Raw genomic sequence first — 106,992 nt, forward strand, 5'->3', positions numbered from 1 at the left:
GTTTGGTGTTGCCTGAGAGATGCGATCGACTGACTAATGCTGCGCTGAATTTTAGACTCTATGCCTGCAGTTTACGCGCTGAACCATCACCCGCCATTCTGGCAAGACTCCATCGTCGCTTCCCATGCATTATATTCTATAGTAGGATACAACTTAAAAAAACAGCAGTTGCTAACACTGTGCATCGGTCCGCGGCGTCCTGTATTACTCCGCTGGCCAGACGCAACTGTAAACGAAATCAGCTTTTTAATGTTTGACTATATCAAACAATGCACATATCAGAACTCTAGAGCTCACAGCTCTTTTGTTGTGGTAAGAGTCTTGTTTACGTAACAAGAAACGTTTAGGTAGCGGAATACTTTTTTGTCGTGGAAGAATTCTGTGCGCGGAGGCTGAATGTGGGCGGAGCTTCACTGCAGACTTAAGTTGTATCCGACCATAGCGCAAGGCGCTTTCGAACCAGCTCTGCCAGATCTACATCAAACAATGAAATTTCCCTTGCACATACGTGTAATGTGGTACTTAATATATGAATCGTTATAGAACGTTGAGATTTTGTAGCAGACTCCTGTTTCAGCACCTGAGAGTATCTCCTTTCTCCAGAAGTTTGAGACTTGTGTCTTCTGTACACACGCACAAACATACTGCAATTTTCGTGTGCCTCGTTTGCTGCACTGTTCGCTTTTTTTTTTTTGCTATCATGCACGTATTGTTTACCTTAATCGCACTGAGTATGCAAGTCACTGAAATTTATCCCGAACGCTGCTCTGTCTGCGTCAACCGTTTTCTGGAATACGCAACCACAGAACTCACAAGCGTTTCACAAACGCGATCGCCATCGCGCTAACGTGCCGCTGCGGAAAAAAGTATGGAGGACATTTCGTTGCCTCACGACACCCGAGTTGAAGATATTTTAGCTGACTATTTCACGAAGAAGATTGAAGGTAAGGACGTAGAGTCCAAGGAGAAGCACTCCGATTCGCAGCACTCCTCCAAGTCCAAGAAATCCAAGAAACGGAAGCACAAAAAGAAGAAAAAACACAAATCCCGGAAAGCTCATTCAGAGAACGTGAGTGTTCCGTTCCCTCTTGTGAATGGCGTCGTTAATTGACCGTGCCGCAAATGCCGCGTTGCAGAATGATTTGTTATATAACGTTGGGGCTTGCCATTGCGCTATTTCTTGCCAGCTTTTGGTCAGTGCTTCGGAATGGCGGCCAGTGTGCGACGAGGCTTGGCACTTTTGTTTTCAGGCTTCGATTTGGTGTGGTGGTCTGCGCTCTGCCTTTGGTAAACCGTACGCGTTGCCATGCTACGCATTTTGTGGATGGTAATGTTTTGGTTAATCGCTAGTCTCTTATCTGGTTCTCGTTTAATGGTGCGGTTTAGCCCGGATGTATTGTTGTTGCTGTCGTGCTCAGTTCACACAGTTGTAAATATCTGTGATCTTAATCGTTCATGCACACCACTTTTCATTGTTTTGGAGTGCGCTGTGTATTGCAAGGATAACGAGGAACCCAAGTGGTTTTTTGCAAATTTCGCGTCGCTCGGTGTCCTGTGACGCGTACACAGTATCGCAACATTAGTGTGTGGCGTTTCGCCCGTCATTTGTGTTGTCTGAGGTTGCACAGGATCGGTCGTGAACCGGTCTCGGTGAAGGAGCTTATTTCCAGGCAGTAACCAAAATTGGCCGTACCTTTTATTTCATATGTTGCAGTAGCAATGCATTAAGAGCGAGGTTCGTTTTTCGTAAGGAACAAGTCCTGCGGGATATTCAGTTTGTGTCCAATACTAATGTTGCTCTGCCAAAAATGTAGCTGTCTTGCTATGCTGTCTCAGAATAGCCATTTGTAATGCTTGATAGCTTTTCATTATTTTGTATGGTTCTGTGCTTTTGAGCTTGAATCAATTTTGGCTGCAGTTACTGACATGCTTTTTAGCTTATGCACTGGATACCATAACAAATACCTATTCTCGACAAAGGGAGATACAGCAAATTTTTTAAATCCCTTTAGATGTGTGTCATGCATTAAACCCTTTATATGTAAGCTATTGTGACTGCTAACTCCATAACTGCTTGGTAACTATAACTGTTTCTGGACTGGCAGGGCAAGGACAGTTCTGAAAATTGCATTGCTTATATGTCTTAAGAGTTTACCAGTGAGTACTCCAGTAGTCTCAAGTAAGCGGAATTTGGAAGGAAACAAAATCTTATTCAATTAACAGAGTTGTCACCTAAAAGGATTCATTAAATTGTTTAAGTATGACTGTCTGAAGAAGCACCGTATGCTTTTTTGCTGCTGCGATTAAAAAAAGACAGGTGCTAGAGGCAATCTTAGTACTACTAGGGTTAATCTCAGTGCCACTAGGTTGTCCCTTGATCCCTTCATTGGTCGTAAAACGTCCAGTGAAATTTCATATCACTACAGAACCAGCCACTATTACAGGTGCCAATAGTAGCAAACTGCTGTTCTGCCATGGATGAATCCTTGTACATGGATCCGTGCACAGCTTCTCTGCTCTAACGTCAAACTCGCTTAGCATTTCAGATCTTGTTGATGCTTTCTCATGTTAGAATTTACCAGCCGCTCCTCTTTTGTCGCCAAGCACACGGATGTGCAAACGGAACGCACCACTCATGAAGAGTGGCTGATGATGTTAAAGGAATTGGTTGTTAGTCAGTGCCATGTTGGCTTGCCTTTTCCTTCTTGTCGATCGCTTTATGTATGATAGTGGTTTATGCCCTTGTCTGTGTTATTGTGGCATTTGTTGCCACTTTTGCTTTCAGCTGTCATTGCCAGCGTCTTTAAAAGCATTGAAATAGCAGCATCTATTTTCAGTGGGCCCATTTATTCCATAGAGGGTGGTGTGTTCAGCCCTGCAGCTACTAGTTACACTGCTGCACAAACCATTGTGGCTATAGCTGTGTATTCTCAAGAATCATTCTGTGTCCATCGGGTCACTGTGCTCTGTGCTTTTGGGATCTGTTCTCTGTGGCATCGGGTCACTTGTTGCCAGCGTTGGTTCAAGTCTAGCTTGGAGTGCTGTTAATGGTTTTTTTTTTTGTATATGAAAGCGTTTCAAACAGAAGTTTCAAAATTTGTTTGGTATAATTTTCGCTATAATTTCAGAATAGTGTCTGACTTAAATTGCAGAGAATGGGAGCCAGAAGCATTTCATACTTAATAACTTTAGAACTGCTAAGTGGCTAAGCTGCATATGAGTTTGTCAAGCTGACTGCATATTAATTCATGAAGTATGCTTAGTTACTGTGTACAATTTATATGCAAAAGTGCCCGGCCAGTGTGAATGCAATTATTGCATACTGTCTAGGTTTTTGCGGTAGACTTGATTATGGATGTGAAGGGAATTGTTCAAACACTAGTGGAGAGGTTTAAGAGCATATGTTCAGGGACCATTTGGAGAAGCATGTCAAGATAGGAAACTATACTACATCTCGACCACGGCGGTCGAATTTTGATGGAGCCGAAATTCTAGAGGCCCCATGGGGTCGAAATTTCCGGAGCCCTTCACTATGGCGTCCCTCATAGCCTAGTCGCTTTAGGATGTTAAACCCCATAAACCGTAAACTGAAACTACACTACAGGACAGGATGGAGGAGAGGCGAAAATGAGACAAGTGCACTGATGATGAAACTAGCAGAAAACTTCAAAGCCTGTCCATCAAACACTGTTGAAGTTGTCTGTGCTGTAAATGATTAAGTGCACCATTTAGATAACTAGGTGTTTCGCAGTTAGTGTCAAAGTGACCCGTGTCACAGTTCAACTTTGTTGTGCTGAATCGAAAGAGCTTTTGGCACGATGAACACGCCTAGCCAAACTGGGGCAGGATTCCTGTGACCTTCGTACCCGCGACTACCCTCTCTCTCCACCCCGGTCGAGCACCTTGCTACCACCTCATGTTTGCATCTGTCAACTAACCCTCAGCCTTCAGTCCCCAGTGGCTTCCGAGCCATTGACGAAAGCACCAGTTCAACCTGTGATACAGCAGAGGATGTTATATCTGAGCAGGCTATAATTGGAAACTATTCCTTAGCTAGTTTCAGAAACTTTGAGACGTTTTATGGCCTCCTTGTTCCTTCAGCTTATCCCACTTGTCTATGCGGGGTCACTGCTTGTGATGAGTGCTGTGCACTTCTTTTTGTCCTGAGCTTCTTCTCCTGAAGAACTCCACTGGTTCTGTTCATCTCCTTTTTGACCATCCCCTTTATTGTAAATCTCTCAAGAAATACATAATAGTCTAAAGTAAACGTGAGAGGAAGCTCCGTGCCCTCTTCCTGTCATTGTCCTTCTCTCTGGTAACACTGTTCTCCAGTTCCAGATCTCTAGCTGCAGATTCGTTTGGCCACTGGCACATGTATTCTGCATTGCTTGGGCCTAGCTTTCTATCTTGGTTCTACAATGCTGACCTCCACTTCTCTAGCTTGCTCACCTCTTCTTCTCTAGATTTGGCCAGCCTAACACTGTCAGTGAAAAGAATCTACTATGTGACCTTGTGGACCTTTTGTTGTTCTTGCCTGACTTGTTAAGGAGAGGCTTGAGGTAATTCATGTGATAAAAAAAAATTCTGCCTGGTTAGCTAACCAAGCTGTCAATAACTATTTCTACATGTACCCCCCTCACATGTGTCCCATTTGTGCTGGAGGAATACTTTCTTTGGGGGACTGTCTTCATACTCTGTCTGCCCCAACAAGCTGTAGCACGGGCATTGACAGAAATGCTGCTGCTCGAAGGTCACTTGTGTTTGCCTCATGCGCATAGCTGCAGGGTCCATTCCAAGCAGAGGTTTGAAGTATGCACCTGCAGAGAAGTCATAGAGCAGCCCTTCGAGCCGTAAAAATTTGCCTTTTTTTGCTAGCTTGGAGGCTTTTCACGCTGATGTGCTTGTCCACCTTTGAAGGCATTGACATCTGATCATAGCGTGTCATTAGATTTGGCTAGCGATCATAAGGTTTTGCCTCATATTGGCAGAGTCAGGTGTTCTAATACCGATGAAAGATATCTAATTTTAATTTGGTATTGAAAAGTGTAGAAAATAAGCTGAAGTGATGCTCTGCAGTGAAACTTCGCTGTTATTGATGCATCCTGCCATGATGTGACTATGTCTGGATAAAAAATGACATGTGAGTAATGTGGTTTTCGTGAAAAAATGCTGGTCATATTTTGTTATAGGTTATTCTCTCTTCAGTGCCTCTTTTGATATGGAAAATGGATAGGATAAAATAGTGCTCCTTTGAGTTGAAGTATTTTGAGTAGCTGTTACCAGATGGTGCTGCAGTGTTTTTATCTGCCTGTCATAGTGGCAGCACATTTAACTGATACCGTTGTCAGTGAGACATACATTGATGCTCCATAATGCCCTTGCATGCGGAAACAAGTAAATGCTTTGCTGTACTAACAGCGTTTAATTCTTGTCTGACTTTTGTTTCTGGCCCCTCACTTTTGCTGGTGCGCTCACCGTTCATTATTTCCAGCCTCAGGATGTATTAAGAGTGTGTTCACTCATAGAAAAGTCCTCTGTAAAAATCTTCTGTGCTGTTTCTGACAAAATTGATGCGAAATCAGGTACCTTGCTCACTAAAGTTTCTATTGTGCCAAAAAAAATTTTTTCCGCCTTAATATTCAGTTCTCAGTGCCTTTAGGGACTTTACCCAATTATTGACATAATGGCTGCATTCCACGGTAGGCTGTAGTGTCCATTTATGAGGTGTCCATCATGCAGTGTCACTGTGACATACATGCCAGTAAGGCGAAGACTGCTGGCTAAGTTTGATTTGTTCTCCCACAGAATAAGTGCATTATGTAATATTTCTATTTGCTTGAAGTGGTTATATGAGAGTTGCACTGCTGGATATTAATTTAAGCAAGCAAGCAAGCATGCATTCCTTGCTCAGTTCCTAAAGGGCTTTGAGAGGTAGTCTGACAAGGTGCTCATAATATTGGTGCTGTATGTCATCGGTTTTGTCCATTAGCTTAAGGATGTTGTCCCATGCTTGTGTAGCCACTGGCCATTTTTCATAATGTGTGCGCAATCACAGTGGCCCTCCCACTTATGATAGGAAAACAAGTTTTAGATCGTTATAAAAGACAAATAAATATATTTACCTTTCAATGGTATGTGTTGCTAATGCAGTTTAATATTATGAGTGAAGTGAGTTAAAAAAATGGAGTATGTAAAACTATGCCTTTATTTGACTTGCCTGCCTTTGTCAAGATTTGTTGGGAAAACTACTGCACCGATAAGAGGGCTGCTTCTGCAGCATTTAGATTATATGTTCGTCTCAGTAAGTGCTGAGTGGTTTTTGGCTCCAGTGGATAGTTATTTAGAACTGCCATTCTAAAGAAGACCAAGAATGACAAAAATTATGCATATTAGAGGCTTGGTAGCTTCCCGTCTAATTCGCAGAACACAGGCACGTTTAGCATGCGCAAATCACTGTGGGTTGCGTTTTCGTGGTGTAAGCTTTGAACAGTGAAAACTAAGGAACTTCTAAGTGCAGCTCAAGGAAATATTGCACACTTCACGAAACATGCACAATCCACAAATCTGCCAAACATGCTTGCATTTTGTCAATTAGACCGGAAGCTATTGAGCGTTTATACAGATTTTTTTGATTTTGTGTCTCTCTTTGAGTGCCCATTTTAAATAAGTCTCCACTGGAGCAGCAGAGCCAAAAACTACCTGGCATTTACTGCAACGAACATTTTATCTAAATGCCTCAAAAGAAGGAATCCCTCTTCTTGGTGGAATAGTTTTTTTTTTTTTCAAAAATCTTGTCAAAGGCAGGCAGATTGAACAAAAGCATTGTTTTATGCACTGTTTCTTACTCACTTCACTCATACTGGCATTAATTGTTATTAATGAATACCATCTAAAAGTAAATAATTTCTCTCTCTGACGAGCTAAAACTTGTTTTTCTATCTTGAGCTGGAGGGCCACAGTGATCGCTGATATATACATGAATGTGATATGTTTTTATGATATATACATAATCAATACCAGCAGATTACTGCTGCTGGCACCTGCCCCCTTACTCATGATTTCGTTATATGTTTGAACTGCCTTCTTACCACGCTGCTTTGTGCCATCATGGAAAATTGTAAAAGTGAAATGCGTCAGCTCATCCTTGCTGGAGAGAAACGGATCTCGCAGGTGTGAGAATGTACTATCGGGGAAAAAAGTGGTATACTCCACGCGGCGGGAGTCGGAGCAACGGAAAACTGCGTTGTAATGCCATCTACAGGCGGCATCTGGGATCTAGACAGCCAATGCGTGACCTTTATTATCAGCCGGAATGTCGCTTGGTTCGTTTGAATGTTTCGTGCTTTAGCTTGCCAAAATGCCGCAGTTTTTCGTTGTTCCGGCTCCCGCTGCGTGGAGTATACCACTTTTGTCCCCGATAGTACATCATATTTTCCAGTGTATAAGACACACCCACCAATATGCAGGCTGCCATTGAAAAAGTTGGTATATGAGACGCACCCCAATTTACCCAGTTAGGGTAGTGAGGCCTAATTAAACACGCTTGTGCGACCATCGCGAAATTCACCGTACCTGTGAGAAGTTCTTAAGCAACGCTAAGTGATCGAAAAAGGCAACACTCGCGCCATACCTGCCCATGTTTTAGCAAAAAAGAAAGAAAAATGAAAGTACTCTCTTTATGTCCGTAACAACATTTCATTTTTACTTAGAACCTTTGAAATCTTCATCTTCGGATGCGCTGTCAAAAAGTTCGCACATTTCTGGAGGCAACGCGGCTGAAACATTCTCTTCGCACTACGTATACGTACTACGTACAAGGAGCAAACAAAGTTGCAAAGGATGACTAAAAAAGAATGCCGGCTTGTCTTGGCTTGTCTTGAAAATGACGAGAAGCGCGATTGTCGCCATCTTTTGGCATTTCATATTACTTTTGCTTGGGGTCTCCGAAACGGCCATGTGTTTGTGATCCCGGAAGTCGTTATCCCTGCCGTTTCATGATAAAGTTCACCAAAAAAGTTGCGCATGGCGGTCTCGGTATTGAAGTATTAACCGTGTTGCAACTGCGTTAGTGGTAGTGATATTTTTTCGGTGAAAAAAGTTTGAACATGAACCTGAGTAATTTCTGAACTCACAAAAAAAGACAACGAAAAATTCGCGTATAAGACGCACCCTTGTATAGGACGCACCAGCAAGATTTTTGAAAAAAAAGCGTCTTATACACCAGAAAGTACCGTAATAGATAATTCTGATGAAGACACCACGATTGATTCAGTGTTCTTCTATGTGGCTGGCTCAGTGGCGGGGTGGCAGTGTGTGTACCCCAGCAGCACTGCATCACAGCACTATGCTGCTTCGGGCATGCCTATATGGCTTTTGGCATGCTGAAAAAAGATAGCCAGAAAAAAAAAAAGATGGCCGAAAAACAAAGGAAATGAATGAGTTCTGGATTCCTTTAAAGGAGCCTTTGCACCCAACTTTGAAATGAAAGCAGATTGATAGGCTAACTTTTGAGGTTATCCGACTTGCAAATTTTGCTGAAAACAGGATTATTGAGAGGATTATTGAAAACAGAATTATTTGGAGTGCCCATTACAGCAGTACACTTTCCCTCACTGTGAAGACTTTTACCACAGGCAAGTTGATTGACTGAGCCTGGTAAACTGCTTGTGAGCAAAAGCATCAATGAGAGCATGTTGAAGCAAGGTGTATTGATGTTTGGATCAAATTTCTGGAGAATTGCTCAAATAATAAAATGCAAAGCATGAGTCACATAAAATAAATGAGAAACAAGTCTCTGGTACGGCCCAGTCTTGATAAGCATACATAAACTGTCATACTTGATGGTTCAGTTCATCTGCTATGGTACAGCACATAAATTTTTTCACTTATACCCTTGTCACACGGGCAGTTTGAATGCCCATTTATTCAATTGACATCGCACTCAATGGGGATCGACTCAGTGGAGGTTCACGAATAATCATTGAACTCTCAAGGGCCCTGAAAGCAGCCTCTCAAACATCAAATGTTGAAGAAAATAAAATATAAAAACTCAAAACAAATAAGGGAATTAAGCTGCCGCTGTGGCTCAGTGGTTATGGTGCTCGACTGCTTACCCTGAAGACTCGGGTTCGATCCTGGCTATGGCAGTTGCGTTTAAATGGAGGCGAAATGCTAGTGGTCTGTGTACTGTGTGATGTCAGTGCACGTTAAAGTCCCCAAGTGGTCAGAATTATCGTGAGTCCTCCACTTTGGCATCCCTCATAGCCTGAGTTACTTAGGGGCTTTAAGCCCCATAAACCTAAACCTAAAGGAAGAAATTACAAAACTTCAGACTACTATGATCAGTTCATAAACTAATTTTTATTTGGCAGTCAAAATGGCAGCTCTGCAGACTTGCAAATGGTCAGATGCAGTGCCCCACATGTGCTGCAACAATAGTACCTATGAATGAGGCCGCTGATCTATGTCAGCATCGGCGATAAAAAATTCCGATAAAAAACTTCAGTTGTAAGTTAGCGCTCGTCCTGTTTGTCTCCCTGTGTCCGTATCTGTTTAGCGCTATGTGGCAAGTGAAAAAATTTATGTTGCTGATATGAAGTGCCCATCGTTGCCCATCGTCGCTCCGTCATTGCTGTCTGTGGATTGTGCTGAACTGTGAAGCACTTGAATAGATTTTTCCAAACAAACTTTCAGTACAGTACTTCAGTATTCAGCTCATTTTATTACTGCTTTACTTCCTGTTTTTACCCAGTGTTGCTACCCCTAGCACCATCTGTTGAATCGCATGCTGACTGCTCAGTGATTATTGAAATTTGCTGTGTGGCACTAGTGCATATGGCTGATCATCGAAAGTTTCGATGGTTATTGACTCAGTGTGCATTGAGATTGCCATGTGACCGAGGTGTTAGGTATGAGTTTCCACATTTTCACTGTGTCTTATGGTCCACTTAACACCATTAAGTGAAGTATGCCAGCTGCACAGACTGGAATGGGAAAATGGTTTAGCGGAACACACTTTTCTGTTGGTAGGCATAAGACTTTTCAGACTGCAAATGATGGTCACTTGAGTGTGACTTACCCTAGTTTTCACATTAGTATTCCATTATTGGTGAGCTGTATTATAAAAATCTTCTGTCTGGAGGACAAAAAAAAAATTGCTGTGAAGTGCTCAGTGTTGAGGTTTAAGGCGACGCATAAGTGTTGCAGCATTCTGCCTGATTCCTACAATTTTTGGATGTTGCTTACAGGAGGCGGATGAGGCCGACTCCAGTGCTGATGAGTGCTGGGTGGAGGTGACAGCAAACAGCACCAAGGAAAACCCTGCCAAGAATGAGGCTGAAAGTCCCAATAGAGAGCCAAAGGAAAAGTCACCAAGCAAAAGCAAGCCTGCAGACACCAACGTCTCTTCTGCAGCGGAGGCTGAAACTCTTCAAGATATGCCGAAGAAGGACGGCGCAAGCACTGATGCTGACAAGCGCCACATTGGTAAAGGTGATCACCAGAGAGACACAGTAAGTAAAAATCCTACCGACGAAGTAGAACCTTCTAAACGCTCCACTAGAAGGTCAAGCCAATCTACTACGTCACCGGCTAAAAGCAAGGATGCTTCCAGCAGCTCTGACTCCGAGGATGACAGAAGAAACACTTCCAAATCGGAGCCTTCTTCGAGCCAGTCTGCACACGAAGGGTCGTCCAAGAAATCAGCTAAAAAGAAAGGACGAAGTTACAGGACAAAACGCTGTCGATCATCTGGTTCCTCTGAAGATGAGAGTGACAGGCAGAGCAAAAGTAGGAGCCCGAGTCCATTGCGTAGAGATAGCTCCCGACGCGCTGGGCAACGCAGGTCACGTAGTGCCAGCAAGAGTCGCCGCAACAGTCTGAGCAAGGATTCAGCACGTGACAGGAGCAAGAGCAGGGACAAGAAAGTGGACCGTTCACGTGATCGGTCTCGCAGTCGAAAAAGATCAAGCCGTAGTAGGAGCCAGCATCGGGGTCATGGTGGCAGTCATCGGAGCCGTAGCCCCATGCGTTCGCAGGCTGGCAGCAGTCGCAGACAAAAACGTTCTGAGAGTCGTCGCAGCAGTAGTCCGAGGCGCTCCAGGGCGGCTCGTAGCCATAGTCGAAGGAGGTCGAGGAGCAGGCATAGTCGCGGCAGAACACCACCTAGGCATAGCCGCGGAAGACCATCACCAAGGCGTAGCCGCAGTCGGCGAAGGTCTGAGAGTAGGCATCGACCTCGTCGGAGTCCAAGCCGCAGTCCGAAGCGCTCTCGGCGAAGTACCAGCCGAGATAGAAGGCATGGAAAAAAGAGTGTAAGCCCCAAGAAAGAGAGGAAAAGCCGCAGCCGTAGCCGTAGCCGCAAACGGTCAACCAGTAGACAAAAGCATTCATCCCGACGCTCAAGAAGTGACGACAGGAAGCGTTCAGAAAAACGTAAGGCTGTTGAAAGAGATAAGTCGAGTGAGGAAAAGGATGTCAGTGGGGAGACTTCACTACCTGGTGATACTGATATAAACACCACTGATTCAAAAAAACGCTCTGTCTCAAAATCTTCAGAGGAAATATCTGGCAAAGGTGACACAGGTGATAGAAAAAGTTCGGGTGACAGTGACAAAAACCAAGTGGTTCTTTATGGACCATTTGAAGAGGAAGATGCCAGTTTCCTTGATGAAGAGACAAGCCCTGAAAGAACTGCGTCATCTGTTAAACCTGCACAGCCTGAAGCATGTGCTGCAGCAGTCGGTAAAGCTTCAAAGCCCCAGCCAGCTACAGATAACATGGATGCAGTCCCTCTTCCAGAGGAACCTGCAGTTCCCCCTGACGACTCTCAGTTGGAGGACATGGATATTTCCAACTCACCATCTCCTGTTGGTGCACTTGAAGTTGATGACAGCCTGGCTCGGCCTGTGCCCTCTGGAGAAAATACATTTTCACCTGCACCTCCTAAATGTGGGACCGAAACTAGCACACAGCAGTGTACACCACCTCTCAAGGTCGACTCACTGGAAGATGCAGCAAAGAAACCGAGTGTGGCTAGAGCTGCAATTCCTTGGACCTATAGTGAACCACAGCAAGCACCGCTACCACCACCTTGGGTGAAACCTGAGACAACTAAGCCTGTGGGGCAAGTTAGACCATTTGTTCGAGAGGTCAATCCGAGTGGGTCAGCTCTACAGAAGGGCCTGCTGCAGGCAAAGCAAGATGGGCTTGCTGTTGTCGGCACTGTGGCCACAGTACAAGCACCAGCTGAACCTCCACTGATGGGACCTGGCAGGACCATTTGCAAGGCTGAGGAGTTCGAAGTGTTGGAAAACACTGCGAAGGCCGACGAGCACGCATCTTTTCCCGAGCTCGTAACCAAGCTTGTGCCGCAGGCGCCCTTCGCACCTGCACCAGCTGTTCCTGCTGTGAACATGCATGGCAGTGCCCTGTACTCGGCTACTGTAATGCCTGTGCACATTCCTTTCCAATTTATCAGAGTTCCAGGACAGGCCCAAGTTGCCCATGGCACAGCACCGCCACTGCCCCAGGAAAAGCCTTCACCTGTGACGCAGCAGAAGCAGCAGACGTGCCCACTTCCCACACAGTTGGGTCCTGCTGGTAAGACGTTGGCCTCAGAACAGTCTGCACCCACCGCTGCTCCTTCTCAGACTGAAGGCGAGGCTGTAAATGAGGTTGTGCCCCCTGCTTCAACGAAAGGTCCACCATCTCAGCTACCTGAAGACATGGCTGCTGATCAAGTAGGTGACACTGCAGGAAGTGCCAAGGTGACAAGCCAGTCTGACAGTTCATCCACGAGCTCCTCACCTGTTCAGAAAGGAAGAAGCCGCAGCAGCAGCAAGGAGCGGTCAAAGTCCAGCAGATCTAGGAGCTGCAGCGGTGACCGAGAAACGGCAAAACGGTCAAGGAGCAGCGAGTCTGAAAGTCCAAGCAAAGACAGCAAGCGTCTTCGCAAAGACGACAGTGCTGAGCGAGAGCAAATAAGGGCTAAGAGTCGGAGCCGTGAGAGGCATTGCAGCTCCAGCCCAGACCGCAGCAGACGTGACAGCCATTTGAAAAAGAAGAGCCAAAGTCCAGATAGGAAACAGAGCAAAAGTATTGACAGAAAAAGGAGCAGAAGTCACGATCGAAAGAGCAGTGAGAGCCGCGAACGAAAGAGGAGCAAGAGCCGTGACAGGAAAAGAAGCAAGAGCTGTGACAGAAGGGGAAGCAAGAGTCGTGACAGGAAGAGGAGCCAGAGTCGGGAGAAAAAGAGAAGCAAGAGTCGTGACAGAAGGGGAAGCAAAAGTCGTGACCGAAAGAGAAGCAAGAGTCGGGAAAAGAAAAGGAGCAAGAGTCGGGACAGGAAAAGAAGTAAAAGTCATGAAAGAAAGAGAAGCAAAAGCCGTGAACGGAAGAGGAGCAAGAGCCGTGAAAAACGAAGAAGCAAGAGCCGTGACAGGAGGAGAAGCAGAAGCCGTGATCGAAGGAGAAGCAGAAGTCGTGACCGTCGCCGCAGCTTGAGCCGTGGCAGGCAGAGGATGTCCCAGAGGAGCAACAGTAGGTCTCGCAGGAGTCGTAGCCACGACCAGCTCAGGAGACAGAGTCGCAGCAGGGAAACAGGGCGCTCCCGGCGAAGTGAGAGTAGGAAGAGAAATTCGAGCCGGAGAAAGCCAAGCAGGGAAAGAGAGTCACCTAAGAGGACCTTAATTCTGAAACGATACAAGAATGAACTTAGTAGCGAGTCTGACAGCAGCCCAGAAAGGAGAAGCAAGAAGGCACCATCTTCACCAGTTAAGAAGCGGCAGCGCAGGGAGAGTGACACTGAAAGCATTGATTCACAAGATGATAAGTCTCTAGATGTGCATACTACATCGCCAGAAAACTCCGAGGCTCTCAATAAAGATAGTATTGCAGAACACTGCAAAGAAAAAGAATTAGAGAAACAACAGTCTTCTGAAAAGATAGCAGACAAGGAGATATCTGAGGCCAATACATATGGACCAGTGCCTCCAGCTGAAGCCAGTGTGGCCAGCACATCTAAGCCAGTGCCAGAGCCACAGCAATCTGATGACACTGAAATGGATGATAAGCAAGATGACCCAAGTGGCTCAGATGGTTGCACAGAGCCGAATGCAGCTAATGAAGTGTCTGGCACATCTGCTGTTAGCAGCAGTAGTTCTAAAGAGAATGTTTGCCCGGTTCAAGAGAGATCTGCCTCAGTTGGAAGCAGTAGGCCTGTCGAGGTTGTGGCTTCTACAGATGATGGAACTCTCAAAAGCGCAGAACATCTTGAGCAGAGACAGGCTGTAGCCACTAGTAGCAGTCAAAGCTTTTTTTGTGGCAAGGCTGGTGTGCCGCAGGAAAATGCGAGCAAAGGGGAGGAGAATGGCCACAATCCCGTTGCTTACGAGAAGTCAATAGTTCCAAGTGGTGAAGGTGCAGTGTCCAGCTCAACTGGTAGTCCTAGGGAGCAACAAGCTGCTGAAAGTGACAAAGCACGTTGCGATGCCTCGCTTTGCCGAAAAACGCCAACTGAAAAGGTTTCTGCACCGGCTACTGAACCTGTGACTGCCTGTGCGGATTCCAGCAATGAGAGTAATGCAGAGGAGCGCACCATCTTGGCCAAAGAACAAGCGGATCCTTCTTCCACTGGTTATCCAAGTGACACACTGGATGTTAAGCGCAAGAGCCGCAGTAGGAGTAGATCAAGTACATCGTCCATTGAGAAAGCTAGGACGAGGAAGGAATCTTCATCAAGCAGCTCAAGTTCAAGTGAAGAAGAACATACTTTGAAAGAAGGAAGCAAAAGCAGAAGTGCATCTCCAGATAGTCAGAGTGAAGAGGAGCCAGCTGAAAGCCAAGTGAAGAAAACCCAGGACAAAAAAAGGAGCCGAAGCAGGGAGAAGAAAAGAAGCAGAAGTCGAGACAAGAGGAGGAGCCGAAGCAAAGAAAAAAAGAGGAGTCGCAGTCGTGAAAAGAAGAGAAGCAAAAGTCGCGAGAAGAGGCGAAGTCACAGCCGAGACAAAAGCCTTCGCAGTAAGGAGAGGAAAAGAAGCAAGAGCCGAGAGAGGAAAATTAGTCCCAACCGTGACAAAAGGAGGAGTCACAGCCGTGAGAAACGAAGGAGCCGTAGCCGAGAAAAAATAACAAGCCGTAGCCGAGACAAGAGGAGAAGCCGAAGTCGTGAGAGAAAGAGAAGCCCCAGCCGAGACAACAGAGACAAAAGGAGAGGCAGTAGAGAGCAGCGAAGGAGTCGCAGCAGAGACAAAAGGAGAAGCCGCAGCAGGGACAAGAAGAGGAGCCCAAGCCGAGACCGGAAGCGTAGTCTCAGCCGAGAGAGGAGGAGAAGGAGGAGTCGCGACAAGAAGAGTCGTAGCCGGAGTCGGGACAAGCGGAGGAGTCGAAGCCGCGAGAAAAGGCGAAGCCGCAGCCGTCCACGGCGAAGCTGGAGCCGTGCCATGGAGCTCCAGCGCAAGCGTAGTGCAGAGCGGCTGCGAAAGAAGAGTAGGAGCCCACCACGGAGGAGGAGCCTGAGCAAAAGGAGATCACCTCGCAAGAAGAGCCGCACCCGCAGTCGGAGCCGGCACCGGTCTCGGAGCCACAGTCCGGAAAGAAAAAGGAAGAGCCGCAGCCGTGAGAGGTATGTCAGGAGGAATTTCTGCTTTTACACTGCGCTGTTTCAGAAACTGAACATGTGGCATCAGTGGGATTGCGGTAGGCAGAAAGTGCAAACAGTTGAGGGAAATAATTGCACCTTAGCAAACAGTAGTCGAAAGAAAAGTGGGTCCATATATGTGTCTGCACATTCGAGGTCAAGTTCGACAAAATAACAATACATGAATATGCAGATTGGTGTAAACAGAGCTGTAGTTGCAAATAGTAACACCATTTCAGCATCAGTGATGCATGCCTTTAATGTATGTGTAATCTAAAAGCATTTGATATTCTTCAGGTCATTACAGAATTATACGGGGAATTAATATGTGGTCGAATACAGCTGAGAGACCCAAATTTGTTCTAGTTAGGAAAATCATTTTGCAGCAAAGTGTGTTGGTGAGGGATATTGGCACATTGTACTGAAAATAACAGTGGCCTTGTTTCTTTACGGTTTCTGTTGGTTTGTGCTGAAAAGTATTCCTCCTTGAAAATCACAGTGAATTTTTGCTGCAGTTTCACTGACATTGTGTTGAGATGGAAGAGCTGTAACTTTCATCTTTATTCTTTATTTTCTTGCTTTTTAACGGGCACTTCAGTCATTTTGCAGACATATGCAGGAATGACAGCTCAGAAATATCTTGGCCATTCTCTACGATATAACCACGTCAAGTGCAGCCGCTTCTGAACTTTGACTTTGTGGTTGATGTACAGCCAAAGATTTTATTCTATTCGTCCAATGTTTAGGGGAATCCCCTCAGGTAGAATAGATTTGTGGTAAGGGAGTAATTACTCATTGACATCCACCCAAGCGCAGCCATACAGCAACAAAGGAAAGCTATACAGCTTTCACAGAAACTTCGTAGTTGAAGAAAAATTTGTCTTGGTCCAGTGTTTAGGGGATCACCAAAGGTGGAGTAGATTACTCATTAGCATTCACCGAAGCCCAGCCGTTTGGCCACAGAGGAATGCTAAACAGCTTTCACAGAAACTTCGTAGTTGAAGAAAAGTTCTCGCTTTAAGTTAGTTGTTGGTCAGTTTGCCCTCGTCCTACCATCTGCCAGCCATTCTGGTTAGCTCAGTTGGTCGAGTGACTGTCTTAAAGAAGCAGTAGCTCTGGGATTGAACCGGATCAGGACCAGTTTTTCTTCAACTAGGAAGTTTCGGCGAAAGCTGCATAGCTTTCTTTTGTAGCCGTACAGCTGCGCTTTGGTCGATGCTAAGGAGTGTAGCATAGAATATATTTAGGAGTATGCATAGGAAACCAAGCATTTTGGTGCACTTAATTAAAAATTTAGATGCTGTGAGGTGTTGGCTTGTGTTGAAGTTTGCATTACTGCAGTACATCACAAGAAAAAATTACTCTCTTGTAGTGTTGCCTTATTACAAGCATTCAGAGAAGTCTGCTGGACTGGGATGCAGCTTGTGGAATGGTGCAAATGTTGCAGCTGCTTTTTCAGTAGTTAAAGAAGTGAAAAGAGAAGTGATGGGATGCATTTTTAAAGGGGAACTTAATAAAGCTACATTAAATTCTTATGCTTGGTATCAGTCTATTCTGTGCCCCTTTATGCCTGTGCTGATGTTTGTTCATGAGCGAAGGATTCATGCAGAAAAGATTGCCTTGACTTCACTGATACCTGCTTTTCATTTGTTGGTCTTTCCTAGAAGCATGTAAGATATCCATTTTTAGTGAAAGTAGCCTCATTGTAATCGGAATGCGGTATTGATATAGTCCTTGTTCAATTTGTCCTTGATGTTCCTTGAAGAAATTTCCCATCCCTTGTTGCCGAGACATAAAACATGATTTGTGCTGGTAGCTGCAGCAGATAGATGAGAGGTCAAGGTGTGCAGCAATGTATTTGTTGTAAATAAGTATATACTAGTGTCTTCATATTTCACTGATATTCGGGCCTATTAGTCCAGGTACGCTTTTCTGGTCAAAGGTGCAGTTACCTTTGATGGGTTTGACGTGTGTGCACACCTTACCACATTTACTTGCATGAGGGATGTGCCTGCATAATAAAGGCACCTGCTGTTTTGTTTTATTATTTCACTCTCCGGGTTATCATATATACTATTGAAGAAAAATTGCATTGATTATGCAGGTGAATTCCTTCAGGTGAATTCCTTCAAAAGCTGACCTGCTATGGCGTAAACTTTTAACAAGGACCTTTGCGCAGTCAAAAAGCTCGAGAAAGACAAGCCTCCTTGAATTTATGAAAGGGGTGAATGATACCAGTTTATGCCACCATGTTGGCAGGCAGTGTGTGTAGCTGCTGTAGCGTCATTGGCATTGTTCACCACAGTTGCTTGAGACTAAAGTTTCATCAGGGCATTTCTTTCCTTTTTTTTATATGAGTAACAATGCATATCAAAAGAAAAATGGGAAATGGGGAAAAAAATTGTTGAATGCCAGTATTGATCTGGCTTGTTTGACCAGCAATGGGAGACTTCCACTGAAACGGTGCACTAACTGCCCTTTAGGTATTTTGATGCTGCTTTCGCTGGCTTTTTGTATGTACATCATAATGGTTTACTTCACTGTTGCTCTTATCACATTTGGCACACATTTTACATGCGTCCTGCTCTAGGGTTGCTTTCTCAGTGTTTGAAGCATGCTCGATCAGTCACAAAGGTATTTTTGAGTATGCTGGCAGCTTTGGCCAGATGATTGTCGGAGCACATTTATTTGCTCCCAGATCTGGTAAATGCTTCCGCACCATGTCAGCCAAAACATGTAGGAGTCATGAGTAGATGAAACACGTTTTAAGCCCTACGTCTGTAGACCTAGACCCTGTAGGTTTTTGAGTCTGAGAAAGTGGAGAGACGTGGTTCAGCTTACTTGAAAAGCCTCTTTCAATTTGCACCTTCTTCAAACAAGATACCTCACGCCTTGTAGGTGTGTAGTGGCTTCAGTCCAGGATTTTGTCATACTTCATGAGAAACCCGATGATCTGAGTCAAATGAAATGTGATCAGGCAGTAACTCCTAGTTTCTGCTCAAAATCAGATTGATGGCTGGTGCTGGTTGCTAGCCACTGCTACCAGAAGGATCGGAAACCATGACGGCTAGAAGCAAGAATTAGTGCATCAATTGGCTCTGTCCACGGCTGTGCAGTGGCTGCTTTCAGCAGTGGCATAGTCAGGTGAAGTTTTGGAAAATGTCAGGCTAGGCAAGGCAGGCTGCAAACAGCCAGTTTTCAAATGGTGGATGCTCTCTGAATGTTACCAGGCAATGTTCTCAAATTATTCATCACTTTTTCTCTCCTTTGAGGTCGGCCTTGATCGCAAAGCTGGGCGGGCTTTGTCAGGAGTCACGCATGCATCTGTACAAACCTTAGATGTGCTTATAGTATCCCCTGCCATACGGGCATCACAGATGCCTTTGAGAGTTGTTTGTTTGTTTTTTTCAAAGGTGCACAGTGCTTAGCTACTTGGTGTATAAGTACTGTGCCTTTGCTGCAAAGGGCCTTGGAAGTGAAGGCAGCCATCCGAGATTTTAAAGGCTAAAAAAAGGTTTGTCCTTTCAGAAGCTGCAGCTGCAGCGACTAAACAAACAAATGATAACCTTAGCAGCTGACAGTGTTAGAGAGCATCGTATAAATGCAAAATTGTTTTTCTACTTTTTCTTTTTGGATGAGCACTTGTATTTTCTGCTCAGATCTTAAAATAGTAAAGGTGTAGCAGCAACAGTGTATGTGCATGGTGTTCAGGATGACAAACAAAATTTGCCACTGCCACTAATGTTTCTCACTTGCCACTCGCACAGGTGTCACTCGCATTAGTAAGGTGAAACAAATTTTTAAGTTTTAAGGATGAATAAAATTCTCCAGTTTAATTTTGAAACTTTCGTCTCTGGCCAGTTAAGTTCAGTGAGTTGTGCTGGAAGTTCAGTGGTTCTTTTACCTATGAGCTGAAGCATGTAGCTGTGTTGCTGCTCTTTTCAGGTTTTGGTCCTTTGGTGAAACAGGATGCCTTTTCTGCAAAGGCGTGTGGGGGGTTGCCATGTGACGGGGTATTAGATGTGTAAACAAATTTCATTGAATGTCTTTAGCAGGCTTTCGTATGTCGTCATGGCAGTATGTCGTCTCTGCAGCAATGGCTGGGTGGCGCCCCTAGATTTGCTTAATTGGTAATCATTGCCAAAGGCCCCCTCACAGCGTACCACTTGTGGCTGGTGACTGCCTTGTGCTCTGGAGACCCACGCTTGCTGATCATGGTGTACTTCATTTAGGGAGCCCTCTGTGGTCAAGGTAGACAAGGCGCAGCTACTGGAAGCTGCCCGCAAGAACATGCAGGCCATGCTGCAGCGTGGAGTTGTCGCCAAGGGACTCCCCGTGGCTGCAGCTGCAGCTGTGAACGCCACTGTTAAGGTGAGCCAAGCTGCATTAGAATTTTTCTCAGCCTAAGGATTGCCTTAAAACTAGGGTCTAATACAAAGCTCCCTTTTATTTTACTCTTTTTTTATATTTTAGCCTTGTACAGTAGAATCTTGGGAATAAGAATCTCAAAGGGTTGCGAAAGATTTCGTACCATCGGAAATTTTGTACCGTCTAAATGAATGAAGTTTGTATGCAGAAGCATAGAAAACGCATTTTTGCAGATCTGTTTACAGCTGGTGGCATTTACTCACGGTCGTGTGGCCACAGCTCGCTACTCGTGGTGTGTACAGGGTCGTCCACTTTTAGTTAGAACGCGCTAGCGCGTGGCCGCACTCTTCAGAGGGCCACCGCATGCGACACAGTCGCTCATCGCAGCAAAGTGGCGCAGGAGAAGGTTTACCTGGACATGGTGCTTCGCGTCATCTGCCACTTCGCTTCGATGCGCAGCCGTTTCAGACGCCGTGACCCTCCAAAGAGCACGGCCATGCGCTAGTGCATTCCAACTAAGAGTGGACGACCCTGTACAGCGCGATTGCGATGTCTGTGATGTGTGGGCCGCGTAACGCCAGCCACTGCTCCCGGTGCGTACCGCACTGTTAGCAATCACTACGTACCACACACCGCCGCTCACTGCTAGCAGTGCGTACCGCACGATTGACGATTGCGGCATCGGTGATGTACGGGCAATGCTTAGTGCTCGAGAGTGCAGTCGCGGTTCGCGCATCCGTATCAACCCATAGTGGCGCGGGAGAGTGTTTGGAGCATTAGGAATTCCGCACATTGTAAATGATACACTCCAACCAGGGAATTTCACGAAATTCGTATCAATCATGTTTGCATCACCAACATTCTACGGTCTAAAAATAGACCTCATGTTAAGTCTAAAGTCAACACTGAAAGGCTTTTATGACAGTTTCTCACTGGCAGCGGATGTTTTTTTCATGCCTTGTTGCAGGTGGTAGCAGCAGCAGTGGCTGCCGCTGCCGCCGATCCCAGGTCATCTTTGGCTGCCAAGCTGGATGTGACAGCGACGCCACCCAGTGAGGCACCTGTCCTACCCCTGGCCATGTCCGGAGATGGTACGGGTCCAGCCGTGACCCTTGGCATCACAGAGGAGCCACCAAAGGTCAAAAAGTCTCTGGCCGCACTCACCGGTGAGTGATTGTGCCAATGATTGGGGAGTGTACATGCAAACGTTTCTCAAAGCTAATAAATGAGCAGTAAAGACAATAACTGCTACCAATGGTCAATAGTCTCTTGAGCGTTGTTCCCACGACGTGCTTCTTGGATGTGGGACCAAACTGAAACCGTGAGTACATTTGTGATGTTTTAGTGGCTAATGTAAGGCACTTGTAGTTATGTGATACGGAAATGATTCGCAAAATTTTCTCTGATGTTCCTCCTACCAAGCTTACCTTTTATGCTGACACCGACATTGCTGAACGGTAGACTGGTGTGCACGTGAAGAGATAAATACTTACCTGGCTGTAAACTGAACTTGGCGGATGTCAGGTGAGAAGAATTACAGTTGGCCTGCCAAAGTGGCTATGTTGCCCACAATAAGGTTGCACCACGAAATTCTGCACCGAGCATTTGAAAGTCATGCAAATTATGCAACTGCATATTTGTTATTAACATTGCCGGCATATCTTGCTGGGCACAGTGTTCGCCGACACAGTTCCGGTTTCTTGGGTGCATTCAAAATGACCTTTCCACTGAGCTTGGTGTAGTACGATTTGAATATCAGATGTTCGGAGAAGTGCTGCGTGCAGACACTGTTGCTTGGTTGCATTATCCTATCTGCTCTGGGAATTGCCCGGCTCCAAAGTGCTCAGCGTGCAGGCTCCAATGGAGTCAGTAGCCTGATCTGCAGTTGGGTACGAAGCACTTCCTACTCATAATAGCGTTGTCTGCTTCTGGACTTTGAGACATGCCGCAGCGACAACCGACACATCACAACCACCAGGCACATAGGCCGCGACGACTGTGGGTCGGCCCTTGCCACCACGTGAGCTTGCGCAACAATCACCGTGGCTGCAATCAAACCACAACACAAAAGACTTCTTCGAGCAAACCTCTTGTTTGTACGCGGTGCCCACCACAACGTAGAAGCTGAGAAGTTGGTGTTCACATCTTGAGATACAGTCTGGCAGCACAAGACAGAGACAAACATAGCTTGAAAGCTTGAAATGCCACTGAAAGCCGGGCGTGCTGCTTAGCTGCATTTGCCATTCCGCCACTGTGGTTAGTCCACACCCTACAGCGCCCCCGTGCTACTGTGGATGGCACGTGTACTAGAGCGTACATTACCTTTGCATGCTGTCCGCCGTGGTGGGTGCAGAGCAGAAAATGTCAGTATCTAAATATATTCTTATACTGCGGTCCAGTTAACAAACCTATTACGCTGACAGTCCTGTTGTTGTTGCTTGGCGTACTGTAAAAGTAGCTGGAAATTTTTCAGTGCATGCGCGAACCGATGTCACTAAGAAGTCCTGGTAAAAATGCCGCTGGTAACATCAAAAATGCTCAGAGCTGCCCGATTTGTCTGAAGCCTATGAACATATTATTTGTTACTGGATAAGATTTTGCTTTAATGAAATGACACGTTGTTGAATGCAAGTGATTGGGATGAGTGTGTGCATTTTGTGAGCAGATGAGTGACAACAAACCCATTAGGTTGAAACTAGCATTAAAGCAAATGTCATTGAGCTTGTCTGTGCAAACACCATTTGGATGACATTAAAACTTAGTTGTGTTATGTTTTAGGGTGCACAACCGAATGAGGAAAAAGGAAAAGAAAACGGAATGCGTCGAACCATTCACCGTTTAACTGCTGCCAGGATTCACACCCTCAGCCTCGCAGTCAATCCGCGAGCAGCCGTCAAGTGAGAGATTGTGCACTGAGAACTCTGATAGGAGGCTACTCTTGACAGAGTAGAGAGGACAACAGTAGTTTCGAATTCTGTGCAGTGTTGACAGCGCCACTGCCTCCTACAAGTGTCGCAGAGGGGGTCCCGAATGAGGCTATCATGCGCCTGTTAAAGCTTCAGGCATTCAGGGGCACTTGATGTATTTTCTGTAGACATATGGCGCAGATGCAAGGCTTGAAGCTAAGAGCGTCCCTCCTCCCTCCCCCCTTTTCACCCCTGCACGTAATTTGTTTTCCTTTTCTTTCTCCTCCTGGCAGAGATCTGCAAGGCCATCTCGGACGAAGAGAAGCGCGAGTACGCTGGTGAAGTCGAACCCAAGACGGCCGAGGAAGTGGCCGAAGAGTTTCAACAGACCCACCACCACCCTTTCAAACTGAAGGACCCTCCACCCCCGATTAGATTTAACATTCCTGTAAGTACCTACTACGCCGACGAAAACAATTCCATTCGGGCTATCACCTATCACTGACCAGTCGCCGCACATTGAGAGGCAGCAAAAACACTCATCTGCTAGACAGGGCAAGGAAAAAAAAGATTCTTTCAGCGTGTTTATTTTTTGTTTGTTTGCCATTCTAAAAAGATATCTCGGTCACTTTGTTTTTTCCTCTTTTTTTTTTTTCTGTCTCGCGCATACACCGTCACTGTGACTGATTCTTCGCGGGTGCGAGGTGCCATGTTTTTGGACTAGTGAGGACTCTATGATCGTCACTTGGAATCGATTAAAAAAGGTGTTTCAAAGACCGTTGACATATGTCTGTCGCCCACCTCCTTGTCTGCTGCCTTTGATGTGTGACACTAGAGAAGTCGTTTTTGAGTGGATGTGCTGTTTGGTGTGTCTGCTCGGTGTTGGCTTTCTTTTCATATTTTTTTTTCGATTTGCTGTTAAACTTGGAAGACATAGCATGCTTACGTTTTTGCATTGTCTCATGACACGTATACGTGATCGATATACGTTTCGGTGTGCTGCATGTGGGAGCTAGAGAGTAGCGGAGACACCGCTGTGAAGTCCGCAGTGCAATGCTGGGCAGCATGCTAGGTTCCTGCTTGCGAGGGTGCAACCCCGTTGTAGTCCTGGAAAGGGCTATGCTTGTGTTGTGCACGTTGATCTTCTGTAGCTCCTTTCGAAATTTATCACTTGTGCATTGAGGTGTCCGGTTGCAGAGTGAGCTGACTGCTGCTAAAACACTACAGTCGACTTCTATTCATTTGACGCATCTAGTCTAGGATGAAGTTCAAAGGATATATTCCATTACTGTCAGCAAGTTGAAATTCGCCTGTAATATCGTCTGATATATCTTGAAATACCTTTCTCGGGGAGCTTGGACTGGATGAATGGTTCAGCGTTACTGGTGCATGTGTGAAGAACCGTTCTTGAGCTGCAGCCCATGGACATCTTCGCACTGGGGCTGCATTCGTGTGTATACCTCAGTCGACTTGTCAGCTTGTGCAACGAACTGTCTTTGGCCACAGTCTTTGCAGTTTGAACAGAAACTCTGCTTTACCATGTTAGCGTAACTGGTAGTGCATGTTGCCTACTTATTGGCAATTTTCTAAAGTTTGAAAGATCTGATTTTTTTTCCTCCTTTGAAAAGCATGGGCACCACCTTTCAGGCAATCTAGAAAAACAATAAAATATGAATTGACCGATGTTAAAAAAGTGGGAGTCGACTGTATCAGTGAAAGCACAATGAGCAAGGTTCTGTGTTTTCACAGTACAGATTGGAAAATAGTATCCGAGGCCTATCTGAGGCCATTGTGCATTCGTTCTATGGCTACCCTGACAATGCACACTCTAGTTTTCACCAGCTGTCATCACTGAACCATACTTTACTGAAAGCTTTAGCATGATCTGCATTTGCATGCTCAGCATTGGGGGCCTGTTGAAAGCTGGCACATGGGGACGTTTTACTTGGGAAGATACATGCGCACCTTGGCTTCATACGTGTATTGTGTGTAAATTACATGCTTGTAAACCTGGATACGGTCACCTATGGCGTACTTTTATTTGGTTGGTTGGAAACATTTTTTTGTGTACAGTAGGTTTGAACAGGCATTTCAGAAAAGCTCCACTTGTGTGCTGTAGGAAAACTGACAGTGTAGAAAAGAATTGGTCATGTGCTACACCATGAAGTTTTATAAAGTTGTGTGGTAGAACTCTGCATTACAGAATTTGTTTCACTTGGTTTCTCATATACACATGCAGACATATAAAAAACTGCTCCGGATTGCTAGTATATCTTCTACGGGGTATGTTGTTGGAAGTATCCGATTTGGCATCTGGTTTGATATCGGTGTGAAACCGATGGCAGTGTTGTCTGCTGCCACACATGCCTTGGCCTGGCTTGGCTTGACTTGCAGTGCAAAGTTACTTTTGCTTTCTACATTTAGAATAGTGTGGTATTCTTGATGTGACTGTGCTCGTGTTATTTTTTTGCAAGTACGCTTGTCACTTTGCTGCGGCTTTTATTGTCTACTGAAGTAACGTATTTAGTTGTACTTCAGATGTTTTGACGTGGCAGAGACACTTTAGAAGTTTCTCTGTTGTTCTATGTCTGAGCGTTCATGTGTGACATCATCATTCATGGCCTATCCTTTGTCTTCGGTGATTTCTTTCTATGAGCTTCTGCTTCTTTGAAGCACTTTTTCTTTCTTTTTTTTAATTGTCTGGTGACACACTACTACCACTTGCAGCAGCAAGGAATTACCAGTCCTTTTTTGTCCTGCCTGTAACACCGCACAACTCATTTCATGGTTTTTGTTGTTGGCCATAGGCAGGAAACTGTAAAGAACTTTTGCCTTTATCATTTTCTTGTTTACATGTAACTTTGTACAACCCAGAGTGACCAGTGGCTGACTTTTGCTAGAGAACGTGTCACAGTTCCTTGTTCATTCTGCACACAGTGCAATGTGCTGGGCAGCTCCTGGCATTTTTTTTTTTTTTAGCTAAATTCTGGTTGCACTGCTCTTGCAGAAGTTCAGGAGCCTAGCTTCCAGTTGGATTACAGCAACATTCGGTTTGTTTTCGGAAACCCTAAGTTTGTTCAGATGGCTCGTGTTTTTTGCATTGATGCGATGTTTCGATCAAATATTCATGTTTGGTGTTTCATAAATTTGGGAGTTGTTTGGGCTGGTATTGTAAGTGTTGCTTGAACATCCTGTTGTACACTTGTGCTCTTTCATTCTGTGTCACATGTGATTTACATGACGAGGTGAAAGTGAGGTTTTGCGTGAAGAAATAAAAAGTTCACAAACCACCCACATATGTGTTAGTGGCTGGAAATATATATAATTTTTTTTCGCTATACTGTACCAAAGAAGTGCGGAATGCGATAGCATTTAAAGTGTCACTTGTTCACTGATTAGTATCGGATCTGGCTGTTTGTGCAGCTTATTTGAGCATGCTTCTTTATTGCCAAGTTCAGTGCTATGGAAACTAGCTCCAGCCAAAGAAAGCCACGCGGAATTTGACGTCTTGCTGTATTCTGGGTGCCTTGCATACAACAGTACAGTGATTGACGTCGGGCACGCATGTTTTGGTTATTCTTTAAGGCATGTTTGTTGCAGACATCTTGCTTGGGCTTGGCTAGAAGGGCAGCATGCCATCCGCATACAATGCTGTTTTGTTGAAGATTCGTGGCAAGTAACGGGAGAAAAAGGACTAATGAAAGGAGAGACTGCTGCGTGCAACTTGGGCTGTTATGGCTACCATGAGTCAACAGTTATAAAGTGCGAGGGCTATCTCATAGTGCTGCTTTATTAATATGTGCACGCCATTACAGTAACTACCTTTACTGAGGGTGGAAGCAAAGCTTAATGCCTGAAAAGGTGGAGAGGTTGGCCAGTGCAAACATCACCCTGGCGTGCTACTCCACTTTTTGTGTTTAAATAGCAGTAGTATAGTTCCAAGTTCTGCAGTTATTTAACCATTGCAGTTAAAATTAAATTATGGCAGCACCTCATAGTTCAGCACCTCGCTTTGTTTACTGGGTCTTCTATGTGAAGGAAAGGGTGTCACTTTAATAGCCGTAAGAATATGATCACCATCAAAATGTGCCTGAATCAGTGCACTCAACTGTTACTTTGTTGGCAAGATGTGCTGTTGCGGGCATGTCGCCTCATCCTTTCGCATTTGTCCTACTGTATATTTTCCAAGACTTCTGTCTCGTCGTGGTTCACACCTTTCAGAAGCCGTCAGCAGCTGCCTCTGTTGGGTGGTGACACGCGTCATTTTTGCTTCGTGGCTCTTTTCTCTTTGCCCTGCTCTGTACCGGTTACGAGGTGTTTGTGCTTTGCCCATCTCTATGTGTGTCTCATAATAAATGTGTTCTGTGAACAATCTGATTTTGTGCCCTTCCTTGCACGCGGGCTCCACAAACACACGCAAGAGACACGCTGTTCCCTTCTCCTCCTCTTTTGTTTCTGCTCCCCACGTGGCCCCTCCCCCTTCCCCATTGCTGCCCGTCCTGCGGAATCCCCTGTGCGCTTGGGGCTAAGCACGCGCTTTCCTCCACAGAACGCCACCAACCTCCCCGTGAAGACACTCGCCGAGAAGGTGGCCGATGCTGCTCACCTGCACAAACAGTTCCCTGTCTCAAGTGGCAGCCAGCACCGTGTGAAAGAGCTCGAGTGGGTGCCCGTGGAGAAGACAGAGCCGGCGGCCCCCGCAAAGGCTGCTCGGGCTGCTGCCAAGAGTCACAACACCCACAGGGAGGAGGGTAGCACCTCCCCACTCGCCCTCATGCCCCCTCCTCCACCCGCCCCTACCCACCTGCCCCCCTACCCAGACACTTTTACCCCGCTGCCCACTGTTGCTGCCGCTCCGCCTGTGTTTCAGGTGGAGGAGGTTCCGCTGCCTGTCTCGTCGGCCGTGATTTCATCGACGGTGATGGAGCCGCCCGACGCTCCGGTAGGGCTCCCTCTCTCGGCTCGCTCTGTGGCACTGTACGGGCGAGTGTGGTTGTCTCTTCCGCCGACTTAGGGGCTCATGGGGCGTGTGTTCGCAGAGGGGAAGAGCCAGAGCTACTGTACTTGGCTGCTTGCTAAACACGGCCTGACAGAGCTGCTGCTGAGGCTGCTGTGCCCTTGCAGTGTTGTGCCGGTTGCTGGAATGTCTGCATCTCAAAAATGTACTTTTGGAATTATTCTGGTAGTAATATAGTTTCAAAGGTAGTTGTGCATTGATAAATACACTTCTGTTGACGTATTATAGCTAGAAAAAGGTTTGCTGATCGCAGAATAGTTGCACGTCACTGCTGCTTAGCATTTCAAATTTAAAAATCCTTAGTACACATGTGGCATGGTTTACATTATATGCGTTCACTCTAAGTATGCAGAAAATGACAATTTATATTTGCTGAGCATTAAAGAAAAAGTGTTTCCTGTTGCAGCAGGAGAGAAGATTGGGAGCAATCAAGTTTTGTGCCACTATTGTTTAGCCTTGCACTGGAGTTGTTTGAACAGCGTTATGTGGTCTGAGCACACTAGGAGGTGTTCCTGCACAATTGCTGCAAGCCAGCGTTGAGCACTAAACGATCTAGTTCTTGATAGTTTAGTGGGGCTTTTGTTTTAAAGCATTAGTGATACATGCAAACAATATTTAATAGTAATACCATGGCTAAGTCTTCTGGGTTAACTTTCATGTTTGGCATGATGAAACAGAAAAAGACGACAGGAGATTGGTAGATACGCCCCGCCGCGGTGGCTCAGTGGTTACGGCGCTCGACTGCTGACCCGAAAGACGCGGGTTCGATCCCGGCCGCGGCGGCCGAATTTCGATGAAGGTGAAATTCTTGAGGCCCGTGTGCTGTGCGATGTCAGTGCACGTTAAAGAACCCCAGGTGGTCGAAATTTCCGGAGCCCTTCACTACGGCGTCTCTCATAGCCCGAGTTGCTTTGGGACGTTAAACTCCAATAAACTAAACTAAACTAACTAGATTGGTAGATACCACTGTCTATGATGCTAAGTGAGAAAGCTTGAGCTATGGCAGACTACTGCTGGCAAGCTGTTTTGAAAGGTTGAAAATCTTGGGGCACTAAATTCATACCCTCAGAAATGAGATTCGTATGTCATTGGAAAACAAAAAACTGCTCGAGATTTGTACAGCAAAAATTGATTTTGAAGTAGGTTTTGGTACCACCAAAGGCTCTTTAGCTGCAGCTGATATGTTGCACTCTCTCCGTTTTGCGTATTTCGGGATGGTGCGTGCCTTTCAGGTGAGCCATCTGGTGCTCATTGGCACATGACATTGTGTGTGTGTGCGTGTGTGGTTGAGAACCCAGCGAAGAAGAAAAAGCCTAAGGCAAGAGGGTGCAGTGTGTGCATGTGCCCCTCCTCTCCACACACCAGGAGAGCCTCGACATCGCGACCATAATGAGCCGTCGTGTCGAAGCAATGAAGGCCCTCAGGGAGAACCCCATGGATTTGGAAGCTATGAAGGTTTACCACAGCTGTCACAAAGAGGTAGGTGCTCGCTTCGAAGTATGCAGCTAGTAGCCTTTGTGGAGCATTTTCCAACTGCGTGTCTGCAGGCGCCCGCTATCAGTATGCTTGAGGACGTGTGTTTTGCTCTGATTGGAAGTGCCCAGATTTTCTACAGGCAACTTGTTACGTAAAATTGGCAATCGAGTGGCTTTAAAGCAGCAGGCTTGATGTCTAATTGAGATTTGTTATTATTTTGGTAGTAGTGAGGAGTTGCTTTTGCATGGCCAACAATGTAGATCTTCCTCGTGTTTCTTGAAATTTGGTTGCACACTTAAAAGCACTGCATGTCTTCCCTTAAACTCAAAATTGTGAATAAATTGTGATGACACTTGCAGCATTTTTGGTTATTGGAACAGTTAGGATAGTTAATGTAATCTAGGAAGTAGGCTCTGTTACAAACGCATGCAAATGTCTGAGCACAGTGGGTAGGCTTTATGTGAGCCATTCATGTAAAACGAGTCAAGCCTGAGGATTCTGTAGCACCATTTCAGTTGTAGTTGCTTCCTTTAAGCGAGCGGACTGTGGCAAATTTTGAAACTTGGTGCTCATTTAGGTATTACAGCAAACATCACCTTCCAGTTATTCTCTCTCGTAGTCTGTTTTTTTTTTGTTTTTTTGTGCATTGTTTCAGAGGTCATAAATTTGCAGGGAGTTTGAGATGTGTACTACGGTGTGGAACTGCAATACGAAGTGCAATATCTTCATAGTGGGATCTGCAGCTCACTCGTGTTTGAAATAGCTGTTCATGGCAAGTTTACTGAAACGACATTGTTTTGGTTCGTGTTTCACGTCAATTGAGATTAGGTTTGTAGGTCCCCAATATGAACCAGAGAACAAAAATTTTCAATACTGTGGCTGTTAGAGTATCGTGAGTAATGCAACAAAAGTGGCTGGACCTTTTCAATGGCGCATAAAGTCTCTGTTAAGTGTCAGGAAACTGGGTGGCACCTGCAACTAGGAAAATGCTCCTGCAAGGGTCTTTCACGTGCTGCAAACTTCCACCATGCATCAGTGCTAAGCGTGTGTATTGTGTGAACAGTTTCAGGCCTGGATAGCATCCAAGCAAGAGCCAGGACAGTATACGGGCTCGGTAGACTTCAAGCCGCTTACTCCAGACGAGCTGTCTGGGCCGACTCAAGCTTGGGTTAAAAAAGTATGTATCAGTATGCGTAAGACTACTTGTGTCTAATGTTTGTTATGGGCACACCATATTAACAGTAGAGTTTCAGTTCTGTCAGGTAATGGCACTGTTCTCTAGGTGCACAATTATTGCAACTGTAAGCTTGGACAGTGCTCCAAGGTGATTAGCATAGGCTGTAAATCAAAGTGCACAACACAAGGCCTACAGGCTTCTCTGAGGAACGGTCTTAATGCTGCACTGGTTCATAATGGAGTGGCCTAATTGGTGCTAGTGGTAAATGACTGCCTGTTATGAAGTCGGGACAGCCCAATGAGCAAGTTATAACATCTTTAACATGGAGTTCAGCACAAGTTAGCGGTGTGAAGCACTACCCAAAGACGATGAGTGTTTGTCAAAGTAACGACTTTAAAAGTGTTATCATTAGGGGCCAGTTTTCCCGGCACAGGGTAGTGGTGTGAAACACTGCCTGAAGAGTTTTCGTCACACTCTTGATCGCCCTGCCCAAATGATTGTTAGGGATGCTCAGAGTCCTTTGTGCCTTCTCACGAGAAATAGTCACCTGCATCTCTATGCTGGCAACCTTAGAAATTTTCCCCTGCTTACACCATTGGCTTACATGTAGCCATGTCCACAGAAATCCACCTTGATATTTTTTTTTTACTTATTTCGTGGCATAGGCAAAAATCAGATGTCAAATCAAACATTGCAGTGTATTTTGTGAGCGGAAATTGAGATAAATAAATTGCTGTTGGTATGTGCATTCTGTAATGAAAAAGCAGCTGTTTTCTGTTCTTGAGCAAGTCTGGCAGGCAACGAGATTAAATGTGCATCTGAGCAAAACCAGGCAGCAAAGTGCAATTTTGGCTTGAGGTTTCCGTGTGGATATGTCGGCAACTCGCATGGGGAAATTGTTCGAGGCTGTCAAGGTACGAGCTGCTGCAAGTCCCATTGCATTGTATGTGGAGACAGCCTTGGAAAAATTATCTAGCAAGCACCTATGTAGGTTATACTAATGCTAAGAGCCCAGATGAATTTGTGAACCATTCTTTGTCTCTTTATATATGTTGTGCAATAATGAAACACCCCTGAAGACGCCGTATCCAGGTATAAATTCATTTTCATCTATTCCCATTATAACACAGTTGGGAACGGTAGGCTAAATACATAGCTGCCGTTTTTCGAGCCACTGCCATAACGCCTTTTCCATCAATGCGTAGGACCAATTTATGAAGGCTGCACCTGTGTGTGAAGGAATAGGCATGCACCTGTTGCGCAAAATGGGTTGGACACCCGGCGAAGGCTTGGGCAAGAACAAGGAGGGTGCCCTGGAACCTCTGCTTCCCAGCATCAAGACTGATAAGAAAGGTACGAAGGACACAGCCACTTTTAAAGCAAGCTATAAGACTTGGAAGACACCTCCTCAGACTGCACTTCATTTGTTACTGACAGATATGTTGAGAAACCATGGCTATGGCAGCTGAGAATATACAAACACATAGAAATGGAGGGGAGTTGAAATATTATGCAGGTTGCCAGCACACATAAATTAAAAGCCAGTGCGGCTACAACTATATCCAAAAGGCGTGTTTGAAACAAACTTGCTTGAGGTTAGCATTGACAGCTAAGGAAACATTCAGATCCCGGCAGCGGCGGCTGAATTTCTTGAAGGTGAAATTGTAGAGGCCCGTGTGCTGTGCGATGTCAGTGCACGTTAAAGAACCCCAGGTGGTCGAAATTTCCGGAGCCCTTCACTGCGGCGTCCCTCATAGCCTGAGTTGCTTTGGGACGTTAAACCCCAATAAACCAAACCAAAACTGTAGCTGTTCAGTGCGCATTTTTCACTGCACGTCTGCCATCAACACAGTCCCATTTAAAACGAAAAGGAAGTTGAGCCCTACACATCCATTGGATTTATGCAGTGTTTTCCATTTCCAGAAATATTGCTTACGATGTCTCCTAGTATCAGTTCTTTGCATATTTTTCGATGTGTTCTGGCCGTCAGTGCGCAGTAATTTGAGAAGGCCATTGAGCCACATGCAGCCGTCAGGTCCATGTGGTGTTTTCCGTTTTCGGAGTATTTAGTGTGTTGCCTAGAATAGGGGTTACTGATGAATCTGATTTGAGGTCCATCTCCTGTGGTCAAAACAGTCCACTGAAAAAGCTGCCCTACATGATTCCGCTTAGGAGGTGGCTTGCTTTTCGACCAAAGTTCCATACTGACCACAGCTGAAGAGCAGGCAAAAAGTTGGGGTGATTACACAATGCCACACGTTGGGTGCAGTAGTGTGGTTGATTGCAGAGACCTCCTAAGTCTTTTCGACCAACAGCCTCCATAGTTTTCAAAGTTATGGCAAAACAGAATGCAGCATTGAGTTCAAGCATGGGCAGTTCGCGCCGTCTCGTACCATAAAAACGGCCCCTTCTTTTGGTCCCCACAGGTCTGGTGTCGGAGCTAGAGACAAAACGCCCTCCCCTGCCAGCGCACCACGATTTGGGAGGTACGAAACATAGCGAGCAGTGTTACCATGGTAGAACGACATGCGATCAGCATGTGTCATAAGTGGTAATGGTGTCACTGCTGCGCTTTTTCCCTGGCTTGCTTGCTTTGGCCTACAGGCAAGCACCCTGTGTCGGCCCTCACTGAGCTTTGCATCAAGTCACGATGGGGCCCTCCAGAGTTCACTCTGGCTGAAGAAAGTGGACCTGACCACAAGAAAACCTTCTTGTTCAAGGTAAGCACTACCTGCTTTTGTTTCGCAAGCCATTGAAGTGGTGTTGGAGAAGAACCCTTGTTGAAGGAAATAGGTTTTTTTCAGTTCTGTCTATCAGTGAGGGTGGGTCTGAGCAGTAAATTCTTTCATGTAATTGGAACCATTCTAACCTTGTATTAACTTCACATACCACATGCACATGCTTCATTGAGACATGAGTTGGTTGGGGGGGGGGGGGGGGGGGGGGGGGGGGGGGGAAGGACATGTTCAGAATATGTATAATTCAAATTATGTCTTGTCAATATGTTCTGACTTTGATAGCACAACAGCTGTGTTTAAATTTCAGTGATGAATGACAGTCAGCTTTTAATACTGCATGTTTTTCTTCATGAGGCATTACATCGCTGGGCGGCGTGAGTTCAGTGCAGGTAGACTGCAAAAATTTGTGCTGTTCCAAGCAGCTCAGGAGTGTCCAGTGCAGCTGGACGCTGCTAAGTTGCTCTGGCAGCAAAAATCCTTTGTCAGTAGACAAGTCGTTACTTGTTGTGATGTTACTTCAGTGTGGCAGCAATGTGTATGTGCTAGTTGATGAATTGGATGCCTTGCATATGACGCAGCCGATCACTTAGTACTTCTTCCTGCTTCAGTGAGAGAATGCTGACTGCAGCGTCTTGTTTCAGGTCAAAGTGAATGGCAGAGAGTACCAACCACGCAACCCAAGTGCCAACAAGAAGCACGCGAAAGCACAGGCCGCCATGCTGTGCCTTCAGGAGACGGGCGTGATCGGTGGAGGTTACTCCCAGGGTGTTTCTGGGCAAATGGCGGCAGTGCTGACACACCAGGACATTGATCTCATGTACTAGATACCTTGCCAAACATATCTGCGACTCTTTCCAGATTTTGCCTAGTCTTGCTTCAAAGTAAATTAACGATAGGTGTGGCTGTTCCAGCTAAAGCTTGGATTGCTTGTGCTTGTGATGTTTGACCACTAAGCCTTGCACAACAGTACGATGTACTGCATAGTGCACTAAGCTGCTAGTTTGTTGGCACACAAAGGGGCAGCACTGCATGGATGCAAACTGCATGCCTTGAGTTCCCCCCTTCCTTTAGTGCACTCCTTCTGTTCACAAATTTTTGAGTGAGACCTGCACAACTATTGACAATGGGTACATGAAATGGCCTTCCCAGCTAAACCACCGGTAGTTTGTGTTCAGACTTTCAGACAGATGTTGTTTGTGCTGGCGAGTTTTGTTTAGTGCAGTGTTTAGATTTAGCACCTGCCTATTCATTGCGTGTTTGATTGCAGCAGCAGTCGGTATGCATTGCCTTGTTTCGGGTTGACCAAGTTTTTACAGGCCACCTTCCGACGTTGTGTGTTGAATTGACAGCGTTTCTATTCAACTTACATTTTCTGTCGTGTGTATCCCAGAAAGTTCTCTAGTGGGAACAGAAGCAATGTGTTCATGGTTGGCCGATTACATCCACTTGGTGTGTGGCTGCATATTGAAAGCATTGCAAGCACGCACAACTCTGAAACATCTGTGATAAGCGTTTTCTTCACCATTCTCATTGCACCTATTTTATCAAGCAGCCTTGATCTGCATTTTCTACTTGGGCCTTAGTGAAGAAAAGAAAAACCCGTGATAACAAAACCTATGATTGAAATCTCTAAGCCAGTCTACTCACCAGACTAACTGTAGCTGATGTGCAATGACAGAGCACAGCGTAAGGATCTACAGGTTGTTTTAAGTATCCTTTCTTTTGGGGAGAAGGGATGCATGTATTTTTAGCAAAAGTACTAACTCTGTTGGTTCTTTACACATGCAGCGATGTGCTTTGACAATGTTAGCTCCGATTTTAGACAGGATGTGTCCTGTTGTATCATGGATGCTACCTTGCGATTTGCAAAGAACACTAATTATACTCATGGGGAAATTCATTTGTAAAGTCACTTCAGTGGCATTAAGTGTGTGTGTAATTGTTGTGTCAAGCACTGTGTATGTTCATTGTGTATCTGTGGAGATAACTAATGTGTAGTTAGTGTGTAAAGGACATGGCGCATCATTGCGTGTCATTGAAGTTGCTCATCTGCCTGTGCAGTCAGTTGTGTATTCCAGCTCTACAAGTCGTTCCATTGTGCCACTTGTGGCTTCAGATCTGTGGCCGTGCAATTTGACTGGTTTGTTCTGCAGATTCATGAAATCAGCAGCATGCTTCTTTTGTAAAGGTTGTACATAGTTGTGTATTTCACTGCCATGTATGTGGGTACAACATTGCATATTGTCAGTGCAATATGCTTCCTTTTACTTTAGATTTTTTACGCCGCCGCGGTGGCTCAGTGGCTATGGTGCTCGGCTGCTGTCCCGAAAGACGCGGGTTCGATCCCGGCCGCGGCGGTTGAATTTCTTTGGAGGAGAAATTCGAGGCCCGTGTACTGTGCGATGTCAGTGCACGTTAAAGAACCCCAGGTGGTCGAAATTTCCGGAGCCCTCCACTACGGCGTCTCTCATAGCCTTAGTCGCTTTGGGACGTTAAACCCCATAAACCAAACCAAACCAGATTTTTTACGTTGTTAGTCCGGCAGCACTACAGTACTGTTTAACCATGTGCTAGCCTATTTGTGCTTGCTTTGAGGTGAGCGGCAGAAGGCTCATGTGGGCTACCTACAGACATAAGGGCAGTGCTATTTTTAGTGCAGTGTCACTCTTACAACTTAATTTATTTTCGTCAAGTAATTAAAGAGAATGTCAAACACTGTTGTTGCCAATTGTGTTAGCACTCGCACAATACTGCAGCCAGCAGTTTTGATGGTTGTCTCTAGTCATCCGTAATAAATAAAATTTGAGGTTCAAAATATTCTGTTGCTCAGATTTTTGTGTTGCACTGTGGGTCATGTTCCTCACAAATGCAGTTTCAATTCAAGCCACGTACAAGGGCAGACTGTACGGTGCCTGTGACAAAAATAATGGTGCCATTACATTTAGCACTGTAGAAATTAAGTACTTCTACAAGCAGAGACTGTTGTCTTGCTTGTACATGGTCGTGTGCTGCTCTTCGAAGAGAACCTCTAATGATCAGCGAATGTAAGAAATGTCGCAGACAGCAACAGTATGTTAAAGCTTGAACTCAGTTTTTCAACTCGCTGGTATTTTCTGTATTAAACTTCACCCAAATGCCCGATCTGTGTCACAGTAACATGTTGGCTGTTCTGGATGTGTTTATACAGCATGGTTTAAAGCAGTAAATTCACTCCAAGAGATAACCACCACATGAGCAGATTTTTTATTCACAGCATAAAAACCCACAAAAATTAATATGCTTTGGAACCCCACCGAGACCACTTCTGGACACGCAGGCCAGGAGTGCGCCCAGTCACATGAACACAAAAACAGCACTATTGCTAGCAAGGTATGACCGTTAAGTCAGAAAAATAAGCCTAAAATACACGTAAATGAGACTGCAATACATACCAGTCGTGCAAAACAGCGCGACTGTGAGTGTAAAAAAAGGAACTTCGTTACCAGAACATTTATACTGTATTTGTAAGACTACCCTTTACCATGTTGCCAGCACACGATGTGGCTTTCACAAAGCTTGGATTCATCTGAATTTCAGGCACTGTTGTAACAATACCATTCAAACACTGTGGTGAAAAATTTTTCGTAGCTCAGCTAATCGCAGCATTTTTATGGTTGCGCTTTATATATTGCTAAACACATCAAAATGCATTCTACAAGTAGTTTGGACACCCTTTAAAGTGACTAGTGATAATTTAGTGTCATTCCTCAGAGTACAAAGATGTTTCCTGCGTTTTGCACCCATGATATCCTAACTTATATAATATGCATAACATTATTTCTTGCATTTGTTTTTTGCACATTTGCAAATGCACTTAACAGCAGCACACAACAGCAGACGTTCGCTTGCTACTCACACAGTAACAACAACACACTACAACTACAATTTTTTAGGTAGCCCTTCAAGTACTACAAGACTAGATTGATGGCTCTTCCAAGCAAGCACACCTGAAAAAAACAAGATTTTACAGTCAATACAGCACGTTGTTTTTCTCTCACCATGCAAAAAGTCAACTGTTCAGCTTTCAACCCTAGCTTACTATACTGTAGGTTGCAATTCTGGTGATTGATGGCTGACTGCACAGCTCGGTGACATAAAAGAAAACTTTTATCTTAGAGAGATGCTCTTACACGATTTACAGGAACTAAGCTCCAGTGGTTGTGCAGATATATAAGCCATTCTTTCTTCATGAGAATTTCATTGCGGAGACAGAAAACTCACCGAGGTTTTACTCCACATGGTCATGTTCAGACACACTCGAAGGCTGGTCAGGAAGTCTTCGCGTTGGAGGGACAGCTGTAGATATTCATGCAAAAGAAAAGAATAGCCCTTTTAGGGGTGCTGTTCGCGGTACCTCACTCCTGCTTTTGCAGTTGCGTTCTGGCACTAAAGCTTCAACGCAACAATGAAGCTGTTTGAATTAATCTGATGGGTGACCCTTTAGTCTCTGCCATTATTTCACTGCTTTGAACAAGAGCCACTAGTGGCTTGACACTGCAACAGATTCTAAGAGCACGAGGTGCGCAAACTCTGTAATACGGATGCAGTATGGCAGTTCTTCCCTTATTGCTCAATGAAAAAAAAAAAGAAAAAGAAGGGGGGTCGACCGCAGATGGGCTAGCTTTATACATCAGCAAATGAAGTGCATGCCTGCTATTCCCTGATTGTTCAGAAAGCATATCCCCCTTGATGCACTGCGCGTACATTTGTACACATATCCTGAATAATGTCAAATCCTCGTATAGAAGGCGCAATATGCATGAAATGTGTACACTAAAATTAAGCACAGAAATGTGCAAAGTCATCCGCAGAACCATTTCCAGCTAAGCATGCGAAATTAATGCAGAAAATCGATTTTGATATGTAAATGTCTTCTCATTTTACGGTAGCTATGGTACGGCTACGGTCAGTGCAAATTTTGTTCTGTTTGTTTTGTAAGGATGAGTGCTTTAAAGTGCTTAAAATATGCTGATTTATTTAGGTAACGAGGTCTTTTGGCATGAATGAGGCCCAGAAGCAGTGTAATTGAGACCCTGAATCCAGTGCTGAGTCACAGTGAGGAGACAAACTGCATAATTAAGCATCTGGGAGGATGAAAACTTTTTTTCCGTTCAATCTTGGCATGATCCTGAGTAAAATCTGATAATTTTAACATTTCTCCCAATTTGGGTAATTTGTGCCCGAAGGGAATGTTGGAAATATATTTTTTTGAAACGTGGTCCTCTTTAACCAGCTGCCCTTGCTAAGACCACAATTTAAAAGGCTCAGTGGATAAAAAGTGTGTTCTTTGTTTGGGTTGAGTACATTTTTGCCATGGCTAAATGTGAAAAACACTTTTTGAGCTTGTGGGACTGATTCATCCAGGGCTGTTCATTTTTTTTTTTTATGTGTGTTGCTGGCTGCCTTTCCATTGGAATTGTCACCAGATTTTGTGGCAGTGGCCATCACAGATCACTGTTGCTGTAACGGTTTGGCGATATGAAATTAACTGGCTGGTTTTTGGCTGTGCATATCTAGCAACGACAGTACATGTATGCTAATTCAACACCAACTCAACAGGCACATGACTTATCAAGAGGAAGTTTATGGGGGATGTGACTTTATAGGCTGTAAAAGACAGTAATGCGGCTGGCTACCATATCAACTGCCTATAAAGCTTTGCTGATACTGTGTAATAAATGATGCACTGCTTAACTGACATGCCAGTGGCCACAAGGAGATGAGTGCTCACACGTACATGCACCGGCAAGCTCTTTGAAGTGCACAAACTCTGCAGTATGAATGGAGATTAGTACCGACACTTACGCCAAAACCGGTTGTTTATCTTGTCCGTAATGATGTACACGACAAATAAGGCCCCCGAGCAGCAGCCGATGAAGATGGGCAGCAGTGCCGGTGACATGTACTCGAGAACAGGATACACCCACATGTCGTACACCAATCCGAGGTATGTGATCCTGCGAGAAATAAGCATTATCGGCAAGCTGCAAGGACAAACCTACGTGTGTCACAGGCAGTTACCGAAGGCTGATTGTAAGAGCAATTCGATGCGTGCAAGTCGATGCATGGAAGCAATGGAAGCACTTGTGCATGAAAACACAAGTACACTGGTGAATCAAGCAGCAACTGCCAGGTTTGTTAGAAAGTGCCCGCTGCTGCACTATGGAACAATATCATTCTGCCTCTTGCGTTTCCTCCTTGCAGTGCAGTAAGCATGAAATACTTATGATGTCATGAACCAGGTTTTCGGCCAAGCTTTTGCACAGGCTCCCGAACCTGGCCCAAAAACAATTTGTCACAAGTCATCAGATAACTTTAATTTCCAAGACTCCCTCTACGAAGTGAGCCATGCATGTGTCCAATGTAGTTGATACTGCTGGCAGAGCATGCAGCACATGTTGAAGAACAAAAAAAAATGCTCAGAGTTCACAGTAAGAAGCACAACAATGATTGCATGAGCACGCTATGGATGAGCACAGCAAAGGACAGTTGCAAACATGGATGGTCACAATAATGACGTCCGCATGTCTTGGGTGAACAGTGCACAGGAATGCGAGGTAGACACAAAAAGCTTGACATCCAAGAGCTGTCCATGACATTTAATGCTATATATTGTAAGAGGTTCTCAATATTTTTTAATACATCTGCCTTACCACGTCTACGACATGCTTCTGATGGAAAGAGACAGTGCTGTAGTAGTTCCATGTTTTGGCTGCACCGACCTTGGGAGCAACTTGGATATGCTTGCTTTATATTACAATACACAACTAATGAATTCAAGCTAAATATTTTCACGCATTATATATGGCTCATCGCACCTTTCCTTCAAAATGGGATGAAGCTTTGTGTAAAGACCTTTTATTTAGATTTCAAGTAAAGGTCCTCTTAATTATGGTGAAAGAGTGCAAGTAATGAATACAAGAGCTACTTGTTTGCAAGCAGTGCTTTGGCTTTAAGGGATACCAAAAGTGGACAACAGGGGAGTTCGAATTCATTTTCACCTGCGTGCACTGAAATCTTGAGACATCAGGAGGAGCATTTTAGTAACGTTTAGACGCAGCTACTGAACCTGTATTCTCATGCTTATCACTAATGCAAAACACTGGTATATGTGAGGGCTATGCCAGCATGTCCCTTTATTCTGGAAGTACTTTCACAACAAGACTGATAAAATTTTAAAGGGGAATCGTCGTCATCATCCACTGCAGAATAAAGACCTCTCGTTGACCTTCAATCAATCTTGCCCTGTGCCAGCTGTGGCCACCCTATTCCCGCAAAGTTTCGAACTTTGCACTGCTTACCAGTATGCACTGTCTGAAATGCACAACCTGCCCACAAAGTTTTAATCATGTAGCGAGGGCTCAGTATGGCCAGGACATAAATACACAACACCACTGCAGAAGCACCTTCAACACCGATGCAAGCAAGGCCCAGGGCTGATGGCTAACATGAAATTGACTTTCAAGCAACAGAATGCACCATGCTATAGAAAGTGTGACTATATGATTACAGGCAGGTGAGAAGCTGTCGTGATTCCAACTTGTTTGCACACGTGAGGGCTATGTTGCCACATAATCGTCACATGGTGCCTATTCCACAATCCCAACACTACCAGTAAGCTGGAACAGGTTAAGATACAGGAAATGCTCAAGGAAATGAAGTGGTTAGAAGTAATACAGAGTTTAAAACACTTCATAACATGGCCAGTCATAACATTTTATAACACAAGCAACAGAAGGATGCGGCTTTTTGCTTTAAGCAGCCAGCTCCATTTCACTGTCACTCAGAAGAACATTAGAACTATCAGGGTCTGACTGAAGGATCAACTTGAAAAGCAAGCATAATGGGCAAGAACAACCAGAATTGCCAGTGCCACTTGCAAAGAAAGCTCCTGCCAGACTGCAGCTGATTTTACTTCATGCTGCTCTAAAATGATGGCAAAGCATGGCAAACATGATGGATGAACCATGCCAGACTAGGAGAGATCACTGCTGAAGTTGTCATTCTGCAAGTGAAGTATTTTACAGACACACAAAGTGAGCATCAAGTTGTCTAACATGCCATCCTTTGCAAGAAGCATCCAATCACTGACAACATGCCTGCTGTCAACAAGGAAGCTCTATGCTGGACGCCAGCAGTCTGATGTTGCCCACGGCTCCAAACTTCCTGCTATCAATGCAAGGTGAGGTGCTAGGCGGGTCATGGACAGAAAAACTTCACATCATCACTCATTACACCAGAAGGCTCGAGCAGGATTTCAAGAATTTATCACCTCAATGACATGGCTTTCAGTAGACAAAGACAATTCAAAGTGAACACAATTCCAGAACATACAGTAAAACTACAAGTGCAGATCTCTCAAGGACTTCTGTTCTGTTCTTAAAAATATTTGAAACGAACCTGTCACAATGAATATTGTTGAATCGTTTTACAATAAAAGTGCCTTCATTGACTGGCAACAAGGCTTTGCTGATTGCTTAGTAATTCACAGTGTAATTTTTGCAAGTGTTGTTTCTAAGCCCTACATCATTAGTAACGGTTTAAATGATTAAATGAGTAAATGATTAAAAAGCAGTGTCAATCCCGTCCAAGCACAACAGGGCCTGCATTTAAACATATAAAATAAAAGTGTAAGAAAAGCTTATGCCACAAGACTTGCTAATAATAGTAAAGAAAAAAAAATGTGCTGTTCTCCTGGCTTGTGAAATAAACTGCAAGCTCTTCACTGTTGTGCTGACTACAGCGGAAAACTCGGCATGTAGCTGATTAAACTTTTCACAGACTGATAAAACGAAAGCCTTGCAAAAAAAGTAACATTTACAACCTTACAACTGAAGCTGTTTGCTTTTAATTACGAGCCTTCTTAAGAAATTTCTGATAAATTGTTTTTAACAGTGCTTGAAGGGACACTAAAGAAAATTTCGCACGTACTCCATTTACTTCCAGAAACGAAGTCATTGCAAATGGCGACGTCACTGCTGATATCTTTACAGCAATGCTAATGGGCATGTAGTGGCTGGTATTAGAGCTGTCTACTGATCTTAGCTTGGTCATGACGGCCTACATAACAGACACGACCAAACTACATGTGCAGTAGTTCACGTGACAGCTTTGGAGTTGCTCGTATTGCTTTCTGTGTCCTTTCTGCACTTTATACAAGAATAGAAATTGTGAAACAAGACGTCGGGTTACTATACACGTCTGCAAGATGCAGCTGTAATGGAACTGACTTTAGTGTCCCTTTAATGTGGCTTGTTTCTTGGTGATTAGATGCAATTGTAAGGTCACATCAAACTAGGCCCCAAGAAGTAATTTATTACTGCAAATTGCAATGAAAACACTACAACTCCACCATTAATTAACAATACTTTCTATTTTTAATCTTTCAGGCTGCAGAGCTGGAAACAGGTGACACCCACGAAAATGGAGCCCGCCTGAAGCCCAACAGCCCACCAGGAGCCGACCCTTTGAGCCTGAGCAACCCCGACGACAAGCAAGCCGCTTGCAACTCTGACAACCAGGAGTCGGGCACCAACCATCTGAGCCCGAGCAGTCCTGATGACAAGGAAGACACCTGCAACCATCTCGACCAGGATAACGTGCCAGAAGAATGCGGCAACGTAGCTTCCCAGATCGCAACGCAGTGCAACACATCCACCGAAGATCTGTGCCGAACGCAGTGCAACGCATCTACTGAAGATCTGTGTCCAATTTTTTCATTCGAGGACGTTCCGTTAGAAAGCATACCCCTTCCTGATGGACCATACATCCCCCCTGAAGCTCAGCAGCTTGAGTCTTGCAGCTCCCCGCCAAGGCTGCAGTCTGAAGCTAGTGCAGCAAAACCGAATGTTGAACAACAAAACCGTGGAGCTGGGCAGAGGAAGCGGGATTTACCACCGGAACGACGGCTCCCACTCAAACACGCTGCCTCAGACCTCAGGGACTCCATCTCTGAGCCAGCTGCAAAGGTGGCAGCTCAAGATCAGACAGAGACACACAAGGAGACTAAGCCAGTTAATCTTCAAAGAGGAGCACCAGGCCTGAAAATGGATGCTAAAGGAATGGTTCCAAGTGAACAGCAGGCTTCTGTTGAGACAGGAAAGTCGTCACTATTTGAACTGCCACCACATGATAACTGGTCTACATCGAGTAGATCAGGCTTTAACACTAAGCAACAAATTGCTGAAAACAGCACCTCACAGCACAAACATGAAGAACAGGCTTCTGTGCTTAGCGCAGAGGAGCAGGGTTTGCAGCAAAAGGATCGACAGAGTGAGCTAGTGCAACCATCAGACTCAAACAGCATCAAAGCAAAGCTTAAGAAACTGAGAAGAGAAAGCATGATGTCAGTGCTTAATGATGAACCATTGGAAATTACGCCCAAAACTGTTGCCACAGCCCAGTCTTCTGAAACAAGGCACGATGGTGCTTCGCTATGCAAGCAAGCATGGAGTGAAATTCCGAAGTCTCAGAAGGAGACTGCATACTTCACATGCGACAGCAAAACAGCTCTGGCGAAGCAATCAAAGCAGGCTCAAAGCAATGTGGATAGCATTGATAAAACAGAGCCTCTTGATTCTCATTCCTCACCAAGGCTGAAAACTCCTCATCGCTCACAGTCTGACAGCAAACCTTGCCCCCAGCCTTCTACTAATGTAGTCCAGCAGCCTGAGACAGCAGGAGACAGCCGAACCACTGCTGGGCATCGCAACTGGGATCGCTTTTTGTGCCAGGAAATACACGGGAACATTGTTACGCAGGTCATGCCTGGGTATTTATCATTTGGCAATAAGATTGTGGATCCGGCACCTCCAGTGCAGCCTCCAATCACAGAGGAGGCTAAGAGCAGTTCGGCACAACTTATTAGTCAGTCGCATGAAAAACGTAAGGATGACCCTATTGGAGAATTTCAGTCTGCCCCTCCAAGGCACCCACCAAATTTCACCATAAAGGCTTCAGCAGGGCAGAACCGGTTGTCAGAGAACTCGACCACACCAGCTGAAGTTAAGAGAAGCACTAGCACAGAGTCCAAGCCTTCCTCTAAACACCCTCAACTGACAAACGGCACGAGACAGAGGAAATCGAATGACGCTAAACTGTCGGTAAAGCCTGCATTGATGAACAAGGACAAGCATGGTGGTCATTCTTCAGTGCTATCTCGGGCAAAAGGAAGTGCTAGTAAACATGAAGGAATTCCTGCTGAATTACCGACGAGAGATTCAGGTGCACGAGCTGCAACCTCAGAAGTGCCTCCTCAAGGCCAAGAAAATGTTTCGCAGGAAGAGTCAAACGATGCTTCACACAAACAAACTGGAGAACGCACTTCAGGTCAGCCTGAGACGCTTGTCATTTCTGTACCAAAACAAGTCTCGGTGCTAGATGAAATCGGTTCTCAACCTCCATTAACAACAAGCCAAACGCTAAACTGCCAAGTTGAACTGAAGGGTACTTTGTTTCTGGAGAAAGAACAGGTACATGAAGACGTCGCCCCAGTGAAAGCCACAGAAGATAAATCTGTAGCGCCCGTACAGTTTTCACAGCAAGACATGGATAATCTTTGTCAACAAGCAGAGCATATGCCATTCAAGAAGCAACATGGGGAGATGTTTGCCATTAAGTCCGAGGAACCTGAAACACCTTTGTTAGCAGAAAACACGAACATAACGGTGGCTGCTGCACTGGACAACATACAAATCACACCAGCCTCACCGAGCAGTGAGAACAGAATTGACAGCAGTCAGCAAGGCACCAGTGTCCAGCATGAATGCCTTGAGAAGAACACTAACCATAACCTTGGCGGCACGGTAGTAGGCCCACCGGTAACCGGGTATCCTCAACTGCGTGCACTGTCTAACCTACCTCAAGGGCAAAACTACATGTGCGAGTCAAACGCTGCAGCAGACTTTGCTGCTGTGCAAGATTCAAATGGTGTCGCACCTGTGTCCATACAGGCAGTTGCACCAGAGTGCAGGACAGGCATGCCACTCTCAAAGGATCATCAAACAGGAGTTAGCCAGGAAGTGCACAACATCTCCGAAGAGGTACAGAAAGAAGGCCTCTCCTCAGAACCTCGGCTTGCAACACTGGAGGAGCCTTCAGTGCATGTCATGCTTGCTGAATGTTGCTCAGGACAAGTGTGCGCACACAGAGCAGAGCCACCAGAGCTGTCAAGTCAACATCAGACACGGGAAATGGATTCCGAGACTGAGCAACTCCATGCATCTGAAAGAGAAAAACAAACAATAGAAGTGATATCGCCTGAAGTGAGTTTAACAAACAATGATGGCAGGTCCAGGGAAGCTGAGTCAGATGGCATGTCATCCGTGAAGCATGAAGTTGTCAAAGCTCCACATAGTCCTCCACCAAATCAAGAGCAGGAAACTGATATTGAGACTGAAGAACTCAATGCATCTGAAATAGGGAAAGAGTTTGTTTCACCTAAAGTGAGCTTAACAAATGATGGTGATGCTTCCCATGAAGCTGAGCCAGATGGCATTTCACTTTTGATTGAGGAAGAGGAGTCTGCATCATTAGGGAATAATGACGTCGATATCAAGTTATCGATGTTGTCTTCAGGGGATGGTGAGACAGAGCCCCACAAACTGCAGCGAACAAGTGCCTTTAATGGACCAAACAACGAGGTGACTGGTGTATCAGACAGCAGTGAAGCACAGTCTATTCAGCAAGAGCCAACTCTAGAAGAGCCGCAAACTAATTCTAGTCAGAATGATGTCTCCCGACAGACAGAGGCACACTGCTCTCTTCAGCCTGTCAGCAACGAGAACAGCGAGTTCACCTTGCTCAAGTCACTGTTGCACCATGACCAGACTGAAAAGCCTGTAGTCAGCACACTTCAGCACCCCATGCTCTGCTTCCCAATAGAAAACCTAGATGCTCAACAAAGTCCAAACGAAATAAACAAAGCAGGTGCTTATGGAGAGGTTAGCAGTGACCAGTGTCAAGAAAATGTGACGGTCACCCAGTCTGAGGTTTCATTGCCAAAAAACACTGAAGACAAAAGTGCATCAGCGTGTCTGAATGAAGAGGTAACTTCTGGACAAGTAGAGCTGGAGAGAGACAGTAGTGAACTGAGCGGTGATGACGCAGGAAAGTCTATGCAACCGGCACTTGATGTTGAGAGAGAAAAACCTCAGCGACAGACTTTCATTGAGGAAAATGAGAATTTGCCTGTGAAGCTTCAAGTTAAAATTGTGGAAGCTGGAAAAACACAGCCTCTCCTCAGCCCGATGCAAACAACCACTGAGAAAATGCGCATGAGCGACGACCACACTACAGAGAGCACATATCCTATTACTGAGTTTCTAACGACCAAAACAAATGAGTCTGATAATGGCATTGCCATTGGAATGGTCTGTTCAATCACAGATCATTCAGTGGAGGAAGTTCAAGCAGCTGAAGCATCATTACCATCCAACCAAGAGGAATCAGTTATTGAGCAAACAGATGCCGAGAGTAACTGTACAGCTAAGCAGCTTGAAGGTGGCTGTAGCTATGAATTCGCGCAGCCTGAATTAAGACAGGACCAACTACTAAAGGATGATAATATTGAACGAAACATATCCTCAACAGCACTGTCAGAAAATTATGAAGACAGAAGCGCAGCACTACTTATGAACCGGACGCAAAAAAGTTGTGACAGTGCTCTCATGGCAAACCCAAGTTACTGCGAATATCATCCAAAACCTAAAGTCCAATCTGACAAACCTCAAGAGGATGCTAATGAACATGAAAACCTCTCTTTGTTGCAAACACCCCTTGGTGTTGAAGCAGGAGACACAATATTACTTTTGAATCAGGCACAAATGACAGGAGCCGAAGAGGTACACCAAGACAGCACTCTCTCAGGAGCAAACACAAATCAGCTTGCATATAGGCCTGAGCTTGAAGATGGAGTGAAGCAAGTTCAAATTCTGAATGTTGCTACTTATAACAGAGATCAAGATTCATTTGCTAAACTGCTTTCAGAAGACAATGGCAGTGGAACAGTAGCATTACCACCTAACCAAATGTTAGCAGACACAAAACTGACGGAGTTGAGCAACGAACTCACAGAAGGGTGCAGAAATTACTCAAGTCACGAGCCTGCATTCAAAAATGAAATGGAAAAGCTACCAGAAGCATCTGCTGGTAATAAGCAACACCTGACGGTGGTATCGTCAAGAGTGAACATAGAAGCTGAAACCACGCTGTTGGCACAAAAGCAGGAAAGCAGTGAGGAGACAAATACGGATGGACTTGTTACAGATGGTGCAGATGGCTCTACTTGTCAACACACATTTGCAGATATAAGAGAACATCAGGTAGGCCCACCTAGCACTAAGCAAGATTCCTCTGTTACGCTGTCGCTCAAAGACGAAGCTGAAAGTACACTGTTAGCCTTGATAAAGAGAAAGGCAAGCAATGAGAACACTGATGTGGACAGTGCTAGTATTGAAGAAACGAACACTTCTATCAGTGAACAACCACATGAGTTTGAAACGAATGTACTTGTGAAAAATGCTGTTGCCAGTGACAACAAGGACCTGAACTTTCCTCAACAACTTGAAGACGATAGAGCTGAAATGCCACTACTAAATTTGGCTGACAAAATTGAAGAAGGTAATCAGTCAATCTACCGTAAAAATGATGAAAATAACTGCAGTGATGAGGCTAAGGAGCCATCTTGGAATGAAGTGGACAGCTCTGCAGTGGGGCATGAAAAGCAGTCTACGTTAGCTCCCCAAGAAGAGCATGTTTCAGTGCATGCAATGCAAGCAGCTGTTCTGTCAGCTTATGACCAGTGTCAGGGCCACGCCCAAGACCATGAAGCAAATGAGGACAGCGTGCAAGCCCTGCAGACTGTTATAAATCCAGAGGATGTTGCAGTGGCCTCAGTTGTTGAAGTTCCAGCTGAAGAGACCTTACTTTCAGCCAACATTTCAGTTCAAGATGGCTGTAACCGATCTGAGGTGTGCCAGCAGGAGCTAGCAGTAATAGAACAAGAAAGTTGGATAGTTAGCACTGCTGAAGGCAAAGCCAAGCCTGCCAATTATGCAGCAAGTAATCCTTCCTTGTTAGCTTCAAATCCTGAGCAGGCTTTTGTGACAATTCTTGCAGAATCGCAGAACACAGAGGAGGGTGCTTTTAAGCATACTGCTGAGTGGGAGGTGCAAAGCAATGCTGCTGCAGAAAGAAGTGAGGTGGCGCACAGCTCGCCACTTAACAACGCTCCGTTGTCTCCCCTAATGCCTGGGGCTGAACATGGTGATAATAGCACTGCCTACAGTGATGCTCAACACCAAGAATTGCCTAAAGAGCCTCAACATGAGCAGCAGGCACAGCCAACTTGCCTTCCCACTAGGAGCGACTTCCCTTGTCCACAACATGTACCAGACAGGGAGCTGGAGGCAGCAGTCTTAAAACAAACATCACTATCAGATACTGATGAGGAATGTATCAATCCAGCAGATCCAACCACGCCTCCACTAAGACAACATGAAGCCCCACAGAATTATCAAGAAGTCTTGGTGTTAACTTCAGGTTCTGGCTATGCTGAATGCACTATGACACAAACTGCACAGCACACTGAAAGTTCGATCTTGCTGCCACCGTGGGAAGCCAGTGCAGGTTCATTCTATGGGAGCTTGGCACTGCAGACACTACTACCTTTGGGTCAGGCTCGTGTTGAGGCAGCCAGCTCACACAATCTTGGAAGAACTGAATCTGTGCAAACCGTGCTCTCAGTGCCAAACAACGTCGCATCACACTCACCGCAAGTGGATGCTGAGCAACAGCTCACAGAGCCAACGGAGCAAACGCAGACCACAGATAAAGACAAGTCCGAAGGCGAGAACGGAGAAAGTCAAGACCAAGCCCAGAAGATGCCGTCATTACGTGAGCAACCAGCCACACAAGAGCCACTAGAAAACCCATTAGAGTCAGCAGTCCTTTCCAAGCATAGTCAGACTCCACCTCACAGCCCTCACTCACCACCCTCATCCAAAGGGCACAAGCCAACAAAGGCTACCGCAGCACCCAAACGCAGGGCCAGAAAGTCATCGGCACACTTGCAAGCAGAGACCAAAGAAGTGATGCCATCACTGAGAAGATCAGCAAGAAGCAAGAAACCGCCAGAACGATTTTGTCCTTAAGAGTTGCATGCTTGCAGCAGCCAGACAGCAAACATCAGTTCATCACAACCTGTAAAGCACTGTGGCATGAAAAACACAGCAGAAGTCTCTTGACTACACTTAAACAAGACAGTACTCATATTGCAGTGATCTCTCAGCACCAGTTCATGTTCAAGAAAAGTGCCAGTGCAAAACAATAGAAGTCTATAAATGGGGCTAGAGTCATATTAAACCATATGCTGACTCTTGTCCTAGATAACCATATACAACAACAGCTTTCTAGTCAGAGCTAAGTCAGCATCACATGGCACTAGGTTGAAAAAAAGAAAAACAAGCATCCTATATAGCTCGATCTCAAAAATGATACCAAAAGCTTGGCAAATTGGAGGATTGAATTGCTTGGAATCAGGCACAATTTTCTGTTTTCACCAGTACTGTGCCATGCGGTGGCTGCTTTCCAAACCACCCTGAGATATCGCAGCACTGAATACGAGAAAAATCTGACCCAGCCTATGTTGGTCCACAAGCTGGTACTCTGGGCGAGTTGGTGAGAAAATTGAATGCTACGGATTGCTAGCACAGCAAGCAACTAACGCATGCAACAAACGGCCACAGACTGAAACAAGATGACTAATTTTTTCTCAAAAGTGGTCAGTTCCATGTGCTCGTCAACCTTTAACAATGCTCATTTAACAATGTCGATCTTTAACAATGCTAAAAACTCATTTTCTTAACATAAAGAAGCCCTTCATAAAAAAAAAGTCTGATTACAGTCTCCACTAAACTAATACCGGGGACCAAATGAACCCACTACGGTGACTGTGAATGCACTTTATCACTTAGCCTCTGTCATACTCGCAAGCAACATCCGCTGCTGTAGGCCAGCTGTAACTGTGTTTGCATTATCCGTACAATTTGACTTTAAATAAACTAATAAACTCACTGTGAGACAATCTGAGACTGTCCAGTATTCATGGCCAATATTATTTGCATTTGCGTTTGATCATACATCATATGTTACAAGATACCTTTTGAGGTTGCCTACCTGCCATCATAAATGCTGGTGTATTCATTTCATTTGTACGTAAGCCAAGCATAATATAGGACATTTGCATGGGCAAGTATCAGTTATTTAAGCCGCATACCATGAGAGACAACTCTGAGTCAGAAACACTAGCTGAAAGGTATTTTGCATCTGCAAGCAGGTATTGAAAACAGTCGTGCATTTAGCTAGTTCAGGTTGGTAAAGTTATGGCAGGAACCTCTCATGCTCAGGATTGCAAGGCAGAAAAATGTCATCAATTTGCAGATTCAGTGCAGTCAGATCATGCCTGACCAGGCAGCAATGAGAGGCGAACACAATAAGCTGCTCAGTGTACAGCTGGGAAACGCCACAAGTGCTGGCTGACTAAACCTCAATGAGGTAATAGACCCATATGTTATCTGCTAGCCTTCAGACAACATAAGGTACTACATGGGCTATTATGAGAATAAAATCTGTTGGGCACTTTTCAAGAAAATTAGCTGCAGTTCAACTACTGCTGAACCTGGTTAGAGAGCAAAAGCTGTGGCTTATTGGGCAACCATACGCGGCCGGGCATCTGTAAAGTTGAGCGCGCTCCAGACACTGGATAGGCAGCGCACCCACCCTGGCAGGTGGCAGTTCATGGTTGATCGCGACAGTTTGCTCACCCAATGAACGCTGCGGCCTATTGCTGCAGTGCCGCGTGTCTGCCACAATGTTGTCAGCGCTAACACATGCAGCCCACATCTCTCTCACACCACCCCACATACCTCAAAGCGCAATTCAGGTGTTTACTGACCCAGGGAGCAAGTTATGTGCACTTCCTTTCCTTCAAATCATTGGAGTCTAAAACACTGTCAACACCAAGGAACGCAATGAACGGCAGTGAATGCCGACGGCCTATGGCTTCAGTGCTACGTTTCTGCCAAAATGTCAGTGCCAACGCATGCAGTGCAGTGCACATCTGTCACTACCGCCATGTAGCTTAAAGCACGACTGAGGCATGCACTGTCCCAGGGGGCCAGTTATGCGCCTTTCCTTTGCTTTCAAAGCTGCTGCTCTGTTCTTCATCGTTTCACAGCTTAAAGCGCAGCTAAGGTGTCCGCTGTCCCAGTGGGCCAGTTATGTGCCTATCCTTTGCTTTCGAAGCTCAAGGTCATTTGAAAGTGAAACTTTCACCGCGAAACTGGCTTTACCTAGCGTAGTGACGTTTTCGCTTCAACAAATGCACTTAACTGCAATGAAAGCAGTGCTGCATGCTTTATTCTCTGCTGAGGGTTTGATTCTGAAGTGAGCCTATTTTTCTAGTAAATAAAATGCTATTTTCAGTTAGATATTTAAGTTTAGTTTGCGTAGCAGTTAAGGGACGGGGTGTAGAACCATAGATGGGAAAACTGCGGTAAGTACTTTTTAACAGCATTTTTTAACTGTTAACAGTGTCTCGATTTAACAGTGCCTGTTTAACAGTTCCTGAATGACTGTGGATTCTGAACAACCGCTACTTGAAGCCCCCTGCTCGCAGTAGCAGCTCTTATTTCACTCCCGCAACCATTCAGACAGTGAAATGGGGAAACAGAAGACACAAAAAAACGAGCTCAAAATGAAAGCTGTCAGCATGTGCTTGAGTACATTCATTCATGGCTTCCTTTGGTGTGACACCAGCTGCTTGTGTGCTCGTGCTAATGCAGTTTTTTTCGAGCCTGTATGTTTCCACTTCACAAACTTTTACTTGCCTAATTAGGTACTTGTACATGCAGAGCGAGTTTTGGGCAAAAGACGAACTCACCACCCAACATAGGCGCAGACCAGTATGAACATGGTGCGGAACCCGTCTCTCTTTTTGGGCACAACATGGTAGACTAGCTTGGCTTCAAGTAGTGCGAAAAACGAAATGTTGGTGTGCTGAAAGCAACAACGATGTCTCACCAACTCGAGAAGCAAACAGGCAGAGACATCAGACAGAAAAGAGATGTTCGCAGTGTGTAGTTTTAAAAGAAAGAACAACTAGGCCAGAATATTTTTTGCAGTACAGACTGCAACTGAAATTGTGGTTTTTTTGCGTAAAAATACTGTTTATTTACACGCTTGTAGTACATAACTTCACAAGAAATAAAAGCAAGTCACAGTACAGGAAAATGTTAAGGCAAACACTAAATTACATCTCTAACTGAATAGAAGACATGCCCCATGATTTTAACAGTGAATAATGTAAATTCAAGCATCCTGCGATTCTAAGCATACCCTCGACTTTATTTGTAATTCCGATGCAAAAAAAAAAAAAAGTAGCAAAGAAGGGGCATTTAAATTCATTCTTATAAAGCAATTCAAAATAATAAGGAATACCTGGCTATAAATCCAAACAATGAATCAGACAAAATTTCAGTGCCACTGTGCCGAATGTTTACTATTTTTTTATCATCATCTACAATAAGTGCTCGCCAATGTGAACTTGAAGGGACTGAAAAAAAATTTAGAATTATCAAACGATCCTGAAAAAACTGAAAGGAAGCGCCTGTATCAAGGTAAATTTATTTAGTGAAAGACTTCGCAATTGTCACCTGCTTTTGAGATTAGGAGAGCGTGCCATTGGCTATTTTTCGCATTTCCATCAATGCTTTATAGCATGCACAGCTGTCGCCTCCCCGGCATCCTTAAAAGGTGCTACGTGGTAGCAGCGGAGCCCTCTCACAAACGGCAGCGTCTTGCTAAGGTGGCAGCGTCATTAACGGCGCACAGCTGGGCTTGGTTGGCTGGCTGATGCGCAGCCAATAGCCAGCGTCGTTGCAGGCTTGTGCGAAGCTCACAAAAGTGAAACCGAAACTATGAGCTCCAACTATTCTCGGAGACGAAGCTGTCTGTTTTTCATCATGCCTGCTGTTGCACCTATGTTGAGGTGCGCAGGCAACGCTACAGCATGCAATTCAGGTTTGAGTAGAGCTATTCTGACGATCGCTTGCCAAGCCGATCATACTTGAATGCAGCCTCCCTTCTGGGGGCCATTTGAATTAACTGGTGCCAGGCCCGTAGCATCTGACTTTGTTCTGAATTAACGTTGTGAAGAGGTTAGCGCAAATACCAAATGAGCAACAAAAGAAAGGACAGACATAGAAGACATTCACCAGCGCGACATTCAACACCAACTAGCCTCGTTGCGTGCTCTCCTGATTCAAATTAACAGGGTTTGAATTAAAGAGTTTTTACTGTATTTATTCACACTGCTCTATTGAAGTCCATTGACACCAAAGGTTCTTTGAAAAAAAAAAAAAAAGCGCTCTGATTTCTTGCATTATGAATCTGTGCAGCATAGCCAAATTTACAGTCTTAAGTTTCCTACAAGACAGAACTACATGAATGCTAGAAACCAGGATAAGCTTGACTTGCACCAAAATTACTAGTGCATCAATTTTTTCGGCCCTCTGTGACAACATGATGACTGGAAAAAGGACTATTTTCCCACACAAACAGCATTACTGGATTGCTCCTGTATGTGTGTACTCCAACAGAAGATAAGAAAACAAAAGCAGCAGTCTTAATGTTTCAAGTGAATACGCACCGACAACTGATTGAGCCACCCAGGGTAGTAAATAGCAAGTGATCTTGGATAAATCAGCTCTCGGTCATAGAAGTACAGCGCCCAAAACAGCCCTGTCACAAACTGAAAAAGTAGAACAGTTTAGACAGGCAGGAAAGCCAATGTCATCAGCATGGTTTAAGCGCAACACTACTAAACTAGGGCATGGTGACAGCATCAATACGAAAGCAAGAAGGCAACAAAACTAAATGCATCATTTTTGCGTACCGTGTAAGTTGAACCTGACCTTTAGAAATTCTGGCCGCTGTGCACGGGCGAAACCTATGAAATTTTGCTTGCTATCAACATGCACACAAGTGATTAATTTTTTGTCTGTTGGTTGCTCAAACCACTCTGCCCAGACTCTGTAAAAGATGCATAGCCTTGGTAAAAAGTATTTAGCTCACATGATTTGCTTTTCATCTATGTAATGGGGGGCACTTACGGCAGCCATGAAGCTCTAAATATCTGTAAGGTGAGGAAAACCTTCACCTTCAACTTCCAAGACTGTTTAGTCTTCAGATATGCTGCAAGTGTTCTACTTTGTGGGTGAAAAGCAACCCAAGTGGCTTGCTGACTTTTGGCCAAGGCTGTACATATTTGTGGAAGCCAGAATTGCCGTCATCTAGTCTAGTGAGTAGGTGCAGTGATGTGCAGGCTTTGTGAGTGCTGTTTACGACAATGGTACCAGTGTCTACTTTCGAGCAGAGAAGCGATGCTGAAAACCCGCAATTTAAAATGCCCTAAATAAAGTTACTACAACTAAAACAAAAGAAGTCTGCTGAAACTGAGAAAAGCAAATATCCCAAACAAGAACTGTAATCTATACGCTGTACAAATGTATGCTATACAAATATGCCATACAAGCACCATGTGCTGTGCTCAGCACTTTTTGCTGTGCGTATCTGCATCAGGACAACTTATGGCGTCCACAGTAAAGAAGCTGTGAGCATTTATTCAAAATTTCAACCATTCACAGTACACAAAAATTTCAAGCAGCGAGTTGCAGACCACAAAGAAAAAAAAAATGGTACTATCGTGATCGGAATATTGTAGGACGCATTCTCTCGGAAATCATTTATTGTAGCTCTGCCTGGTAACCCAGTCGCATAGTATTATTACCAGCAGATAAAGCATGGACATCCCCTCATATATTGATACATTTCTGGTGAATAGATTTCTTAACTGTGGCAAAATAAATTTTTTTCCAAGCACTCGCGTCCCGCGAACTTTTCATCACAATAGTGCAGCAGCAGAACTTTGAAAACAACACTGCCCTTTCATAAAATTTTTAAAAATTATTTACATCCTAAATGAAATGTTCATTTCAAAAGAAAAAGAAACCCCACTCACAATGCACGTTGGCAGTGACAGTGCCAGGAACAGGTGATCACGCAGCTGTTTGAGGAACTGCTTGTCACGTATCGGAGCGAAATCGATGAAACAGCTCAGGGTGAACATAAAGCCTTGCAATGTCTGCAACACAAGATGTCTTTGTTGTTACTACATTGAATTCAGGCATACAAATACTGCTGCAACATGTAAATCAAGGCACAGTGCTTATCAAGCTTGCCTACACAAAAAAATGTGATAACACGACACACAAACTGCACCTGCTACAGCAGGAGCCTTCGAGTGACTGCACAGATTAAGAACTGCACCGAAACTTTTTGCTACCAGTAGTCAACTACATGCAACGAAGCTTTCTACATGGCAGCAATTCTAACCACATGCCAAAAACTAATGTTCCGTGATAACATTTGAGAAAAATAACAGCCGAGCAACAAACTTTTATCATCATCACCTTCTTCTTCCCAGCTGCGCCCACCGCATGTCCAAAGTTTCTCCCACTCATCTCCAATTAACTGTGCCCTGTGTTAGCTCTGGCCACCCTATCCCTAATCTCATCTGCCCACTTGCTCTCTACTGCCCCCTGCTGTGTTTACATTCTCTTGAAATCCACACCAATGCCCTAAATGATCATCATTTATCTATTATCTGCATTACATACTGTGCCCTTATCCATTTCCTCTTCTTCGTTACAGCTAGCACACTATTAACTCACAGCTGTTCCCTTCCTGTCTGAGACAGATGGCAACAAAGTTCAGTTCCCTCAGCCACAAGCTAGTCTCCGCTGCAGGTGTGGTGAAAACACAGTGCTGATGGTAACTACGTTTTCGAAATTCTAAAAACTGATATCGATATTACTTATGGCGGGTTACACACCTCTCAATAATTAGGGAGCCTAAAAGTAGTAGTTAAAAAATTAACTACTCAATATTAGTTAACCAGCCTGCTAATTAGCATGTCTTAACTGTACACTGATGTATTACACTGCTGACAATGCTATGCCAAAAAAGAGTGCTCTTCTAACTATTTTTAGCCTATTTTTAGCCTATAGCCTACTTTTAAAAATTGCAGAAAGTCTTAGGTGAAACGCCCTGTATAGCAGCAACAATGCACAGCACACCGTTACATACTCTAGCTATACGAAAAGCATGAACCTTTAAATATTGTTACAGTAGTATCAGTGTATGTGAGTGTATCTGACTCACACTGTGCACCATGCAAAGGAATGCAGCAAACTATGAGCTCGTATCGCATCATTCAAAATACTGTCTCATTTTCATTGCAACACTAGTAGCCACAGCTGGCAGCTTTTAACAGTGCAGTAAAACAAATGTAGTGTCATATAATTTATTTATTTATTTATTCAAGGATTCCAGCAGTGCCCGAAGGCATTATTGCAGAGGAGACGTACAACGAAATTGACACCGTCGTCACCGCAGACAATGCCAGTATCCAACCTTTTTTGATCAGTTCAGGCAAGTACACAAAACAAATGTAGCATAAAGCAATTCTGCCGACCAAATGCCATTTCGGTGCGATATTTGAGCTCTAACAATTCACTAGTTTAGCTGAAGGAAGCATTCTACAGTGCACGTTTAATTTTGGAGCAGTCTGTACATGCAATTCTAATAGCTGCCAGTCAGCTACTAACTCAGTATTAAGCCAAAGGAATATAGCAATTCAGTGATACCATGCAAACACTGAACTCACTCGAAGATGGTGACATCACATGACAAGATAGTGAACAATTTTGAAATTTTGAAAAGAGAGAAAACAAGAGCTGCAAGGCAACAGCACTTACGTATGGTATGCCACACTAGTGAATCAGTCATAAATTTTGTACATTTACACTATATGTCTCTGTGAATGCGCAACATATCAGTTATGTTTTATGCCTTAAGCTGTGTCCAAATACATTTAAAGAGGGATTAGCCAAGATTATATATAAAGTGCCCCAGACCTGACATGGGGTAAAGACTAGTGACGTGCACTACACAGATTTGGAAATAGATCATACCAGGTTCCAATGAGTGAGGTATTTGTAGCGTCCAAATTTCTTGTGGGATGGGGTCCGCTGTGGAATGTCCAAGTGAACCTCGGAATAGTAGATGCAGTATGCATATGTACAGAATGCGACCACATGAAACAGCTTGGTCCCCCAGTGTACCATGCTCGCAGGCTTGAGCTGATATGCACAAAAACGGACAAGGAGCACGGTCAGACTGCTTTATCAAGTACTCATGCAATAAGAAAGCACCACAAATGCTTGCTGTGCTCATGTAAAGTTTAACCTTTCGCAGCCTAGGAATGCTGTCCCTTTGACCACATGGTGTCACGACTGCCACGATAAAGCAGTACACATGATATCTACAAAGCTGCCGTAGTGAGGCTGGTGACAAATGGATTAGTCAAATGTATATATTTTCACTGCAACCCTCGTCCTTCAATATATGACAGGTGCAGTACTGTCAGTGCAAGCCATCTATACTATATCCTTTTGATGCTTCACCAAAACCTTCTGCACTACTACTGACTTTGTAGATATAGGCATCTGATTAAACGTCACAGCTAAACTTGCAAAATCAGCATGGACGTGAGCCCAAATCAAATTTTGTGAGCTCTTGATGGCATCCCAGATAAGAAAGGTTAACTAGGACTTTTTGGAAATAAATTTTTGGTTCCAATCGGGCTTTCCAATTGGAAAATTCTCAATTGTGTATTTGAAACCAATTGAAACCTGCAGTTGGAATGCACCCAAAGAAAACATTGGAAGGGACACTTAAACTCCGCCTTAAGGTTCTGATGCAAGAGCATAATGAGTTAATTCCCATATATGCACAAGGTCATTCTCTACTTTACATTCATAGATGCCTTGAGAGTCCTCATATCCCACCTGACGCAGTGGTGCAGCGGTTAAGCGATGCACCACTGCCCTGCGATGGTAGGTGCTCCCAGCGGTGGGCCTTGTGCGGCCCAAGTTGCTCTTCCCGAGCGACCAATCATTAATTTAACTTCCACCTGCCACGATGGGCGGGTCATGGCAATGCCCCAAGGTCATGTGACCTCTGCTGCCAACCTGCCTCCTAGGCCGCTCTCTGGGGACCACCTACCAGAGCCATGCCTATCATTTTTCACTCACAACGCCAGTGCCAACAGCGCCGACACCGGATTTTCTGGTGAACGGGGGCCTTTAATGCTATTGCGTTAAAACTATTGGCTTCAAATCCAATAACGTATATTGCTGGGCTAGTTGGCTTTGCATGTTAACTTTTCTCTCTTCTGTGTGTTGTTCATGTAGCGTATTGTTTAAAAATTAGCACGACTTCCATTGGAGAAATTCGAATTGCGTATTTGGGTATTCCTGTTCGGAGCACCTATAGGATTAACTGTTGGCTCCCAATTCAACTGGAGGACTAAAAGCTGGGCGAGTTGGTTAGAATCCGTACTGCAGCAGCGCAAAAGACGAAGACAAAGAATGAGGCAAGACATACAAGGTGCTCAGCAACAACTTAATGCTTTATTCTGAAAGATCAGATTTATAGGCTGCAGAAAAATGAGAATAATCAATGCACACTCTTGCAGATTAAAAAGATCACAATAAAAGGTTTCAACAGATCCCAGTGTGCCCCAGCCCTTCAAGCAAAAACACAAGGTGAAGATAGCACAATGCACAGTCGTAGCCAGTCATGCCTAGCAAGCACAGATTACAGGAACGCAATCTCATTTTTATGAAGGTTCACTGAGGCCTTGCCACACATGCTTCACCATCTTCAAGGACAGAAAATGCATCGATCACCTCACATGAAACTTGGTCACAATTTCTGTATAGCATCCACGAGCCTTTCAAATTTAGATGAGAACCTCTGCAAGCTCGTTAGTGCAGAACAAGATTGGAGCTAGGCGGTTTCCCTGGCGAATCCAGGTGCTCTTTTAGGTGTGCGTTCACAAACCGCCCAGTTTGCTGTATGTGTATTTTACCACAGGACAAAAGAATTTTATACGCTACCCTTCCCTGCAGGGCCAAAAAAAAAAAGCACTTCATGGCAAACACTGCACTCGCTCCTGGTGTCGTTATTAATATTACTCAGCTGCTTGTTGACCGTTGGGCATATCCTTTTCAACTTACCTTCAGCTTTGAAAGCTACTTTCACCCCGTGCCTATCACCAATCTTCTTAATATGGTGCGAAACTCCGCGAGCGTATGCAATGGCTGCAGCAGCACTTAGTCAGCGCTGTGTTTGTCTTGCCTCGTTCTTTGTTTCAGTCTTTTGCACTGTTGCGGTACGGACTCCCAACTCAAGTGGCACCTCCAGGCCAGCATGCATGACACATAAACCATACAAACACTACAAGCCTAAAGAGGTGGCACTACAATAACGTGTCCAATATATGTCCACAGTGAGAAGTTTTTTTCTTCAAGCTTATATACCCCACTAACTCAACCCTCCTCTTGGAGCCAGTGGGGCTCGTTCATTGAGTGAAGTTATTGCATTTAATAATTTTTTGCAGTGATGCTGGAAACGATGAAAACAATTCAGCAGACTGAATGGCTATCCTTTTTACAAGAATTTATTATTAGTTCGCTGCTTTTTCTATGTAGATAGCCACATGCAGATTCCAGTCAAGGATATAAGTGGCTTCCATTTGGAATGGCAGACGCAGACTAAAACTTAAAATATGGATGCGGAATAAGTGAGGCCTTTGCATCCATTTTGTGCATATTCAAAGTCCAAGGTGCCCATGGCCAGACAAGGAAACTGCGACATGCACTGGTTAACGTAAAAGGTGTTCTTCCCAAGGAAAAATACCCTGGCGTTGTTTACAGCGTCCCATGGTCTGGCTGTGAAAGTGCCTACACTAGCGATAGCGAGACTGGTGATTTTGAGAGGTGCCTAAAAGAGCATAGTAACAAAGTTAAAAACCAAAGCTATTGCCTAACATTTTAGATCAACAGGCCACAACATCGACTGGGGTAGAGCACATGTACAGGCAACTGAAGAGAAGTTATTCCACCAGCTTCACCTGGGATCATTATTCTTTCAAACCACTAGACACACCGTAATTTGCAACACAAACTCTTACCCCTGTATACACATGCTCCTAGCGCCCTCTTTTCAAGCGTATTTAAACGCAATCGACAGCCTGAGTCATCTCATTGTGAACAAGGTTCCCGTACAGGAGCCGAAATGTCATATTTTAAGTTTCAGTGCGATTGTCCTTGACTGGTCGAGATTTCTTGAAACTCTCAACTTCAATGGTTGAACCAATTGGATTGCCCTACTAGAAGTAGAGAAACCATTTGGGCTACCCGATTAGGTTAAAGATTGGCTTGGTTTTTGGTTTTTATGGGGTTTAACGTCCCAAAGCGACTAAGGCTATGAGAGACGCCGTAGTGGAGGGCTCCGGAAATTTCGACCATCTGGGGTTCTTTACCGTGCACTGACATCACACAGTACACGGGCCTTTGGAATTTCTCCTCCAAAGAAATTCAACCGCCGCGGGTCCCATACCTACTGAGTCCAATTGGATTCAATAAGAATGCCTTATTGAATGAACTCAATGGTTTTCTCTTGTTTGGGCGGTATCTAATAGAATCTATCTGGTTCCACATGGTTTCCAATAAGTTAGTGCTTTCTGAATTTACAAGTGAAATTTTTGGTCAGCATAAATATACTTTACTCAAGCGGTAGCCTACATAAGCATTCAAGCGCAATCTCAAGGACTTTTGAAGTCTTATATGCGCATCATTAAAAAAAAACAGGATTTATAACGCTAGCCTTTGCCCATACCTAATTGCAGTCTGTACGGTAGATGTCAAACACGAGATATTGAGCTCGCCGGCAAAATGCCGTAGCCACTGGGTCACTGCGGCGGGTAATGCTGCAACGAGCTTGTATACACGGTGCGGGCACAATGATTGGTGATGTGTGCATGGATGCACTGGCGATGTCGTTTTAGTTGCAAGTATTATGGGAATCGGAACACAGGTGTCAAATTAGCACACGTAGGCGCATTGCAGTTGTCAGGGCCAAACGAATAAAAAATGTTTCCTTGCTGTTCGTTCCTTTTCTTTCGTAATCGATCGCGTAAACCCACCGCATACAGCTCCGGCACCGCGCGCTCAAGTAGCGCCTTATGTGATCGGAAAATCTTTTCACTTCGTGCTTATGATTTTTGATTCTGCGAGCTATTCGCGCTTGTCACGTGGGGCGGAAAACGATGAATTGCAATGCCGCTAGAAACGCAGTTGACCTACCGGTTTGTCACCTGACTTTGCGTCGTCTACAGCGCGCCGAAGCAACATTCTTCTTCTTTCTCGTCAGTAGATACGACACGCACCCACCGAGACAAGCTGCGCAAATAAAAGTGTCGCTGCGTCATGCTTACGGTTATAGATCACTTTACACGAACATCAATCCGGCACAGGTGATAAAAATGTAAGGAAAAAAAGACAAATTTCCGGTCTGCGGAGGAGAGCGTGAAGGACGTGAAGGAGAGGAGGTGACGGGTAGCAGCAATAGCGATTGTCCTGCCGCATGGCGTTTGCGGGGAGCATTTGAATATTATGGCTGTGAAATGTACCTTGAAACCGTGAAGTAGAAGAAAATCTACAGGTAAAATTGTGACAGGCACAACAAAAATATTTAGTCTTTGGCTTAAAGAGCGCGAACATGAACTTTGCCTTTGCCTTGGGCGAACTCTGATTGGTTTGCTTCAATTTTGCGGCTCGACTGCTCGACTTGTCTGACTACGCCATGCAAGGGCGGTAGATTCGGCTTGGTGCATGAATTTCTCGGAGGTGCTAGTTCGCTCGTTTGCACCTTATTACTAGTATTTCCGTACCAGCCCTTCGACCATCTGGGAATCGACTTTGACATTTGGCTCATCTTACCGCAAACATGGAAAGCCCTCACAAAGAGCCGTTTGCAGAGTTGAAAAAAGTGGCCGCTCGACTGGACGTCGAAATCACCAACGCCGCCAACTGTTTGAGCGGTCCGGTAAACGCTTTGCCTACCAATGCGTTCATGGCCTTTGAACAGGCGAAGACTTTTGAGGTAAGTCTTGACGTTTTTGAGACCTGTGAAACGTCGATTTCAAATTTGCCGTCTTTTGACCCATGAAAAACCCTGCTTCCGCACTTGTCAGTATGACGTTTGTTTACTGCTTACTCGCAGAAACTTGTGGGCCTCTGGTATAATGTTGTTCATCTCTACGCTTTTCTGTTTGTCTCTCGTCGAAGAAGCTTCCGTAATTAAGCGGTACCTCAGTGACCACCGGCTTTAGTTTTTGAGACGTTCTCAACTTTCGCTATTCGAAAATGTGAATCAAATGGTAACGTAGAGGAAAATGGAAGGTCAACATTTATGCAATGAATATGCAGAAGCATACAGAAAGTAAAGGCTTTTAGGGGGGACAACAACAAGCTCGGCTTGTATGTAGCAGTGCTTCAAGTCCTGGCTGCTGCCTGTTGTGAAATCGTTTGCAGAACCATGGCTTATGGACCCTATTACCTTGAAGGCATGGTCTTCGTTGGGGCACACATACAGGCTTTATTGGCGCCCAACGTGGGGTCTTCAAACTGCCAGGGGGACATGTGATGCTATTGTTTGCTGTAATGTTTCCGTTCTTTGACCATCGAGTGCGTTCTTTCAGATTTTCACTTCCCGTACAGCTATAATGTTGGATCAGTGCTTAAATACATCTTAATTAGGGATTGGACTTCTTTATCGGCGTTCAGTTATTTGATTCTTGAAGGTTCAGCTTGGCATTTGTTTTTGTTTCAAATGTATTTGAAACTGCACTGCACTGAATGTTCTACTGCTGCTCGGGAACTCAGTTCTCTCTCCTTTTTTCAGGCACAGTTTAAACTCCTTGAGCTTCGACTTGAAGCTGTAGTGAAGGAGAAACTGGTATCGATTCAAGAGATTACAGATTGCTTGGAAAGTGCAGATTGTGACAACAAGGACCTTTTGCCAAAGCTTCTACCTCTCGGGCTTAAAGTTCCTGATAACATTTTACCTGGTGAGTTCTTGTCTTAGTTGCTGGCAACCCTTGGTGAGAGACATGATCCAGTCCTGTCCGCCAGTACGGCTGACCCTTTTTTTTTTGTATACGTTCAGCCAAATCTGAGCTCTCTTCACATATATAAAAAAACATGTTTTCAATGCATCTATGAATAAAATTCACACTTATGACAGAAACATTTCCTACAGTCGAGTCGGCTGCGCCCTTAAGTGCTCAGTTATGCCCACTGAGCTCTTAAAGGACGAATGATCGATTGCGACGATATTCTTGCCAACATGAGTTTAATATATCGGCGGTACTGCCTCCTCAGCATTTCTGTGCTTTGAAGAGGAAAGGAGTAGGAAAGTTAGTTGGTGAATACCGTCATCTGCTAGCCTCAGTGTGCTTAGAAATTGGTGCTTTTCAGTTTTAACGGATTCCATATTATTTTTACTCGTGGACGCTTATCGATTTTGATCAGATAAACCAGAAAGTGTGTGGCCTACATACATGCCGTGTACTTTCTATCATCCAGCAGCATGAGAAACTAAAGGATGTCTTCCGAGAAAAAGTCATGGCACTGTTGACGAAAGGTGTTTTAAGGTTTTCTGTAATATATCAGAGCTGCATATGCATAGAGCATGTTATAAGACTCTTGCACGGTAAGTTCACTCTTGCATCGTTTATATGCAGTTGCTGTTTTTTTTTCTTTACAATGTGCTGTCTCATATCTTATCAAGATTCTTTGCCTCACATGCTGTAGTCTGTGTGACGTGACCATGCCTTAATATATTAATTACCTTTGCAGTTGTGCAGCACATGCCGAGTGGCCAGGATTCGGCAGACGAGACACCTTCACCTACATCCTGTGGGTTGTCATGCTTACTGTATCCTTGCCGTGTTTTTTTTCTTTTCTACCTTTTTGTACCAATGTACCTTCCACTTTTAGCTCTCCTTAGTTCTTCGTTTGCTCATTTCTATTCATTGCCCGAGTGGCTACTTATCTTTCAAGGTGAAATGCAAAAACGCTGGTGTGCTGTGCAGTTCAAAATTTATATAGAGCCCCCCATTGTGGTTTGTCTTATAGCCCATGCCATATGCGAGTTTTGGATATCCAACCTCTCGTGCTACCACTTATTTCTATTCTGCCTGTTATAGCAGCCAAGGCATTAGCAGTTGATATCTAGTTGGCTGTTGGGTATAGGCACAAAATTGCAGGTTCAAGATTTTGTGTCAGTGACCACATATGAGAGAGGCAAAATGCAAAAACACTCACGCCTTGAAACATAGGGGCATGTTAAGATATACATACATCAGGTATTTCAAACTGATTTCATTGCTCAGTGGTTAGAGCGCTCGGTTACTGAGCCGGAGTTCTTAGGTTTGAACCCGGTCGCAGCAGCCACGTTTCGATGGCGGAAAAACACAAAAGGCACCCGTTTGCTGTGCGATGTCAGTGCACGTTAAAGATCCCCAGGTGGCTGAAATTATTCCGGAGCCTTCCACTAAGGCACCTCTTTCTTCCTTTCTTCTTGCAGTCCCCCCTTTATCTCTTCCTTTATTTTTAGGATGAAGGCAGGGCTGGTTTCTCACCTCTTTGGCCGCATTTCTTATCAAGCAAAACGTTACAAGTTGTCTGCAGTACTAAATTCTTAAAAGCACCATGAGATCTAAGCTGATCTGAAGCCTTCTTTTGTAATCTGTTAAAGCAGCACCGTATTTGATGGGAGGCACGAAACTCCAGTTCTGTTTGCTATTTCCTGCATGCTGTTAATGACGTTGATGGGCAGAGCATGTACTGGGGCATGCATAGGTGAGCACATTGAGAGGGGGGGGGGGGGGGGGTGCAAGGGGGGAAGTTTCCCCCCATAACAGGCATGGGGAAGGGGGGGTGCAAATTTTGTACCATATTGTTCCCTGCTACCCAGAAGACATGAAAGGGCACTACCATAAACTTTTGGTCAGAATGGAAACTGGTGCGTGTCGTTAGAAGAAGACGATGTGACAGCAGTATAAGGTACTGTTGAGCACAAATTTCTGGAAATTTCTGGAAACCTTGGTGCTGTGCAATATCAGTGCCCAAGAAAAAACTTCAGATGGTCAGAATTAATCTAAAGCCCTCTACTGTGGTGTCTCTTGTCATACCTCATAGCCCTGCTAGCTTCTTCTGTCTTCATAACACCATGGGTGCCGTTTAAAAACACTGCATGTGTGTAATGTGAGATGACCATTATGCCTATACTTTGCAGTAATTTGCATGGTAGTGGCCCAGGAATGGACTAGCCATAGAGGTAATACCACATGAATTTTGCAGTCTCTTCTATGCTAAGGCTGTGACATACCGGGTTAGAAAAGAATGTACTTGCATTTAATGCATAAGAAAGGAGCAGCTTAAGTGCCAAAGTTTACCATAGGCAAGGCTGGTGAAGAAGAAACAAGAATGTTTCTTTTTTTTTTTCTCTACCAACACCATTGTTTGGTGGGTCTTTCCTTTGTCATGTTTGGGAGCAGGGCACACGCTACTAATCTGCGTGTCCATTTCATTTCCTCATTAGCAACATGTTAGAGCGATTCCTATTTTGTGCATGCATGCGAGCATGTGTGTGGACGAGAACCTCTGTGCAGACTTTCTTCTTTGCCTGGACGACTTCTCCTTAACCTGTTTTTGTAGACATCCCACTGTGACAAAACTGGAGCCAGTGTTCAGCAGTGTAGCAACGGGATCATTTTGTCCGTAAGTTGGGTTTTTGTTGTTCTTGTTGAAGTGGTTGTTCAGCTCCTCTTAGAGTTGTAGGGCACTGTGCAACGGCACAGCTAAATGGCTCTCACTTCAGACTTTGGGATTTTTGTACCATGTAGCATTTGCTTGCTCACCTTCTGATCTTTTCAGTTGTCCTAGGTTTTCGCTAGTTCTTTCATGAAGTTGCAGTAGTGTGAAGGTCAGCTTTGGTTTGTAATTCACATTAGTACTCGATCTATCAGAGTCCCATTGTCTTCTGACTTTGGGACCTTTGTTTGTACATTAATGTATGTGTTCTTACAGCCTTTGTAGTCACTAAAGCCTTGCTTGATTTGATTTGTTTTATAATGGACATAGACACGCTGAGGGCTTCATACATTCAGAATCGTCTTGTGTGCCATGGTATTTTGCTGGGGAACCTAGTGGGTATTCTTTTGGTTGCTAGCAAGTAGAAGAAAGCCTTAAAGGGACCATGAAATTATATTTGAGGTTAGGAAAAGCACACAAGTGATCGGTATCCCATGAGCCATCACTGCGCCACAAAACACAAAAATATTTAAGCTAGCTTTATTAACACCGAAGATGTTGGCAATTAAAAATGATGCTTCTCCTTACCCCTCTCAACTCGTACCCGCAGAAACGCCAGAAAAAAAAAAAAAAGAGTTGGCACTGCACCCCTCCGTGGTGCATCTTGCCCATCTAACTTACGAAATCTAGAACAATGCTTACAGAATCTAGAACAATGAAATTTTAGTGGAACATTCTGTCTAGGATTCTCAAAAATGTGATATCACTTGATGAATGCATGCACTGTAATGGTGAAATAAAATTAGTCAGATAAAAAAAGCGTGCTGTAATGAGAATATCTGATGCTAGCAAAAAAAGAAAAATTTAAGGTAGTGCACATATTCTGCCCTACGTGGATGTTCGTTGTCCTGGAAAACATGCCACATCATCTCATTTGTCTGGAAAGTAAGTACCTCCAAAGGATAGCTAGCTTCTGCAAGATTCTGCATGCAGTTCCACGGTGTGGAGGTGTGGTACCTTTGATGTGTGAAGCGTGCTTGGCCTTTCTTTTTACTGCATTAAAAGGACAGGGTAAGCCCTATCCTTCCCATATATTTTAGGGCATGCACCTGTACACTTTTCTCTGTAGCTAATGGAGATAGCAGCTACTTGTTTGTCATTTCGTTCAGTGATTTGGGCTCTTTCTGCTGAACCAAAGCTATTTAACAAAATAGAAACACTAGTTGTTTTTTTTCTCGGGGTATAGATTTAAGGCCATTTATGTTGTTTTTGTACACAAGCCTAATTTTGGTTCAGTATATTCCCATGTAATTGTAGAAAATACTGGGGAAAAATTGGCGTTCCATCTCTCATTTTGTTAAGTTATATTACCATTGTAACAAAATATCTTGTGCCGCCGCGGTGGCTCAGTGGCTGTGGTGCTCGGCTGCTGGCCCAAAAGACGCGGGTTCCATCCCAGCCGCGGCGGCTAGAATTTCTTTGGAGGAGAAATTCTAGAGGCCCGTGTACTGTGCGATGTCAGTGCACGTTAAAGAACCCCAGGTGGTCGAAATTTCCGGAGCCCTCCACTACGGCGTCTCTCATAGCCTTAGTCGCTTTGGGACGTTAAACCCCACAAAACCAAAACCAAAAAATCTTGTCTTGAGATAAATTATTTTAGTTGCGTGTTTTTATCTCTGCAATGTTGCATAATACATTAGATTATGTGGGTCACCACATGATATTCGCTTACAACTGCTAAATAAATTGCAGTAGAATTTCATCTCTCATCAACCCAATGATGGCTGGGACGTGTAAGTTATGGTTAGCTAGCTCACATGAGGCATGAAAAAACTGCACTATACCCGCTGATACATCGCTTGTTGTCATTCCAGTAGTGAATTAAAGTGACAGATCAGCGATTTTATTTTGCAGTTATTTTGAAGCGATCAAGAATGTTGGAATAGGGTGTACCTTTTTTCTCAGTAATTAAGCAAACAAGGGAAGGGGTATGAGGGGCTCGTTATAAATATGACAGAAGCCAACAGCCACAGAAACCAAGGGGCACAGGGGATTTTTTTAATTTTTTTTATTTATTTATTTTGTGGTGTTGATCAATTTAGAATATTACTGAATATGTTATCGGTTAAAGTAATTGATTAGAAAAGCAGAAGAAAAAACAACCACACGCCATAACCATAACGAGCCCCTCATACCCCTTCCCTTGTTTGCTTAATTGCTTAGTGAGGGCCTCGGTTCTGGCAGCCTTGACGCCATAGGAAGCATAAGAGGGTTCTCACGCAGCTTCCACCCTCTCCGTTCGATGACGTTCTATGTCACACGTGCGGTAAATCAGGACGTTCTACGTCCGCCGCTTATGAACGTGGGTGGCGCTGATGAACACTCTCAAGGTTAGGTTACTTGTAAACATAAATACCCCCGAAAGTAGAAGATTTGACAGCCGTCGCCGTAGCTCAGAGGTAGAGCACCGGACGCGTAATTCGGAGGTCGTGGGTTCGGATCCCACCGGCGGCGTGTGGTTGTTTTTTCTTCTGCTTTTCTAATCAATTACTTTAACCGATAACATATTCAGTAATATTCTAAATTGATCAACACCACAAAATAAATAAATAAAAAAATTAAAAAAATCCCCTGTGCCCCTTGGTTTCTGTGGCTGTTGGCTTCTGTCATATTCTCAGTAATTAGTAATTTAGTTGTAATTAGTGCTGCCAGTGTTCCGCAGTGTATTGTATTCGTACTGTGCTACTGCCAGCAAATCAGAAAACAAGTAGCTTTTGTAGCTTGTTTCTTTTCCCCCAGAATAATGAAAATTTGTGTTTGAGGTTTGGTATGTCGTATGTTTGTCAACTCCATTTTGAACTCCCGATGAATGTCTTACAAGCCTTTTATTTTGTGCTGTTATAGTTTCTGCATTAGCATTGTGATATTCAATCACTGCCCATTCAACTACCTAGCACTATGTTTTAGGGGATGAAGTTTGAAATTTTGGATGGGAAGTGAGGAAGTTTTGCATGTCGTAAAAAGGAAGTTTTTCTTTTTCATAGTATACAGCGTATTACGTAAGTATCACTTCTCAGTTTTAAGCAAGCATCGCACAAATGGTGGGGCACAAATTGGCGTTTTTAATATGGAACTAGAAAACTGAGTCATTGTCAAGTTGCCAGAAGCGATGCAGGTTGGAGTCTGATGTGTCCGCTTGATCCAGCCCATGCAAAGTGTTGGTAAAGACAGTGCTTAAAGCTTCTATAACAACGATGGTGGAGACCCACACACAACTTGTGCCATGGTGCCATCTTGTCTTCGCAGTATTCAATGAGAGCGTTAAGAACTTCGCATATTATGAAGGAAGGAACCCAGTTGCTGTTGAAGCTCATTCTCGGTCTCCTTTAAGTGATTAACATTTAAGCAGGGTGCAAAATTAATTTTTCACCATTTGCAATTCAAATAAATGATCATGCATGTACCTTCTAGGCATGTATTATGTATATAGCAAAGGTAGCTCGAGTAAAATTTTGTTCAAGTCAAGTCTGACTTTAAATATGAGGCCACTTTGAAAATGCAATATTTTTTGAAGTCTGGTTTCGTCGAAATACGCACTAATTTCTGAATGAACTGCAACTAAAATTATTTTTCTTATTAACACCGTTCCAAAAATACAGCCAAGGTTGTAACACCCTGTGCACCTTGCAAAACTGAAAATAACTTCTAAATCAAAATAATTACCTAATTTTTTAGCCTTAGCTATTTTGTCTTCATTTTTTAATTCAGACTAATAATAATTGTTAGGGGTGTGCGAATATCAAATTTGTCGAATACGAATCGAATACGAATACTTGGTTCCGAATATCGAATCAAATATCGAATAACCAAGGACATAAGCATTTAACCACTACAAAACATTATTTGAGCACCCTAGAACATCACAGTTCAACTATCAGTGATGGAATGAACACAAAATATATGTGTGGCTGCACAAAAAGTATCAAAGTCTCGAACATTAATCTTAGAAGAGTAGAAATATCAGAGAAGATGGCTAGTACACAGCATGGATTAAGGCTAGCTTGCCATAAGTACAAAAACGCGTTGCTGGGATGAACATAAAAGGTTGTCGTGAAGGTAAACCGGCTGCTCCACATGGTCAGGCAGAAGTAGTTTGTTCCCTTCTAGCTGAAGCGACTTCTGCAGCCCCAAAAATGCCCTCTCACTTGGCACTGAACTGGCACGTATTGCGAGGTATTTCGTGCACAGCTCTGACTATACCAGCTTCGCAGGTATAGGAGCTCACCAGCGTAGTCAGCTACTGCATGGCCCAACGTTACGCATTGCTCTGGATGCCGCCATATTGTCATGTCTCTGTCGATAGGACTTGCGGGCCGAAATGAACGCCGGTGCTCGCAATAGAATATTCGGCTCGGTACGAATGTTCGCGTCGGGTCGAATGTTCGCGTCGGGTCGAATATTCGAAACAACATGAATACTTGGATTTCGAATCGAATACGAATACTTGGATTTCGAATCGAATACGAATACTAAAAATATAATATTCGAATTATATTCGAAAATTTCGAATATTCGCACACCCCTAATAATTGTTTCTTACCATCTATGTCTACTTATGTTCGAATTTAGTGACTAAAGCTCACAAAAGCAATGCGAGGCATGTGGAATGCATTGAATAGTTATGTCAGCCTGCCAATGCTGAAGTTTGGTTTGTATGATGTCGTGTGTCGTTCCAACAATGGCAGCAAAGAGGTGCTAAGCATTTTGAAGTGCAATGGGATCAAACCCGGTCTGCGCCGCTGCGGTGGCTCAGTGGTTATGGTGCTCGGCTGCTGACCCGAAAGACGCGGGTTCGATCCCGGGCGCGGCGGACTTCTTTGGAGGAGAAGTTCTAGAGGCCCGTGTACTGTACGATGTCACTGCACGCTAAAGAACCCCAGGTGGTTGAAATTTCTGGAGCCCTCCACTACGGCGTCTCTCATAGCCTTAGTCGCTTTGGGATGTTAAACCCCATAAACTAAACTAAACCAAACCCGGTCTGCACACTTTGAAAGCTTTCCTGACAGGTGACCAGTAGCATATCTGGAAGTCTTCCTGTCAGTCTACTGACACCACAAAAAGCATACACAAAGAAAGTTAGCTGCCACACTAGCAAAAGCAAGAAAAATCTTGAGAAAGGAGGTTCTGAGCTGCAGATATAGTGGATTCTAAACCTCCTGGACATTGCTTTATGGAATTTGTGGTTATTTCCAACCTTAGCCGTTTTTCTCGAAACTCTCTTTTCTACCAATTCTTTATACGCGAGAAATCCTAACTTTATTTGCATACAAGATTTTCTGTTTAAATTTTGTATACTTATTTGTCATATATCTAGCTTTGTAATGAACCACATTAAGTAAAAATCTCGATTTGTTTTAGTTATTACTGCATTTTTCCCGGAAAGATGCCCATATGAAAACTTTTCGTCATTCCACTATTATAAGATGACAATTGATGGCATAATAATTATTTTGGTTAATTTCACAGCTCAAGTCTTTATGTATATAACTGAATAAGCAATATGCCTTGGCACGAGATGTATATTAGTAAATTTTTAAAAACTGAAAACGAAGATTTTTTTTTTAATCTACTTAAACATTTTGATTAGAGTAGAAGAATATGGCTTTCAAGGTAGACCACTAATTTGCTGTTTATATCCACTAATAAACATTTTTTTTTCCACAAAGTGGCCTTTAAGTTGCCAGTCTCTGATAGCAATGTTTTCTTCCCTACTGCACTACATGTAGTAGCAGGTCAAGTCGGACGTCTTCACAGCTCTCCCAGCGATCACTGCAGCTTCGGAACTCCAAACATGCGAGCCGATCTCCACCCCGTAAGTCACTGTTTTCACCTCTTTGAAGCAAGGAGGTATCTCAAGTACACAGTGAGTTTCAAGTTTGGCTTTGTGTACTGTACTAATCCCCTGTGCACCCTCTACTTCGCAAAGTAAGCCTGGGAGACCATCGTTCTTGCTCAACCATCCCTGAGTTTTGCTGCTTTGACTCGAGTGATGACAGCATCATAAAACTGCTTTAAAGCTGTGGTGGCTGTATATTGATGGGGGCAAAATGCAAAGCACCCGTGTATAAAGTGATGCCGGTGTACATTATAATGAGCCACGATTGGCTGAAGTTAATCCAGGCCTACCACTGCAGCAACTGTTTCTCCCTCTATTCTTTTATCCCCTCCCTCACACTGCGAGTTGGGTGGCCACAGTGAATTGGGATGGTTGCTGCGCTTTTCCCTTCCTCATGACTGCTCCACCCCATTACCACCTTCTCATGACTTCCTCTTCTGTCTGAGTGTGGTGTGTTTGTTTTCCACGCTGGCAGATGCTTTCACTGATGCCCACACACTTGTCTAAAACGCTTGAACGGTGTGCTCTTTTGTGCCTTGAGACATTTGTCACTGCCCGCCGAGTTCCGTATAAGTGAGACATATAAGTGAATGTCGCTGTCTGAATGCTGTCTGCTTGAATATTTTGCCCCAAAACCCGTGGCATGTTGGGTCCATCTTTCTTGCTTAGCATCTGTTAATAGAAATGGCTTGATTATGAAATTCTGCACTTGCCTTTTGAACAGAATTTTGAGCTGAAAAAATGCTGACGATTTTTACGACAGCCTAAACAATTGTAGAGAGGGGCGTTGACCCACCACCCCAGTTTTAATGACTAGATGGAAAATCCTCCCCTAGATTTGCATCATTTTGTTGGGCAAGAACTTTGGTCTGCTTAAGCATTGAGAAATTGTAGGATGCACCACTTGTAAACAGCACCAACTATATTGGCGAGTTTTTCTGCAGACAACAAAAAATGGAAGGTTTGAAATGTGATTTTTTTTTTTTTAGTTTATACCAGGAGCATAAGCACCTAAGCACATGTATGTGTATGAGAGTATGTGTATTTGCATGCATACACATACGCTGACACCTATCTTTTCTTCCATGCCATAAGATCATTTTCTGGCGCGAACATGCCTTGAAGTTGTGACTGTAAAGCCTGGGTGATGCTCCGCACACTTGCCAGACTTTCTTTTTTCGCCTTTTTGTTGCATTCAAGCACCCCACACTCTCATCACGTTCCTCCCACAAACTGTTGGGCTTACAGTGCTCATGTACCATCGGGAATAAATGAAACATGAACTGCACAATTCAAATGTAAGTGACAGAATGAGACTTCAGTCCAGGAAAATGAAGTATGCTTGCGTGATTAACTGTCATTTCGAACATGTCATGACTGCTCTTTGCAAATGATAACCAGACCTGTTTGAATTTTTCATTCTTTATTTATCGTTGTTGTGTTTTTGTATTTGTGTATAAATTGTCCCACTTTCATTTTATTTATGCTTGACAGGACATGCACAGTAAGCGGCCACGGCCGTGCAGCATGTCTTGTCACACACGTCTGCGACGCCTCCATGTTCACTGTCATGAAATCCTTTGCCTGTAGGTATTTGTTCTCTCAGAGACTCAGTTTCATAGTATGACTAATGGACCAAATGTGAACATGACTGTCGCATCACGTTATGCTTGCAATGAGGACACATGCGGGTGCTTAGTTTTATGCAGCACCACGGCAAAAGCAGAGAACAGAAGCCGAAACTGTACGAGTAACTGCCTGCATACTGAGAACACTAATAAATCAATACAAAGGTTAATCAACATGCACAGCTCATTTCGCGAGCTTTATAGAGTTCTGCTACATTCCCTGGCCACTCATTCGAGTCTGTGATGATCCTCCTCAATTTTCCCTGCACTATCCCCTGTTTTCTTTGTAGGCTCCCATTCCCAGGCAAAATCGAAGTTGGACAGGTACCTTGAAGAAATTGCAAATGACGACTCTATGTTGTTCTTGAGGCGCAAGCCACTGCCAGAAGAGGATTTCGGAGCAGTAGCAAACACTGCGTCAGCTTCCTACACACCTGTCAAGGTATGAGGCAAATTTGAATGCAATATCACTCAGGTTTGAAAAGTTCACTGCAGATAACATGGCTTTCGCAGTGCATGTTTACCACCTCAGTCCTGTGCTGAGGTTGTTGCTGTGTGGGCTGAATGGTAACCCTGCAGTAGCGGGAATATTGTGCAGGAGCGAGAATTCTGCTCCCCAACGTGGTGTGGTGTCTTGCTTAGCTCAGAGCCACTCGCATGCTGATAATATCTAGTGGACAGATAAGCTACTGTTCCCATGCACATGGCACAAAAACGGTACAGCACAAAAAACTTTGTATTTCGGTCTACTCCAGTTCATGGATTTTCAGTGGTGCCTTTCTCTCTGTTTTGTGCAACTTTATGCCACCGTCTCATTGTGCTCATGCCTGTGAACTAGCCCAGTCATCCATTTAGCTTATGTATATTCTTGCTTTGTGGTGATAACTGTTGCACTGCTCTCAAAGACACGTATAAAACCTATCCCTAGTTTCTCCCCTCAGCCAAAAAAGAAAGCGAAATTTTATGGTGCAAGGCATAGCACATTCATAAAGACTGATGGCACACCTTACAGCATGAATTTCTTGACATGGCAGCAGCACGTGATGAGGTACCTCAATGAATTCTGGTCAAGGTACCATATGCCACTACAAACTGTGGCACAGGGGAATCTCAGTGATGTGAATCTCGTTGAACCACGAAAAATAATTGCTCAGAAAGTTGTATCGTGATATATTGACAGGATTTGCATGCTGAAGTACGGGAAATGGGTTTCACGAAAATTTATTTACAGCTAATGGGATTTATTAGTGGCTTTGCAGCCATCACTGCCTGCACGCAGTGCATACTCTGTGACTGGCGGTTGCGATGTCACCGGTGTGCAGGCTATACTGCCTGCATGTGTGGTCATGGCTCCCACATTCATAACTGTAGGGAAGTGGGAGAATGTTCAAAACACCCGAAATTTTACACATTGTCCACAATGCATTTCGGTCACGGGTTTTTTGAATTCGTATCACTGACATTCTTTGGTATATTAAGGTTAGCAATAAAATACTACCCCTGTCTTATATATATGAGCATGAGCTAGCCACTGTCTTTAGTTGGGAGAAACATGAGTGTGGGTTTCTGAAAGCAGTAACAATCTTGAGCACTCATTTTTATTTTAAGTGTTTACTATATATACGAGCAAATTCTGGGCATAACTGGTTACATAGTAAAGCTGTGGTACAAAATGAATGTAAACTATTGCATATGTTGTCTTACATTTATTTGCTTCCTGGTGCAATTTTTTTAAAAGAGCTCAGTCAGTGAAGACATTCATATTTCTCACACTTTCTCATGATTGGTGATGTCATCGGTAACATCATTATAAGCCCTGACAGGCATTTTAACGTATTTTTGTTATGACAGAAGCAGCATACTTGGATCAATTTGTTCCCTTTGGTTCAGCTAATGGAATCAGTTGCATAACCTGTATAAGGCCAACACAATTAAAATGATATGCGATTTATCATATTCCACATGGTAATTCACGATGATGGATCCATACGGGACTTTGTGTGCTATTATGAAAGCTTTGGATCGCAGTTGAAATCTTTAAAGTGTCATAATAGTACTTGGAATTACTCACGCATCCTTTTAACATTTCCACATAGATTATGCTTTATTCATTGAATTTTGTATTATAATGTGAATTGCACCCTCAAGTCATGATTGTCCAGTTACTGCTTTTCCTTCAAAACATAGTGAGAACAAAATAATAAATCCTAACGTACATATAATTTGTATGGAGGTACCCTGATCTGTGAGGTTTCTGTGGTTCAAGGTCAGGATTCACACAGGGAGCCGTCCATCTAGTCGTCAATGCTCTCTATAAATTTTCAAATAGTAGAAAAAAGAAAGTCCCAAAAACTCATTTCTTTAAATTAATAGTAGTGGTCAGTATTTTGTCTGAAAGCTGTTTGTGAAACCCTAGATGTTGCGCACATCCACTGTGGACAGTGAATCTTTAGTCATGCTACTGTTTTTTTTTTATGCGAAGCATATTGCTAGAGCTACCACTCACGTCGTTGCCGTGGGACCCCCACGTGACACCATGACGTCACACCACGTGACATCGGATGAGAGAGCCGGCCTCCACCTCGCGCCGTCGCTGTGGGACCCCTAGCCGTCACACCCGCGCATTTCGAACGCGCGTTCACACTCGGTGTAGGTGAAACACTCGCTCCACCGGGCAGGCAGACGCGGCTTTCGTGGCAATCCAGGCGCTCACCCAACGCGCGTCTCGGGGTTAGTCGGCGTTCCGCTGTAGCCATGCCGTTGTCTTCCCCCACGACGAAGGCTTCTAGTGGTTGTATTAAAATGACCAAGTATTCAACCAAGGAAAACCATGTATTACCTAGCCTAGCCACTAATATGCTTCGCATTCCCCAGGCTTAGCCAAGCTGAGCCTCAGCAATTTTTTTCTGGGCACTTTGACTCACTCTTGTGTTGTGCTCATGTTTTACCTTTTGACTGATAACCCATCACCATAGCATACTTAGGCATATCACCAGCAAACTAAGGCTTAATGCTTTGGACTCCACTGCTCCGGTTCATGGTACTCCGAGAGTGGATTGAGCAACTAGAAGTTTGTGTATGTGCATTGTTGTTAAGGTTTAGGCATTTCCTGCTTGTGTGATTTCGTGTTAACTTACAGGAGCCATCCGAAGCTTTCGAGTTTCAAGGGCTGATGCAGGCATTGACTGATGAAACCTACACTTGCGGAGTTGAGGTGTGTTTCAGTCCAGCATCTTAAAGTTCACATTTTCTGCCAATTTTACTGCTTTATTTGGTGTCTTCAGTTCCCGGATCATTTGAAATGGATTATATAGCACCGATATTGGGGTTTATGCCTTTTGCTTCAACAGGGGATGCATAAACTTCCTTATTTCATGCATAATTCAAGGCGTCTTGTCTATGGTAATGATTTTCAAAACAGTGGAAAATTATTAGCTTATGTATTATGTGTATTTAAAAAGGTGGGGTGAGTCTGTTTTGTCAAAAAATTTGGTTTTGAGATTTTGCAGTCATGTGATAGAGAATTGTCATATGATTGTCATGTGATAGAGAATCAGGCTATTGCAAACTTTGTAAGTGATGGGCTTGTGTGAATTCAAATTATTTGGGCCCATCTGTTTTCATTCAATTGCTCAGAAGCTTGAAATGTAAAAAAATTTGTTGAAGTTGCTTCTGTTGCTTTCCTCCTGCAGATAAATTTATAACTCTGTACCTACAGCATGCATGAGAGTTTATGGGATGAGGGCCCACAAAAAAAGATTCATTTTTGCATTGCCTCAATAACCAGTTAGTTGTTATTTATTCCAATGGATGGAGCATGCATATCCCCTCAAGTTTTATGGCCTTTTCAGCAAATTAGTTTACCTGGCCACACAGGAATCAATTTTGTTTTTTACACACCCTTACCGTGTAAACTTTTGTCCGTGACTGTCCATGACTTGGCCTTGTTCATTGAAAAAATTCAGCAACTGTTTATTTAGCGAATTAGTTGTACACATTAGGAGATTTCGCAGTTCTTTTTATGCATCACTGTTTGTGCGCACTTTATTTTGTTTGCCTATTTCTTCCTGAATACATCTGATGCCTTGTTGCTTTGGAAAGGACTGGTTGTGGGAGAATCATTCCGTAAAAAAAGCAGGAGGTTTAAATTGGAAAAAAAGAAAGCTTGATGCGGGAAACTCAATCTTGAATTGTGCGGCTCTAAGCAGTGCTTAGAAGTTCTCTTAAGTCAATTGGAAGTGTCGAAAAACAACAGCAGCCGCAGATTTAGAGCATTGTGAATCAGTGCTTTCCCAGAAATGCCTTGTTTGTGCAAGGGTGTCTTTGCAAGTGTAGTGGACGTTGGTTGAGTCGATTCTTGTGAAATCAAAAACTTACTCAGCTTCCATTGAGAGAGCTGCAGCTTTCCGCCTTACCACTTCATTTCTCTTGTTGCAGTAGGAGAATGAGTAGAAATAAGAAGGAAAACATCCACACCAATAGAGCCTTGACTTGCAGTATCATTGTGATCATAAATGACCTGAGCCCAAAGCATTCATAAAAGGAACATTTGCGTTTGTTTCTAGCATAGGAAAAAGAATGAAAAAGATAATGGCAAGATATGTGGACTTTGCTCTAATGTTGCTTTACTGCAAAAGCAGGATGAGTTGCTTTGAAAATTGCCGTGTACCTTGCCCTTGGTTTCTTAAAACAGAGTATTTTGTGGAATTATAAACCGGCATACAAGTTAATGTTGTTTTCTTCTGTTTTCTTCCAGCCTCTTCCGAAAACACCTGAGCCCAAAAAGAATGCTTTTGAAGAGGTGATTACTCGAGCTTCCCTTTTTTGTGCCATTTACTGATTTAAAAAGTAATTTTTTTTTTCATGCACTACAGAACTAGTCTGTGGTAACATTTTGTAAGACTGAACATTTAAGCATTGTTCCACTACAAGTACTATTGCCCAAAATTAATTGAAATCGTTATGAACTTTACCTGTGCTGAACCTTTGTCTTTGCCTCATGATTAGGAGGAGAACAAGGCCACTTGGACAAGGACAGGGCTAAAGGTAACACACTGTGGCTGGCCATGGCCTTACCTGAGGACGGTCACCACCTCCTACATGGATCTCTCAAGCGACACTCAATAAATTGGGGAAAATGCTCAAGAGTAGATTACATTAATGCCATAAAGTGGGTCATATAGAAATTTGCACAATATAGTAGTGGTGGCCTAGTGGTTTCATCATCCGCCTCACATGCGAAGATGCAGGGTTCGATCCCCAGAGCCGCCGGGTACCCACCGGTGAAACAATGGGCACAAGCTTTCCCCTGGTCTGGGGCTCGGCTTATTTAGGCTGAAATGGTTGGGAAATGGGTCTTTGGCCCCACCTTGAGTAGAAGAACAAGCCTTGTGCCATGGCACCCTTTGGCCACAGATGCCCTTGCGCCATCAAAATTCATCATCATCATCATGTTTATATATATGGCTGTGATTAGTTACGAAAAAATGTTTCATTCTGTGGAAACATTAGCTGTCATACATGCATTCTGTAATCAGGTCATGGTGGAAACGTATATGCAGTAGACTCCCATTACGACGAACTCTGTTAAGGCAAATTCTCTGATGAGGTGAACAATGTGAGATCATTTGGGTGGTCTCTCACAGCGCTAAATGTTTTAAAAAAAATATGCTTAAAGGGACACTGAGGAGAAATTGAAGTTGGCTTGTATCGACAGAATACCAGCTCCTGATTACAAAAACGCCACTCATGCTGACAACAAAGCTCTTGTAACGTAGAAAAGAGCAAGAACCAAAATACAGGTATCGCCGCCACAGGCCAAACTCGTAAGTACAAGCTTCATGGCGTCATAGGACAAAGCAGTGTTGCTAGAACCAATAGTTCTAGCAACACTAGGACACGAGAAGCTACGAATCACTGAGGCGCAGCCAACACATGCGCAAATTTCCTTGACGTCGCCAGATGGCGCCACGTACCCGGCAGCTACGCGCACGCCTGCAGCATCGGGACCAGTCAGCGCCTGCTGACCGGCGGTAGGCAGGCTCCCGGTATTCCGCTAACGGTAACAAGGTACATGGTATGCTAAAGGTGTCTATTTACGAGAACTTCGTTGATGGCTTCGAGAATGGGATGCATCGTAACGCTGGCAAAACGCCGGTGCAAACGTAAACGAAGCGACGGTAGCGACGGCTGCAATAGCCGATAGATGCCTTCAACGTGCGACCGGCGGTAGCTTTCTTTTCGGCTGCTGCTATGCCGCACTGCTGGTTGCCAGAAATCACGGAGTCTGCGGTACGTCATGGGCACGTCATGTTTCACGTCACTTAGTCCTGTGTCGTCATAAGAGAATCCCAAGTTTGAATCAGAGCGGCGGGAAAAACTTTTTCAACTTCGAATCCAAATTTCTTAGAAATAAATGCATCTTTCGCTGCCGGCCAAGTGGCAACAAAGCCATGAAATGCCGAACTATTGGATTTAAAAAAAAAAAAAAAGATATTAATAAAGCTCTCCTCACTGTCCCTTTAAGACTAACTGTTTCGCGTATGCTTCGGTTAAGATGAACTTTGGCAGCAACCGCGAACCACGGCGACTCTCCGCAACGGTACTTGAGGGGTGTCTACACGACTTAATCAAGGGAAGAAAAGAACATAAACTGCTTCTAAGCACAGAAGCACACTCCCAAAAGATGGCATCAGTGCACGTTTGGGCAAAGCTGCGGGGACGGCGTTTTGCGCGAGTGCGCTTTCTTGGCGGAAAGCTTTCTTGCGAGTGTGGAAGAGACAGGGCACTATAGCACTGCACTGGCACAGAGATCTGGCATGGTCAGATCTCATCAATGCGCGCATTTCAAGTGCTGTGCATTGCCTCCGACAGACGAAAAGGTGTATATGCGCAAGTGTACCCGCTTGTTGACTTGGGGCCTGAAAACCCCACAGGGCTGCATTTTCAACTGACACAGTGTGGCAGCACACGTTATCACAGTGCAGAGATGGCCAGATATCAGTGCTGTGCACAATGCCTACGGTAGATGCAGAGATGCATGATGTCTCCACTCGTGTACTTGCCAACAACTACACTGCAGAAGGAGCGAAATAAGATACCTTGCTGGGCACCTTCGAAGCGCTATGAGCTGGATGGAAAGCAGAAATTAAAAAAGGGAACAGCACTCTGTGTGTGACACAGTGAGAAAAAGAACTAGACCCATGCCATTTTCTAGTTGGATAACATGGGCTTGATATATACTCTGTCTTCAGTTCACATTATGCATAATATTATAAATGTTCTATTTGCAATTTCCCTCTCACTGCAAGGCTGCATTTCGATGGTTGAAAAATATAAAAATGTCTATATTCGGTGCGGTGTCAGGGCATGTTAAAGAGCCCTTTGTGCGCGAAATTCATCCGGAGCCCTCCGTTACAGTGTCGCTCATAGCGCACAAGCATCTTCAGGATAGTAAACTGGACATTGAGTTTAATGCATACCGACTGTGTTTCAAGCAGATGGCAAAAATGAAGTTTGGAATCAAATTAGAAGCAGCGAAGACATTGAAAGTTGACCCGTTGCTATGGTGGTTGAATAAGTGAAGCATTGGCATTGCAAACTAATAATGCTTACGTGAAACTTGCAGTGGAGACCTTCGTGATTCTTTGCCTGCCCTTTAGTGAGTGTTTTGACATAATACTGGCACCCCTTACTATGCAGAATTCAATTTTTGTGTGCACCAGTAGTGACGATGTGTGTGCCTGATAGCATAATGGATTAAAACAAAGCTGTACACCTACATGGGTATGAGCTACCGCGGTGGCTCAGTGGCTATGGAGCTCGGCTGCTGAACCGAAAGATGCGGGTTCGATACCAGCCACGGTGGTCGAATTTCGATGGAGGCGCAGTTTTAGAGGCCAGTGTACTGTGTGATGTCAGTGCATATTAAAGAACCCCAGGTGGTAGAAATTTTCGGAGCCCTTCACTATGGAGTCCCTCATGGCCTGAGTCACTTTGGGACGATAAACCCTCATAAACCATAAACCAAACTTACATGAGTTGAGTATGAGGCATAAAAACAATGCAGGACCATAAGGAATCATTCTGAATGCTTGTGTTATTAGTACACCTGGCTTTGACCCAAGATGGCTACGTTTGGTTCCTGGTGTTCATGCACGTAGATGGGTTTTGCTGTCAGGCATAATCACATGTTAACTAGGGTTTGCCTGGAACTGCTATGGCATTCTGTGTGTTCACGAACTATTTCCTCACGCAGGCAGCAGAGTTCGACAGCAGGGTTCCCCAATTTAAGGTCAGTGTCTTTCTCTGCATGCCGCAATAAGAATGCAGGCTGCTTTGTATTGCCAAGCTTAAGCTGTCAGTGGCAGGGAGTGCATGTGACGAAACGAACATTTTATTTTATTTTTCAGTACAAGGAGCATGGCATTCCAGCACTCCCAAAGGTACAGCTTTGTTGCCTCTCACTGTGTAGAATAGAACGGTTTTTGCCTGAAGAGGAGCTGAAAAATTTTTGCTGGTCCTTTATTTTTTTTTCTCTCCATTTGCACACTTCGTGGCTTATTTTGTGGCGTGGTTTTCACGACATCACTTAATATAGAACACCATCAGCTAGTTTTCGTGACACATGGAGAGGAGGGCGCAAATGAGTTGCTGTCAAGCTCTGTATTTTCCACGATTCCTAATAGGCAAGTTGATATGTGATTCAATAGAATGAAAGGAGAGATCAAGTTGAGGGGAAATGACAAAATTTGAATGTACCTTTGATTTCTTCGCATCTGTTACTTGCTTAGGAAAAGTTCTTCCAAGACGCTGCTGCTTATTGTGAGGTGGCCTGCCGATCTCAAGGCTTTTTTTGTGATCAGGTGGTGGAATCTTTAGCATCTGCAAAATAATTTTGTGACCAGGTGCTACAAGTCAAGGCATTCTAGTGAATGCTGTAGTCTGTTATGGCTGAAAAAAAAAAAGTGCTGTAGTTTAAACAGTTATGATTAGTTGTAGCTTTGGTCTCAAATTAATTTTAAGGTGTTGTACATTTGTCCTATTTAGGGGTGTGTGACCATTCCAATTGTCCGAATAGTGAATTGAATATCCTTCTATTTGATTTGGTGAAGGAATCACATCAAACTATTCAAAACAACGAACTCATTCTCAAATTTTCGGGTAGTTTTTTAATAAATGGCTTGAAGTTGTTTCGGCGACTTTTTCAAAACCAAGGCATACTCTGATGCTGCACAATGTGCTGCCACGATCGGTTTGCACTGGAAGGCGTTTTATTTCAGCGCCATGATGGGGTCCATTCGTGTAGCAGTGCTCATAATACTCACAAAAATCGTCTTCAAGATTGGGCGACGCGACATGGTTCTGCCAGTTTTAGCCAACCCTGCCTTCATGCCGGATATCGGAGGCCATTTCTCAAACTGTCATTCCTCTCATTGGCGATAGTTTCTTTTTGTTGTTGTCGTATGTAGCAAAAGCAATTTTGTAATGCTTATGACGTGACTGTCAGACAGTTAATATACTTCCTTCTTGTTACACGTCCCCTAGTGGAGATGGTGTTGCATTCTTCAATAGGTACACTTGTAGTTTCATGGCTTATAACAGCGCTGCTAATGCTTTGCTGTTTCGCATAGTTATTTGTTTTGTACGAACATTGGCGCATGTGTAGCGAATAATCACACTAATATTCAATTCATATTGGTTTGGTTTTTAACTGCTCCATTCATATTTGATTCGGTCTTAAAAAAATCCCATTTGCACACCCCTAGTGCTAATCCCGTTAACTTTCCTGCAGATTTAGGTTGATTTACACACTCCAGTGACTTGTAGCTAGCTGTAGTTGCCAGAGAAGTGTAAATGCTTTCCTGTGAATTCCATTTGGCGTAACAATGGTAGTCTTTCTCACATGAAGGGGCTTCACCACTAAAAACTTTTCAGCATGACTGTGTGGGCATGGGTAGATTTTGAACTATGAGCTTCTGCTGTAGCAATGATTCTATTTAGCTCTGTAGAAACCAAGTATGTGCACCAGCATCTGCTTCACCTGTTAGTGGAGTTGTGCTGCTTTTGAACTGCCTTACATTGATGCTCACTTCAGTCTGTAAACAATCTCTGATGTTGAAGATTTCGGAGTGACATCCATGAAATATCATGCAACATCCGCTGTCCAAGCTCATCTTGGTGGCCTAGTGATAATGCTGTTTTACTGCCGAGCACAAGTGCATGAGTTTGATTTTCTGCTATGGCAACCTCATCGAGATGTAGGCACAGTGAAAATATTCTCCTGTAGTGACAGTTTGGTGTGCATCGGCCAACCCCAAATGGTAATAACTTGCCTTCCAGTACAGCATGTTGGTATGTACCCTTGTTACGATACAACAATAGTGTCTTAACTAAGCATTGGTCGTGTTCAAAAGAAAGGTGGTTTAGATAGCTGTGTGAGAGTTCACACAAAGACTATACATGATGGTGGATGAGGTGCCCACCAATTGAGTCTGTAGTGTTAGTATTCATGGCAGTGCACACAGTCATTTACAGCAATGAAAATCCTTGTGCACTCCTTTGCATTCATAGGCGTATTACTTTAATCGTTGCCACAATTTCCGGTTGCAAGTTGTTCAAAAAGCTTGGCCTAAGCAAGCAGCTGTCTTATTGTTTTGCATGGGGGCGCACAGAAGTACCATTTAATGGCCAGAAGCGGTGAATTTATGTCTTCTGTTGCTTGCAGACACCAGAACTCAAGGAAAGCCCACCACCAGTCCTGAAGGTGACATGTTTTGCCCCATTTTTTTTTTAATAGTACTGTGCGCGCTAAGGAAGAGTGTTCGCGTCGGACGGATTGTTTGCAAGGTGCATGCAATGCATGTGCAGTGAGCGAGGGCTATATCATGCCGTGCCTCCAAAAAGCCTAGTAACCCATAGAGCCTCTTTTAACAAAGACGTGTCTTTATTGCTCAACAAGTTGCGGTCTTAATTTTGGGCTGCAGCCACTTGACGCGACTCGCTCAACAGTCGTGGTGCGCACGCCGGACAAGCAGAAATGTCTCCGGGAACTAATCACGGGTTCTGTTGGTGGCGGAAAGTCGCACAGAACTGCTGTGAAGTCACTCCTAGCGCGTCGGAAGAATGGTGCAGCCTAGCAAGCCCCTTCCGTGCCACTGTTTCGGCGTTAGCACCAAGGACAAGCTTTCCGCGTTTCGTTCCACCAGCACGTTGACGGGCCTGCCTACGCTGTGTTGGACGACATCGGCAATCGCCGTAACGTCCGTGAAGTTGCCGGCGTTCACAGAACCGAACTTGACAATCTTGTCGCCGGCGCTGAGGCCGGCGTCCTGCGCGGGCGAGCCGTTCTCGACGTTTCCCACCAATGCGAAGGGCAGAGGCGACGAAGCCCTGCCGTGTGCACCGCGACTTTGTAGCGAGTCCGCCGTCTCCGCGGCATGACCGTTGGCGGTGGTGCCCGCGGCGGTGGTGCCCGCGGCGGCGGCAGCGGCGCCGTTCCGCGAGATCTGCGCGTGGTAGGCGTGCAGACTCCTCTCGATGTCCTTCATGACCGCCTTGTGGTCGTTCAAGAGGCAGTTGATTAGGTGTCGGGCGTGTCGTACCTTGTAGACGTCGATGTCGGACCGCGGGTAGCCTTCGTTGTCAACCAGCGGCTCGTCCATACCGACTGCGTTCGCATTAAGTATCGCATTCTGAGCGTTGATGGCGGCCTCGATGTCGAGCTTTCGCTTGGTCAGCCCCGCGAGGATTTGCTTCTGGTCGATCATGCCTGCGTCTAGCTTGCCAGTAAACTCTTACTCAGAACTGGACTAAGATATCCGCTGCATCATGCTGCTTGTGTAGTTGCCCGCTGGCTGCTTGACGGCCAATCGGGCGCCATTGCGTGATGTCAGTGGCAATGAAAATTCGTTGGTAGCACGCACCCTGAGTACCCCAAGAGTACCCCCCTTTTTTTTTGCTCGGTTTCGGTTTGCTTTTCCGGCAACGGGAAACTGCGTCGGCCCTTTCTCCATCACGCTCGTGTCGCTTAATCAGCAAGAGAACGCGCTTTAGCTGGTTTTGCTGATGTAGCTGCAAAATGTTTGGGTTATTTCTCTTTTGCCTTCCAGGAGAGCAACCTGGGTGTGCCGTGGTGAACGCAACTTTAGATCGTTTTAGATGTGTTCGCCGGATTGAATGTCAGTGCTGCTGTAAACATATTAAAATAAACCTTTTCTACATTTGTTTTCTGTTTGTGCGCCTCGCTAAATCTTCTATATTGCCACAGGTAGCATTCTACCGCCTGTCATTTTCTTCCGTGGTGTGGCAGGTGTCTTGCTATACCTTCTTTTCCCTATTATTTGTTGAGGAAGGAAATGCTAATAACCACGTAATCATTAAAGATTTGATGCGCTCATTATGCAACAAAAAAGTTGTAGCTGGTGGCAAAGCTTAAATTGAGGGTCGGATATCTGCAGAACACCTGCAGGGACTTGGCACAATCTCTGAAACAGCACCACTTTGAATACAACTTCCATGTTCTACTGAGTTGATAGAAATGTGGAACCAGCATGACTGCCACAGCAGCTAGCAGCACGTGGAGGTACTAAATACGGCTTTTCCATATAAGGAGGCACCAGTGGGCCTTATGTTTACTGTTCAGCAAACCTTGCAGCGTAAAAGTACTACAAAAACTTGGGCCATTAAATTCTCCTCCATCTTAGTCAGTTATGGGTTCATATGAGAGCCACATCCTCTTATTAGGTAATTTGGTTTGAAGCTCAGCGTGCAATGATTTTTAGCCATACGAGCACTACGGTGCAATTAGCTCACAATGAATTTAGAAAAAAGAACATGCTTTGACTACAAAGTTCACTCCAAATATAACACGCACGCCCCTCCCTCCCCGCCCCACGTTGCGTAGTTTAAACACTTGCATAAGAAAAAAAATATGTGACAGAGCTGAGTTATATGAAACCGCAATGTATACCGTATTTACTCGCATAATTTGCACTACCCAAACTTTTTACCTAGATGACAAAAAAAAACTTTTACGAGCATATTTTGCGTTCTTTGCTGCACCAGACCACAAGCATGTATGTGGATGCGCACAAGGCAGCCCTGTGAAAATTGGCGCGGCCTCGTCGGTGTGTGCGGCTGCGAAACCTGCCAGTGGCGACGTTTACTCGGCTAGTTCGTCGCCACTGGCGGTCGCTTTCCTCGACGATCGGTTGCGCGCGCGCCTGAATCCGAAACTAAACGTTTTCAGTTCGGTTTGCCGCTAGCCGGTTGGGTCGCATGTGAGGGCGGTTTTATCGCCCGTTACCATCTTTGCCTCCCGCTGCTAGCTTTGCGATCGTATTGTTGTGCGTTTATTGCTTTTCGAGCTGCGCACGCGTAGTCGGGCCATTTCGCGGGAATTCCCGCTCCCGGAACTCAAGTACCGGCAACGGGGAACACGGTACACGGTATGCCAAAAGTATACTAAAAGTGTCTAATAACTTCGGCCTGCACTTCAGCGACCTCAGCGCCACAGAGCGTCAAGTAGTTGGAAGCTGACTGGCACAAACTGGAACGTTTCGCCGGGCGAGCGTACGAAGAGTCAACGTGCTTTTTACACTGCAAACTGCCTTGTACGATAACCGAAAATCTTGCCATCATAGTTTTTCATCGACCGTGGCGATCATCTGACCAACCTTAACAGGCTCCTTAAAAAGTGAACTAGCATTTGGAGCGGCACTTGGAGTTCCTGTGCTGTTCCGCGCTTATAAATCGAGACGCGTCAAAACCACGCGGGCATGCACAACGCATAGACGCGAAGCGCCATGATATACCGAAACTCATCTGGCCGCCTGTGGCGCCGCTGAGTATTGATTTTCTTCGCTTACAACATTCAGGTTGTCTTTTGTCGGTCTTCCGTGTGTGATAAAAGCCCACCCCACCCCACCCGAGAGGACTGGGAGGCTGCCCTGTTCGGCTGCTCAACTCTCCAGGACCAACGAGCCCCGGTGACAAGAGCTCTGGCCGCCGCGGAGGCCACAGGGGTCCCGGACTAGGGATCCCTCCTACTGATTGTGAGGGCCGGGCCCTTCAGGCACGGTCCAAGCAATACCTCTCTATATAGTATAAATAAATGTTTTACACCACCACCTATTAGTTTAAAAACAAAACTTACTTCAGTACTCAACCGCGCAACCTACGTTTGTCAGCCTCAGTGATTCGTAGCTTCTTGTGTCCCAGTGTTGCTAGAACCATTGGTTCTAGGAACTGATGATGATGATAACTTTTATTTCCACCGATGTAGGAGGCCCCCTACTCCCCGTCCCTGGCACGCAGGCCTAGGGGACGGGGGACGGGACCTCCGCGACTAAAGACTGGCGAAGATACATTGTCTCTTCGCGGCTTCAGCCGCCAGGCGGACAGCTCGTTTCTGGTCGGCGGGGACCTCGCTTCGCAGAAGGGCCTCCCAGGCTTCTCTACTCTTAATATTGTCCTCAGCACCCGGGGATCCAGGGCATTGCCAAATTATATGATCGAGGGTCCCCCTCGCTCCGCAGGTCTTACATTTGTCATCTTTTTTATCGTCTAAAGTGGTTTGAAATAACCAGACAGGGTTAACGAAATTTCCGGCCTGTAATCGTCGCCAGGCGATGGCCTCTGTATTGGTTAAGTTTGGATCTGGTGGTGGCATTAGACGCCTGCCTAACCGGTAGTGCACGGCGATTTCCGCGTATGTTTGCAAACGTTCGTCCATCCCCTGGGGGTCGGGTGGCTCTACAGTTACCCGGAAGTAGAGATCTCGGGCTAACATGTGGGCCGCCTCGTTACCGGGGACGGATGTGTGTGCTGGGACCCAAATTAAGGTGATCTTGCGATCAATTTTGGCTGCGGACAGAATTCGAGCCGTTTCTGGCGAGACCCTGCCCTTTCCGATGTTGCAGATTGCTGTTTTGCTGTCACTAAGAATCAAACTAGCCTTGGTTCCGGCGCAAGCAAGCGCTATTGCGACCTCCTCGGCCGTATCTATGTTTCTACTCCTAATAGAGGCGGCGGCGACTGGTGCACCTCGGCCGTCGACTACTGAGGCGACCGCCGCCCCCGACCTGCCACTCGCTGCGTCCACGTAGGCAACCTCATTCGCCCTGAAGTTCCCGGCCCTTTTAACCAGCGCCTCCGCCCTCTTTTCCCGTCTTTCCCTGTGATGTTCTGGGTGCATGTTGCGGGGGAGGGGGGGAACGATGATATTCTCGCGACATTGTGGCGGTAGGGCGACCTTGTCGCATACGCCCCTATCTACTTTTCGGCCGACCCACTCTAAGATGGTCCGGCCCGTATTCGTTGTACTCAGTCTTTCGAGCTGGGCGATTCGCACCGCCTCGGCTAGTTCAATCCAAGTATTATGCACCCCCATTTCCAACAGGCGGTCTGTAGACGTGGAGATAGGTACGCCCAGCGCCCTCTTGACGCAACGCCGAATAATTGCGTCGATCTTCTCTCTCTCGTTTACCCTAATATCGAGGAATGGCGTGGCATAGCATATTCGGCTAATAATATACGCCTGCGTCAGTTTCAAGAGGCTACTTTCTTTGAGGCCCCTGCCCTTCAGCGCGACCCTCCTGAAGATCCCTGTTACTTGCGCAGCGTAGTTGCTGAGCTTCTTGATCGTTCCTTCATTGTAACCGTCCTCTTGGATAAAAAGTCCGAGGATCCTGATGTGATTAACTTGCGGTACAGCTTTGCCCTCTACCTTAATTTCAAAATTCCAGTCGCGCTTGCACCGGAGCGCTTTCGGATTGTAAACAAAGAGTTCCGATTTCTGCGGCGAACACACAAGGCCCCTTTCGGCCGCGTAGGACACTACAGTGTCTGCCGCTGCCTGCAGCCGCTCTTCTATGCTACCGTCACTACCACTGTTCAACCATATGTTGATGTCATCTGCGTACAAGCTAAATTTTATGCCGTCTATATTCCTGAGTGCGGCGGGAAGGCCCCTCATTGCCACGTTAAAAAGGAAGGGGGAGAGCACCGATCCCTGTGGCGTTCCCTTACTTCCCAGGTAAACCTTGGGGAATTCTAAGTCCTGAAATTTTAGTTTTATCGTCCTGTGCGAAAGGAAATCCTTGATGTAATTATACGTCCTTTTGCCGACACCTAGGTCCTGAAGCCCCGCAAGGACGGCCGCATGCTTAACATTGTCGAAGGCTTTGGTTAGATCTAAACCTAAAATCACCTTCGCGTCTTTGGATCTCGAATTTATAATGTCATGTTGCAAGCGAAGCATCACGTCTTGCGTACACAAGCCCGGCCGGAACCCGACCATCTCGTGCGGCCACAGGTTGTTCTGCTCCATGAAGCGTGTCAGTCTAGCCTGGATGACGCGTTCCATAAGCTTTCCTACGCACGAGGTTAGGGAGTTCTAGGAACTGTCTTGTCTTATGACGTCATCACGCTTGTACTTGCGAGCTTGGCCAGTGGCGGCGAAACCTGTATTTTGTTTTTTTTTTATTCGAGAAGTCTGCCATGAGGCATAAGTTGAGAAAAGGGGGAGTGGAATGTAGGTTACAGAAAGTTAAAAGAAGGAGTGTAGACCAGTTTCGGCGAGGTACTCGCATAGGCTGCTTGTGAAGTGATTGTCCATAGTCCACTTCACATAGTCCCCGTCGCGGTTCCACCACAGGCCGACCTCCCTGAGGAGCCGTTTTCTAATAGGGGCCGTCGCTGGGCAAGTCCACAACAGGTGCCGCACATCACAAATGTCCGGTGCAGCGCCGCAGTGAGGGCACCTGTCAGTTGCTGGCAGATATTTATCACCCCACCGATAACGGACAGAAGGGGTCAGGGCCGCCCCTGCCCGAATCCGGCGCACTGATACCTCCTCCTGCCGAGTAAGACTACGGGGGAGAGGGTGCGAACACGGAGGAATTAGAGCGCGTGTTCGCTGGCGCAGAGCTTGTGAATCGGAGACATGGGACAGGAACGGATCTGGGGGAAGAGGGGAAGGTGGCGGATCGTCTGATGTGTCAATGTGAGTCATAGCATCTGCTTGAATGTTATGTGGATCGTGAGCATGACCGCGAATCCAGTGTATGCGTACAGGACATGGGTATTTTGCGCAGAGTAGGTGAATTGATTGTGTAATCTGGAATGTGCGTCGAACAGCCTTAAACTGTTTAAGGGCGGCGAGGGAGTCTGTATAAATATGAACTGCACTGAATGTAGGAACGAGCGGAAGGGAAGCAATGGCATTGTAAATGGCTTGAAGTTCCAATGCCAGGGGGGTACATGTATCTGCGGTGTACGTCGCACAAGAGTTGAGATGCGGATGGGAGGGACTATATACAGCAGTAACTCCCCGCTCTGCAGTATGTGATGCATCGGTGTACAATATGCACCCTTCAGGCAGATGCGCGGCTGATACCGACGGGGAAACAGTGGGGCGATTGTCTGTGAGCTGACAATACGACCACGGAGGGAGCGTCTTTAAACGATGAAGTTGTAGAGACTGTTTGCGAGCTCTGTTTGCCACCCGCTGGTCGATGAGTTCACTGAGAGTATTAATTTGGGCGAACTCCTGAAGCACGGGTATGGGTGTCAAACGAGGCAAAAATGTTATGGCGCGCATAGCCTCACGATTGATAGCCTCAAGGGAGTCCCACTGTCTGCGGGTGAGACGTTGAAATTGTGCCTGATATATTATCCGTGGCTGAAGGATAGAGCGCACAAGCTGGCGGGCCGTATGAGCACGTGCGCCACCAGATCGCATAGCTATGCGACGAATCAGACCTATTGTAGCGTTAGCTGATTTACGTGTGGCTGTCAGCCAAGGGGTGCCAGTCCCAGAGGTATGAAGGAGGAGGCCAAGAATACGAACAGTTTCTACCTGAGGAATCGGAGAACTATCTACTGCAAAATTTAAAGGGGCAGCTTTCCGTAAGCCGGCTTTGTTACCAATGCGAATGAAACATGACTTAGTAGGCGATAGGGTTAGACCCAGAGGTGGGAGGCGAGATGTCAAGACATCTAGCGCATGTTGGAGGGCCGACTGATGGATAGACGCATCTGGGTGACAGCACCACAAGGTTATGTCATCGGCGTACGCAAGCACACGGATAGAAGGGATGGTCTCTAGGGCTCTAACAAGAGGAATAAAAGCCACATTGAATAATGTGGGGGCGAGAACGGAGCCCTGGGGCACTCCTCTATTGGAAGTGAAGTTACCAAAGGGCTTTCCATGGACCCGTACACTGAAGGTACGATTTGTTAAAAAGGCGTGAATGGATAGGAGAAACCGGTCAGGGAGACCAAGAGTTTGAAGGGAGGCAAGAATGGCAGAGTGAAGGAAGTTATCATATGCCATTGTTATGTCTGTCGCGATCACCGTTCGAACGAGGTGACTATGCGGAGAGTGGTGAAGCACGTCAGTAGCCAAAGTAGCAAGACCATCCTCCGTTCCAATTTGGGGACGGAAACCTATTTGGGAATCTGGGTAACAATCGTGTGATTCTAGCCACCACGACAAGCGTGCGGGGAGAATGCTTTCGTAAAGCTTGCAGATGGTAGGCGTGAGAGAAATTGGACGAAGGGCCGAAAGAGATACTGTAGGCTGACCTGACTTGGGTATTGGGACCACAATAGAATGCTTCCACTCTCCAGGGATGACACCAGAACGCCACACTTGGTTGAAAGTATCCAGTAGGGTTTGCAAAGCAGACCCATCCAAGTTACGGAATAAAGAGTTTGGTATGCCATCGTGCCCGGGAGAAGTGGTAGTTTTGAGGCGTTCAATGGAGGCTAGCAATTCTGCCATGGTTAAATCAGAAGTAACCTCATCGGAAGGCTCTGTAACCGATAAGACTGGGGGAGATGTAGGGGTGCAGTCATGGTGTGGAAAAAACTGACGGGCCGCTTGTTGTGCAAATGTATCTTCGTCCACATTCAGCGCGAGGCGAATGCTTTCAGTGTAACCTGAGAAGGGCGCTCCATGGCGTGAAACACTCTCCAAAGATGTCGATTGCCCTGCGTAGAGGACAGGCGGGCACACCATGCAGCCCAGCGTTTCCTGCCTAGTTGCTTTGCATAACGCCGCGCTCGGGCGGTAGCTCGGTGAAGAGAGGGAAGAGCCAAGGGGTCCTCAGGGTTGCGAGAAGCATAATGATCGGCCTGGCGACGAAGAGCCCACAGATTCAGGAGGTGTATGTCCGGGTTTGGGTCGCCTTCATTTACAGTACTGGTAATAGTATGAGTTGCAAGAACATCAGAGAGGGTAGACACTGCTGAAGACGGGTTGAATGTAGTTAAGCGATTGTCAGCGCGTACAGAGTCCCATGATGTTATGCGTACGCTGCGGCGTACTTTCCGTAGACGCGAAGGAGTGAGGGAGATAAAAATAGGGCAGTGATCACTACCCCAAGAGTCTGATTCAACATCCCAACGAGGGTTACCGGGCCCTAACCACCAAGTCAAGTCAGGTGAATACGGGCCACCTCTTGGGCGGGTAGAGGTATTCTGGTGGTTTAAAAGTTGAAAGGAATTATCTGAAAAGCTGCCTTGGATGTGCGCACCCCTTGAGGAATCTGCTGGGTAACCCCACGAAGTGTGTGCGCCGTTGAAGTCTCCACCAACTAGAATAGGGATACCCGGGTTGGTACAACGAAGGAAACGTACCCATCCAAGATTGGGAGATGCGGAGCTAGGACGGCCATAAAAAGAAACTAGAATAAGAGGGGTGCGCGCTGGTTTAACAAGAATGGCGACGACCTCTTGACGTGTGTTGCACCACCGTGAAAGGTCTAGCGGAGTATGGGGAATGGATCTGTGAATATAAATTGCAGATTTACCTGGGGTGAGGGAGGAGGCGATGCAACGGCGATCAGGGATCGAGGGTGAATTGTATGCGCAGAATCCTGAAAGGCGTGGTAGTGAATTATGCTCTTGCAACAGGAACGCCCATGCCTTCAACTTTCCGTCACGAAGGCGGATATTCACCTCAGTGGCCTTATTAGCAAAGCCTCGACAGTTCCACTGCACCACCATAGATGATGCACTATCCATGGCTAGGCCGAAGAGCTTCTATGATGAGGGAGGTCAACTGCTTCATGAGCGCCAATATTTTATCCACTGTCGGGGTAGTCACGGTTAACGGGTGGTCGGCACATGATTGTGGTCCAGTGGTTATTGGGGGTGATTCCTGTGAAGATTGCTCCCGAGTGGTTAATGTTCTTCTAGAGGAGTGAGAACGTCGCTGTTCCCGGCGCTGGGTGAGTTCGTCTAGTCGACGGCGAGCCTCCACGATAGCATTTTCTAAAGCTGCGTCTTCATCTGTGGAATCCACTTGTGAGGGATGCACTGGTCGTGTTGGTGTATCATTTGATCTACAAAGGCGAGCCGCTTGTGCGTATGAACGCTGCCGAGAAGACGGTTGCTGCGCAGCGGGGTCAGTTGAAGGAAGCTCAGGGAAGTCGTTGTCATCACATGCGAGGGCAGCAAAACAATTACTTGTAGGAATATCCTGTTTAACAGATGGCTTGTGCAGTGTGCAGGTTCTTCGCTCGCTTCTTCTTTGGACAAGCGGGAGAGCGTATATCATGGTCCGGCGATTTGCACAAGGCGCAAAGAACTGATGGTTCATTCATGTCGACCACAGCAGCAGGATTAGGGCAGGTGGTTTGCATATGGCCTTCTTTGTGGCAATGATAGCAAAAAATACGACGTGGTCGGAAGGGCTGTGGTTTGATAATCGCACCGTAGTAAGTAAGGTACTCCGGCAGAGTCAAAGGGCCTTGCAGAACGAGCAGGTATGAGCCCCGGCGTCCCATAGGCCGTGCTTGCAGTACTACGTGAGACTTGCAGCGTATGTTAGCCCGCACCTCCTTCGGAGGACTTGTGCTGTCAACATGATAAACCATGCAGCGGAGGGTGTCAGGACTAGATGCAAAATATATTTGCACCGGGACATGCTTGCTATTGTCCAGGGGGATCTGAGTAACTGCGCACATTTACTCAGATCCCCCTGGACGTTACAAGAGCTTTGTTGTCAGTATGAGTGGCGTTTTTGTAATCAGGAGCGGGTAATTTATCGATACAAGCCAACTTCAATTTCTCCTCGGTGTCCCTTTTAAGTCTGCAGTGAAGCTCCGCCCACAATCGGGACAACTGCACAGAATTCCTCCGCGACAGAAAAAGTAGTCCGTTAAAACTTTTCTTGTGTAACTTATAACAAGAAGCTGATAAGAAAAAGGTTAAACGCTTTCATTTTCATACCTGGCTTATTTAATAAATTGATATTAAGAAGCTGATTTCGTTTACTGTTGAGATTTGCTAGCAGAGTAATACAGGACACTGCAGACCGTGGCCAAGTGCTAACAAAAATGCTGTTTTTTTTTGTACCCCATTGTAGTTGTACCCCATTGTAGTTGTTCTGGCACAGTAAAACAGAACAATACTGTTTATTTACTCGTATAATAGCCCCATCACGGGTACAACATAAATATGCCAATTTTATGAAAGATAAATATGAAAACGCCTGATGGTCTCTACAGGAAGTGTTGGCATGGCCTTTCAGTATGCTCTGGGGTGTGCAAAAAACGGGGCCGAAGTAACTGTAAGTGAAGCCTCAGAACGTGGTTAGGCCCCAATACACTGCAGTGTCCTTCTGACAAAGGGTTTGTTTACAGTTCTGATCTTCCTCTGGATGGCCGGAGTAGTTTTGGGAGGGTGTGTTGCAAGGCTGTAGGGAATGCAGTGTCGAGTCAGAAAAGTTTTGCTGCACATGCCAATGTAAGTACTGGCATGACTGCCAAATACTGAAGCCATTAGGCAGGCGTATATATAACTTTCGTGCCCTAGAAAGTGTTTATTGTCAGAGTTAGGAAAACAAACATGGTTAAGAAAAATGTCAACAAGCTTGTTCCTATTGTCATGCTTTTATATCATCGGGTTCTTCAAGTTCCTCCAGGTCCAAATCCTCCAGTTCTTGAAACAATGATTCATCCACTTTGACATCTTCCTCTCCTGAAAGAATATAGGTGACAGAAGCTTGCTTAAGGAATCAATCTTTCAGTCTTGTCCGATTTATTCTGCACTGTGCTTACGAAAACCTCAACCGCTGGATGTGAGCATAGCAATATTTCTACCAAATGAGCAGCTTCTGGTGCCTACATTCCAACTAGTGCTACAGCCTCCAATGAAATAGAAATACCACCCGTATCATGATGATACAACAGCAAAATTCCCGAATTTTAGAAATTTTTAAATTCTCGTACATTAAAAATGCTACATATGTCAGGCCTACCAAAAAAAAAAAGTCTACAAGGCTAGCAAAATGACTCGCAGCTCTTTACTCGTGCATCATTGCCCAAGTCTATGGAGCTGCATATCAAGTGCTGAAAACTACCTCTATCAAACTTCCTTCGCATGCGTTTCTCCTACCACTTTCAAAGTTAGCAGAGAGTTGTTAAAACCACCTACCATCTTGCATAAACTGGAGATCCGAGTCGACAAGGTTCTGGTCCTTTTCAAAGAGTTCTCGGCCCGTCAGCTTTCCTGATGCAATCAGTGTCTTGTCCTTGTTCCTAATTTCCTCCATCTCTGCGTCAAATCTGCTCTTCCACGCAAGGAACGACTCCACAGTGACCCTGGTACCTTCAAATTTAACCTGCAGCACGCAGTAGAATGAAAGTTTAATTGCTTGCATGGCTGCCATAAGAAGGTATCAAAGGAAGTAAAGAGAAAACGCTACAAATGAGACAATTACTTCTGTTTAGGCAATTCAGAAAGCCTCAATGTCACCTAAAACAAAAGCATAAAGCTCACAGGCTTCCTAAGATCCCCTACTTGAGTCATTTGCCTTGCCAAGTGGTAGCAGCTGGAGGCTCCACCAGGACACACAAGGGTTTTTTCGCTAGTGACCCACGCAGAGCTCAAGCTCTAGGTAGATCACAGCCGGATAAAGCAAACCAAAACATTTGCATCACACAAAGAAAGAAAGAGGCTAGATCATACATGAATGTATAAAACAAAAAAAAAATCAATTTTCTTTCGACAGCTTATAAGAAGCTCGAAATAATGGACAATTCAGAGCTACAGGTCTGTCAAAGCTAATGTTTTGAACACTCCTGCCATAGTTGCAGTAACCTCACTTCAGCCATTTACATAGCCCTACTATATAAACAGATGCCTTGAGAGTGACCTGCCAGCAGCAGTTGTAAATGAAAGGAAGGTGTTCCAGGTTTACACAGCTTAAAATTTAAAATGGCACTGAAATGGAATCAGAACCACAAGCATATTGGGTAGCTGTTGAAGACCTGATTATGCATACTGTAGTGGATAAAACTCAAGAACGAAACAGCGAATGCACATTAAAGGAGGCCTTGCAGCCAATGGTGTCAGATGGCTGCCGTGATATCGTGGTTAATCCCCTCGCACCTGCTAGAGTGACATCACAGGGGGCTGGCAGGTGCAAGGAGATTAACCGGATCATCCACGAAGCCATGACAATCGGTCAACGCCATTCGCTGTAGGGTGTTCTTGAGTAGTATCCAACTGTAGAAACAACAGCAGGAAAGGCAAGGATTGTATCACCCTCTCTGCCTCCTCATCCTTTTCCTTTTGTATCCTCTTGGCTTCAGCCTTGTTGAATTTGACGGTTTCTGTGTGCTGATTCAGCCACTCAGTTGCAGCAGAGACTAATGTGAAGATCATGGCCATACCTAGGTTTTCTTGAACCTGCAAAGACACAATTGTTGGGCACAGGTTACCTGAAGTGTTCCACACATCGAAGGGCTAACACAAATCCTACTTGTACTGTACTCAAGAGATGGCCATCATGTAAACTGCAAGTGATAGGGAAGGTATCGAATGTGTACCTCTCCTTTGAAACACAAACAAAAATATTTTTTGAATGCTTTGGCATTACTACTGCCATGTTTGCAAAATCTGCCTGGTAGTGTCAGGATGAGGCTGCAGAGTGGAATGTGGGCATGGTGTCCATTCAGAGAAGTGGAGACAGTGCTTCACACTTTGAAGCAGCCAGACACATACTGAGCATTTTCCTCCTCTTTCTGAAGCCATAAGCGCAACAGGGATGCTGCAGTGGAGGCAAAGCTTCAGAAGCAAAATGCGCTCAGTGAAGATGACATGCAGCGTCATTTAGTAGCTGAAGCAGAGTGCAGGAGATGCAAACGCCAGGCAAACACCAATGCGAATGCATGAACCACTGCATGAATCGCACTGATCATCTGCGGTTTTTTTCGCAGGATGTTTCATTAAAGGCTTGCAAAATTTATTTATGATTTTGTTCAGACAATGCCACATGACAATACCTTTAGCTTTACAAGCTTATTTTTGCCTTGCCGCAAACTATATGCTGCAAGCCTTGCTTCGCTGTCACAGTGGCAAGTCGTACAACCATCTAGTAAGTTGCCACAATCCACCTCTAAATTGCTAAGTCATCTCTGGCTACATTTAAACATTCGGAATTGTAAACTTTTTATTTTTTGCAAGCACAATGTCATCTTTGCAATGAGGAGGTAAGTTTGAGTTGACTGAGCATTTTAGAGGTTGACTGCGGCGACTTTGTAGCGGGTCAGTGGTTAGGGCGCTTGGCTACTGAGCCGGAGTACCCAAGTTGGAACCCAAACATGGCGGCAGCTTTTTGATAGAGGCGAAACGCAAAACACGCGCAAGTTAAAGATCCTCAGGTGGTCTAAATTACTGCGGAGCCCTCCACTACGGCACCTCGCTCTCTCTCACTCGCTTATTCCCTTCCCTCATGGCGCAGTTGAGGTGTCCGCCGAGAAGTGACAGTTACCGCGCCTTCCGTTTTCTAATAACCAACCATGTTTTTTTTTCTATCCCAAAATAACCTCACACAAATTACTGTCCAGTACTTTATGAGGTAGCAAGTACTAGGAAGCCGAACGGTGACTCCACATATCGCGTTTCCCTCAGGCTTGTAAATTCTCCCCTTCGCTGACACTTCCATTAATGCGATTTGGAAGGTAGAACCAAGTAAACTAATGTAGGAGTCCTTGTGGTCAATTGTCGAGTTCACGGTTTCAAACGCAAGACTATAAAACGCAGGACAACTCGGCAAAGAACAGAACTTTAGATGACATATTACCTGTTCTTTAAGGATGGCCATAAAGGCGTCGATGTCTTCATCTGTCATGTTCTCGTATTCGGCTGCCTCAATCAGGGGCCCTTCCTCCGGGTACCGAGGCACGTAAGTAAACTTCAACTTCACCGACACTGGAATCGTAATAGTGAAACACAAGATGAGATAACTTATCATTCGTGACAGGTTCCCGTACGTGATGCGTGCGTCTCTTACTTTGCTCATCTTCGGGATCTTCACTAGCGTCGGCTTTGATGTCAATTGTGAAGGCATGGTAAGGGTCTGTTTCTAAGACTGCAGAGAACAGTAAAACAGCGTGACAGATCGAGAAAACCAAACCTGGCCCATCAGTCGACTGCTTCATAATGCCTGTCACGCACAAACGAGGCAGCACGGAAGAAAAAGGGTAAGCAAAACAAACACATGTATCTCACAATGCTTACTTTCAAGTTCACTGGGATAGATGGATTCCAACGCTTCTATTTCATTTTTTTGCTCCTCTTGAAAGTCTGTCATCTTCCTACGCGCTGCTACTACAGCCGTAAAGGTTACTTCTCAAACACGACACATGGAAGCCGCCATATTGACGAGACAGGAATGTTGGCAGCGCCGTCGCACCGTGTCCACTTTGATGTGCCTAAGATAAATTTGAAGGGGTTTAGAAGCATTATTTACTGATTTAATCTTAATTGACAGGTATTTGGTTTTGTTTTGTGTTATTTTATATTTCAAGTTCTATCGAAGGCACCACGTGACAGTGACGGCGGAAACGGAACCTGGACGGAGCGCTTGGTGCTTGCTTATTAATGGTGGTCTGGGCAGATTTTTGGAAGCGTGAGCTAACATGGGGGGTGTGTTGTGTTTTTGTTAGGGGCGTTGCAGATTTATGAACTCCAACGCGTTCACGTGAATTCCCTCCACGTTCTGTGTGTTTTCAGAGATACATTTAATTTACTGCACTTTAAAAATCCTCTTCACCGGCACGTTCGTGGTCAGCGCATGTTCGTTTCTCAAGTGGTGGACTAAACTGAGATTACATCTGACTCTACCATGTCCCGGCAAGCTGTGCGAAGTACCGACCCAAAGAAAGTGGTACGACCGACTCTTCCGCGCTTTTATCGTGCCTTTCTATGTAGTGCCCGCTAGCCATGGAGCAATGCTCCGAGCCCGGAGCATCGCCTCCGATTAATCCGAAACTTGTTCTCTGGTTTTCCACCTTCAGAGCTCCGAGCTCTTCACACTCACCTATGGCTCTCTGGTGGCTCAAATGCTGAAGGATTATGAGAGCGATGAGGAAGTCAACAAGCAGCTAGATCGAATGTGAGTACCAGCGGGAAGTGCACGTAAAGATACGATAAGCAGCAGTATTGACTCTCTGGTTGCGTCTAGTTTTCAGCCATTGTATTTTCAGAGGAAACGAGCTTGTGACTGAAGTAATCAGTGAAGGATAAATTTTGTTTCTGCTGTGCTCATTCTGCATGGCGGTTACAGTTACTTCTGTATTAATACAGAAGTAACTGTAAATTTAAAAATTGAATCATATAATTGATTTATGTACTGTTTCAGGGGCTACAACATAGGACTTAGGCTGATTGAAGACTTCCTAGCACGGACAAACGTGGGCAGATGTTTTGACTTTCGAGACACTGCTGACAAGGTTCAGGTGCGTGTCTGGCTGGGCCCTGTCGTTAGTCTCAGCATTTGCTTTGTTCACAGTTATGACGTAATCGAAAACTTATTGTCATCTTTAGGGCACACAGGCAGCACAGTAAATAAAAGTTGGGAGTTTTTCCCAATATCCCAGTGTCGATTTCAGACGCCTTCATCACGTGGAACATATCACCACCAACTTGAAGCTCTTCATCACTGCCTGTTATGCAAACAAAAGTGGCTTGGGCACAACAGTGCAACCTTTGCACTGGCAGCGGTTTTGTTTTTATTACTGTTATGCTTGAAAGGCCAGGATATAAAAATATATGTGGGCATTTTAAAATGCTACCAGCTTCTTGACACTGCACGAAACAGACTTAAGTGACATCACAAAATTCGCTACAACCTGGTCTTATTCCCTTTCTTTAGCTCATTCATTGATTAGGTAATAAGTGCAAGTATGGATTTTTCTCGTGCAGATTTTGATACGTTGGGACTTAAAGAAAGAAAAAAAATATTAGAAAGCTGCGTTTAAACTGGAGGTGTGTGCTGTCAGTTCCTCAGTCTTGGTGATGCTCTGCGCAGATGGCCTTCAAGATGTACCTGGGTATTAATCCATCCATCACAAACTGGAGTCCAGCGGGCGATGAGTTCTCACTTATACTGGAAAGCAACCCACTCACTGAGTTTGTTGAGTTGCCGGAGAGCCATGCTAACCTCAAGTACAGCAACATCATTCCAGGGGTGATTCGAGGAGCACTTGAAATGGTGAGCTGCAGGTTTAAATGATGTGGAGAACTTTGTCGTTGCAATAAGTACAGCATTTTTCTTTGGCATCGCCGCGGTGGCTCAGTGGTTATGGTGTTCAGCTGCTGACCTGGAAGATGCGGGTTCGATCCCGGCTGTGGCGGTTGCATTTCGATGGAGGCGAAATGCCCGTGAGCTGTGCGATGTCAGTGCACATTAACCCCAGGTGGTCGAAATTATTGGGAGCCGTGACGAGACACAAGTTTTTGCCAGCTGTTGAGGGGCTGAGGTGAGTCATCTATGTGTAAGGTGGGTCACATGACATCGGTCATGTAAAATGTTTCAAAAGGAAGCATTCATACCACTGTCACTTGGCCACTTCAAACTGCTTGTGCTACGGAAAAGAAAAAGCAGTTGTTTACTGTTGGCGTGTATATGTTGTGGGATTCGATATCAGCATTGATATATGTGCAGTTCGTATTATGAAGGGCATTCGACGATCTGGAAAATTTCTTCCTATAACGTGTGATACATTTGTGTTCTCTAGACGCAAGCACTGCAGTTGTTCTGAAGTTGTTCTGGAACCAGTGGTGTCACATACGACTCTATCAGGGAAGGATCCAACTTGTCTAGGTCTGACCGTAATCCAGAAACACGAGAGAACAGCACAGGACTGTAAGGTGGCCAGCACTATAAGTGCCAGTTAGTGTGTGGACTGCATTGCGAGTAATTGGGAGCCATTTGACTCGCATGCCAATGTGGCTCATAGCGAGCAAGCAGTGTTAACGGGATGCTGCTTGCTACACATCATTGAAGAGGTGGAGACATCAAATTTGTTTTATTTCTTTGGAGGGATGCGCTATTCATTAATTACCATAGATCACCACCTGGAAACCACTTGTGCTGGAAAATAATTTAAAATTGAATTCATTCTCGAATGTAGTTTTGGTTTTAGCAGGGAATGGTGGCTGTGAAGTTGCACAGCCACCAGCTGGTTGACGAAGGCAGGCTGGTCTTCCAGCAGTGCTGATGGCAGCCAGGCACTGCATGAGGGGGTCAAGGCAAGGGGAAGTAGAGTCCTGTCCTGTCACCCTGTTTAGTTGTACAAAGACTGCAGTACAATCTCACTGCTTTGTCGTTTCAATTCGCTCCAGCTCGTTCGATAGCTTGTCTATCCCAGGAGCTGGGCTGACAGCGGGGGTTGGACAGCTGTAGCAGTTGTACGCCTGATGTGACCTCAACCTTACTTGTGATGTGAGAATCAATTGAAATTACAGCCAATAAGAAATTCAGTTGTAGATTGTTTACCAAGCTCAGGTGAATTCCTCAGGATGATCCATGTTTATTTAAATGTCTTGGGTACCATTCTACAGAAGAACACACAGTCAGGTTTGGTGTGAATCCCTTTCAAAAACTTGCCGCTGGACAATATGAGCACATTGTTATATGAGTGCATGAATTTTATAGTGTACAGTCTAGCCCGTTTATAACGAAGCCACTTATAGCGAAATAGCGGTTATAACGAAGGGATTTCAATTTCCCATTCCCATTTTTGCATTTTCAATACATTTTGGGTCCGGTTTTAACGAAGTAAATAAGAGCGCGTCAGCGGATATAACGAAGAGATTTAATACCAACCGAAAAATAATCTGCCAATCAACACATTTTTGCGTCCTTGAGGCGATTTTTTCCGCGAAAATAAGAGCAAAATTCGGCTGACGGCGTCCTTTCGTGGCGTCGTCTGCTCTCCTGCGGAGCGAAAGGTTGCTTCACTGCATCGCATGACGCGCCGGTCTCGTGTTGCGCCGTCCTTGAACGGCGCCACGGCGTAGAGCGGTAGAGCACGCCGCGCAGGGGAAAAATGCAAAAAAGAACAGAGACGATTTTTTTTTTTTCGATGACGTCGCAGAGAGCGGCCGTCTTGGCCAATCTCGGTTCTCTATTTCTCCCAGGCAGTCGGCGCCACGGCTGGACTGCAGTCTGCAGGAGGTGTGGCAGCGCGCGCTTTGTTTTATGTCGGTGCCGCGGTGCGCAAGGCAGGGAGAAAGCGCGGCAGCATTGTGCATGTTGGAAGCGTGGCTCATTTTTATCGTTATCGCGTTATCGCGGAGTTCGACCAGATCTTTGGTTCGCAGTTGGATGGTATGGAAGCCGCAATCCTGCAGTCCGCACTCGCGAAACGTGTTCAGGGGACGCTGGACGACTTCTTTCAGCGGCAATAAATCGGTATGTCGATGTTTGCATTTTTTTTTCGTAGTCCACATATAACGAAATAGCGGATATAGCGAAGTGATTTCCGATTCCCGCCGACTTCGTTATAACCGGGCTAGACTGTATATGGGGCAAAAATAAAGGAACAAGAAGAAAGGCAAAGTGAGGGTGACTTGGCATTCCTTGCTCTTTGCGACTGTTCAGGTCCAGACAGAAGTGGTAGCCTGTTTTGTCCATGACCAGCTGAAAGGCGACTCTACTTCCGAACTCCGAGTGAAGTTCGTCAGGCGCCTCGAAGACGCCATTCCTGCTGGGGAGGACTGAAGAGACTGGGGAAGTGCCATAGCTGTGTTGTTTTTATGATGGCACACCACCACCTTAACAATAAAGAAGTCATGCATTCCTTGAGACTGAAGTCTCCTTGTTACCACATGCTCTGACTGACTATGCAGTGCTTTGCATGTTGCGAGGCAGTTTCGCATTATATGTGTTATATTCTATTCTGCCGATCCACTTGCAAATCATTACTGCATATCCTGGTCAAGTGGCTGTTGGGATGGGCCAGTTGATGCGACTGTATTCTACAAGATTCATGATTATACGGTATGAAAGATGGACAAGTACTAGGCGTGGCTAGTTCAATGCTGGCATCCTATGTTGTGGTTTCTGTATGTCTCCTTCTACTGTCTGTTGCGCCATATAAAAAAATCAAGGGGTGATCAACTGGATTGATGTGACGGAAATGCGAGGGCATTCTTCCTTACCTTCGCTTCCAGGGTCCAATCGTTCTGCTGCCCAGAGCATGAGCTGTACCACTATGACCTCTACACCCACTTTAATTTCACTAAGGCACCATCATTGCTAGAACCCAATTGCTGCTACCTGTCACTGAAGCGGGCACCTCTGAACAGGGTGCAAGGGGGCGGTCGCCTCCCCAACATTTCTCCCGAGGTTGCAGTGCCACTCCAGCCTCCTACTGCTTGCATTCAGACCAGATTTCTGTCAAAAGCTTCAATTCTAGGACGTTGATGTTAAGCAGAGTGGGGCTGAGATGGCTTTGCGGTCAGTCATAAAGCATTTAGCTTGAGTAACAAAACCAATCACGTCCCAACAGAAATCGTTGATTGTCTGCCCTCTGTCCATGAGCACGATTTGCACAAGTGAAGCAGTCTATGCTCAAACTGTTTCAATGTAGCCGATCAGTCCGTTTGTACATCTTTATAAAGCTGCAAATACAAAAAATTCAACAAATATAAAATTTAATATTTAAATAAAACAAACTCGAAGTGGAGCTGAGGAACTTCGCTGCACAGACAGTACAAAAGAAGTTGACGTTTACGTATTGATTCACATAAACCGGGTGTTTCAGCGAACACTTTCAATTATTCTCATAAGTAGAATTTTCTTGGTAAAGATATGGCTTTTGCAGCATAGTATTACCAATGTTGGCGGACACCAGAAAACCGGTAAATCATATTAGGTAGTAAACTGGTTCACTAATTTTAATAATTAACTTTTTAGCTATTACAGTTAGGTGCCTAGTTGCAATTAGATATTTGTAGCCGGTCGTTAGTAATAGCCATATCAGTTTTTAGAATTTCGAAAACGCAATTTCCCTCACTGCTGTGGCTCGACAAAGTATGGCTGCATCGTGCGAAAAATACATGCGCTATCGAAAGCATGCTGGCCTTAAGCATCCCCTCCAGTGCACGTAACTAGTCGAAAAAGCCAAATTTTGTCGAGCCACAGCGCCGAGGATAATCGCATTTTCGAAATTCTAAAAACTGATATGGCTATTACTAACGACCGGCTGCAAATATCTAATTGCAACTAGGCGCCTAACTGTAATAGTTAAAAAGTTAATTAATAAAAATTAGTGAACCAGTTTACTACCTAATATGATTTACCGGTTTTCTGGTGTCCGCCAACATTGGTAATACCATGCTGTAAAAGCCATATCTTTACCAAGAAAATTCTACTTATGAGAATTTTTGAAAGTGTTCGCTGAAACACCCGGTATTTACAACAATTTACAGTAATAGTATATGCAACTCTTTGTATTTACAGCCATTTACATTTTTAGATTTGGTGTCTATTTGCTTGTATTAGCAGGTATTTGCAGCCTTAAGAAGTTTGCATTGTAGCGCAACCACTTTTGTACGCACGAGGAGGACAAATCTTCTCGTGCGCGAGCGGAGCTCAACAACAATCAAAACACACCTAACGTCCGGGTGGAGACGCCAGTTCGTACGCCCTCATGGGTTTGGTCTGGTTTGGTCGCCCTCTCTTGCGGCGCCGATACGCCGGTAGAAGAGACGCTGACGCGGTGCCGAAGAAACTCTGCCTTGCGGTTCGGCCTTTACGGTGACTGCCCCTGAACACGTGCTGAAGAGGTTTTTGATTTCCGTTTTATCTGCCTCCTTTTCTTCAGGCGCTTTTCTTTGTTTTGCATCGTTTTATTAGCGCCTGGTTGTAGTCAGGACCAGGCAGAACTTCCGACATGTTTTGGCAACAGCTGCTGCGCCGTATATTTGCGAATGAAGTTCATTTTTCGCTTCTCAAAACTATCGTAGCAGCAGGCTGCCAAGGACAGAGAATAATCTTTATCTAGTCGTCGTAACAATGACAGCTTATCCTGACAAAAGTACAGCTACGACTTGAAAGCTATTGCTGTCTGGTAGTCTTGAAAAATGCCTTCTTCATTTCATTCTCCAATTTTCCTTACTGAACATGACAGAATCCAAAGCCAAAATAGCATAACTTATTACTAAATACGTTTACCATTTGATTTCATATTTTCTCCAAGCAGTTTGTTCCTCTCCCGGAATGTTTCAGCGTTGTAGCTTAGCTAAAAGATCGACATGATTAGGCAAAGCTGCCACAGCCTTCCGTTGCAATGCCAACGCCGCTGCGCCGCACTCTCTGTGACTCCTTTTAAAACCAGCGCCTGCAGCGCGGCCTCGCGATGACCAGCGCTCCACGGTGAGCAGCGTCACGAACAGCGCGCTCAATGACGCGTCCGTACCTGACAGGCACCTGATGGTCATGAATAGAGTTACTGTATATGCTACCAAAGGTATACCTTTGGTAGCATATACAGTAACTCTAGTCATGAAGAATGCAGAGCGCCGCCTCACGAAGAAAGATAGAAATGATAACAAAGTGGCCTCGTCCGCTTTCCGTTGTCTGGCGCCACCCACATGGTCCTCAACCCCACAGACGCACAGCAGGCGCGAAGGCTAGCCGACGGGGGAGAGTAGGAAAGGAGGACAGGAGAGGATTTTGGACGGTCGGATCAGCGATCAGCCCTACTCGGCAGGCATTGTAAAAATAGAGGAGGCGCTGCACACACACACACAAAGGAAGTTCCAGAGTCCATGCACTGAAGCGTCCTTGCCAGCTGATATCGCCAGTGGCAGGTGAAGAGAGAGAACTCCCCCTACAATCCACCTTCCACGCTTGGCATATGAAGGCTTCACACAGACGCCGACGCTGGACAGTTTGCGGAGTCATGGTCCTCCTCGTGCTCTCTTGTTAAAATGGATTGCTACCGACTCGCCCAG

At 45.0% G+C, this 106,992-nt stretch overlaps 6 protein-coding genes across 12 annotated transcripts; 3 read left to right on the top strand and 3 right to left on the bottom strand.

The window, feature by feature from the left end:
• Window positions 1-845: 845 nt before the first annotated feature.
• Window positions 846-50,587, top strand: LOC149358318 (uncharacterized). Of its 3 annotated transcripts, XM_089570366.1 has the most exons (12): window positions 846-1,069; window positions 10,248-15,622; window positions 19,870-20,008; window positions 20,973-21,171; window positions 23,205-23,359; window positions 27,461-27,853; window positions 29,294-29,407; window positions 30,468-30,581; window positions 31,787-31,934; window positions 33,008-33,067; window positions 33,186-33,301; window positions 33,961-36,135. In XM_089570366.1, the coding sequence occupies exons 1-12, from the start codon at window positions 869-871 to the stop codon at window positions 34,141-34,143; spliced, it is 7,197 nt and encodes a 2,398-aa protein (XP_089426492.1). In that variant the 5' UTR covers window positions 846-868; the 3' UTR covers window positions 34,144-36,135. The 3 variants fall into 3 exon arrangements, with proteins under 3 accessions (XP_089426492.1, XP_089426491.1, XP_089426493.1); XM_089570365.1 differs by lacking the exons at window positions 29,294-29,407; window positions 30,468-30,581; window positions 31,787-31,934; ... (1 more) ...; window positions 33,186-33,301; window positions 33,961-36,135 and adding an exon at window positions 42,748-50,587; XM_089570367.1 differs by lacking the exons at window positions 29,294-29,407; window positions 30,468-30,581; window positions 31,787-31,934; ... (1 more) ...; window positions 33,186-33,301; window positions 33,961-36,135 and adding an exon at window positions 27,951-28,116.
• LOC149358319 (androgen-induced gene 1 protein-like) lies at window positions 36,540-61,947 on the bottom strand. Of its 2 annotated transcripts, none has more exons than XM_089570370.1 (8): window positions 61,690-61,947; window positions 57,451-57,618; window positions 55,437-55,559; window positions 54,066-54,167; window positions 52,299-52,414; window positions 39,164-39,315; window positions 37,580-37,654; window positions 36,540-37,305 (listed from the first exon to the last, which is right to left on the bottom strand). In XM_089570370.1, exons 1-7 carry the CDS (start codon window positions 61,735-61,737, stop codon window positions 37,587-37,589), a joined length of 777 nt encoding a protein of 258 aa, XP_089426496.1. In that variant the 5' UTR covers window positions 61,738-61,947; the 3' UTR covers window positions 36,540-37,305; window positions 37,580-37,586. The 2 variants fall into 2 exon arrangements, with proteins under 2 accessions (XP_089426496.1, XP_089426497.1); XM_089570371.1 differs by lacking the exon at window positions 61,690-61,947 and adding an exon at window positions 61,223-61,639.
• On the top strand, window positions 61,531-85,954 carry LOC149358320 (uncharacterized). 2 transcript variants are annotated; one of them, XM_089570368.1, is made up of 13 exons: window positions 61,535-62,488; window positions 63,290-63,455; window positions 64,246-64,324; window positions 66,109-66,171; window positions 71,991-72,076; window positions 74,019-74,170; window positions 76,868-76,942; window positions 78,485-78,529; window positions 78,736-78,774; window positions 81,986-82,021; window positions 82,140-82,172; window positions 84,455-84,493; window positions 85,839-85,954. In XM_089570368.1, the coding sequence occupies exons 1-13, from the start codon at window positions 62,333-62,335 to the stop codon at window positions 85,863-85,865; spliced, it is 996 nt and encodes a 331-aa protein (XP_089426494.1). In that variant the 5' UTR covers window positions 61,535-62,332; the 3' UTR covers window positions 85,866-85,954. The 2 variants fall into 2 exon arrangements, with proteins under 2 accessions (XP_089426495.1, XP_089426494.1); XM_089570369.1 differs by lacking the exon at window positions 82,140-82,172 and having other exon boundaries at window positions 61,531-62,488.
• LOC149358321 (26S proteasome non-ATPase regulatory subunit 9) lies at window positions 84,650-85,612 on the bottom strand. The gene has a single exon (XM_089570372.1). It carries the CDS (start codon window positions 85,494-85,496, stop codon window positions 84,837-84,839), a length of 660 nt encoding a protein of 219 aa, XP_089426498.1. The 5' UTR covers window positions 85,497-85,612; the 3' UTR covers window positions 84,650-84,836.
• A 9,576-nt stretch (window positions 85,955-95,530) lies between the features above and the next one.
• Window positions 95,531-99,419, bottom strand: LOC149358322 (RWD domain-containing protein 1-like). Of its 2 annotated transcripts, none has more exons than XM_089570374.1 (6): window positions 99,265-99,419; window positions 99,038-99,115; window positions 98,828-98,955; window positions 97,288-97,431; window positions 96,175-96,361; window positions 95,531-95,718 (listed from the first exon to the last, which is right to left on the bottom strand). In XM_089570374.1, exons 1-6 carry the CDS (start codon window positions 99,335-99,337, stop codon window positions 95,624-95,626), a joined length of 705 nt encoding a protein of 234 aa, XP_089426500.1. In that variant the 5' UTR covers window positions 99,338-99,419; the 3' UTR covers window positions 95,531-95,623. The 2 variants fall into 2 exon arrangements, with proteins under 2 accessions (XP_089426500.1, XP_089426499.1); XM_089570373.1 differs by having other exon boundaries at window positions 99,038-99,190.
• A 177-nt stretch (window positions 99,420-99,596) lies between these two features.
• Bet3 (blocked early in transport 3) lies at window positions 99,597-103,837 on the top strand. 2 transcript variants are annotated; one of them, XM_089570376.1, is made up of 5 exons: window positions 99,597-99,913; window positions 100,044-100,141; window positions 100,388-100,484; window positions 101,057-101,239; window positions 103,354-103,455. In XM_089570376.1, the coding sequence occupies exons 1-5, from the start codon at window positions 99,872-99,874 to the stop codon at window positions 103,438-103,440; spliced, it is 507 nt and encodes a 168-aa protein (XP_089426502.1). In that variant the 5' UTR covers window positions 99,597-99,871; the 3' UTR covers window positions 103,441-103,455. The 2 variants fall into 2 exon arrangements, with proteins under 2 accessions (XP_089426502.1, XP_089426501.1); XM_089570375.1 differs by lacking the exon at window positions 103,354-103,455 and adding an exon at window positions 103,634-103,837 and having other exon boundaries at window positions 99,598-99,913.
• The last annotated feature ends 3,155 nt before the right edge of the window (window positions 103,838-106,992 follow it).

This window comes from Amblyomma mixtum, chromosome 2, assembly GCF_055824585.1.
Source record: "Amblyomma mixtum isolate Tamu chromosome 2, ASM5582458v1, whole genome shotgun sequence".
In the NCBI taxonomy this organism is placed as follows: Eukaryota; Metazoa; Arthropoda; class Arachnida; order Ixodida; family Ixodidae; genus Amblyomma; species Amblyomma mixtum.

What these genes read in the sequence shown, in the direction of transcription:
- LOC149358322 (XM_089570373.1), bottom strand. Translation starts at nt 99,337, where the DNA reads ATGACAGACTTTCAAGAGGAGCAAAAAAATGAAATAGAAGCGTTGGAA. An exon ending in CTATCCCAGTGAACTTGAAA is followed by an intron (nt 99,191 to 99,264) that starts GTAAGCATTGTG and finishes TGTGCGTGACAG; the next exon opens with GCATTATGAAGCAGTCGACT. An exon ending in AGATCCCGAAGATGAGCAAA is followed by an intron (nt 98,956 to 99,037) that starts GTAAGAGACGCA and finishes TTACGATTCCAG; the next exon opens with TGTCGGTGAAGTTGAAGTTT.
- Bet3 (XM_089570375.1), top strand. Translation starts at nt 99,872, where the DNA reads ATGTCCCGGCAAGCTGTGCGAAGTACCGACCCAAAGAAAGTG. An exon ending in GTACCGACCCAAAGAAAGTG is followed by an intron (nt 99,914 to 100,043) that starts GTACGACCGACT and finishes TTCCACCTTCAG; the next exon opens with AGCTCCGAGCTCTTCACACT. An exon ending in ACACTGCTGACAAGGTTCAG is followed by an intron (nt 100,485 to 101,056) that starts GTGCGTGTCTGG and finishes TGCTCTGCGCAG; the next exon opens with ATGGCCTTCAAGATGTACCT.
- LOC149358318 (XM_089570365.1), top strand. Translation starts at nt 869, where the DNA reads ATGGAGGACATTTCGTTGCCTCACGACACCCGAGTTGAAGATATTTTA. An exon ending in GGAAAGCTCATTCAGAGAAC is followed by an intron (nt 1,070 to 10,247) that starts GTGAGTGTTCCG and finishes TGTTGCTTACAG; the next exon opens with GAGGCGGATGAGGCCGACTC. An exon ending in GTCTCTGGCCGCACTCACCG is followed by an intron (nt 21,172 to 23,204) that starts GTGAGTGATTGT and finishes TCCTCCTGGCAG; the next exon opens with AGATCTGCAAGGCCATCTCG.
- LOC149358319 (XM_089570370.1), bottom strand. Translation starts at nt 61,737, where the DNA reads ATGTTGCTTCGGCGCGCTGTAGACGACGCAAAGTCAGGTGACAAACCG. An exon ending in GGTGGCTCAATCAGTTGTCG is followed by an intron (nt 52,415 to 54,065) that starts GTGCGTATTCAC and finishes TGTTGCTTTCAG; the next exon opens with CACACCAACATTTCGTTTTT. An exon ending in GATAAACAACCGGTTTTGGC is followed by an intron (nt 37,655 to 39,163) that starts GTAAGTGTCGGT and finishes GAATATCTACAG; the next exon opens with CTGTCCCTCCAACGCGAAGA.
- LOC149358320 (XM_089570368.1), top strand. Translation starts at nt 62,333, where the DNA reads ATGGAAAGCCCTCACAAAGAGCCGTTTGCAGAGTTGAAAAAAGTGGCC. An exon ending in CCTACACTTGCGGAGTTGAG is followed by an intron (nt 76,943 to 78,484) that starts GTGTGTTTCAGT and finishes GTTTTCTTCCAG; the next exon opens with CCTCTTCCGAAAACACCTGA. An exon ending in GCAGGGTTCCCCAATTTAAG is followed by an intron (nt 82,022 to 82,139) that starts GTCAGTGTCTTT and finishes TTTATTTTTCAG; the next exon opens with TACAAGGAGCATGGCATTCC.
- LOC149358321 (XM_089570372.1), bottom strand. Translation starts at nt 85,496, where the DNA reads ATGATCGACCAGAAGCAAATCCTCGCGGGGCTGACCAAGCGAAAGCTC.